Source organism: Ranitomeya variabilis, chromosome 5 (assembly GCF_051348905.1).
Source record: "Ranitomeya variabilis isolate aRanVar5 chromosome 5, aRanVar5.hap1, whole genome shotgun sequence".
In the NCBI taxonomy this organism is placed as follows: domain Eukaryota; kingdom Metazoa; phylum Chordata; class Amphibia; order Anura; family Dendrobatidae; genus Ranitomeya; species Ranitomeya variabilis.
In genome coordinates this window covers 502253215-502397393 of record NC_135236.1, presented here as the reverse complement: position 1 = coordinate 502397393, position 144179 = coordinate 502253215, and the positions used below count along the sequence as shown (strand labels likewise).

Genomic DNA, 144179 nt, shown 5'->3' with positions numbered 1-144179 from the left:
CCTTGTGACCGATGTTGGAGTACAAGGACTCCACATCACAAGTCACGAGCCAGGCTCCAGGGGGCACCGTCAGGCCCCGGCAGATCTGGATGAAGTGGGCTGAGTCCTTAACAAAAGAAGGTAGTGTCTTGACTAAGGGCTGGAGAAAAAAGTCAACATAGATGCAGACCTTTTCACATAAACTACCAATGCAGGCCACTATGGGCCTACCCGGAGGTTTAAGTAAACATTTGTGTACCTTAGGTAGTAAGTAAAAGGTCGCTGTAACCGGGCACTCCACCCACAAGAATTTATGCTCATGGTGGTCAATAATGCCCAAATCCTTAGCCCTGTCCAGAAGACGTCTAAGCCTTGAGGCAAAAATCACGGTGGGGTCAGAGGGTAATTTCCTGTAGAACCTACAGTCGCCCAGTTGGCGCTGTGCCTCCTCCAAGTATAAAGCATGTGGCCACAAGACCACGTTACCCCCCTTGTCCGCTTCTTTGATCAAAAATGTGGAGTTCTGACGAAGCTTAGTAAGAGCCCTTTGTTCCTCCCTGTTTAAATTGTTAGGGACCAGTGCCCGAGGGACAAGGTTCATAATATCCTTCTTAACCAATTCGAAGAAAACTCGAATGGTGGGCACCAATGAGAGGGGTGGAGAGACCCTAGATGGATTTCTATGTGGGAAGCGATTCCTACCTAGGCCAACCTCATTCTCGTGAAGTAATTGAATCAGATCCTGTAGAATTTGTTGGTCCGTGTAGTCCGGATTATTGGCCAGATGGGGCCGACTATGCAGCACTTGGAGAACGAGCTTCCTACAGAAGAGATATAAATCCTTTACAAGTGTAAATTTATCAGCACATTGCACAGGTGAAAAAGTTAAACCCCTCTGTAGGACAGACAATTCAATGGGAGACAGAACATAATCAGAAAGGTTGATAACCTGTAAAACATTACCTGAAGCATGGACCCCCATCGAATCCGCTTCCACCGAGGGCGAAGCTAGTATTTGCGATAATTCCGATATTGTTTCTGTGTCAGCTGACGCCGACCCCCGAACCGAGTGGTCCGTGTGGGCACCACAGCGGCGCCTGCGCCCTCTTCGGACCCGGCGTCTGGCTCGCTCTCTGCCGACGATAAAAAATCACTGCCCGAAGTATAATTGGTAGTCCTTGGACCATCTTGCACCATGTCTCTGGTTTTCTGTGCAGGTGTAGTAGATCTCTGGTTACCCTGATGTTTCCATCTGAAAACCCTAGATGACTCAAAATCCATACGGTCTCTATAGAATTTAGATTTCTTCTTATTCATAATATCTCGATCATACTTGTCGAGATTCTCCTTCAATCGCTGTCTAAAGGGCTGGACCTCCTTAACCTCATCAAACTTGACCAACTTTGAATCCAGATCCTTGATTTTGGTTTTGGTTATTAATAACAGTTCTCTGTCATGCTCCAGCAACATATTAATAATAATACCGGAACATTTGAGCAATCCCTGTTCCCAAGTGTTCTTAAATACAGGGGAGGGCTCCCAGGCTGGATAGATGGATACTCTGAGGCCACGAGGCACGATGTTGGACTTGATATACTCCTCCAGACTATGGATATTCCACCATAGCCGTATGCCAGTGCGATGGGCCGTAGTCAATTCCGTTGTAAGTTTAACAAAATCCGAATCGACAGTGATGTCCTTTGTAGAGGAGAAAATATCAGCCGACTGAGCCTGCCATGCCGCCTCACGTGCCTCCCAGTCCATTGTACAAAGGGATACCTAAGGAGAGTGCTAAATACAAAAACCAACCATAAGCAAGAAACTGTAGGAAGTCGGGTGGGGAAACACTCTATCGCAAAGAAAATATAAAACCCACCTACGATAGATGCCACCAGGCAGCCATATACTATCAAGAATAATACAAAAACCAATATCCCATAAGGGATCTTATATTAATAAACATAATCCATAATAGGATGTGTGCTGCTCACGAAAACCCTATAAAAAGAATAGGGAAAAACTGAACTCCATGAAAAACAAAAAATAGAGCGCACTACCAATACAGGCTATAATGAAATGTCACAACGGGGTGCAACCAAGCAGCCAAGCATGAAGAATACACAAAGAAAAGAAGCTGCTCCAAAGGATGCACACCACAGAAAATGAAACAAGGATATATATATATAATATAACCAAAGGATTTTTATTGACACACAGCAACTTCAGAACACATAAAACATAATTAAAAACAATGCAAAGTACGATTGGCACATAGACAGATAACGTGTACAAAAATACAGAGTACAAGTCTGCAAAAACCAGTATATAAATAGCAGAAGTAACCCTCTGGCTCATGGAGCTGATAATAAATGACCGGACAAGTGCACAACCTTTATAATAGCCAAAAAACTATCCACCAAACTGGGAAAACCACTAAAGTGTGGACGCCTAACGTACAGGGCAGGGCCACCCGAATTCAGTGGCACCTATGATGACTTATAGAGTCCCAGTAGATCCCATGTCTCTAATAAGATGGGTAGGCTAAACATACCCAAGGTGGAGAGGGCAGGCACGCCAGCTCCAGGCGCAGACAAAGTATGTGCCAAAAAGAAAGAACGCCCAACGCGTATCGCCCTTCTCAAGAGGGCTTCGTCAGGGGAAGGTGCCGTGTGTCAAAGGACCCCCTGTATAAATAATATGTATATGGCTTACCTAATGAAACGCAGGTGGATAGAGAAGCCGGTGCTACCGGAAGTATGGTACTTAGGAGAGAAGCATGCGTCGCCCAGCAATGAGGAGTGGACACACCCCCCCCCCAAGTCAGGCAAAAGGTGCGCGTGCGCAGTCATGCCAGCAGGACCTGAGCATCTCCAGCCGCCGGAGACGCGGCTGGTCTGTCTATAACATGTGCGCAAGCGTAAATAAACAGCTGAGAGGAGGGCAACTCCTCTTATAGCCGGAAAGGTGATCGTCCGAAAGAAGAGAAGGGCAAGGAGGAGGGGGGAGCCGGTTTGGGGGGAAAAAAGGTGCAGACCAAGACAGAACGCACAGCCAGGGCGTGGAAACAGCCCAAAATAGAAAAATAAGAATGCTGCATCAGAAAGCCATCTACTAAGTATATGGCAGGATATCTGTGCCAGGATATGGCAAGATATCTATGTAATCCCTAGAGTCATGTATAGACCTTGCAACCCAATAGAAGCAGATCTACATCGGAATATATGCTGCAGGAATAAAGTCACCTACAGCCAAACAAATATAGAGGGCCATATAATGATAGCCAAGCTTAGGGCCGACATATATGGTCCCAAATAGGACCCTATATAGCAAACCCTGTACTCATATGTATCCATACATGCAAAGTACAGGCACCTCAATAACCACACAACCCCCGGGGGCACACCAACACACATGTCATACAACATCACTGCGGCCTGAAAGGGAAGAGGTATTAATATAAAAATATGACAATAAAAATAGTTTTTATTAAATATTGCAATAACATGTAACAAAACCCACATTTGTACACTCCCCAAATAGCAGCGAACCCCCAGATGTGGCGTCTTAGTCAGACAGAAGTCGGATGACCCCACCCCCTAAGATCAAAGTTCTTATAAAACATGAGCCCAGTGGCAATTAAATAGACAAACCCTCAATGGAATTCTGTAAACAAATCATGAGAATATACACAGAGCAGCGGAGGCCTAAATCCCTATAACGCCCCATGAGCCATTGAAGGGTAACAAGATGAACTTAATGAAACAAACCCCTGCAAGAAGACAGTCATAATATAAGAAAAGGGATAACACCAAATATCAAAAATGGGAAAAACCAGCAACTCCACGGAATTTCAAATCAATAGAGACGTCAGAACGAATACATTTGACCCAATAGAAGTTGAGTACATATGAGTACAGGGTTTGCTATATAGGGTCCTATTTGGGACCATATATGTCGGCCCTAAGCTTGGCTATCATTATATGGCCCTCTATATTTGTTTGGCTGTAGGTGACTTTATTCCTGCAGCATATATTCCGATGTAGATCTGCTTCTATTGGGTTGCAAGGTCTATACATGACTCTAGGGATCACATAGATATCTTGCCATATCCTGGCACAGATATCCTGCCATATACTTAGTAGATGGCTTTCTGATGCAGCATTCTTATTTTTCTATTTTGGGCTGTTTCCACGCCCTGGCTGTGCGTTCTGTCTTGGTCTGCACCTTTTTTCCCCCCAAACCGGCTCCCCCCTCCTCCTTGCCCTTCTCTTCTTTCGGACGATCACCTTTCCGGCTATAAGAGGAGTTGCCCTCCTCTCAGCTGTTTATTTGCGCTTGCGCACATGTTATACACGGACCGGCCGCGTCTCCGGTGGCTGGAGATGCTCAGGTCCTGCTGGCGTGACTGCGCACGCGCACCTTTTGCCTGACTTGGGGGGGGGTGTGTCCACTCCTCATTGCTGGGCGACGCATGCTTCTCTCCTAAGTACCATACTTCCGGTAGCACTGGCGTCTCTATCCACCTGCGTTTCATTAGGTAAGCCATATACATATTATTTATACAGGGGGTCCTTTGACACACGGCACCTTCCCCTGACGAAGCCCTCTTGAGAAGGGCGATACGCGTTGGGCGTTCTTTCTTTTTGGCACATACTTTGTCTGCGCCTGGAGCTGGCGTGCCTGCCCTCTCCACCTTGGGTATGTTTAGCCTACCCATCTTATTAGAGACATGGGATCTACTGGGACTCTATAAGTTATCATAGGTGCCACTGAATTCGGGTGGCCCTGCCCTGTACGTTAGGCGTCCACACTTTAGTGGTTTTCCCAGTTTGGTGGATAGTTTTTTGGCTATTATAAAGGTTGTGCACTTGTCCGGTCATTTATTATCAGCTCCATGAGCCAGAGGGTTACTTCTGCTATTTATATACTGGTTTTTGCAGACTTGTACTCTGTATTTTTGTACACGTTATCTGTCTATGTGCCAATCGTACTTTGCATTGTTTTTAATTATGTTTTATGTGTTCTGAAGTTGCTGTGTGTCAATAAAAATCCTTTGGTTATATTATATATATATATATCCTTGTTTCATTTTCTGTGGTGTTCATCCTTTGGAGCAGCTTCTTTTCTTTGTGTATTCAGACTGCTAACAGGCAAGGCTTCCGTATCCTCACCAACAGGATGACTGACCATGCTGTCCTCCTCATCATCATCATCCACCTCCTCCCTGTCCTCAGGCCATCACCGCTGAACAGACGGTATGACAACTGTGCTTGTAGTACCGTCTATAGCACATGAAAGTAGCTCCTGTTCTTCCTCCTCCTTCTCCTCATTGCCTACCGATCCATGTTGGGAAGACACGAGGCTGGGCTGAGTGTAGTCCTCCTGTATGGTTCCTTGATCCATGTCCTCGTTCTCTGCCTGCAATGCATCCTATTTAATTGTTAGCAGAGAGGTTTTCAGAATGCTGAGAAGCAGGATGGTGATGCTAATTATGGCATCATCGCCGCTCACCATCTTGGTGCAGTCCTCAAAGTTTTGTAGGATGGTACATATGTCTGACATCCATGTCCACTCCTGATGTCTTATGTGTGGAGTCTGAACTGTATATCAACGGCCTTGTTGATGTTGGTAGTCAACAACTGCCCTCTTCTGCTCACAAATCCTTTCCAACATATGCAGCGCAGAGTTCCAGAACGTGGGGACATCACACAACGGTCAGTGAGCCGGAAGCTGCAAACGCTTCTGAAGCATGGCAAGGGTGGCTGAAGCTGTAGCTGACTTTCTAAAATGGGCAGACAGATGGCATACTTTCACTAGCAGATCCAGCAGCTCCGGATAGCTTTTCAGATCAACCACGAGGTTAAGCACATATGCCAAGCAAGGTATGTGTGTGAGCTCACCTTGCCTCAGAGCCACCACCAGGTTCTGGCCATTGTCAGACACAACCATGCCTGGCTGTAGGTTCAGCAGTATCATCCAAATATCTGAATGCTCTTTCAGCGCTGTCCACAACTCTTCAGTATTGTGCGGTTTGTCACCTATGCAAATTAGCTTCAACAAAGCCTATTGCCGCTTGGCTGAGGCAGTACAGCAGTGCTTCCAGCTTCTGACTGATGTGTTGATTTCAGAGATGGAGGCTGAAGAGGAGGAGAAGGAGGGGCAGAAGCTGGAGACTGTGTGGGCCACCCTGATTGACATAGGGCCCGCAATCCTCAGTGTGGGGAGGATGTGTTCCATCCCAAGGTCCGACTGGGTCCCAGCTTCCACTATGTTAACCCAGAATGCCGTCAGTGAGATGTACCGTCCCTGCCCGCAAGCACTTGTCCACGTGTCCGTGGTTAGGTGGGCTTTCCCAGTAACAGCATTGTTGAGGGCACGGGTAATGTTGTGGGACAAATGCTGGTGTAATGCCGGTACGGCACACCAGGAGAAATAGTGGTGACTTAGGACCGAGTACCTTGGTATGGCCGCCGCCATCAGGTTGTGAAAAGCTTCCGTCTCAAGGATCCTAAAAGGCAACATTTTGAGCGCAAGCAGAAGAGAAATGTTAGAATTTAGGACTGTGGCCTGTGGGGTGTTTGCTGGGTATTTCTACTTGCGATCCAATGACTGGGGTATAGACAACTGAAGGCTGTGCTGGAACAAGGACGTGGACGGGCTTGATGATGGTACTGCTTGACTTTGGGCAACAACAGGTGCAGGGCTAGAGGCATCTTCACATGCATGGTGGACTGGGAATTGGCTTCTACACAAAACAGTGGAAGAAGCAGTGGTGTCCCCTGCAGACAGTGTTCCTGGAGACTGGGGGTCAGCCCACAAAGTCGGGTGCTTTGCTGCCATGTGCCAGAACATGCTAGTGGTGGTCAGACTGGTAGTTTTGCTACCCCTGCTGATGCAGGCACGGCAGGTGCTGCAAATGGCCTGTTTGGGGTTATCGGCAGAGTCTTTAAAAAATAACCAGACTCAGGAAGATCTAACAGTTGGAATGGAAACTTCCCTCATATTGGGATTACGGGGAATGGATGCACGCCTTCTGTCTGTGGCCACTACACTGCTTCTTCCTGCCTGTTGGGGTGATATGCCTCCTTCCCCATGTGTGCTGCTGTCCTCACTCTGCATGTCCTCCTGCCAGGTTGGGTCAGTCAGTATGTCATCCACCACCTCGTCTTCCACATCCGCATCTTGCTTGTCCTCCTGACTTTCTGCAATTGTGTCTCATCATCATCCACCTCTTGTGACACTTTCCCACCATCGCCTTCATGTGACTGTGGCTGGTCAAAGCTTTGGGCATCGCTACATGCGATCTCATCTGGCCCCCACTTCAAGTTGACCGGCTGAGAGTACAGAATCTTGAAAGGGAAAACTGAACAGTTCTTTGGAGTGTCCAACTGTGGGATCAGTTGTCTCAGGGTGAAGAATATCCGGTCCACACTCACAACTACTCAGACTTGATCGTGTGGAAGACATGGTGGTGGTGGTGTCTAAGTGACTGGAAGCATTATCCGCTATCCAACCAACAACCGTTTAACACTGCTCTGGCTTCAATAGTGGTGTTTTGCGGTCCCCTAGAAACTGGGACAGGAAGGTCAAGCGAGAAGATGTGGGTCTTTGTTGTGGCCCACTTTCAGCTTGGCCACAGCCTCGTCCTCTGCATGCACCATCAGCATCAGGAACACTTCACCGTCCCTTGCCTTGCCCATTTTAAATGAACTACTGAACTATTTCAAAAGCTCAACACAAATGTATTTATTTTGAGCAAAATTATATCTGATCAGTATGCCTTCAAAGCTACAATTTTTCCACCACAGATACACCAGGCTCAGCCAGACAAAACAGACTGTATATAATTTTTGGGGGTGATTTTTTTTTTTTTTTTAAAGGAGTCCAAGGCTAGCACATAGTACTATGACACATAAGCCTGCGAAACTACAATTTTTCCACCACAGATACAACAGGCCTCAGCGTGACATAACAGACTGTATAATTTTTTTTGGGGGGGTGGAGAATATTTAAAAATGACAAAAAAAGAGTGGAACAAGGCTAGCAGACAAAACTATGAAACTTATGCCTGCGAAGCTACAACTTTTCCACCACTGATATGAAGCGATGGCTGGGGGACCACCACGGTGCAGGAAGACTACTGTACACAAGATGAGGTGCAAACAACAAAGGGTAGATTTATTGGAAGGCAAGGAATGAAGTGAATGAGGAAGATGCAAACAGGGGTATACAATGACAAAAGACAATTTACAAGAGTGATAAACTTTATCTTTTCTGTAAAATAGCACGGTGCTCCAACTATTACAGACTCAAAATATGTCTAAAAAGCAAATGTAAACAATAAACAAGTGATGATGCTACTCTACGTATAACCTCCCTGGCCTTTACTAAGCAGGCCACACGGCTCCCATGTACTGACTATTGAAGCCTACACTAGGCCCTAACAGGTGCACAAAACAGGAACAAACTCACGGTGATGTTGGAAAATCAGGTCCAGTCCCAGGGGGGGCCCCCAGCAGTCTATTCCGGAGGTGTGCATGGCTTTCTGTCAGCTCTGTGAAGCGTGGTCTTCTCCTTGCTTCTGGATCCTAGGGATGCTCCTGGAAACTGTTAATCCCTTTCTCTGTATCTTCGTGGCTCTCTTGCAGCTATATCAGGACACAGTTCTTCTCTCTTTCAGCTATCAGCACAAAAAGTCCTCTCTGCAGCAGCCTCAGCTCACACATGCTGCTCCAGCTCCACACCTGCACTCTGCACAGACCAGTTCATTACACCGAACATTGCAGGGGGGAAGCCGAACATTCCATCATGCCAGACAAAGGGGTGCAGCCACTTAAAGTGACAGCATGTTCCTTACTGTCCATAACAGCACCACCCTCTTACATGCCTCCCTTCTTAATGATGGTCGTCCTCGGCCATCACAGCATCAGGGTCAAAGTGTAATGGAGGAACGTTTAATGCGGAAACAGCACCTATACAGGAGGCAACAAAGTTGTAAAAACAGACAGAGCACACTGTTCTACATATCGGACTGGTGGAACCCCTGCATTAGACCTCTGGGATCTCCGAAGCTCTTGGCTGTCAGGCAAGGCTTGACTATCTTCCAGAGGAGCACTTGTTGCAGGAGACATTGTGAGCTCTTGTCTGGTCTCGTCCTCGCATGGCGGTACTGGTACATCCATGGGATTACCGTCTCTGTGCGGCTGAGGACCCCCTGCTGTGTCAGGGATGGTCCACCACTCATCATCGATTTCACCATCAGGCATGACAGATTCAGGAAGTGGAGTAGAACAGGCGACAATGGCATAGAACAGACCTCAGACCGGCAAGGCCGCAGCATATTTCTGTGAAGTACTCTAGGGGCGGATGCCCCAGTCTCAATCTGTACCTTGTAGACAGGGCCATTAGCATACACTCACTCGATAACATTGTACGGCTGTACTTCCAATCTCTCACTCAGTTTTCCTTTGGGGCATTTCTCTCTGACTAATACTCGGTCTCCAGGTTGGAGCGGTAACTCTTGAGTCAGATTTCGGCCCATATGTTCTTTTTCTTGCAGCTGCTGACCCGCCAACCGCCGTATCGTTTGCAATTGTTGCCGATGCTCTTTCACCCATGAGGTGACAGTTCACTCCATCAGCTCTTCTGGCTGTTCCAAATTCAGCTCAATGATCTCTCGTCCAGCTCTTCCAAACAACAGTAGATAGGGGGTATAACCCGTGGTGGAGTGGACCCGATTGTTGTAGGTCCAGACCAATTCCGGCAGATAGTTTGGCCAACACGCCTTCTTATCCTCCTTCAACGTTCTCAACATTTGAAGTAAGGTTCGGTTGAAACATTCACAAGCTCCATTGCCTTGAGGGCGGTAAGGGGTGGTCTGGGACCCCTCGATGCCATACGATACAATTCTTCCATCACCTTGCCTTGGAAACAAGCGCCTTGGTCAGAGTGGATGCGCTTTGGGCACCCATACACCTGGATGAAGTCTTGACAGATGGTTCGCGCTGCCGATTCCGCAGTCTGATCTCTAGTCGGAGTGACTACTGCGAACTTAAGAGAAATGATCGGTCATCACCAAACAGTATTGCAGCCCCCAGGCCGAGTGTCCCAAGAGGAGATAGTAGGTCATCAAGACTTCTAGCGGTTCCTTAGTTTGTATGGTCTGGATTGGTGCCCTCTGTTCGGTACTCTTAATGAGGTCACATACTCGACATTGCCGGCAAACCTCTTCCACCACAAACTCCAAACGGGGGCAATACACATACCGCTGTAACCATTGACAGTTCTTTGTGGGGCTGAAGTGCGCTCCAAATTCATGGGCTTCTTTAGCTACTTCTTGAGCCATTCTTCTTGGGATGACCACTTGCCACCTTACTTCCATATCTTTTGGCTGTTGCCTCTTACGAGATAGCACTGACTCTCGCACTTCCAGTCTATCCCACTGGTGTAACACACTCCTCATTTCAGAGTCCAGATGATCTCTCTCTTGTTTGCCAGGCTACCGCTTTTGAGTTACCCACTATTTCATCTGTCTCAGCCCTTCATCTTCATCCTGAATGTGTCCCCATTCCTCATTGGTTCTCCCCAGGGACCGGGGTATTGCGCAGGCTTCTCTTCTTGACTGGGCCGCAACCATTGGGGGCTTAAACTTACGAAAGTCTGGGGTTTCCTCCTCTTTGAGTTGCTCGTCAAGATCCCCCACTGGAGTCTCCACAGTCACTCTTGACAGCCCATCAGCATTTGCGTTTTCAGTAGCAGAGCAATAATGGATGGTAAAGTCGTACTTGGCTTAGCGAGCCAACCACCGTTGTTCTAAGGCCCCCAATTTAGCATTATCAAGGTGGGCCAGGGGATTATTGTCTGTTCGAACTTGAATCTTGGTACCTGTCAGGAAGCCTGCAAACTTTTCTGTCACCAGTGGCCCACACCAGGGCCAGGAGCTCTAACCGGAAGGAGCTGTAATTGTGAGGGTTTCTTTCGCTGTCTCGCAGGGACCTGCTGGCATACCTGATGACTCTCTCATGTCCATCTTGTATCTGAGAAAGTACTGCACCGAGTCCATGAAGGCTACCATCTGTGTACAACAGGAACGGTTGATCGAAGTCTGCATAGGCCAAAATCGGGGCTGAGGTAAGGGCATTCTTTATAGCCTGGAAGGCCTCGTCTTGTCCCTGTGCCCAGGGGATGCGCTGGGTCTTTGGCACTCCAGCGGTCCCCCTCAGCAACTCATTGAGAGGACCCGCCACCTTCGCAAAATCTTTAACAAACCGGCGGTAGTACCCAGCGAGTCCCAGGAAGGCCTGGAGTTCTCTCACTGTTTGAGGGACTGGCCACTTCTGGATAGCAGCCACTTTTTCTGGCGAGGGTAGAACTCCATCTTGTGACACTATGTGGCCCAGGTACTCGATCTCTCTCTTGAAGAGGTGGCACTTCTTTGGCTTCACCTTCAGGTTATGAGCCAGCAGTCTTCCGAGTACCTGTCCAAGCCTGGCAAGGTGTTGTTCGAATGAGGCTGAAAACACAATGATGTCATCCAGATAGATCAGGGTAGCCTCAAAATTTATGTCTCCCAAACACTTTTCCATCAGCCATTGAAATGTGCCTGGAGCATTGGAGAGCCCGAAGGGCATCCGGTTAAACTCGAACAGCCCCATAGGGATGTTGAAGGTGGTTTTCTCTTTGTCTTTCTCTGCCACGGCTACTTGCCAGTATCCGCTTGCTAGGTCCAGGGTGGAGAAGTACTTGGCTTTCCCCAACGCTGTCAAGGATTCCTCGATGCAGGGCAACGGATACCAGTCTCGAACAGTGTAGGCATTGAGTTTCCTGTAACCTACACAGAACTGGATAGTCCCATCCCTTTTCTTGACGAGCACCACCGGGGCTGTCCAAGGGCTCTGACTACTCTGCACCACTCATGAATCCAGCATCTGCCTCAGTAATGTTTTCAACTCTTGATACATCTTGGGCGGGATCTGCCAGTATCGTTCTCGAATCGGACGAGCTTCCCCAGTCGGTATCTCATGCGTGATGGCTTCAATACAGCCGAAATCTTTGGCGTGATGGGCGAATGTGGCCTGATTTTCCCACAGCATAGTTTCTATTGCATGCACACGCTCTGGGCCAAGAGCCTTCACATCCACTTCCATTTGATCAAGGATGACCCGTCCACTCCACTCCGGGGATGGCATCTCTTCGTCCCCTGCAGCAACTGCTAGGGTCCACCCTGCGCCTTCTTTCGGTACTAAAGACATCTCCTTCTGACTCACCACTTCACCCTTGTGTAGGTACACCAGGGCCAGATCTGTCCCTCGTGGCAAGGTGACCTCCCCGGGGCCCACATTCAAAGCTCTTATGGGGACATGTCCTCGCTGGACCACAGCTATCGTACGAGCTATCATGACTTCTTGGTCCACTCCTCTGCCTACCACAGGCTGAACAACCACTTCCACCCGTCAAGGTTGCGGTGAGTCCCCACTGGAAGGTAGACTATAGTTTCTCGCTCGGGAGGCAGGATTACAGGTTCTTTACCAGGAGCCCTGATGACCCCTACCGTCTGATAAGATGGCACACTCTTCTGCATCCCACAGACGTGGATCAGTCGTTGAAGGGCTTCTTGAGTAGGCTTATGTGTAGTAGCCTTCTTCCAATATCCAGGTCCCCGTTTGGTAAACATAATCTGATCGAGTTCACGTAGGACATTCATTCCCAGTACAACAGGCACATCTTCCTTGATAGGCTCAGGGACTAGCAGGATCCCTTTTCTCCCAACTTCTTGCCCACAGATTCGAATATTCATCCACACGACCCCTGTGACTGGGATCGGTTGTTGGTTGGCAGCAAACAACCGGATCAATGTCTCTTTTTCTGGCTTGGCCAAGTCCTGGAAATGCTGCTTGAAATATGCTTCTGGCATCGTTGCCACTTGTGATCCGGTATCTATCAGGCAATCCACTAGAACTCCTTCGAATTCAGCACGTAGGATGGGGCTCCCAGCAATCAAGTGTTCGTTATGATATGGAGCGGCCTCTCTCCTCACCTCCCCCGCAGAGTGCCGCACTACTGCGGGGGTTGGTAGTTTAATGGTGGCTTCCGCTGGCCTTGATTATAGTTCCGACAGTCTCTGGCAAGGTGCCCCCGTCCTCCACATTCCCAGCATTGGATGCCTAGTCCTCGCCGGGGGGTACCTCGAGCCTGTCCTCGTGCCTCCGATGCCTGATGGGAGGGGGCTTGCTCCCACTGATCCCTTATCGGTCGGGCTGAAGAATGGTTGCATGAGTACAGTGGGTCAGACTGTTGTAGTTCCCCCACTCTTCGCTCCATCTGGATCAGTTTCTCTTGCACATTGACAAGGGACCGCTGCAAGTCTTGCACCACCTGGACCAGCACCTCCTGATGGTTTGGGTCCCCTCTGGTATTGGCACCCTGGACACGCATCACCCCAGACACATAGCTCTCTTCTTTAGTTCGAGCCACTGTTTCCACCAGGATTTGATGAAACGTAAGAGCCGGATCTGCCCGGACCCCTTCTGACAGTGCTTGCCTCAAGGATGTGCTGTGCAGTCCCAGAATGAATTGCTCCCGGAGTATCCGGTCTTTAGAGCCTATGCCGCCAAATCCATCCGCCTCCTTTCTCTGCACCTCTGCTAACACTTCTTGCAGTGCTGTTGCATACTGAGAAATTCCTTCTTCTTCCCGCTGCAGCCTAGAGAAAAATTTGGCGCGAAGGTGTCCGGCGCTAGCAGTTTCACCGTAGATCTCTTCCAGGAACTTCTCTAGCTCCTTCAGGGTACTGCGGGTGAGTTCTGGTTGTAGGCAGACGTTTCTACGGGCTTCTCCCTCTAGGGCAGTTAACGCAATGTCCACTTCAAGGTCTGGGCTGATGTTATAAATCTTCAGGGTGCTTTGCAGCCGGGACACCCAGTCGGACAGTGGCATATTCTTGCCGTCAAACTTTGGTAGCACACTAAATATGGTGCCCATTGGGAGTGTCCTTGCAGGGGTTCCACCAATGCCCACAGCATCTCCATTAACATCAGCATTCCCGCCATTGCTGTCTGCTGCCTCCATCTTGGTGACAGTACCCTGCTCGCAGCGCCACTTGAAGCGATGGCCGAGGGACCACCACGGTGCAGGAAGACTACTGTACACAAGATGAGGTGCAAACAACAAAGGGTAGATTTATTAGAAGGCAAGGAACGAAGTGAATGAGGAAGATGCAAACAGGGGTATACAATGACAAAAGACAATTTACAAGAGTTATAAACTTTATCTTTTCTGTAAAATAGCACGGTGCTCCAACTATTACAGACTCAAAATATGTCTAACAAGCAAATGTCAACAATAAACAAGTGATGATGCTACTCTACGTATAACCTCCCTGGCCTTTACTAAGCAGACCACACGGCTCCCGTGTACTGACTATTGAAGCCTACACTAGGCCCTAACAGGTGCACCAAACAGGAAAAAACTCACGGTGATGTTGGAGAATCAGGTCTAGTCCCAGGAAGGGCCCCCAGCAGTCTATTCCGGAGGTGCGCACGGCTTTCTGTCAGCTCTGTGAAGCGTGGTCTTCTCCTTGCTTCTAGATCCTAGGGATGCTCCTGGAAACTGTTAATCCCTTTTTCTGTATCTTCGTGGCTCTCTTGCAGCTATATCAGGACACAGTTCTTCTCTCTTTCAGCTATCAGCACAAAAAGTCCTCTCTGCAGCAGCCTCAGCTCACACATGCTGCTCCAGCTCCACACCTGCACTCTGCACAGACCAGTTAATTACACTGAACTTTGCAGGGGAGAAGCAGAACATTTCATCACGTCAGACAAGGGGGTGCAGCCTCTTAAAGTGACAGCGTGTTCCTTACTGTCCATAACAGCACCACCCTCTTACAGATACACCAGGCCGCAGCCACAGATAATGGACTGTCTAATTTTTTTTTCTTGTATGTGAAATTTGGAAAAAAATTTAAAATGAGTACAACAACGCTAGCAGACAGAACTATGAAACTTATGCCTGCAAAGCTACGATTTTAACCACCACATATACAACGGCCTGTTGTTATGTCAGCCTGACATAACAGACTGTATAATTTTTGAGGGGGTTTTGCAGAATTTTTAAAATTACCAAAAAAAGAGTGGAACAAGCCTAGCAGAGAGAACTATGAAACTTGTGCCTGCGAAGCTGCGATTTTTCCACCACAGATACAACAGGCCTGAACGTGACATAACAGACTGTGTAATTTTTGTTTGTTTGTTTTTGGATAATTTAAAAAAAAAGAAAAAATTGGAACAAGGCTAGCAGACAGAACTATGAAACCTATGCTTGCGAAGCTGCGATTTTTCCAGCACAGATACAACAGGCCTCAGCCTGACATAACAGACTGTATAATTTTTTTGGGGGGGAGGGTTGGAGAATTTTTAAAATAACAAATAAAGTGTGGAATAAGGCTAGCAGACAGAACTATGAAACTTGTGCCTGCAAAGCTACGATTTTTCCACCACCGATACACCAGCCGTCAGCCTCAGATAACAGACTGATGTAAATGTGGCCTTGATTTTTTGGGGCACATCTAAATTGTTACAACAAAAATTGGCTATGAAGCCAAAAAAAAAGGTAGACATCTGGTGTTTGAGACAAAAAAAAAGGTAGATTTGCACATTCTTAGATTTCAATAACCTGGCTGTAGTAGGCAGCGTGAACAAGCAAATAAATGTTAAAATAAGGGGGCCATGGATTGCTTTAGAATAAAAGGAGCAGGTATCAAGTGAAGAAAAAAATAAAGCCACAGAAAACTGCAGCTAGATATATGTTAAATAAGCAGCAGCAGACAGGAATAGAGCTTTATGAGGTATGCAGTGAGAGCTATGTACGCACATACAGTGCCTACAGGCCTTGCACTGATGTGGATATGAACACATAGACTTCCCTGCCTACCTAGCGCTGCAATCTCGGGACCCCCGAATTAGCCCTAAAAACGACTGTTGGTTTCTCATGAGTTGTGGACTAAACAGTTGCAGACCTACACTAAGGCTTCTTTCACACTAGCGTCGGGCTCGGCCCGTCGCAGTGCGTCGGGCCGAGGTTACCGACGCTAGCAGTGAATGCACCGCACAACGGGGGCAGCGGATGCATTTTTCCAGCGCATCCGCTGCCCCATTGTGAGGTGCGGGGAAGTGCGGGGAAGTGCGGGGAGGTGGAGGCGGAGTTCCGGCCGCGCATGCGCGGTCGGAAAAAGCGGACCGTCGGCAGCAAAAAACGTTACATGTAACGTTTTTTGCTCCCGGCGGACTGCCACAACACGGTGCAACCGTGTCGATGCGTCGCAAAGCATCGCTAATGTTAGTCTATGGGGCAAAAACGCATCCTGCAGACAACTTTGCAGGATGCGTTTTTTCCCCTAAACGACGCATTGCGATGTATTGAAAAAAACGCCAGTGTGAAAGTAGCCTAATTCTTAAAAGCACGATTCTGAGCCTATCTCAGCAGCAGCTCTCCCTACACTCGCTAATTCCAGAGCAGAATGCGGCGAGCAGAGCGGCGCCAGGTCTCTTATAGACCTGATGATGCTGTGCAGCCAGCCAATCACTGTAATACCACAACAAAGATGGCTGCGGCATTACAGTGCAAGGCAGACAATCCCTGCATTGTTATTGGCGTTCTAAAAAGCAACAGAATTGCAGGGCGGAGCCCCGAGCTCCCTCCGAATAATCCTGGAAATACTCGGTGCTCGCCGAGTACACCGAGCACAATGATACTCGGGTGAGTACCGAGTAGTGGCGAGCATGCTCGCTAATGACTACAAGCCTGCCTCTCATGGTGCTTGCATCAGAAAATCCTTAGTGAGCAGTGTGTGAGATGTAGGGATTCACAAGTCTGCACTCACACAGATAGACTACAGACTTTTGGCTTAAGACGGGGACAACCCAGTTAACCCTTGAAACAAATAAATAAATTATTCAAATCTGTACAAAATGGGAATTTGCCAACTTAGATGCCAGCTCTTTTGATCAGTAACCACTCCACCAGCCTAAAAGAAAACTGATTTTGATGTGAATATTCCTGTTTTGTGCTGGTGTTATAAGACCAGTGGCCCAAAGTCATTTACCACTTTAAAAAACATCACTTATTTAAATCTGTGAAAATTGTCTATTTACCCACTTTTATGCCAGCTCTGCTGCCCAGATCTAATTTGGGTCAGGCTGAAATTACCTGAATTTGGTGGTGTGATATTAGTGGTCAAAAGTTATTTAACCACTGAAAACACCAGTTACATATGGAAATCTATGAAAATTATCTATTTGCTCAATTTGATACCAGTTCTCATGCTCAGAACCTAATAGGGCCAGGCTAGTGTGACCTGAAATTGATGTGGGCTATCACTACATATGTAATGCTAGTGTGGGATCAGTGGCCCAAAGTCATTTAACCCCTGAAAAACACCAGTTACTTATTCAAGTTTGTGAACATTTGCTGTTTGCCCACTTTGATGCCCATGCCTAGGACCCATTTGGGCCAGGTTGAAGTGACCTGAATTTGATACAGGACATCACTATCTATATAACAGTGGTGTGAGATCAGTGATTTAAAGTAATTTAACCCCTTAAAAACACCCGTTCATGCACAGAACATATTTGGGCCAGGCTATAGTGACCTGAATTTGATGCCGGCAATCACTATGCATGTAAAGCAGTGTGAGATCAGTGGTCCAAAGTCATTTAACTCTTGTAAAACACCATGTACTTATTAAAATCATCAAAATCAACTGTCTGCCCACCGTAATGCCAGTTCTAAAGCTCAGAGACCTTTTAAGCCAGGCTGGAGTGACCTGAATTTTATGTGGGGCACCCTGATCTAAGTGTCTGCAGTTTTAGATCAGTGGCCCAAAGTCATTTAACCCTTTTAATAGCACCCTTCCATGTCCACTTTGACATTCATTTTTGCACCAGTTTTATCATTTTTGTAGCTGTTTTTAAGTGTATTAACATCAGAGCACCTCACTGCATTGTAAACTGGACGAATAAGAAACAACCTTCAGCATCGTCTCTGATTCTTTAGATGTTATCTCCCTTTCTCTGCTATGCCCAATCCAGCTTAACTTCTTTAACTCTCATCAAAAATGTAACCCTCTCAATTCATTGCAGTCATCATATTATATAGCACTGTGTACGTGCAGTTGCTCATTTTGCCTTTCTACCCAGCTAATTCTTCTGTTTTCCATTAGGTCTATGACATCACATGATTAACAACTGACTAGCTGAATCCTTCTAAGCACTATGTAGAAACAAGAGGGGAAAATTTTACTTCATGACTAGGGTTGAGCGAAACGGATCGTTCATTTTCATAAGTCGCCGACTTTTGACAAAGTCGGCGTCTCATGAAACCGACCCGATCCCTGTGTGGGGTCGGCCATGCGGTACGCGACTTTCGCGCCAAAGTCGCGTTTCAATGACGCTAAAAGCGCCATTTCTCGGCCAATGAAGGTGGACGCAGAGTGTGGGCAGCGTGATGACATAGATCTCAGTCCCCACCATCTTAGAGAAGGGCATTGCAGTGATTGGCTTGCTTTCTGCCGCGTCACAGGGGCTATAAAGGGGCATTCCCGCCGACCGCCATCTTACTGCTGCTGATCTGAGCATAGGGAGAGGTTGCTGCCGCTTCTTCAGAAGCAGGGATAGTGATAGGCAGGGTACATAAAGCCACAAACCGCTTGTGCTGTAGCGATTTCCCCTGTCCAACACCACCTTTTGTTTGCAGGGACAGTGGAAGCTACATTTTTTTTTCCTCAGCGCTGTAGCTCATTGGGCTGCCCTAGAAGGCTCCCTGATAGCTGCGTTGCTGTGTGTGTACGCCGTGCGCTGTGCAAACCAACTGCTTTTTTCAAAGCACAAATTCTGTTGTTCCTTCCTTTCTGCACAGCTATCTTGTGTGTTTGTCCCCACTTTTGTGTGCAGCAGTCCTTTTTATAGCTGCCTGCCATACTTTCCTGAGATTACTGCAGGGAGATAAAGATTGGCAAGTCTGCCTCTGTGCCAGTCCTGTGTGTGGCATCTGTCTCTCATTGTGTGCTACCGAAAACCACTGTGTAATACTGGGCCTTTTTTTTTTTTTTTTTTCCTAAATTCTCCCTTTTAAAAAAAAAAAAATTAGTGGGAGATACAGATTGGCAAGTCTGCCTCTGTGCCAGTCCTGTGTGTGGCATCTGTCTCTCATTGTGTGCCACCGAAAACCACTGTGTAATACTTGGCCATTTATTTTTTGGGGTAAATTCTCCCTTTTAAAAAAAAAATAATTAGTGGGAGATAAAGATTGGCAAGTCTGCCTCTGTGCCAGTCCTGTGTGTGGCATCTGTCTCTCATTGTGTGCCACCGAAAACCACTGTGTAATACTGGGCCTATTTTTTTTTTTTCTAAATTCTCCCTTTTAAAAAAAAAATAATTAGTGGGAGATAAAGATTGGCAAGTCTGCCGCTGTGCCAGTCCTGTGTGTGGCATCTGTCTCTCATTGTGTGCCACCGAAAACCACTGTGTAATACTTGGCCATTTATTTTTTTGGGTAAATTCTCCCTTTTAAAAAAAAAATAATTAGTGGGAGATAAAGATTGGCAAGTCTGCCTCTGTGCCAGTCCTGTGTGTGGCATCTGTCTCTCATTGTGTGCCACCGAAAACCACTGTGTAATACTTGGCCATTTTTTTGGGGGGGGGTAAATTCTCCCTGTAAAAAAAAAAAAATTAGTGGGAGATAAAGATTGGCAAGTCTGCCTCTGTGCCAGTCCAGTGTGTGGCATCTGTCTCTCATTGTGTGCCACCGAAAACCACTGTGTAATACTTGGCCATTTATTTTTTTGGGGTAAATTCTCCCTTTTAAAAAAAAAATAATTAGTGGGAGATAAAGATTGGCAAGTCTGCCTCTGTGCCAGTCCTGTGTGTGGCATCTGTCTCTCATTGTGTGCCACCGAAAACCACTGTGTAATACTGGCCTTTTTTTTTTTTTTCTAAATTCTCCCTTTTAAAAAAAAAATAATTAGTGGGAGATAAAGATTGGCAAGTCTGCCTCTGTGCCAGTCCTGTGTGTGGCATCTGTCTCTCATTGTGTGCCACCAAAAACCACTGTGTAATACTTGGCCATTTATTTTTTTTGGGTAAATTCTCCCTTTTAAAAAAAAAATAATTAGTGGGAGATAAAGATTGGCAAGTCTGCCTCTGTGCCAGTCCTGTGTGTTGCATCTGTCTCTCATTGTGTGCCACCGAAAACCACTGTGTAATACTTGGCCATTTTTGGGGGGGGGGTAAATTCTCCCTGTAAAAAAAATAAAATTAGTGGGAGATAAAGATTGGCAAATCTGTCTCTGTGCCAGTCCTGTGTGTGGCATCTGTCTCTCATTGTGTGCCACCGAAAACCACTGTGTAATACTGGCCTTTTTTTTTTCTAAATTCTCCCTTTTAAAAAAAAAAATAATTAGTGGGAGATAAAGATTGGCAAGTCTGCCACTGTGCCAGTCCTGTGTGTGGCATCTGTCTCTCATTGTGTGCCACCGAAAACCACTGTGTAATACTTGGCCATTTATTTTTTTGGGTAAATTCTCCCTTTTAAAAAAAAAATAATTAGTGGGAGATAAAGATTGTCAAGTCTGCCGCTGTGCCAGTCCTGTGTGTGGCATCTGTCTCTCATTGTGTGCCACCGAAAACCTAGTGTGTAATATTGTTTTTTTGTTTTTTTTTGTTTTTTTTACATTCTCCCATAAAAATAAAAAAATAGTGGGAGATTAAGATTGGCGTTTCTGCTTGAGTGCTGGCCCTGTGTGTGCCATCTGTCTCAAATTATTGGGGCACAGAAAACCTAGTGTGTAACATTGGGCCTGCTTTTCCTTTCAGTGTCAGGCACCTATAAAGGTATATATAAATCCAACAGAAGTTTGAGTTCACCTTATAAGTTGTTTTACAGTAACAAATACCATTACTTTGGTTACGTTTTGCAAACAATGAGGAAGTCTAGTGGAAGAGGTCGTGGCCGTGGGCGGTCATTGTCAGCTGGTAATGATGGTAGTGGTGGTGGAGCATCAGGTGGTCGTGGTAAAAGCAGTACAGCACCTTAGTCTCGAGTTGTTGAGCCAGGTTCATTGTCTGGCTACACAAGGCCTCGAACGCTCTCTTTTCTGGGAGTAGGAAAACCACTTTTGAAGCCGGAGCAGGAGGAACAAGTATTGGCTTTCATTGCTGACTCTGCCTCTAGCTCTTTCGCCTCCATCTCGGAAAGTGCAAAATGTCAGAGCAGTGCATCGTCAGTGGATGCTCCCGGTCAGGAACAAGTCGCTTCCTTGTGTCCTTCACCCAGAACAACAGTGAAGGATGCGTCAGTCGACAGAACAGGTTACTCCATGGAGCTCTTTACACATACCGTTCCTGGGTTAGACAGTGAAACAGTTAACAGGCCATGCCCATTCGAAGTTGAATCGGACATGGAGTGCACAGATGCACAGCCACAGCCAGATTACTATGCTGTTCCTTTGACTCAGACCAGAACATTGCCATCGCAGTGTACTGAGGCAGAATCAAACCCAGCGGAGACTATGGTGCCCCGTCACGAACGCAATACCACCGGCTTACACGGTGACACAGACGAAGTTGCACATGAAATAGAAGAGGAGGTCATAGATGACCCAGTTGTTGACCCCGATTGGCAGCCATTGGGGGAACAGGGTGCAGGCGGCAGTAGTTCTGAAGCGGAGGAGGAGGAGCCGCAGCAGGCATCAACATCACAACAGGTTCCATCTGCCGGGCCCGTATCTGGCAAAAAACGCCCTGGGACGGTACCGCTGGCCACAAGAGAGTCCCCCCCCAAGCTCAAACTGTGCTCTACCACATGCAAAATTATCTCACTCAGCTCCACCAATGTTTAGTCTATGCGCTGACATCATTCAATGCCTGGCACTGACAATACCAATTTGTTGACATCTATGATGCTAGTTAAAGTAGTCTGGGTCAGTGTCCTATATTGACACCAGTAAATACTTACTGCCAAATTACTTTGTCAGAAACTCAGCAGATGTGAGTACTAACTGTGTCAGACACTCCTTGCAATCCTCCTCCTCCACAATGCTGCCTGTGTATCCATGTAACCGATTTAAAACTGCCTTGAGACTAATTTTTGTTATTTTAGGCCTTCATTAGCCTGTCTGCTGTCCCTCCTTGCAATACTCCTCCACTGACCACAATGCTGCCTGTGTATCCATGTAACCGATTTAAAACTGCCATGAGCCTAAATTTATGTTATTTTAGGCCTTCGTTAGCCTGTCTGCGGTCCCTCCTTGCAATATTCCTCCACTGACCACAATGCTGCCTGTGTATCCATGTAACCGATTTAAAACTGCCATGAGACTAATTTTTGTTATTTTAGGCCTTCGTTAGCCTGTCTGCGGTCCCTCCTTGCAATACTCCTCCACTGACCACAATGCTGCCTGTGTATCCATGTAACCGATTTAAAACTGCCATGAACCTAATTTTTGTTATTTTAGGCCTTCGTTAGCCTGTCTGCGGTCCCTCCTTGCAATACTCCTCCACTGACCACATTGCTGCCTGTGTATCCATGTAACCGATTTAAAACTGCATGAGACAAATTTTTGTTATTTTAGGCCTTCATTAGCCTGTCTGCTGTCCCTCCTTGCAATACTCCTCCACTGACCACAATGCTGCCTGTGTATCCATGTAACCGATTTAAAACTGCCTTGAGCCTATTTTTATTTATTTTAGGCCTTCGTTAGCCTGTCTGCGGTCCCTCCTTGCAATACTCCTCCACTGACCACAATGCTGCCTGTGTATCCATGTAACCGATTTAAAACTGCCATGAGACTAATTTTTGTTATTTTAGGCCTTCATTAGCCTGTCTGCTGTCCCTCCTTGCAATACTCCTCCACTGACCACAATGCTGCCTGTGTATCCTTGTAACCGATTTAAAACTGCCTTGAGACTAATTTTTGTTATTTTAGGCCTTCATTAGCCTGTCTGCTGTCCCTCCTTGCAATACTCCTCCACTGACCACAATGCTGCCTGTGTATCCATGTAACCGATTTAAAACTGCCTTGAGCCTATTTTTATTTATTTTAGGCCTTCGTTAGCCTGTCTGCGGTCCCTCCTTGCAATACTCCTCCACTGACCACACCAATGCTTCCCGTGTACCCCTGGAACCTATTTAAAAGTTCATAGAGCCTATTTATATATTTTATTTAATATTAATAAAGCCATGATGGACAACGCTGTACCACGCTACAAGCTAACCAGTAGACACTTCTTTTGCGAGAAAAGCCATCCCAACCCTCCACCAGCATGTAAAAGACCGCTTTGTCCATGCACTCTGGCAATCTGTGAGTACAAAGGTGCACCTGACAACAGACGCATGGACATGTAGGCATGGCCACGGAAGGTTACGTGTCCATTACGGCGCAATGGGTTAATGTGGTGGATGCATGGTCCACAGGGGACAGCCTACTAAGTCTGTCTGCAGTCCCTAATTCAAATTGTCCTCCACTGTCTAAATCTGAGCTTCAACCTTCTGGCTCTCATTAAGTGCTGTTTTTTAAAAAACTTGGTGGTTACGGCCTACTAACGGTGTCTGCTGCTCCCTGGTGTTTTCCTCAACTGAATAAATCTGAGCTTCAACCTTCTGGCTCTCATTAAGTGTTGTTTTTTAAAAAATTTGGTGGTTAGGGCCTACTAACGGTGTCTGCCGCTCCCTGGTGTTTTCCTCAACTGAATAAATCTGAGCTTCAACCTTCTGGCTCTCATTAAGTGATGTTTTTTAAAAAATTTGGTGGTTAGGGCCTACTAACGGTGTCTGCCGCTCCCTGGTGTTTTCCTCAACTGAATAAATCTGAGCTTCAACCTTCTGGCTCTCATTAAGTGATGTTTTTTAAAAAATTGGTGGTTAGGGCCTACTAACGGTGTCTGCCCCTCCCTAGTGTTTGTCCTCAACTGTATAAAGCTGAGCTTCCATCTTCTGGCTTTCGGCCTATAGTATCAGATATTAAACTGCATTTGGCCTTCAACTTTGGTTACGGCCTACTAACGGTGTCTGCCGCTCCCTGGTGTTTTCCTCAACTGAATAAATCTGAGCTTCAACCTTCTGGCTCTCATTAAGTGTTGTTTTTTAAAAAATTTGGTGGTTAGGGCCTACTAACGGTGTCTGCCGCTCCCTGGTGTTTTCCTCAACTGAATAAATCTGAGCTTCAACCTTCTGGCTCTCATTAAGTGATGTTTTTTAAAAAATTTGGTGGTTAGGGCCTACTAACGGTGTCTGCCGCTCCCTGGTGTTTTCCTCAACTGAATAAATCTGAGCTTCAACCTTCTGGCTCTCATTAAGTGATGTTTTTTAAAAAATTGGTGGTTAGGGCCTACTAACGGTGTCTGCCCCTCCCTGGTGTTTGTCCTCAACTGTATAAAGCTGAGCTTCAACCTTCTGGCTTTCGGCCTATTGTATCAGATATTAAACTGCATTTGGCCTTCAACTTTGGTTACGGCCTACTAACGGTGTCTGCCGCTCCCTGGTGTTTTCCTCAACTGAATAAATCTGAGCTTCAACCTTCTGGCTCTCATTAAGTGATGTTTTTTAAAAAACTTGGTGGTTAGGGCCTACTAACGGTGTCTGCCGCTCCCTGGTGTTTTCCTCAACTGAATAAATCTGAGCTTCAACCTTCTGGCTCTCATTAAGTGATGTTTTTTAAAAAATTGGTGGTTAGGGCCTACTAACGGTGTCCTCCCTGGTGTTTGTCCTCAACTGTATAAAGCTGAGCTTCAACCTTCTGGCTTTTGGCCTATAGTATCAGATATTAAACTGCATTTGGCCTTCAACTTTGGTTACGGCCTACTAACGGTGTCTGCCGCTCCCTGGTGTTTTCCTCAACTGAATAAATCTGAGCTTCAACCTTCTGGCTCTCACTAAGTGATGTTTTTTAAAAAATTTGGTGGTTAGGGCCTACTAGCAGTGTCAACCGCTCCCTGGTGTTATCCTCAACTGAATAAATCTGAGCTTCAACCTTCTGGCTCTCATTAAGTGATGTTTTTTAAAAAATTGGTGGTTAGGGCCTACTTACGGTGTCTGCCCCTCCCTGGTGTTTGTCCTCAACTGAATAAAGCTGAGCTTCAACCTTCTGGCTTTCGGCCTATAGTATCAGATATTAAACTGCATTTGGCCTTCAACTTTGGTTACGGACTACTAACGGTGTCTGCCGCTCCTTGGTGTTGTCCTCCACTGTATAAAGCTGAGCTTCAGTCTTTAGGCTTTTGGCCTATAGTAGCAGATATTAAACTGCATTTGGCCTACTAGTGTGGTTGGGCCCTTAAAACAGTGTCTGCTGCTCCTGGGTTTGCTCCTCCACTGAACAAAGCAATGCCGCCTGTTTAGTCCTGTTACCAATTTTGAACTGCATTTAGCCTACTTTATTCTTTGACCCTATATCTGTGTTTCCTCCTCATCCTGCCCATTGCCCAGCCACTGCTAGATGAGTCTGCTGGTACATTGACCTAGACCACTACATTCCCCTTGCACTCTACACAGCCAGAATCTGACCCTGCTGAATGTAAGGTTCCCCTTCCCGCATGTTATACCACCTTACACAGGGACAAAGAGGAAGGTGCAGATGAAAGTGCAGGTTCCTTCATCAGGTGGGGGGGCATACTCGTTGGCGACGTCACTGGCACAGGGCTCCTCAGAGTACGCAAAAGTGTCACTGCTGGTGGGAGGCGCCCCCGCCGTGCAAACACACCGCTGTACTTTGAGGGGCCCTGTGCCAGTGCCAATGCCAACGAGTGGGCCCCCCCCTGCTTGCTTAGGATCACAGCACTTGCAAACTTGACATACTTACCTCTCACTGCTCCACCGCCGTGACGTAGTCCACGTTTCCTGGCCCCACTAAAACCTTGAACCAGCCCTACCCCCCACAACTTTTGCCAAAAGACCCCCAATTTCCAATGCCCAACTATTATTATAAAGTTAATTAAGATTGACAAGCTTCAGAAAACAAGAATGGATGTTTTTGGCATTAAAATGGCACTGTAGGAGTTTTCCTGGCCTCCACTCACTGCCGACTATGCTTCCCCATTGACTTGCATTGGGTTTCGCGTTTCGGTCGATCCCCGACTTTTAGCGATAATCGGCCGACTGCACTCGACTCGACTCTGGACAAAGTCGGGTTTCACAAAACCCGACTCGATCTTAAAAAAATGAAAGTCGCTCAACCCTATTCATGACTGATTAGTAACAGCAAAAGTTTCTGGTCTCTGGGGAGAAGTGGGGCAGCTGGGTCAGAAGTTGAGATTAATGATTTCTGCAGGCACAAGAGACTTCCTGTTTTTATATAGAGCAGATAAAAGAGAAGAATTAGGCCAGTTTCACATTAGCGTTTTGAGAAGCTGTGGACGGCTGCGGACTTCCTCCGTGAAGCCCGACCCTCGGCCGCTAGCTCCGCCTACTTCTGCATGCGGCCTGCATACCATTCTTTAACCCCTTCCCGACCTTTGACGCATACGCTGCGTCATGAAAGTCGGTGCCAATCCGACCTGTGACGCACCGTATGCGTCATGGAGGGATCGCGTCCCTGCTGATCGGGTGAAAGGGTTAACTCCAATTTCACCTGATCTGCAGGGACAGGGGGAGTGGTACTTTAGCCCAGGGGGTGTAACTTTGCCCCCACGTGGCTACGATCGCTCTGATTGGCTGTTGAAAGTGCAACAGCCAATCAGAGCAATTTGCAATATTTCACCTATGAAAATGGTGAAATATTGCAATCCAGCCATGGCCGATGCTGCAATATCATCGGCCATGGCTGGAAATCGTGATCTGCCCCCCCCCCACTGCCACCGATCTGCTCCCCGGTCCTCCGTTCAGTCCCGTACTCCCCTGCGTCCGCCTGTCCGCTCCCCCGTCCTCGTGTCCGCTCCCCCGGTGCTCCGATCCACCCCCCCTGCGCTCCGATCCACCCCCCCACCACCCCTTCATACTTACCGATCCTCCCGGAGTCGGTCCGTCTTCTCCCTGGGCGCCGCCATCTTCCAAAATGGCGGGCGCATGCGCAGTGCGCCCGCCGAATCTGCCGACCGGCAGATTCGTTCCATGTACATTTTGCTCACTGTGATATAACCCATCACAGTGATCAAAATAAAAAAAATAGTAAATGAACCCCCCCCTTTATCACCCCTATAGGTAGGGACAATAATAAAATAAAGAAAATATTTTTATTTTTTTTCCCACTAGGGTTAGGGTTAGGGGTAGGGGTAGGGTTAGGGGTAGGGTTAGGGGTAGGGTTAGGGTTAGGGGTAGGGTTAGGGCTAGGGTAAGGCTATGTGCACACGTATTCTGGTACTCTGCGGATTTTTCTGCAGCGGATTTGATAAATCCGCAGTGCAAAACGGCTGCGGATTTAAAGCGGATTTACCGTGGTTTTTCTGCGGTTTTTCTGCAGATTTCACTGCGGTTTTACAACTGCGTTTTCTATTGGAACAGTTGTAAAACCGCTGCGGAATCTGCAGAAAGAAGTGACATGCTGCGGAATGTAAACCGCTGCGTTTCCACGCAGTTTTTTCCGCAGCATGTGCACAACGTTTTTTGTTTCCCATAGGTTTACATTCAAATGTAAATTCATGGGAAACTGCTGCGGACCCGCAGCAGCGTTTTCCGCAGCGTTTTCCGCAGCGTGTGCACATACCCTTAGAATTAGGCTATGTGCACATGGTGCGGATTTGGCTGCGGATCCGTAGAGGATTGGCCGCTGCAGATTCGTAGCAGTGATCCATCAGGTTTACAGTACCATGTAAACCTATGGAAAACCAAATCCGCTGTGCCCATGGTGCGGAAAATACCACGCAGAAATGCTGCGTTGTATTTTCCACAGCATGTCAATTCTTTGTGTGGATTCTGCAGCGTTTTACACCTGTTCCTCAATAGCAATCCGCAGGTGTAATCCGCACAAAAAACACTGGAAATCTGCGGTAAATCTGCATGTAAAACGCAGTGCCTTTTACCTGCGGATTTTTCAAAAATGGTGCGAAAAAATCTCACACGAATCCGCAACGTGGGCACATAGCCTTAGGGTTAGGGTTGGAATTAGAGTTAGGGTTGGAATTAGGGCTAGGGTTGGAAATAGGGTTAAGATTAGGCTTGTGGTTAGGGTTATGGTTAGGGGTGTGTTGGGGTTAGGGTTGTGGTTAGGGTTAGGATTAGCGTTAGGGTTGGGATTAGGGTTAGGGGTGTGTTGGGGTTAGGGTTGTGTTTAGGGGTGTGTTGGGGTTAGGGTTGTGATTAGGGTTATGGCTAGAGTTGGCATTAGGGTTAGGGGTGTGTTGGGGATAGTGTTGGAGTAAGAATTGAGGGGTTTCCACTGTTTAGGCACATCAGGGGTCTCCAAACGCAACATGGCGCCACCATTGATTCCAGCCAATCTTGCGTTCAAAAAGTCAAATGGTGCTCCCTCCCTTCTGGGCCCTGACGTGCGCCCAAACAGTGGTTTACCCCCACATATGGGGTACCGGCATACTCAGGACAAACTGCGCAACAACTATTGGGGTCCAATTTCTCCTGTTACCCTTGTGAAAATAAAAAATTGCTTGCTAAAACATCATTTGTGAGGAAAGAAAAATGATTTTTTATTTTCACAGCTCTGCATTGTAAACTTCTGTGAAGCACTTGGAGGTTCAAAGTGCTCACCACATATCTAGATAAGTTCCTTGGGGGGTCTAGTTTCCAAAATGGGGTCACTTGTGGGGGGGTTCTACTGTTTAGGCACATCAGGGGCTCTGCAAACGTAATATGATGCCCGCAGGCCATTCCATCAAAGTCTGCATTCCAAAGCGTCACTACTTCCTTTCCAAGCCCTGGCATGTGCCCAAACAGTGGTTTTCCCCCACATATGGGGTATCAGCATACTCAGGAGAAACTGGCCAACAACTCTTGCAGTCAAATTTCTCCTGCTATCCTTGGGAAAATTAAAAAATTCTGGGCTAAAAAAATATTTTTGAGGAAAGAAAACACATTTATTATTTTCACGGCTCTGCGTTATAAACTTCTGTGAAGCACTTGGGGGTTCAAAGTGCTCACCACACATCTAGATAAGTTCCTTGGGGGATCTAGTTTCCAAAATGGGGTCACTTGTTGGGAGTTTCTACTGTTTAGGCACATCAGGGGCTCTGCAAACGCAACGTGACACCCGCAGAGCATTCCATCAAAGTCTGCATTTCAAAACGTCACTACTTCCCTTCCGAACCCCAACGTGTGCCCAAACAGTGGTTTACCCCCACATATAGGGTATCAGCGTACTCAGGAGAAACTGGACAACAACTGTTGGGGTCCAATTTCTCCTGTTACCCTTGTGAAAATAAAAAATTGTGGGCTAAAAAATCATTTTTGAGAAAAGAAAAATTATTTTTTATTTTCATGGCTCTGCGTTATAAGCTTCTGTGAAGCACTTGGGGGTTCAAAGTGCTCACCACTATCTAGATAAGTTCCTTGGGGGGTCTAGTTTCCAAAATGGGGTCACTTGTTGGGGGTTTCTACTATTTAGGCACATCAGGGGCTCTGCAAACGTAACATGATGCCCGCAGGCCATTCCATCAAAGTCTGCAATACAAAGCATCACTACTTCCCTTCCGAGCCACGGCATGTGCCCAAACAGTAGTTTTCCACCACATATGGGGTATCAGTGTACTCAGGAGAAACTGGACAATAACTCTTGCAGTCAAATTTCTCCTGTTATCCTTGGGAAAATTAAAAAATTCTGGGCTAAACAAATATTTTTGAGGAAAGAAAACACATTTATTATTTTCACGGCTCTGCGTTATAAGCTTCTGTGAAGCACTTGGGGGTTCAAAGTGCTCACCACACATCTAGATAAGTTCCTTGGGGGGGTCTAGTTTCCAAAATGGGGTCACTTGTGGGGAGTTTCTACTGTTTAGGCACATCAGGGGCTCTGCAAACGCAACGTGACACCCGCAGAGCATTCCATCAAAGTCTGCATTTCAAAACGTCACTACTTCCCTTCCGAACCCCGACATGTGCCCAAACAGTGGTTTACCCCCACATATGGGGTATCAGCATACTCAGGAGAAACTGGACAACAACTTTTGGGGTCTAATTTCTCCTGTTACCCTTGGGAAAATAAAAAATTGTGGGCTAAAAAATCATTTTTGAGAAAAGAAAAATTATTTTTTATTTTCATGGCTCTGCGTCATAAACTTCAGTGAAGCACTTGGGGGTTCAAAGTGCTCACCACACATCTAGATTAGTTCCTTGGGAGGTCTAGTTTCCAAAATGGGGTCACTTGTCAGGGAGCTACAATGTTTAGGCACACAGGGGCTCTCCAAACGCGACATGGTGTCCGCTAATGATTGGAGCTAATTTTCCATTCAAAAAGCCAAATGGCATGCCTTCCCTTCCGAGCCCTGCCATGCGCCAAAACAGTGGTTTACCCCCACATATGGGGTATCAGCATACTCAGGAGAAACTGGACAACAACTTTTGGGGTCTAATTTCTCCTGTTACCCTTGGGAAAATAAAAAATTGTGGGCTAAAAAATCATTTTTGAGAAAAGAAAAATTATTTTTTATTTTCATGGCTCTGCGTCATAAACTTCAGTGAAGCACTTGGGGGTTCAAAGTGCTCACCACACATCTAGATTAGTTCCTTGGGAGGTCTAGTTTCCAAAATGGGGTCACTTGTCAGGGAGCTACAATGTTTAGGCACACAGGGGCTCTCCAAACGCGACATGGTGTCCGCTAATGATTGGAGCTAATTTTCCATTCAAAAAGCCAAATGGCATGCCTTCCCTTCCGAGCCCTGCCGTGCGCCCAAACAGTGGTTTACCCCCACATATGGGGTATCATCGTACTCAGGACAAACTGGACAACAACATTTGGGGTCCAATTTCTCCTGTTACCCTTGGGAAAATAAAAAATTCTGGGCTAAAAATCATTTTTGAGGAAAGAATAATTATTTTTTATTTTCACGGCTCTGCGGTATAAACTTCGGTAAAGCACCTGGGGGTTTAAAGTGCTCACTATGCATCTAGATAAGTTCCTTGGGGGGTCTAGTTTCTAAAATGCGGTCACTTGTAGGGGACCTCTAATATTTAGGCACACAGGGGCTCTCCAAACGCGACATGGTGTCCGCTAACGATTGGAGCTAATTTTCCATTCAAAAAGTCAAATGGCACGCCTTCCCTTCCGAGCCTTGACGTGCACCCATACAATGGTTTACCCCCACATATGAGGTATCGGCGTACTCAGGAGAAATTGCCCAACAAATTTTAGGTTCCATTTTCTCCTGTTGCCCATGTGAAAATGAAAAAATTGAGGCTAAAAGAAATTTTGTGTGAAAAAAAAGTACTTTTTCATTTTTACGGATCAATTTGTGAAGCACCTGAGGGTTTAAAGTGCTCACTATGCTTCTAGATAAGTTCCTTGGGGGGTCTAGTTTCCAAAATGGGCTCACTTGTGTGGGAGCTCCAATGTTTAGGCACACAGGGGCTTTCCAAACGTGACATGGTGTCCGCTAACAATGGAGATAATTTTTCATTCAAAAATTCAAATGGCGCTCCTTCCCTTCCGCGCCTTACCATGTGCCCAAACAGTGGTTTACCCCCACATGTGAGGTATAGGTGTACTCAGGAGAAATTGCCCAACAAATTTTGGGATCCATTTTATCCTGTTGCCCATGTGAAAATGAAAAAGTTGAGGCTAAAATATTTTTTTTGTGAAAAAAAAGTACTTTTTCATTTTTACATATCAATTTGTGAAGCACCTGGGGGTTTAAAGTGCTCAATATGCCCCTAGATAAGTTCCTTGTGGGGTCTAGTTTTCAAAATGGGGTCACTTGTGGGGGAGCTCCAATGTTTAGGCACACGGGGGCTCTCCAAATGCGACATGGTGTCCGCTAAAGATTGGAGCCAATTTTTCATTCAAAAAGTCAAATGGCACTCCTTCCCTTCCGAGCCCTGCCGTGCGCCCAAACAGTGGTTTACCCCCACATATGAGGTATCAGCGTACTCAGGACAAATTGGACAACAACCTTCGTGGTCTAGTTTCTCCTTTTACCCTTGGGAAAATAAAAAAATTGTTTCTAAAAGATCATTTTTGTGACTAAAAAGTTAAATGTTCATTTTTTCCTTCCATGTTGCTTCTGCTGCTGTGAAACACCTGAAGGGTTAATAAACTTCTTGAATGTGGTTTTAAGCACCTTGAGGGGTACAGTTTTTAGAATGGTGTCAATTTTGGGTATTTTCAGCCATATAGAACCCTCAAACTGACTTCAAATGTGAGGTGGTCCCTAAAAAAAATGGTTTTGTAAATTTTGTTGTAAAAATGAGAAATCACTGGTCAAATTTTAACCCATATAACTTCCTAGCAAAAAAAAATTTTGTTTCCAAAATTGTGCTGATGTAAAGTAGACATGTGGGAAATGTTATTTATTAACTATTTTGTGTCACATAACTCTCTGGTTTAACAGGATAAAAATTCAAAATGTGAAATTGGGAAATTTTCAAAATTTTCGCCAAATTTCCGTTTTTTTCACAAATAAACTCAGAAATTATTGACCTAAATTTACCACTAACATGAAGCCCAATATGTCACGAAAAAACAATCTCAGAACCGCTAGGATCCGTTGAAGCGTTCTTAAGTTATTACCTCATAAAGGGACACTGGTCAGAATTGCAAAAAACGGCAAGGTCATTAAGGTCAAAATAGGCTGGGTCATGAAGGGGTTAACAGTAGGCACGCAGGTCGTGCGGCTGTATGCGGATGCTTCCACATGCATCGTTTTGATGATGCAGCGACCAGCGTAGGACGCAGTTGGTAGGAATTTTTTTTTCTCCACATCGTCAAAACGATGCATGCGGAAGCATCTGCATACAGTGGCATGACCTGCGTACCTAATGTTAAAGATAGGTACGCAGGCCGCATGCAGAAGTAGGCAGAGCTAGCGGCCGAGGGCGGGGCTTCATGGAGGAAGTCTGCAGCCCTCCGCAGCTCCTCAAAACGCTAGTGTGATTCCAGCCTTGGCTGAGTAGAAAGGCAAAATGAGCATTTGTAAGTACACAGTGCTATATAATATTATGACTGCAATATATTAAGAGGATAAAAACTTTGATGAGAGGAGTGACTCACCCCCACTTCCAGAATCTATCCAGCTCGCCTGACACGCCTTGGAGATTTTATCATGCCCGGCAGCAAACGTTCTCTCGGAATGTGTCTTCAGCGCTGCTGGTGGTGTCCTGACGGATAAGCGCAACCGGCTGTCCCCTGAAAGTGTAGACTGCCTAATTTTCATCAAGATGAACAAGTCATGGGTCTCCAAAGACTTTTGCACCCCAATCCCAGACTGTACAGAATAGGTGATATTGCATTTTTTAGTGTGATGCATTAATGTCACTCTGTGATATCTTTAGTGTGACTTCTGTGCCTGCTGTGGCTACTGCTGCTGATGTCAACACATATTTGTGGAAATGTGAACAGTCATGGTTGGTCTACATCGGCTGAGTTAGCTGTAGTGGAAGACATCTCAGTCCCAATTATACTATTTCTGTTCTCGTGATAGTTATTCCACATCGGTGGTGTCAAGCCCTCATTTTTTAAAATGTGAACACTCAGGGTTGAGTGTCCATCTGCTGGATTGGGCATAGTGGAAGACCTGTCAGTCCCTATTATACTATTTCTACTGTGGTGAAATTGATGCCACTTTTGTGGTGTCTGCCACTAATTTTTGGAAATATGAACACTCCTGGTTAGGTGTCCATCTGCTATATTGGGTGTAGTGGAAAACCTGTCGGTCCCTATTATACTATTTCTATTGTGGTGAAATTGATGACACTTCAGTGGTGTAAGGCCCTCATTTGTTTAAATGTGAACAATCCTGGTTGGGTGTCCATCTGCTGGGTTGGGTGTAGTGGAAGACCTATTGGTCCCTATTGTACTATTTCTACTGTGGTGAAATTGTTGCCACTTTGATGGTGTCTGCCAATAATTTTTGGAAATGTGAACACTCCTGGCTGGGTCAGGCCTCTACTTCCTTGGACTCAACTACCTTTGTTACTATCCTATATTTTTTCTGACAATGGTAGTCTATAAAACTGATATTTGTGCCACCAGAGTGTGGCTCTGCATGAAAGCAGGTAGAGGTGTTGCATGTGGTATCAGGGCTCCCAGCAAAGGAGGCCTTCACTGATCCCTGACCCACCTTGTCTTACTGTGACGTTCAATTGAAAGCTGTAAATGCTGTCCCAGACCCCTTACCTCATGTCTGGCTGAATGCTGCTGTGCCATGCTATAATTTGTACTGTGGGTGAAGCCACTTTGCTGGTGTCTGCCCTAATTTGTTGTGATTTGGCAGCATTTGGGGCCATTATAAGGTGTTGTGCATGCGTTTTTTTTTTCCTCCCATTGATTGTAAAGGCGTTCGGTTATGTGCGGTGAAAATTCATCAAATTAATTGGCAAATATTGCAAATTCGGCAATTGTAATCCGAACCGAACATTGAAATATTCATTCATCTCTACTTAGCACTTCAAGTAACTGAAATGACCACCAACTTTTCCATGCCTCTTCAGTTGAAAATAGAAAACAATAAAAGTTCATTGGAAAACTTGTTTTATGAATAAATAATATAATTAAATCGACCAAAATCTATAAATGTAACAAATTCCAAAGTGAGTGAAAAAAGGAAATAAGCATTTCACCCTGATTACTGCCAATGATTTTATGGGAGAAAGTTTGTTGTTAAGCTGGTGCTGTGTTCTATTCCTGTACTAGAGCTTGGCATCCTTCTGTATGAAACACCAGTTCTGAACCTTCTGCACTATGCGCGCACACTGTGGCACATAGGATGCACTAAACAAGCAAACCTAATTTCCACAATTTATATTTTTAACAATTAGATTTTTTTACTTTTATGGGGTTTAGCCTATTCTGCTGATTATTCATACTGCATAGAGCCATATTTACATGGAGTTGACAGGACCTGAGCAGTGTAAAAAAAATTGCCTTTAATGAGAGGTCACAGTTCCGCATTTGAGTGATTACTCTAAGTGAGTGTGTGGGTGAATCTGTTCCAGGGGGATTAAAGTGGCACACAAAGTGACACCTCTGATTTTGTGTCTGCCCAGGACAATTTATAAGTGCTGACCTGTAGAAGAGAAATAACATTTGGAGAGGGATTTATGCAATTTTCGCTCAATTACACCTCAGAGTCTTGGCTGTACACCTGTATCACAGCATCCATACCTTCCTCCCCCACACCTCATACAAGGCAAGATAATACTCGTCAACACTGTGCCTGGGACTTACTCAATGCCTTGCAGAAATTCACCATCGCAATCATGAGCTGAAAATCTTTTCTTGGAATTAAAAAAAATAACAACTTAATCATAATTTGCTTTAAATGTGTTTTCTTAAACGCTATATAGCCACATCTTAAGATAACGAGAGGAGCTTGTCAGCTTCAAAAATTACTGGAGGAGCCCATTAAAATGTAATCAGTCTTATGAACCCCAATAATCTCTCATCATTTTAATAAATGTTTTCCATTTAATGTGACATTTTGCATTGCTTTCCCCTAATCTTTGGTTAGTTGTTTTACATATTGCAGATTCACTTTTTTATACATTATTTTATCCCATTTCTTTGGTTTAAAGAAAAAATAAAAAATGGTAGGAGTACGCTGAGAACTTTTGTTGTCCCAGCTGATGTCCAAGGATTAGAGGATATTTAATAAGATTGGCGATCCATAAGTCAGGCTTAGGGCTCATTCATGCGTCAGATTTTTCCACATATGAGAAAAATGGGCCAAGTATTCTGATCAGACTTTGATCAAACTCTGATCAGCGTGTGGTCTGAGTGTCACCTGCTTTTCTCGTCCGTGGAGAAATAGAAAAAAGAGTTTCTCCACCTTCTCCATACTGATGGGGAAATCAGGGACCACCTTGATATATTCTTATGATTCACACATATACAGAATATGTCTGGACATGCCTAGCTTTGCTAAAGTCATTCTGCTGACTATTGATTACCAATTAGAGTTGTTGAGAGGGTTAGGCTAATCAGATGGAACCTTAGCACTGTACGTGTCTACCCTCAAGTTACCTCTTATGTAAGGATTACCTAATGAATTGATGATGAATTAATGATGGTCTCATATGTAATAAACAGCTGATTCGCGCACGAACATAATGTATACGCCTACTCAAAAGTGTATATAACTGACTGTCCGGAACTATTAAATTTATGGCATCTGAACAGATTACGTCTGTCTCTGTCCATCATTGCTTAAGCATCCTCACATCTGGCAGCCATCCAATATCCCTGAGGGTCTGACTTGCAGACTAACCTAACAATTCTGACGGTCCATGAAAATCAGACTAATTTTGTTCAGGGACCGATTGACTTGCATTGCCCATTGTGATCTGACCCTCAGATCAAAATCAGACATGTCTGCAATTTTCTACTGACCTCTCTGTCACAGATGTGTAAGTGGACCCATAGACTATCAAACATATGAGTACTATCTGTTAAATTATCAGATAGCACAAGTGTGTGAAAATTAAACATGTAAATGAGCCCTTGGAGGTCTATTGTAATAAAGTTTGCCAAATTATGAATAATTTTATTTAATTTATTTAATTAATTAAGATGCAGCTTCGGATGTCTGCACCTCAAACTGAAATGTAATCCAGCTATGAGATTGCATACATTTCCACCAAAATTTGTATCAAATTACATTAAATCTGTCGTAGTCATGGCACCAACCTCTCCTGATAATCTTCACCCGCTTTTTTAAAATATAGCAAAAGCACAAAGAAATGTAAAAGAAAGCAAAAATAAAACATAGAAGAAAAGGAGTGTTCTTGTGATCAAATGAAACAGGACCAGCGTCACCACCTACCACCGCAGGGCAAGTGCTGGGGCCGTGGCCAAACAGGAGGTGCTCTCATCATCAGGACAGCAGGGGCACTGACATGAATTTAGGGGCTGATACTGAGGAGGTGAAAGGCTGCTTTGTGCTGCCATATGAGGTACTACAGTGCTAGTTACCAGATTCTGGGACTGTTGAGTTGTACTTTTTCATGTCTGTCTTGTGCCCCCTCTGGCTGCTCTAGATGCTCCTCGGGGCATCCTGGCTGTGCAGGAGAGAAGGGGAGGAGATAGACAAGTCTTCTCTGCTGGAGTGCTCTGTGTGCCTGGAGAGGCTGGACACCACTGACCAGGTACTGCTGTGCACTGGCGTGAACACTTTCTGCAGCCACTGCCTGCAGAGCATTGTCAGTCCCCGGGAATGAGCAACGCTGCCCTAATTGCTGCATCCTGATGGAGTGTGGTGTGGATGATTTACTGGCCAATACCCTACTAGTTTCTGGACGGGATCCAGAAATGTCCTTATGGGGAGCCCCACTGCTGGCAGGCACCAGTGACCGTCCACTCTGCTTGTAGTAACAACAGCGACAACCATAGCCATTATGTACTGCCAGGAGGACTCACACGCACACTTTAAGCCAGAGAGAACTGGCAGCTGCCAGCCAAGGTAAGTGCCAGAAGTTCACGTGTTACTGATTCTATTTGCTTTGTGTACCAGCTAAGTAGAGATGAGCGAATATTTCAATGTTCGATTCGGATTATGATCGCTGAATTTGCAATATTCACCGATTTATTCACAGAACATAGCCAAGCACCATTCAAGTCAATAGGAGGCAAAAACAAGCGCACACTCAACACCTTCTAATGGCCCCAAAAACTGCCAAAAACATCAAATGAGGAACAGACAGAAGGAAAGTGGCCTTAATTCACCACAGTACAAATTGTACCATGGCATTGCAGCAATTAGCCATGCATGAAGTATCATGGTCTGGATCAGCATTTACAACTTTCAGCTGAACATCAAAGTAAGACCAGGTGGGTGAGGGATCAGTGTAGGCCTGCTGTGCTAGGAGCCCTAATACCACATACAATAGCTCAACCTGCTTTCATGCTACAAATACCAGTTTTGTAGACTATCATTCTCAGAAAAATCTAAGGATAGTAGTAACACGGGTGTTAGGAGTCGAGTTCCCACCACTGCACAGGGGGAATCTCGAACCATGTCTGCTGCAGTCTCTCATTTTGCATCAGCCACGTTGTAGCCTGCTCAGCGGAGACATCGGTCCCAGCATCTCGCTCAGTCTGATTCTGTGCAAAGGGTTACAACTGCTGCCTTTCCAGGCTCTGCCATTGTAGCCTGTGCTGATCAGCGGCGAGCAGACGTCTCTGGGTCGAAGTCCTGCTTTTTCCTTTCTGAGCTTGCCCAAAGGAAGACCTCTCAGTGGAGGTCTGGGGTCACATGCTCAGGTACTGCAGCAGCTCCTATTGGTCCTCTAGGAAGGTCCTGAAGTTGCTCAGTTACTGTAGCAGTTCTCATTGGTCCTCTAGGAAGGTCCTACACTTGCTGCAGCTATAAAAGGTTTACTCTTGTTTACGTGTGTGTGTTGTGAGTGAAAGTCGCTCTTTAATCATCCCCTCCCTTGTGTTTGAATGCTCACATAAGGAGGATGATTGTAATCTAGCGCCCGACTTGTTACCAACACTAGTACACAAACAGCGTCTATTACTGTGTCCGCCAGTGCAGCGCCATGTGCTATCTCCGCACCTTCCTAACCCAACTCTGGGTGGTTAGTGGCGTCTGCCGGAGCAGCACTGCATGCACTCTCGTGCTACTTTATTATTATTTCTGTCACGTGCAGTACTGCAGCTCTGTGACACAACAGGGTTTGCTTCTTTCACACAGGGTGAAGCTAACCCGTGTGTGTATCCTCATTGTACCACCGTATAGTTCGTCATTGCTTAGCAGCAGGTTCCATCTCTGCACGGTGGACCCCGGGCTGCGAAATCACCTTATTCCTTTTCTTTAATTATTTGGTGCATTCCGCTAGCCCTAGCATTATACTAGCGCCACGGTCTGGCTAAGTAATGATGGACGAACAGCGATTCCAGGGGTACATCCTGCTGCTGGAGGGCAGGTTGGCGGCTCTCGAGCGTACAACCTCAATGGTGGATGTTACCGCAATAGCTGTTCAGGCTGCTAGTGTGGCTGTGGCAGCTTTACCCACTGCCATCTCTGTTCCGACCTTATCTCACCTCCCGCTGCCAGAGAAATACTCTGGTGACAGTAAATCCTGTAGGGTTTTCGTGAGCCAGTGCGGCTATACATCTCGAGCTCCTGGCTGCACATTTTCTCACAGAGTGGGCAAAGGTGGGATTTATAGTTTCTCTTCTGTCGGACAGGGCATTGGAGTGGGCTATGCCGCTGTGGGTGCACGACGATCATGTGGTGCAGAGTGCTCCTCGGTTTTTGAGCACTCTGAAACAGGTCTTTTTAGGACCCCAAGTCACCCATGGTACGGCACTCCAACTGCTGGCATTGAATCAGGGTTCGTCCATGGTCAGCCATTTTGCCGTCCTCTTCCGGACATTAGAATCTGAGCTGGAATGGTTGGATAAAGCCCTTATCCCGGTATTTTGGAGAGGGCTGGCTGACCATGTAAAAAACGCTTTGGCCACTAGAGAGATTCCCGCCACACTGGAGGAGCTCATAGCTACAGTATGTCAACCTGCATCGATCTTCGTTTTCACGAGCGAAGGTTGGGGCTAGCCCAGTGTAGGCAGAGGTTTCGGCTGGCTCCCTCCTTCGCCACACCTCAGGAATCTCCGGTCCAGGCGTCTGAGTCACATGAGGCCGTAGAGGTGTTGCATGCGGGATCTACGTCCCGGCCCGCTCGTGCACTTAGGGACTGTCATGTTTGGCGGCAGTCAGGAAATCTTGCCTCCAAGTGTTCTCAGCGGTCGGGGGAACGTCGGCATCTAGTGGTAATTGGAGGAGGTACACTAGACACGGAGAAGTTTTCCTCTAAATTGTCCTTCAAGGGGACAATTACCATAGGCCCATCCACTCTTATGGTAGAGCTTTGCCTGGACTCCGGGGCGGAAGGCAATTTCATGTCATCTGCTTTTGCCCAGCGTCACAGAATTCCCCTGGTGATGCTTGCCAAACCTGTGACCGTTCGAGTGGTAAATGGGTCGACACTACTCTCTCAGATTACACATCAAACCATTCCATTCACTCTTTCTATGTCTCCATCACATCAGGAGATTATCTCCCTATTAGTCATTCCTGAGGGAATTGATGACGTCCTGTTGGGGATACCATGGCTTCGCTATCATTCTCCTCATATAAAGTAGTCCTTGGGGGGAAAATTTTGGGATGGAGTAAATCCTGTGAGGGTACATGTCAGAGGGAGTGCGTTCAGGTTGCTACTAAAGAGGTACCCGCAGATCTTTCCTCTCTCCCCAAGCACTATTGGTTCTATGCAGACATGTTCTCCAAAAGGGCTGCGGAGACTCTTCCACCTCACTGCCCCTATGACTGTCCTATTGACCTCTTGCCTGGTGCAGAGCCTCCCCAGGGTCAAGTCTATCCGTTATCTCTTCTGGAGATGGAGGCAATGTCTCAGTACATTCAAGAGAATCTGGCAAGAGGATTCATTAGGAAGTCAGTGTCACCTGCAGGGGCTGGGTTCTTCTTCGTGCAGAAGAAGAATGGAGAACTACGTCCATGCATAGACTATAAGGGTCTTAACGCCATCACCGTTAAGAATAAATACCCACTATCCCTGAGATCTGAACTTTTTGATAGTCTATGGGGAGAAAGGGTATTTGCTAAGTTAGATCTTCAGGGTGCTTACAATCTGATTCACATCCGTGAGGGGGACGAATGGAAGACGGCTTTTAACACCAGGGATGGGCACTATGAATATCTGGTGATGCCCTTCGGGCTCTGTAATGCCCCAGCCGTTTTCCAAGACTTTGTGAACGACATCTTCTGGGAGATGCTCACCACCTCGGTCGTAGTCTATCTGGATGATATTCTCATCTACTCTCCAGATATTGACTCCCATCGGAGAGATGTTTGAAAAGTCTTCGACCTCTTACGGGCAAACTCCCTCTACGCCAAGTTGGAGAAGTGTATGTTTGAGCAGGAGTCCTTGCCTTTCCTTCGCTATATCATCTCTGCCCAGGGATTGGCTATGGATCCTGCCAAGCTACCTGCTGTGATGGACTGGCAAGAACCCCATTCTCTTAAAGCAGTGCAGCGCTTCATTAATTACTATCGCCAGTTCATCCCACACTTCTAAACTTTGGTAGCTCCCTTGGTTGCTCTCACCAAGAAGGGAGCAAATGCCAAGTTGTGGTCAGAGGAGGTCTCCAAGGCCTTTCTCTCGATTACGTCACACTTTGCTAGCGCTCCCATCCTGCATCGCCCTGATGTAGATTAGCCATTTATTATAGAGGTGGATGCCTCATCCGTTGGTGCTGGAGCAGTCCTTTTCCAAAAGAATGCTCAAGGTCGGATCTATCCTTGCTTCTTCTTCTCCAAGACCTTTTCACCAGTGGAGAGGAATTATTCCATCGGGGACAGGGAGTTGCTAGCTATGAATTTGGCCTTCTCGGAGTGGAGACACCTCTTGGAGGGGGCTCGTTTTCCCTTCCAAGTTTTCACCGACCACAAGAACTTGGTCTATATTCAGACTGCCCAGTGGCTAAATTCTCGCCAGGCCAGATGGTCCCTGTTCTTCTCCCAGTTCCATTTCACCCTCCATTTTCTCTCCGGGGAGAAGAGCATTCATGCCGATGCTCTCTCTCGCTCCACAGTGTCATCTGAGGAGGAGGAGGAGGAGCCTCGGCTTATTGTCCCTTCTGAGAGCCTGAGAACTGTGGCTCTGGTTTCACTAGAGTCTGTGCCCCCAGGCAAGACTTTTGTTCCTTCTAATTTGCGACCGGAGGTTCTCTCTTGGGCTCACTCGTCCAGGGTGGGTGGATATTTTAGGACCAAGAGGGCATCTGAGCTCTTGGCGAGGACGTACTGGTGGCCGCATATGGCCCATGACGTCGGGGATTATATTCGGGCATGTGTCTCCTGTGCCAAGAATCAGTCTCCTCGGCAATGGCCTGCTGGGCAACTTTACCCCCTGCCGGTGGCAGACAGGCCCTGGGAGATTTTTGGGATGGACTTCGTGGTGGGCTTACCCAAGTCTCGTAACTGCACCGTTATCAGGGTTGTCACTGATCATTTCTTTAAGATGGTGCACTTGGTGCCGCTTCTACGGTTATCTTCTGCACGGGCCTTGGCGGCGTTGTTCATTAAACACATTTTACGTTTACATGGCATGCCTGATAAAATTGTCAGTGACCGGGGTCCCCAGTTCGCGTCTCGGTTTTGGAGAGAGCTCTGTCATCTACTCAGCATAGAACTAAATCTCTAATCTGCATATCATCCTGAGATGAAGGGGTTGGTAGAGAGGGCCAACCAGACTCTTGTGACATATTTGCGACATTTTGTCTCTGCTAGGCAGGATGACTGGGCATCTTTGCTACCTTGGGCAGAATTTGCTCTCAACAACGCCGTAGCCGATTCCACTGGGCAGACTCCTTTTCTCCTTAATTACGGCCAGCATTCGCATGTCCCTGTGCCCATGCCCGTGTCATCCACTGATTCCAGCGTGGCAGACTGGGCAGTGGAGGCTCGTGACATTTGGGACCACACACAGGATGCCATTCGGGCCTCCAAGGAAAGAATGAGGGTTTCTGCCGATTCTCACCAGTGCCCTGCTCCGACCTTCGCTCCTGGCGACTTAGTGTGGCTCTCCGCCCGCATCAGGCTGCGAGCTGAGTCCACTAACTTTGCGCCTCGCTACATTGGTCCTTTCAAGATTCTGGAATAGGTTAACCCTGTGGTCTACTGTTTGGCTATTCCTCCGTGCCTTGGTATCACCGACACCTTCCACATTTCCCTCTTAAAGCCTATCTATATGTCCCGGTTTTCAGAGTCATCTGCCGGGACATCGGGTTCGTCCATGGATGAGTACGAGGTGAATGTTTCCATGAGGCGCAAGGTAGTACGTGGCAAAAAATACTATCTGGTGGACTGGAAGGGCCACGGTCCTGAGGACAGAACCTGGGAACCTGTATAGCACATTCGGGCTCCACTGCACATTGCGGCCTTTGAGCGTAGCAACGTCCAAGGAGAGGGGGGCCCTGGGGGGGGTTAATGTTAGGAGTCCAGTTCCCGCCGCTGCACAGGAGGAATCTCAAACCATGTCTGCTGTGGTCTCTCATTCTGCATCAGCCGCGGTGGAGCCTGCTCAGCGGAGACCTCGGTCCCAGCATCTCGCTCAGTCTGATTCTGTGCAAAGGGTTACTGCTGCCTTTCCAGGCTCTGCCATTGTAGCCTGTACTGATCAGCGGTGAGCAGACGTCTCTGGGTCGAAGTCCTGCTTTTTCCCTTCTGAGCATGCCCAAAGGAAGACCTCTCAGTGGAGGTCTGGGGTCACTTTCTCAGGTACTGCAGCAGCTCCTATTGGTCCTCTAGGAAGGTCCTGAAGTTGCTCAGTTACTGTAGCAGTTCTCATTGGTCCTCTAGGAAGGTCCTGAACTTGCTGCAGCTATAAAAGGTTTGCATGGCCACACGGCCATGCGCTAGTATACTCTTGTTTACGTGCGTGTGTTGTGAGTGAAAGTCGCTCTTTAAACATCCCCTCCCTTGTGTTTGAATGCTTGCGTAAGGAGGATGATTGTAATCTAGCGCCCGACTTGTTACCAACTCTAGTGCACATTTAGCGTCTATTACTGTGATCGCCAGTGCGGCGCCATGAGCTATCTCAGCACTTTCCTAACCCAAGTCTGGGTGGTTAGTGGTGTCCGCCAGAGCGGCACTGCATCCACTCTTGTGCTACTTTCACACAGGGTGAAGCTACCCCATGTGTGTATCCTCATTGTACTGCCATATAGTTTGTCATTGCTTAGCAGCAGTGTCATGATTCTCAATGGCGAGAGAACATAGCCCAGCATATATGAGAACTAGCTCTTGGAAGATGGAAACTATACTGACCATGAACTAAACCTGCCGCACAACTAGAAGTGGCCGGGTAGCATGCCTACGTTTTTTATCCCTAGATGCCCAGCGCCAGCCGGAGAACTACCTAATCCTAGCAGAGGAAAAGACAGTCCTGGCTCACCTCTAGAGAAATTTTCCCAAAAGGCAGACAGAGGCCCCCACATATATTGGCGGTGACTCAAGATGAAATGACAAACGTAGTATGAAAATAGGTTTAGCAAAATCGAGGTCCGCTTACTAGATAGCATGAAGACAGAAAGGGCACTTTCATGGTCAGCAGAAAACCCTATCAAAACACCATCCAGAAATTACTTTAAGACTCTAGCATTAACTCATAACACCAGAGTGGCAATTTCCGCTCACAAGAGCTTTCCAGACACAGTAACGAAACAGCAGCTGTGAACAGGAACAAAATGCAAAAACACACAAGGACAAAAGTCCAACTTAGCTGGGAGTTGTCTAGTAGCAGGAACATGCACAGAAAGGCTACTGATTACATTGTTGACCGGCATGAAACTGACAGAGGAGCAAGGTTATATAGCGACTCCCACATCCTGATAGGAGCAGGTGAACAGAGGGGATGATGCACACAAGTTAAATTCCACAAGTGGCCACCGGGGGAGCCCAGAATCCAATTTCACAACAGTACCCCCCCCCTCAAGGAGGGGGCACCGAACCCTCACCAGAACCACCAGGGCGATCAGGATGAGCCCTATGAAAGGCACGGACAAGATCGGAGGCATGAACATCAGAGGCAGTGACCCAAGAATTATCCTCCTGACCGTATCCCTTCCATTTGACCAGATACTGGAGTTTCCGTCTGGAAACACGAGAGTCCAAGATCTTTTCCACAACGTACTCCAACTCACCCTCAACCAACACCGGAGCAGGAGGCTCAACGGAAGGCACAGCTGGTACCTCATACCTGCGCAACAATGACCGATGAAAAACATTATGAATCGAAAAGGATGCAGGGAGGTCCAAACGGAAGGACACAGGGTTAAGAATCTCCAATATCTTGTACGGGCCGATGAACCGAGGCTTAAACTTAGGAGAAGAAACCCTCATAGGGACAAAACGAGAAGACAACCACACCAAGTCCCCAACACAAAGCCGAGGACCAACACGACGACGGCGGTTGGCAAAAAGCTGAGTCTTCTCCTGGGACAACTTCAAATTGTCCACCACCTGCCCCCAAATCTGATGCAACCTCTCCACCACAGCATCCACTCCAGGACAATCCGAAGATTCCACTTGACCGGAGGAAAATCGAGGATGAAACCCCGAATTACAGAAAAACGGGGACACCAAGGTGGCAGAGCTGGCCCGATTATTGAGGGCGAACTCCGCCAAAGGCAAAAAAGCAACCCAATCATCCTGATCCGCAGACACAAAACACCTCAAATATGTCTCCAAGGTCTGATTAGTCCGCTCGGTCTGGCCATTAGTCTGAGGATGGAAAGCAGACGAAAAAGACAAATCTATGCCCATCCTAGCACAGAATGCCCGCCAAAATCTAGACACGAATTGGGTCCCTCTGTCAGAAACGATATTCTCCGGAATACCATGCAAACGAACAACATTTTGAAAAAACAGAGGAACCAACTCGGAAGAAGAAGGCAACTTAGGCAAGGGAACCAGATGGACCATCTTAGAGAAACGGTCACACACCACCCAGATGACAGACATCTTCTGAGAAACAGGCAGATCCGAAATAAAATCCATCGAGATGTGCGTCCAAGGCCTCTTCGGGATAGGCAAGGGTAACAACAATCCACTAGCCCGAGAACAACAAGGCTTGGCCCGAGCACAAACGTCACAAGACTGCACAAAGCCTCGCACATCTCGTGACAGGGAAGGCCACCAGAAGGACCTTGCCACCAAATCCCTGGTACCAAAGATTCCAGGATGACCTGCCAACGCAGAAGAATGAACCTCAGAGATGACTCTACTGGTCCAATCATCAGGAACAAACAGTCTACCAGGTGGGCAACGATCAGGTCTATCCGCCTGAAACTCCTGCAAGGCCCGCCGCAGGTCTGGAGAAACGGCAGACAATATCACTCCATCTTTAAGGATACCTGTGGGCTCAGAATTACCAGGGGAGTCAGGCTCAAAACTCCTAGAAAGGGCATCCGCCTTAACATTCTTAGAACCCGGTAGGTAAGACACCACAAAATTAAACCGAGAGAAAAACAACGACCAGCGCGCTTGTCTAGGATTCAGGCGCCTGGCAGACTCAAGGTAAATTAAATTTTTGTGGTCAGTCAATACCACCACCTGATGTCTGGCCCCCTCAAGCCAGTGACGCCACTCCTCAAAAGCCCACTTCATGGCCAAAAGCTCCCGATTCCCAATATCATAATTCCGCTCGGCGGGCGAAAATTTACGGGAAAAAAAAGCACAAGGTCTCATCACGGAGCAGTCGGAACTTCTCTGCGACAACACCGCCCCAGCTCCGATTTCAGAAGCGTCGACCTCAACCTGAAAAGGAAGAGCAACATCAGGCTGACGCAACACAGGGGCGGAAGAAAAGCGGCGCTTGAGCTCCCGAAAGGCCTCCACAGCATCAGGGGACCAATCAGCAACATCAGCACCCTTCTTAGTCAAATCAGTCAATGGTTTTACAACATCAGAAAAACCAGCAATAAATCGACGATAAAAGTTAGCAAAGCCCAAAAATTTCTGAAGACTCTTAAGAGAAGAGGGTTGCGTCCAATCACCAATAGCCTGAACCTTGACAGGATCCATCTCGATGGAAGAGGGGGAAAAAATGTATCCCAAGAAGGAAATCTTCTGAACCCCAAAAACACACTTAGAACCCTTCACACACAAGGAATTAGACCGCAAAACCTGAAAAACCCTCCTGACCTGCTGGACATGAGAGTCCCAGTCATCCGAAAAAATCAGAATATCATCCAGATACACAATCATAAATTTATCCAAATAATCGCGGAAAATGTCATGCATAAAGGACTGGAAGACTGAAGGGGCATTTGAAAGACCAAAAGGCATCACCAAATACTCAAAATGGCCCTCGGGCGTATTAAATGCGGTTTTCCACTCATCCCCCTGCTTGATTCGCACCAAATTATACGCCCCACGGAGATCAATCTTAGAGAACCACTTGGCCCCCTTTATACGAGCAAACAAATCAGTAAGCAGTGGTAACGGATATTGATATTTAACCGTGATTTTATTCAAAAGTCGATAATCAATACACGGCCTCAAAGAGCCGTCTTTCTTAGACACAAAGAAAAAACCGGCTCCTAAGGGAGATGACGAAGGACGAATATGTCCCTTTTCCAAGGACTCCTTTATATATTCTCGCATAGCAGCGTGTTCAGGCACAGACAGATTAAATAAACGACCCTTAGGGTATTTACTACCCGGGATCAAGTCTATGGCACAATCGCACTCCCGGTGCGGAGGTAGTGAACCAACCTTGGGTTCTTCAAAAACGTCACGAAAGTCAGACAAGAATTCAGGAATCTCAGAGGGAATAGATGATGAAATGGAAACCAAAGGTACGTCCCCATGAGTTCCTTTACATCCCCAGCTTAACACAGACATAGCTCTCCAGTCGAGGACTGGGTTATGAGATTGCAGCCATGGCAATCCCAGCACCAAAACATCATGTAGATTATACAGCACCAGAAAGCGAATAACCTCCTGGTGATCCGGATTAACACGCATAGTCACTTGTGTCCAGTATTGTGATTTATTACTAGCCAATGGGGTGGAGTCAATCCCTTTCAGAGGTATCGGAGCCTCCAATGGCTCCAAATCATACCCACAGCGTTTGGCAAAGGACCAATCCATAAGACTCAAAGCAGCGCCAGAGTCGACATAGGCGTCCGCGGTAATAGATGACAAAGAACAAATCAGGGTCACAGATAGAATAAACTTAGACTGTAAAGTGCTAATTGAAACAGACTTGTCAGGCTTCTTAGTACGCTTAAAGCATGCTGATATAACATGAGTTGAATCACCACAATAGAAGCACAACCCATTTTTTCGTCTAAAATTCTGCCGCTCGCTTCTGGACAGAATTCTATCACATTGCATATTTTCTGGCGTTTTCTCAGTAGACACCGCCAAATGGTGCACAGGTTTGCGCTCCCGCAGACGCCTATCGATCTGAATAGCCATCGTCATGGACTCATTCAGACTCGCAGGCACAGGGAACCCCACCATAACATCCTTAATGGCATCAGAGAGACCTTCTCTGAAAATCGCCGCCAGGGCGCACTCATTCCACTGAGTAAGCACAGACCATTTGCGGAATTTTTGGCAGTATATTTCAGCTTCATCTTGCCCCTGAGACAAGGACATCAAGGCCTTTTCCGCCTGAAGCTCTGAATGAGGTTCCTCATAAAGCAACCCCAAGGCCAGAAAAAACGCATCCACATTGAGCAACGCAGGATCCCCTGGTGCCAATGCAAAAGCCCAGTCTTGAGGGTCGCCCCGGAGCAAGGAAATTACAATCCTGACCTGCTGTGCAGGGTCTCCGGCAGAGCGAGACTTCAGGGACAAAAACAATTTGCAATTATTTTTAAAATTTTGAAAGTGAGATCTATTCCCCGAGAAGAATTCAGGCAAAGGAATTCTAGGCTCAGACATAGGTGCATGAACAACAAAATCTTGCAAATTTTGTACCTTTGTGGCGAGATTATTCAAACCTGTAGCTACACTCTGAAGATCCATTTGAAACAGGTGAACACAGAGCCATTCAAGGATTAGAAGGAGAGGAAGAGAGGAAGGCTGCAGTATAGGCAGACTAGCAAGTGATTCAATTAAGAGCACACTCAGAACTAGAGGGAAAAAAAAAAAAAAAAAAAATTGTAGCAGACTTCTTTTTTCTCTCCTTTCTCAGCCAGTAATTTAACCCTTTTTTTTCGGCCGGTCAAACTGTCATGATTCTCAATGGCGAGAGAACATAGCCCAGCATATATGAGAACTAGCTCTTGGAAGATGGAAACTATACTGACCATGAACTAAACCTGCCGCACAACTAGAAGTGGCCGGGTAGCATGCCTACGTTTTTTATCCCTAGATGCCCAGCGCCAGCCGGAGAACTACCTAATCCTAGCAGAGGAAAAGACAGTCCTGGCTCACCTCTAGAGAAATTTTCCCAAAAGGCAGACAGAGGCCCCCACATATATTGGCGGTGACTCAAGATGAAATGACAAACGTAGTATGAAAATAGGTTTAGCAAAATCGAGGTCCGCTTACTAGATAGCATGAAGACAGAAAGGGCACTTTCATGGTCAGCAGAAAACCCTATCAAAACACCATCCAGAAATTACTTTAAGACTCTAGCATTAACTCATAACACCAGAGTGGCAATTTCCGCTCACAAGAGCTTTCCAGACACAGTAACGAAACAGCAGCTGTGAACAGGAACAAAATGCAAAAACACACAAGGACAAAAGTCCAACTTAGCTGGGAGTTGTCTAGTAGCAGGAACATGCACAGAAAGGCTACTGATTACATTGTTGACCGGCATGAAACTGACAGAGGAGCAAGGTTATATAGCGACTCCCACATCCTGATAGGAGCAGGTGAACAGAGGGGATGATGCACACAAGTTAAATTCCACAAGTGGCCACCGGGGGAGCCCAGAATCCAATTTCACAACACAGCAGGTTCCATCTCTGCACGGTGGACCCCGGGCTGCAAACGCACCTTATTCCTTTTCTCTAATTATTTGGTGCATTCCGCTAGCCCTAACAACAGGGAGTTGACTCCAATGAAGTGGAGGTGTTCAGTCTGAAGGCCGTGGTAGGGAACAACCTTCTGGGGTCAAGGGCTGATGTGCACTCACCACTGTTTTCCTCAGTGGTACGGCTGTGCCCATCTGCGATGGGTGGATGCCTCCACGGACACCGCTGCGCAGTCCAGCTTTCGATGACGAAGTCCCGGCTAGACCATCACTTCCAGTTCAGGCTCCTCTGGGGCTGTCACAGGTTCTGGTCCCCACTGATGGTGGGCAACTGGCTCTGAACTAAAGGGTTCTGCCTCCTGATGCTGCATCTCCCACTGGTGACACTTCAGCTCCGGCTCGACCTTCCCTTCCGGTGTCAGTTCCCGTGAATGATGTTCCTCTCCTCCACAGGTACCGGGAATACTTCTGCAGCGTCATCTCTGTGTCGCCCGCGTTGGGCCCTCTCTTCCTCCTGACGCCACTTCCACTCTATGCAGCCTATTCCCCCGCAGTGATGGGCACAGGAGTGGTGCATCGCTGCTAGTGCCGTGTCTCGTAATGACACCGCGCAGCTACACCCAGGGTTTTCTTGCAGGTCCCACCCATTCCAGTGTGGGATCAATTCCGGCCACTCCAACCATTTCCTAGTCCTGTGTGTCAGAGGGCGAGGTCTTCTCCTCCTGCGGCACACCCTCCATGAGTGGGACGAAAGACAGGGTGGGACAGATTTTTGTGCCATACTTGGGAGGTCACGCCCACGAAGGGTGAAGTCAAAGTTGTCATTCTTCTTGTTGGTGTCAAACTCTGCCATCTTTAGAGCCATCATCACCACGTCAGTCACATTCAAGGTTCTAGACAAGTCCAGTATATCAGTCACATCCAGCTTTTCAGTAACATCCGCACCATCTTTATCTTTACTCTTTCTGGTCACCCCAACTTCCACAGCATTTCCACGTGGCACGGTTGCAGGATCTTGCCGCACTATGCAAAGTGTGAGGGGCAGAGACAAGGCCGTAGTCGTGGCTGAGTTGATATACTTTGATACACCCTAGTCTCCCATCACATGAAAATAGTGTCCCCACTGCAGCATACCTTCTGGTCCACCTTCTGCAGCATCAGGGTTCCATCAGGCTGGCTGACAATCCCCTGCTGCCGTTGTTCCACATAAAGACGCCGAGTCTGTTTCAAACTTCAAATGCAAAACTTTACTTTCATACTTTCGCAGCACATCCATTTTCGTTGCAGCATCAACATCAGATTTCACATCACGCATTTCTTCCTCTTTCCCTGTACTCTTCTCCCTGTCACACAGCACGTGCCCGGAACGGACCATATCATACAGTTCCTCAGTGTCCTCCCTTTTCAGACTCTCTGTGCTTGGGAATTCCCTCAGCTGTTTCGCACCGGGTCTGAGGGTATCAGCCCATGCAATGATCTGCCACATGGTAAGCGACCTGCCCTTCCTTACTGCTGTGACATCTCCTGCAGCTCCAGTTCTTACTAACGCTGTCACTGCTGCTTTTCTGCTGCTGGTCTGGCCTGCTGGTCTTTGTTAGCTGGGTTTCTCCCTTAACATTATGAGGTCACTGTGTTAAGCCCATCTGGACTGTCTGGGCACTCAGGCTCTCCTGAGCTGTTCAGCTCCCAGGCTACATTAAATCAAAAACAGGAATCTCTCTATCTTATCCCACAGTTGCCCCTCCTATATTAACTATTTACTATATAGAACTCCCATCCCAGAGTATGCTCACTATAATGCCCCATCTAGTGACACAACCGCAGTACTACACTTTCCCTAGAAATACTGAATAAATAGCAGAGCAAACATATAAAAACAATTATACATTCAAGGCATATATAAATACATGAGAGAAAGGAGTGGAACATCCCACGGTCTCGGTACACCCCTTACATATACATATGTGATGTTTTGGTCTAACTGACCTTCATCAGACATAGACTAAAAGTAAGAAAGCAATACAATGTATGGTGGGGATAAGGTATAAAAATATGACATCAGACAACCCCTTTTCAATCCTCATGTTTCTCCCTTCAGTGATCGCGAGGCAAAACAATGTCACTTCATCCCCGGGAGAGGTAGTACTCGCAAAACCGAAATGGTGCTTGCATCAGAGATGAGTATAAGTGTTATTATTTTACAAGTAGGAAACTGAAAAGGGGTTTTTGAAGTAGTGGACAACCGCTTTATATCTAGATACAAAACATAGAGCACGTCGAGCTTTTATAATGTTAAGCGTCTCATCAAAGCAATTTTAAATTGCATGATAATATGGCAACATATTTATTCCTTCTCACTCTTTTCTATCACTTCCATAAAATGGGACATAGAATTTCGCAATGAAGGTATCAGCTACTAAAACATGTATGCCCAAGCAGACAAGGAGAAAACCTGATTCTTCAACTTAAAAGTCATAAGGAAGCTTACAACTTCTGGAGCCAAAAATTCTCAATAGGGAGTTTGACCTCACTGTCTTCCCTTAATAAGATATGATATTTATTTACTAAGATCTCTATGCTATATTTAATTTATAACTTTGCATTCCTATTAGTAGAGTTTTGTTTTTTTTTACAACATCGTTAATACCACCCACCCTGTGTATACCCTTGCCTGGTTGGCAAAACTCTCAAGAGGTAGGGAGGGCATAATTCCTTTATCACTGTTCTGAATAAAATCAGACCCTTTTGTGTATTCTGAAAAAACTCTTAATATTTGGAGCTGTGCCTTCAGAACCTAGCTACATGTAGAGGACTGTTGACCAATATCGTCCATTTTATGAGCAGAACATTAACAGATACCCCAATTTTCTACTCCAGAATTTGCTGGTTATCTTTCAATATCTACCATGAGCTCTGATGGTTGCTAAGAAACACAATCTTTTATGCTTTTTTGCAAAGATGCAATTTTGTTTGTATCTGTCTCTTTTGTTGATAATGTAGTTTATTTTGTGAAAATTACTTTTCTTTTTAGTAAATATCCACCTTTTCTCTTGTATTCTACAGAAGTCGCTATCAGCAACTTTTATGATTCGCATCTTTTCTGTAAACTTCTTGGCTCCTGCCTATGCATACTGCTAATTCAAAAGTGTTTCTCCTTAATGGACTATAAGATCATCTTCCTTAAAAATGTATTTGTGCTGAAAGGCTCTTCAGAATGATATCACCTTGTACTATAGAAAAAAAATCACTTTATTTACCTCTGGACTATCTTTTATCTGTCTAAATATTCAGTCCTAAAGCAAAGGGCTTCGTTTCACATGCATTGTGAACGGTTTCAATAAGTTGCAGGGTAGGTTGTTCTAAATAGGACTATCACTTTCTGATTTGTTGGTATCTGGCTCTTTTGCTGATAAAGTATTTTATTCTTTACAGATCATCTTTTGTTTAATGAAAAAGCACCTTTTCTCTTATAGTCTACAGAATACTCCATTATCAACCCTTACAGTCATCTTCCTTTCTGTAAACTTCTTGGCTCCATCCTATCCATACTCCTATTGTTAAGGAGTTTTGCCTTAATGGACTTTTGAGATTATTTTACTGAAAAACACATTAATAATGAAAGACCATTCAAAAGAAAAATAAATAATACCATTTATGTAATTTCCAAGCTAAAAGAAAAATGAACAGTTCTGTGGCTCATGTTTCACCATCTGTTTTGCTAAATCCTCAGGTCTAATGGAAGGGTTTAGATTTTTTTCAAACTGGTTGTGTGTGGTTTCAATTGGTTGCAGAGTAAAGTATTACTTGTAAAAAAAAAATAATCTATTAAAAACAAAACTAAGTTATTAGCTAAAACCATGAAAGTTTTTGTCACGACAGTCCCCACTTTATATAACCAAACTCAAGAAAAAACTAACAAAATACAAAGTGAGCATAGACCCTACAACAAGTACAGTAAATGAGTAAATAGTAATGGTACATGTAAATAACAAAGAGTATTTAATGATGGTATATCCAATAGGACGGTCTTAACCTGTCTAGTATTAAAATATTACCATGTGTCACCTGACATCAATGTGAATAAGGACAGAGCAGGATATAGCCCTGAATAAGACACCCATCCAAAGGAAGCCATACAGGTGGAATAGTTAGTTCATGCCCAGAGCTTGTAAGAGTACAAAAAATTACAGCCAAATCAAAAACCTGAGCCAGACTATACCTTTATTGTAAGTAACAAGAAATATGCAAAAACAACCCTCAATAACTAAACAAATCCATGAGAAGCAAAAGCTACATACAGTCAGTGCTTTGCCAAAATGATTTTTCTTTAGACAGATACATAGATTTGGGGCCATTTATCCCAGTCAGCTAAATTGACTACAGCAAATCCCGATCTGCAATATACTCAGCATAGTCAATTTGTGCTCATATGCTTGTATTTATTTGTTTTAGGAATCGCAAGGATTTTTTTTAAGGCCGCACACGAGCATTGATTCTCTTATAAGAGAGAATCAAATTGATTATGTAAATGATACTCTGATCAAAATATGATCGGTGTAGCTTAGTGTGATCCGATTCTCTCAGATGAGAGAATCGTAGCACAGGTGAGGAGAAAATGGAGAACAAGATTTCTCCATTGCGTGAGTTCTCAGAAATTGAAATACATCAGGATGTCATCAAATAGCACTCAGATGTGTTGTATGTCTGTGTGAGTGAGCCCTTAGGCTATGCTTACATGAGCGTTTCTGTGCACAGCATATCATCTGCATGTGCAAACGCATGCAAAAACGCATGCAAATGCATGTTTATGCAGTGCTTTTTATCCACATGATCTTACGCATGACGGCAAAAAAATGCTGCGTGTGCATGCATTTGTATGCGTTTTTGCATGTGTTTGCATTGTTTATGCGCATGCGTTCAATAAGACAATGCTTTTCCAGCAGAATTTCCTTGACACAAGACACAAACAATGGATGTACCTCATGGGATTTCTATATATAGACACACTGCACAGATGAAATCCTCGTCTTCTGATGCTGCATCCAGCTGCAAGATGGATCTTAGCATGGAGAGCTTCAATCTGAATCTGGATTTGTAATTGAAATTGGCTTTTGCTTTTGCTGTGGCTTGTGAGGAAGAAAGGAGAAAAAAAGACAGAGAAGACATTGTTGTCGCTATTGGCAACACCCCATTGTTGAAATCCAAAAGAGCCGTGGAGCCTACCACTCGTTGTACACCGAGCTTCGTGAAAACCCGCAAAAGTTTTTCGAGTACACGAGAATGTCGGAACAGAGCTTTGAAGAATTGCTGCTATGTGTCCAAGGATCCATCACCAGGCAGGACACACAGCTACGTAGAGCAATTCCTGCTGAGGAACATTGTTTGGTGACCCCAAGGTACGTAATTTTGAAAAAGAAACACCTGTCATTAATATTATTGTTCTAAAAGCCATGCACTGATTTATTTTCCTATTTTCTTTTCCACAGATTCCTGGCTACCAGAGAGACCTTAAGATCTCTACATTTTCAATTTTGGATTGGAGTGTCCTCCCTTTCTGGGATTGTTGGAGACACCTGCTGTGCATTATGTGACATTCTGTGTGCAGAATTCCTCCCCAAACCCACAACTGAACTCTGGGTGAAAAATGAAGCAAAATTCAATGAAATTTGTCATTTTCCAAACTGTGTGGGGGCTGTGGATGGCAAACACATTCGGATTCTGAAACCTGCTGGAAGTGGATCTGAGTATTTCAATTATAAAAAATAGTTTTTGATTGCTCTCATGGCGATTGCAGATGCTGAGTGTCGATTTGTCGCCTTTAACGTTGGCTCATTTGGACGAGGAAATGACTCATAGACTTTCAAAAACTCTGACATGAGCCAACGTTTGTATGGTAACCACCACAACCTCTTCCGAACACTGAAGGACCCCCAATGCTGTTTGTTGTGGTTGGGAATGAGGCGTTTCAATTGTGTGCCAAACTCATAAAACCATACTCGAGTCAGGACTTGATTCACACAAAAAGGATTTTCAACTACTGATTGACAAGGGCACGAAGAACTGTGGAGTGTGCCTTTGGTTTGCTGGCATCTAAATGGTGCATTTTGGGTACAGCTATCAATCTTAAAATTGATGAGGTTGTGAAGGGGTGTGTTGTTCTGCATAATTACATCCTAGCAAAAGGGAGACCCCACTTAGAACTTGAGGAACCTGTTAATACCACTGTTTCTTAGCTACTGTTCTTTTCCTGGCCTTCATTTTGCTGGTTCCACTTCGTTTTTTTTCTGCTCCTTGGGTGCTGAACTCGGCTGCGTGGTAGAAGTTGAAGGCTGGGCTGCTGCACTCAAATGCATGGTGTAAGATGAAGGCTGGGCTGCTGCACTCAGCGGCATGGTGTAGATGGGTACTGTAGGAACAGTCCTAATGTCCAGCGGGGGTGGTGGATAGGTCACTTGTTGAGCAGAGTGGTATCCAAGTCCTTGCGATGTTTGGAAAGGTGCTGGTGGATTCTGCCACTGATGTTGTGCTGGAATTTGTTGACCTGTAGGGAAAAAAGTTTCTGCCTGCTGCTGATATCATGCCCACTGCATGGCCTCAGTGTAAGCGACAGGCCTTCATCACATACAGCTGGAGTTCAGGATTAAGGTTTCTGTCACAATCCGTTCTATAGAGGAAAAATGATGTTGTGCCGGTCTATTAAGGTCAGCTTCGGGGTGGTCAAGGCATCTATGGACTTCCTGGAAAAGTGTGTTCACCTGAGTGAACCCACTATCCAGTCTTTCTACAACCGCCTTCATCCCATCCTGGAAGACTGAGCTTAAGTGAATAAACTCGGGTATGACTGTCCTCTCCCAGGCCCTCTGCCACTGGCGAGCAGACCCAAGTAAGGTGGTGGCAGAGGGCTGGGAGAGGGGAAAACCAGATGCACCGGCTGCCTGTTCCCCAACCTGAGAAGCCTGCCTGGTTCTCCATCACTGGTGGATGATTGGGATTGGGCCTGTTCGTTGGCTGGTTGATGAGGGGCTGCTCCAACAGAGAAAGATCCAGGTTCTGTGGTGCTGCTCCAGGTTCTGTGCGGAAAATAAATGAAAAACAATAGTAAAAAAAAATAAAAAGTTTAAATAATGACAACACGAAAGATACTCTTGTTCGCTGAGCAACCGCAGGCCTCAGAAAAAACAGCAAACGATGGTACTTATATTTTCAGATTGTTGGAGCAGAACCACTTTGAACCCAAATCTCCTCTCTAAGGCTAGGTTCACATTGCGTTAGGGCAATCCGTTTAGCGCTAGCGCTAGCGCAATGTTTATTTAGGGGCCGTGTTGGGGGTCGCGGTAACGTCCCCGCTCTCGCAGATCCCCGATCTGCGAGAGCGGGGAACGGACCTCGGGCGCGCCGCGGACCCTGCAAGCAGCGTCCGAGGCGCGCCACAGAAGAACGGCACATCGCTAGCGCGAGCCGAAAAAGGCACGCGCTAGTGATGCGCTACAGGGAAACTTCACATTGCTGTCAATGGGTGCACTAACGGACCCGTTGCACGGAGTTAATTGCGACATTTTCGCCGTGCAACGCTGTCCGTTAGCGTGCACACATTAACGCAATGTGAACCTAGCCTAATTTCCTTATTAAAGCGATCCTTTATCAAACGCCAGTGGACTTTTATTCTCTTCACTGTGAAGGGGAAAAAAAGGAAAAATTATTTGTAAAAAAAATGCATCTACATTAACAGGTTTACTGCCGCATCAGACCACATTGCAATACTTATGAAATTATTTTCTGGCATGTGGCGTGGCATGGTCCCAATCAACCAGCAGCAATCTTGCCACTTCTTCCCAGAGTCGTCGAATCAATGCTGAGTCGGAATTATTCCGATCACGGGGGTCCCACAACGCTGTTCGCTCTTGCACAGATTAAATAAGTTGCTCATTATCAATGTGCAGCGCCCCAGAGTCCTGGTCGTTGCAGTACTGTGGATCCGCCACTATGGGGAGCCATGGTGCGTTCGATGGCACTGAAGGAGTTCATCTGACCAGGTATCACAGACACCAATATGTTTCACAGCAGGGCCTCCGGGGGGAGCTAAGGGTTCTATTCATTAGGCCACTCCCCACCATAGTGGGTAAACTGGGGGTCAGGCAGGAAGTTAGAGGAGAAAGCTGACTGGATTGAACGAAGCAACACCTTGTGGCAGAGGGTGTTGTGGAGGAAGAGACAGTAGGGCTCTGTCAGGGGTGGGATCCTGACAGAGGCTTGGCATTAGAAAGAACGTAACTGGACCGTGCCTGCTCAGCATAGCGGCGGTGCCCAAGAAAGGACTAGAAGCGAGATAGATTGTGCTGAGTGAGAAACGAGATCAAGCAAAAAGGAGAATACCAGTAGGGGTCATGCTGTAGGACCGGAGCAACATCCTACTGAGGCGCATTACCGGTGGTCGGAACGCCAAGGGAGTGGAATAGCATACAGCTTCAAGCCATACTCCAAACAGCGGCAGGGCAGTCAGTTTAAGGCGGGCTGTCTACCACATATCACCTATGAAGTCTTGGGGGGCAATTGCGGGAGAGGGGCGTCTCTAGGGTCCCGGAAGAACTCCAGGCCTACCTGACAAACGGGTGCCGTTCCAACCTGAATAACAGGGAGGGATGGAATACGAGAAGAACATCAGTGAATCGAGTTGTGAGGGAACTTAAGAAACAGACACAACAGTTGTGGGGTACTTTCCGTGAGCACAGCAGGGAAGGACTACAACACATAGCGCTAAGAAGGAGGGCACTGATTTCCACCTGTGAGGAGAACTCTGGAAGTGCCATCGGACCGACCGGACTTGCGCAGCCTGGTGAACCGTATTCTGGACTGCGGACTGAGAGATCTCCAGTAAAGAGGTAAAGAGACTGCAACCTGGTGTCCTCGTTATTTACCGCGACCTGCACCCCACAACTGCACCGCTACACCACCGTTACTGCACCATCATCATCACTTATTCTACCGGACGTCCCCCACTGACAGACAGGGCCACGGACCGGGTCTAGCCACCGTGACAACCCCAGGACTGAGACCCAGAGGCCCGGCTCCGGGTACCCCTAGGCCCTGCGGCGGTGTGGGGGCGCTCCAACTTGGCGTCACGAACAGGATCTACTTAAGCCTGAAGAATCGGGTCATGTGTGCCTAGAGACTGTGATTTATTGTGCTTGGACTGTGCTTTATTGCAAAGACTGTGGATTGTCACTTGCCGCCAAAAGTTCGCGCCAAAACCGCCGCCATTACAGCGCTAAGGAGAGCGCAGGAGAAGAAGAAGGGCGTGGAAGTGGGCGTGAACAAGCTGAAGAGCGCGAAAGACAATGGCCGCCCAGTCTAAATATCTCGGCCCCTTGAGGACGTGTCCGTCAGCAGCCGAGATCCGCCTCCTGATCCTCAATGGTGGGCAGAGACAGAGAAAACGAAACCGCCCACGAAGAAGAGAGCGGGAAAAGGACCAGGAAGAAGGAGCGAGCGACATGGAGGATGCCATGGCGAGCCGCCCGGAGCCGGAGCGTGGGGTCGGAGCAGAGGACTCCCCCAGCCACCCGGAGGGGCACCGCAACCAGGCCTCCACCGCTGATGCTGAATTCCTGCAGGCCGGAGTGGACGAGCTCAGCGACCGACCCCGGCGGACGCAGCTGAGCACTGAGGCCGGGTGGAAGAAGGCCATCATCAGGAGCCTCACCAGACATCTGTCGGCAGCCCCATCTGGTCCGGAGCAGAAAAGAAGTCCCAGCGCTTCGAAGCTGGAAAGCAAGGCCCTGCCGGAAAGCGGTATGCTGCATGCAGAGATGACAACGCTGCAGCACAAGGCCCCGCAACCAGCGTTCCAGACCCCAGCGGAGACGGAGCAGACCGGCATCGGAGGGACCGCATCTGAAGCAGGTATGAAAGACGACCCTGCCCTGACGACCGACACCACTCCAGCGACTGCTAGTGCCACAACTGCTGACTCCGTTCCAGTGACTGATCTCGCAGCAGCCGCTACCTTTGCTGCAGCAAATGCCCATACTCAAGCTGCGCAGACCTCCATCGCTGCGCATGATTTAACCGTACATGAAAGACGGATTAACGGCGTGTGTCCAGCACTGGGTGTAGCCCTGGACCTCACTTTTCCCAGGCCAGGAAGGGTTAAGTGCCAGGTGCAGCCCTGGAAGCCGTCCAACTAAGCCCCGGAAACCAGAAACTGTAAATAGTTAACTGTTCATTTCCTTGCTGTTTTGCTGCTAAAACCCGTCCTGGGGTAACTCTTAAAGGGATCCCTTTGTTTACCCGGGATCCCTATTGCTTTTTATTTTTGCTTTCACTTTCATTTTTGCTTTTTGTTCCACAATGTTATAAAAACTGCTGAATCATGAACAGTGCATGATACAAACTGCTTGTAAATAGTTTGCACCTTCTTAAAGGAGCTCCCTGCTGGTAATACTTAAAGAAGGACTCTTTGTGAAGATACCGCACTGGAACCTTTGCTGAGCATGGACTGGTAGTCTGAAAAGACGAACTACCTCAGAAAGACTTGATCCCCTCTTAAAGGGGATGTTCATTTGTTGATAATGCTTTAAGGCCAATAGCTATAATGCTGATAAAGAAAAGTGATGATAACATTCACATGTAAAAGTTATGTGTATGCAATTAGTTAAATGTAAAGAAATGCTGATGATGTTTTCGGAAAGAAGAAAGTGAAAGGTAATAGAAGGATGCAGTGGACCCGTAGAGGTAGATGTGGTGTCCAGCATGCATAGTAGAGAGCAAGTTTAACGTTATGAAAAGAAGATAGTTAATAATGTTGGTAAGAAAAAGAAGGGGGGGATAGAAGGTAGACCCTGCGTTCCCCATTGAAAGTTAATAATGTGTTACTAAGGACAGAAAGTGAACCCGTAGGGGTTAGTGAGTGAGTCCTTATAGGAGCCAAGTAGAGCCGGCTCAGTGTTCTCAAACTGAAAGAAAAGTTATGTTCTATACTGTGTATAGTAGTTGAAAAGGCAGTAGGCCCTGGCTGAACGGGGCGGTCCTGTAATAGAAAGGAGAGGCAGTAGGTCTGGTGCCGTTAGGACAGGCGGTCCTGCAGATTCCAAAGAAGGCGAATGCAAAGTTAAAATACCTTATAATGTGATTATAGGAAGGTCTTTAGCGGATTAAGAGTGTATATCCTTAAAGGCAAAGTTAAATTATTGGTCAATAATGTTTGCATCTAGTAGAATACCCGGTTGGGTAATGAGAGCTAATTGTAGCCTGTTGCTATGATATTTAATTATGTTTGTAACGTTAAAGTGTCCTCACCTCCCATAAAGGGAAGCCTGTTCAAGTATACTTATTGTTTTGCACTCAACGAAAATTGTATGTCTTTTTGCTAACCTGTATTGTTGTTTTCTTCCCAGTCCCGGAGTACTGTGTTTAACCAGGGGGGAGTGCAGCGCCCCAGAGTCCTGGTCGTTGCAGTACTGTGGATCCGCCACTATGGGGAGCCATGGTGCGTTCGATGGCACTGAAGGAGTTCATCTGACCAGGTATCACAGACACCAATATGTTTCACAGCAGGGCCTCCGGGGGGAGCTAAGGGTTCTATTCATTAGGCCACTCCCCACCATAGTGGGTAAACTGGGGGTCAGGCAGGAAGTTAGAGGAGAAAGCTGACTGGATTGAACGAAGCAACACCTTGTGGCAGAGGGTGTTGTGGAGGAAGAGACAGTAGGGTCTCTGTCAGGGGTGGGATCCTGACAGAGGCTTGGCATTAGAAAGAACGTAACGGGACCGTGCCTGCTCAGCATAGCGGCGGTGCCCAAGAAAGGACTAGAAGCGAGATAGATTGTGCTGAGTGAGAAACGAGATCAAGCAAAAAGGAGAATACCAGTAGGGGTCATGCTGTAGGACCGGAGCAACATCCTACTGAGGCGCATTACCGGTGGCCGGAACGCCGAGGGAGTGGAATAGCATACAGCTTCAAGCCATACTCCAAACAGCGGCAGGGCAGTCAGTTTAAGGCGGGCTGTCTACCACATATCACCTATGAAGTCTTGGGGGGCAATTGCGGGAGAGGGGCGTCTCTAGGGTCCCGGAAGAACTCCAGGCCTACCTGACAAACGGGTGCCGTTCCAACCTGAATAACAGGGAGGGATGGAATACGAGAAGAACATCAGTGAATCGAGTTGTGAGGGAACTTAAGAAACAGACACAACAGTTGTGGGGTACTTTCCGTGAGCACAGCAGGGAAGGACTACAACACATAGCGCTAAGAAGGAGGGCACTGATTTCCACCTGTGAGGAGAACTCTGGAAGTGCCATCGGACCGACCGGACTTGCGCAGCCTGGTGAACCGTATTCTGGACTGCGGACTGAGAGATCTCCAGTAAAGAGGTAAAGAGACTGCAACCTGGTGTCCTCGTTATTTACCGCGACCTGCACCCCACAACTGCACCGCTACACCACCGTTACTGCACCATCATCATCACTTATTCTACCGGACGTCCCCCACTGACAGACAGGGCCACGGACCGGGTCTATCCACCGTGACAACCCCAGGACTGAGACCCAGAGGCCCGGCTCCGGGTACCCCTAGGCCCTGCGGCGGTGTGGGGGCGCTCCAACTGTCTGGTTTGCCTTCCTCACATTGTGGAACCTATAGATGAAGTAAAAAAAAAAATGTAAGTAAAACTGAAAACAAATTCAATTGCAACTCTTAGGGCTTGTTTCCATCTGCGAGAAACACGTCCGTGTCTCGCATGTGGAAACCAAGCTCTGGTGCCGGCACTTGGGAGTGGAGCCTGTGACTGCATAGGAACACATGGAGCCACACGCTCCGCTCTAGAGTGCTGGCGCCAGAGCTTGGTTTCCACATGCGAGACATGGAAGTGTTTCTCGCAAGTGGAAACAAACCCTTATAAAGACTGCTTACATCATGTCTTTCCTCCTCAGAAACTTGAGGCCGACGACCCTGGGAAGATTAATTTCCACTCTACTGCTCCTGCTCTTCCACACTGGAAGGTACCTGTGAAGAAAATACATGATTTACCACATGTATAGTATTGCCAGTCATTACATACCAATCAGTATATCAAATCTGATTACATAATCGTTGTCATTTCCACTCTTGGAAGCTTCACTGGAGGACATGTTGGAATAGCAGGCAGCAGTCAAGTGAAACACTAGAGAAAAGAACAGATAAGAAAAATTAAACTTGTTAAGAGCCAAACACAATGTAGCCAAAAAAAAAAGAACAATGGACACCAATACGTACATTGAAGGCAGTAGTCCAACAGCACAGCAGTCAGGCAGCACCAGGATGGCAGCACCAGGAAGGCAGCAACAGGATGGCAGCACTAGGACGGCAGCAATAGGAAGCAGCACCAAGAAGGCTGCACCAGGATGGCAGCACCAGGAAGGCAACACCAGGACGGTAGCACCAGGACGGCAGCACAAAGACCTTTCTGATGATCTTTTTAATCATAGACCGGTGACAGGGACAAGGGGGCATCCTCTACGTCTGGAGGAAAAAAGGTTTAAGCATAATAACAGACGCGGATTCTTTACTGTAAGAGCAGTGAGACTATGGAACTCTCTGCCGTATGATGTTGTAATGAGTGAGTCATTACTTAAATTTAAGAGGGGACTGGATACCTTCCTGGAAAAGTATAATGTTACTGGGTATATATATTAGATTCTTTGATAGGGCGTTGATCCAGGGAACTAGTCTGATTGCCGTATGTGGGGTCGGGAAGGAATTTTTTTCCCCATGGTGGAGCTTACTCTTACCACATGGGTTTTTTTTGCCTTCCCCTGGATCAACATGTTAGGGCATGTTAGGCTATGGGTTGAACTAGATGGACTTAAAGTCTTCCTTCAACCTTAATAACTATGTTACTATGTTACTATGTTACCAGGACAGCAGCACCAGGATGGCAGGACCAGGATGGCAGCACCAGGAAGGCAGCCCCAGGACGGCAGCACAAGGAAGGCAGCACCAGGACTGTAGCACCTGGAAGGCAGCACCAGGACATCAGCACCAGGAAGGCAGCACCAGGATGGCAGCACCAGGATGGTAGGAAGGCAGCACCAGGACAGCAGCACCAGGACGGCAGCACCAGGAAGGCAGCACAAGGAAGGCAGCACAAGGAAGGCAGCACCAGGAAGGCAGCACCAGAATAGTAGCACCAGGAAGGCAGCACCAGGACCGGAGCTGCAAACAGTCTACAAGGAACAGAAAAAAAATTAGTGCAGAGTACAGACTGCAAAGACAGACAGACATTTTCAAAGCTTCTATACTTACATCCAAAGTCTTGTGCTTGCATCCAGAGTATTAAGAGTAATGAAATTGCTGTGTCCTCACCCCCTTTTATACCCCTTTGTTTTAGGAGTGGCTGAAACCAGTTCCTGGACATGTTCAGTCTGAAGTTCGCATGCGTATCGAACACATGCGTACGCATGTCCTTGTGTACCAATGCGTTCCAATAGACAGTAATGCATTTTTTTAAGCACTCATCCGCAATCATTCGCATGTGAATGATTGCGCAATATTTGACGCCTCAAAAAATGCAACATATTGGGTTCACCTCCCACCACGAAACGACGCATCTGTACGCATGTCCCTGGGGACACCATGTTAAAGATATGTACGCATGACACATGCAGATCTATGCAGATCATACGCTGCGCACAGAAAAGCTAATGTGAACCCAGCCTAAGGCTGCCGTCACACGCTCAGTATTTGATCAGTATTTTACATCAGTATTTGTAAGGCCGGCGTCACATTGGCGAGTTTTCCGGACGTATGAGCGCAGAAAATACATCCGTAAAATACGCATAACACACGGCCCAATGATTCCCTATGCCCCAGCTCCTATCAGCCGTATTTTACTGATCCGTATTATACGGTCCTCTACGGCCGTACAAAATCGCAGCATGCTGCGTTTGTCACCGTATTGCGCAAATAAATCACCAATGAAAGTCTATGGGGGCGAGAAAAATACGGATTACACACGGACCAGCAGTGTGACTTGCGAGAAATACGCCAGACATCTCCATACAGCGCCAGGTGCAAGGAATTGTGACAAACACTCAATCTTCAATCTCAGACATGCTAATTAGCTGAAAACGCCCCACACACATCCCGGAAGTCTGGTTCTCGCCTCCACGGAGTTGCAAGCAGCATGTCCACCATCATAAACGTGGATATGCTCCTCATCCTGGTCCAAGAAAGGCCAGAAATCTGGGACCAGCGGGATGCAAATTATTCAAACAGGGCCAGGAAAGAGGCAGCATGGCGTGCGATATGTGGGATTTTATTCACAGACTATGGGCAAAGGCCACCTGCGGAGCAGACCCAACTTTGTAAGTACAATAATGTCTTCCCATTATGTCTTCTTCCAAAATGCTTCCCAGACCTTTTTTCAAGCAAGATTATACTTTAACTATTTCGATTCTGCTATTATGGCAACTTTAGCTAACAAACAAAAGATTAGTAACATGATATAGTGTTACCGGACATAGATAATATTGATGTGTCGTTGTGTCCTATTTTAGTAAGCAAAAAACTAGTACTGAGGGTTGTGGGCCATGTTCTTGTTTTTAATCAAAATTGAGGTATTACTTTAGGATAATATTTTACTAATGCTTTTGATGTTTTGTCTTACCAAACTCCAGAAAAGTAACTCCGCAAGGACAGGGTCCTCTCCCCTCAGTACCACTCTGTCACTGTAAACCTGTTAACTGTAAAGGATATCTAGAACCCTGTATGTAACCCCTTTCAGATGTCCAGCACCATGGAATTAATGTTGCTATCTAAAAAAATCATACTAAGATTATTTAGATATCAATGACAACTGTTTTAAGCAATGTGCATAATGAGGGCTTGGTAATTACAAAATGTTGGACCATGTCATTGCAGTGGATGATGTTATGAGAAGATGGCGCAGCATCCGGGACCAGTACCGGCGGGAACGTCAGATGCGTGCAAGAAGTGGGTCAGCAGCACCACCAAAAAAAAGAAAATACATATATTATGACCGTCTGTCGTTTTTGGATGGCAGTATGGATTTAAGGCCGTAAGTTATAACCACACCACACTTTATTAGTCATTTTTTGGGATAGTGTTTGTGGTTTTTGATAGGGTTATTCCATGCCACTTTGTATGTAAGGATTGTTAAAGATATTCAAAATCTAAATGGCTAACAATAATTGTCCAAATATGGGCCAGGATGAGAGAGGACCCTGTCCGCAAAGCCTCACAAGCTCCAACAAGGGATGGGTGACAATACAGTAGGTGTGGGTCCAGCTGGTTATTATTTTTGGCTTTTCCTATGTGGTTACTGCTTTTTATGTGATTGTTGTTAGAGGTGGGTCTTCACTCTGTTTGTGTAGCTTTTCAATGGTATGCGACAGTATGATGTGTTGTGGTAGTATTTTCATCAGGTTGTGAGACTCACGGGATAAATCTTGGATCACATTGTGTGAATTGCATATAGCATGGGTTTTTGGAATTATAGCTGTTGCTGCTCTGTAGTTTATTGGAAATATCTTTCCTGACATGAGGTCCCAGATGTTTGAGAAAATAATGTGATAAAAATATTGACCGCTTTCCTGTTTTATTTTTGTCTTTATTTTTGTTTTACAGAACACACTCCAACCTCACAGAGAGGGAGAGCGGGTCGGAATCGGAAGCAGTAATTGATCCGGTTGGTGTGGATGAAGAGATGGCAGGCCCATCTTCTTCATGTGATCACTCCATCAATCCAAGACAATCTGCTCCAGCATCCCAAGACACAGCACCAAGTGGCCAACATCAAGACCCACCACCCTCAGCAGCACATGACCCTGCAAGCCAGGAGGAGCAAGGCCTGAGCAGCAGTCCTACTGGCCCACCGGTCGCATCCCCACAGGCATCTGTGCCTTTACCCAGAGGGCGCCGAAGGAGAGAGGTGCAACCGACAAGGAGGGATGTGGACGCAGGTGTCCTTAATTATTTGTCCAGGGCAGCTACAGATGATGGTGAGGAGGCCTTTGCTCGCAGCCTTGCCCGCTACCTTCGTCCCCTTCCCCGTGAGGTTAGGCTACATGTGAGAGGGTGCATGCAAATCCTGATTGATTTAAGCACCCCTCCAAATAACCCCTATGAGGTATTTGAATTCATTGAGATGAGGCAGCTTTCAACAACAAACCTCTTGCGCCTTCAATTTCCTCAACAGGGGCAGGATCAATCAGGATTTGCACCACCTACTCCACGTAGGCCTCCACCTCAGCCCATCCCACCTCAAAATATGCAAAGGCCTGCACTGCAACAAATGGAAGCCTACAACCCCCATTCCCAATATGGCCACTTTTCCAGACCCAGTGATGTAGGCTGGTCACAACATGGGTTTGGACAACATGGCCATTTTGGGATGGGGTATGACTACCAACAATATCTGCATCAGCAGGAGTTGCAGCGCGAATTTATTTATGGCCAACAACCAAATGCCCAATATGGACAAGGGCAGAGTTCCGCTCCGCAACCATCTGCCTCCTCACAGGCTCAAGGACAATTGGCACAACCAAGGCCCCCTGAACAGGACCCCGAGCTGCCGCTCTCTCCCCCGCCTACTTACAGGGATCTGTAATTTGGCTTTGATTTTGTTTAAGGTCCATATATGTAAAGCCAACCCATGGCTGTTGTTGTTTTGTTTTGTTTTTTTGTTATTTGTGGGTTTTGTTGTTTAAGCCCAAAAACCATGTTCAAACACAAATATGGTGGCAAGTTGCCCTAAAAATTTTGACTCAGTTTGTGACAAAAAAAACAAGAAAACAAAAAAATAATTTGTGGACTAATCATTTCAACACCCCGCACATATGGTCAGCTACAAAAATGGTACTTAAGGAAATCAGACACACACGTTACCTTTTAAAATGGCATACTAAATTGTATTAAAGAAAGATAAGGGCAAAAAAATCACATCACAACTGAGACACAGCATAATCTTGCCAGGGAGTGGCACCAGGAGGAGAGACAAAATAATTGGTGAAAACATCCCTTACTTTTATGCCAGAAAGGGGACGGCGCGTAGGAGGGCCATGTGGTGTAGGCCGAATCACATTGCTCAACATGTGTTCACCAATAGCATCTGATGAGCATTCATGTATGCGAGTGTAATTATGCAAAATTACACACGCTTTGATCACTTCGTTCACTGAAGTTTCACTGAGTTGAATGGAAGACTGGAGGACACGCCATTTTGCAACCAGAATCCCAAAGGCACACTCCACCAGTCTCCGCGCCCGCGAAAGCCGTAAATTAAAGATTTTCCTCCGGTGGTCGAGGTTGCGCCGTGGATAAGGCCTCATTACATGTCTGGTTAGTTGGAAGGCCTCATCTCCAACAAAAACAAAAGGCACTGCTTCTGCACTGGAGCCTGGGAGTTGTTGAGGCGGTGGGAGATCTAACAGGTTGTCACGTAGCCGCCGATCCATAATGGACGAATTGAAGACCCTAGAGTCTCCAGTTCGCCCATAGGCCCCAATGTCTACAATTATAAACCTGTAGTTACTGTCAACTACAGCTAACAGAACTACAGAGAAAAACTGCTTATAATTATAGAATTGGGAGCCCGAGTTCGGCGGCTTACGTACCCTGATATGTTTCCCATCCACGGCTCCAATGCAGTTAGGGAAGTCACAATTTTGCTGGTAACCACGGGCTATTTGTATCCAATCAGCCTGCTTTGGCTCAGGCATAACAATGTCTTTCATTTTCTCCCAGATTTGGCGACAGGTTAAACGGACAATGCCAGATATTGTTGAGCGTCCTATTAAAAACTCCAGGTGAAGTCCCGCATATGACAAGCCTGTTGTCAGGAAGCTGAAAAAAGAAACAAAAAAAAAAATAGTTATGTTAAACCAGTGCAACCAAAACATTACTAGGCCAAATTTTGTGTTATTTCTTGTAGAGCAGGATAAGGTCTTCAAAAGCCAAATATAAAAAATGCAACTTGACTCTTAACTTTTGGTATAGCTTAGATATATGTTTGTGACCTACTGGCCACATATACCTGGAAATAAAGGATAAAAAGCAACTGATTTCCAAAAAAAAACAGGATGTGAGGAGGGTGAATATGTAATACATACCGTAAGGTTAGTAGAAGACGCTCCTCTGCGGATATGGCTTTGCGCAACCTTGTGTCCTGATATGTTATACCAGGACGTAAAATCTCCAACAATCTATCAAATGTTGTGATAGTCATCCGACAGTATAGATAGAATTTATCGGGATGTTGCCGCAGAGCTGTATATAGCCTCTTGAAATGGCCTTTAGTTTGGCATTTCATTAGAAGAGGATGCACCCACATTCTTGTTCTCCTCCTTCGCGAATCAGCATTAACTGGATATGGATGGCCAAAGCAATGTGACAAGAGCCAGTTATACAAAACCCGCTGCGTTGGGGTGAAGTGTAGGAGGTCAGACATGCTGCAAAGGTTGAGAGAATACACCAACAAATGCACAAGCACAAAATGGCCATGTGGGAGGGTGGCACCTGTTGTCGAGGCCTTAAATAGGGTTTCTGAGGCTGATTTAAATCAATTACAGCCTCAAAAACCGTTAAATGTCCATTTTGGCAGGTTGCGTGAAAAATACGCATTACGGTAGGCATACGGATTGCATACGCAACATTACATGCGCAAAATACACTGACACACCCTGCCTACGGATCACTATTTTGGGAACATTTCACCGTATTTCGGCCGTATTACGGCTGTAAAATATGGACCGTATTGTCTTACGCCGAGTGTGACGCCGGCCTAAGCCAAATCCAGGAGTGGAACATTTAGAGGAAAAATATAATAGAAACATGTGCACCACTTCTGCATTTGTCACCCACTCCTGGTTTTGGCTTTCAAATACTGATGTAAAATACTGACCAAATACTGGTAGTGTGACGGCAGCCTAAGAATGATAGTTCATTTTCTCCCCCATCTCTTATAGTTTACATTTCGAGCAACAGTAGTTTCCTCTTTATACGAGGGGATGCATGAACATTGACCAGCATCGAATCTTATCTTTAAAATTTTAAGCCATGTTAACATCTTTACCCCCAATAGTCCATGAGCCAAGAACCAAATTTGACGATATCGGTACCAAGCGGAGTGACTAATTCTCTTTGGTATTTTTAGGTAGATGCATGTCTGTAGTTTATTTTTTGATATGATAGCCCTTACATATACGTAGCTTATTAACCCCTTCAGCCCTAGGCCTATTTGTACCCAAGTGCCTAAGCCAATCTGACCTGTGCCACTTCATGGGCTAATAACTTTGGAACGCTTTCACCTATCCAAGCCATTCTGAGATTGTTTTCTCGTGACATATTGTACTTCACGTCAGTGCTAAATGGGAGTCAATATATTTTACCTTTCTATATAAAAAAATGCTAAATATTCGGAAATTTTGGAAAAATCGGCAATTTTTTAACTTTGAAATTCTCTGCTTTTTACAAAAATACTGATACCCCCCATAATAGTTATTAATTTACACTCCCCACATGTTTACTTCATATTGGCATCATTTTGAAAATGAAACCTTATTGTTTTACGACGTAATAGGGCTTATAGTTTTATGCGCAATTTTTCACATTTACAGCAAAACCCACTTTTCAAAGGACCAAGTCACTTCTGAAGTCACTTTAAGGGGCTTACATAACAGAAACCACCCATAAATTACCCCATTTTGCAAACTACACCCCTCAAGCTGTTCAAAACTCATTTTTAAAAACTGTTAACCCTTTAGGTGTTCCACAGGAATTTTAGCATGAGCCAAGAACCAAATATGACGATATCGGTACCACCCGGAGTGACTAGATGTAGTATTTGTAACAAAATTTAATCCAAGTTATGTAAATACACACTGAACATGTCATGTGCATATATATATATATATATATATATATATATATATATATATATATATATATATATGTTACTCCATAATATCTTCAACATCGGACTCTGAATCTGACTGTTGTTCTACTGGCTCGTCTTCAGTACCCTTGTTCTGGCATGTCTGTAATCTGCACATGTCTGTGCACTTCAGGCCATTGCTGAGGCAAGTACACTGAGGAAGTTCACATGACCGCACACACTTGCAGGACAGTAGCTGTATAATAGCTTCTGGTGCTGGTGCCCCTTGCATCCACTTGACAACAAGCTTTCCGTCGTTATCTATCATCCAACCGCAGTCTGTTGGGTTTGCAACCCATGGCTGGCTCTGCAGACTTCTCCTCCAGATCGCAGCCTGGTAGTTTGCACGCAGTGCATGCATGAAAAGGCAGTCCTGGCAAGGAGGGAGTTGACTTGACTCTACCACTCCACGTCTGGCACAGAACAGCTGATAACGGAGCCTGTTTACCTCAGTTGTTTGGGTAGTTGGCAGGTACATGTGGCAGGTGATTTCCTGTAACTTCTCAAAAAGTTCGGTAGACACTTCCCATGAACGACCAACTTCCTGAAAGGCATCCTGGTATGTCTTGTTCATCTTCAACTGCTTGAGTGTCGTCATCTTCCCACGGCCAGCGAATGCACTGACGGTGTCACAGCCTGTAAATGCATGCATACCAATCAATGAATCACATACGCTGCCTCCCAATGTTCGGCTCAGAGTGGTGATATCCAGGAATCTTGTCCGGTTCTGTGTACCGCATTTCTGGAACAGGTGGGATGGGATTTTGTGGCACATGCCCAGACACAGGACCATGACATCAGTATCCTCCGAAGTGATGATGACCGACTTGTAACCAGATTCTGCTGCATGAAGAGCATGGAGAAGGAGGCGTGTGTCTGCTTCTTCTTGATTTGACTTAAGGTCAGCAGCCTCTTCCCACTGTTCTTTGGTGATCTTAAAGCAGAGCTGCTCACATGTGACATACAGCTCCTTCTCCTCAAGCTTCTCCCTGTGGTGTTTCGCCTTCCATTCTTCTACCAGAAACTTTATGAGACTTGCCTTGTTGGAGGAACTACTTAGAAGCTTTTTCCACTGCTGGATGTTGTGCCCATGTTGAATGTTCTTGAAATGGATCCCTGTGCCTTCATATCTGTTGACTCTTTCTGTATCTTTGATGGATGTCTCCTTGTAGACGTCAAAGACAATATCAATGCGCTTGCTCTTAGCACCCTCATGGATAGCGCGACTCATTGCTGTGCCTGCTAGCTGGCCAAATGTTGCATTGTTTCCCTTCAGTTTCTGAACCAGGCTCATCCCATCAATGATGGTTGCAGAGGGCTCGGGGATCACTTCTGCAGGACGAGCATTCCTCTCCAACTCCCTTGCGAGGGCAGCCTTGTTGGTCTTGCGGATAGACCCATCACCATTGGCAAGTGCCCATGGCAATGGACCCAGGGGATGAGTCAAGACATCACTCATTTGTAGCTTTCTGTTCTCAGCTACAAGTATCATCTGGCCAAATAGGTTTCTGTCAGCCTTCAAAATTACCTCCTTGCCAAGACCTTGTCTGCGTGTCTTCATTTGGATGTTAGAGAACGTTTTAAGTTTGTTCTTCGTCATCTTGTCATGAAACAATGTAGTTGGCTTATCGGTACCCAAACGCTCATCCTTGAATGTTTGATATGCATCCTCTCCTATACTGTATGCCCCTTGAAGGTCTTTGGCTACATCTGGTGGTGCTACAGTCGCTGTTGACAAACTGATAAGTTCACCATTATGCTCTTTGTTGAAGGGGTTCACCCAACCTGTCTCCAGCAGTTGAACGAAAGATTGGACATCGGCTTCATCTCTTCTAATCCTAGACACCTGTAGGTCTGAATGGCTGAAGTCAGTATATTGTTGGCCTACCAGGGCCCTCAGCTGCCTCAAGTACATACTGCGGTACTCTGATGTCAGGTAGAACCTGGAAACAGCTCCAACTTTGAGGCTGAAGCCTTTTGTGCCCCCTGGTGTCTGGGTGTCTTTGTTGATTGTCTCTTCAATGGTCTGGTCCACAGGAATTCGTCCAAAAGGATTCTTGCTACCGATCTGGACCGAAAAGCCACCTTGCATGAAGTATTCATGGACCTCTGGGTGTTCTATGGGCAGCCGAGACATTGTGGCATAGTAATAGGTTAGGTATCGGGCATAGTTGACCTTGTCATAGGCAAAACACCATGGTATCATCTGTCGGATTGCTCCTAGGTGAAGCATCCAGTTGCCTTCTCTTGAAGCTCGAACCAGGGCCAGCATGGTCTCGACCATGTCCAAGTATGACATCCAGAATGCTGAGAGTTGTTCATTTCTGAGGGTCTCAAGATAAACTTGAAAGAGCTTCAGGGTAAGTGTGCAAGATTCATTATCCAAGAGCTTTTCGAAGGATCCCTGCGACACACTGATGCGAAAGTTTGTGATGTTCTTCAGTGTTTCATCCAGATGGTGAAGGTCCCTTGCATGGTTTTCTTCTAGCCATGGAAGGAAGTTTTTCCATGCAAGCCTCATAAGTGCTTCATAGACCAGCTTGTGTAGTCTCACTGCTCTGTTGTACCTCCGGCCGTCCATCACTCCAGACACTGATCCTTCAGCGATTACACCGGATTCAACACACAGATCTCTAAGGCCTGCATCCTGAAATCTGTTCCCTATGATAGAGAGGAGATTACAGATTGTGTGGAAGACACCCATTCTAATTATAATGTTCTTGAACTTCTCCTGTTTCCAGATAACCTCGGCAGCTTTGGCATAGAGTGCTTGATCAAACACACACACAATTCTGTTAAGCTTCAGGGTCTGCATGATGGCATGTGTTTGCTCCAAGACTTCATTCACAGTGGACATGGCTGTTGCAGGAGCATTGATAGTGGGCAGGTAGCTTACAGTGTCCTGGGCCACTACAATGTCGCTGCGGATTTTTATGTTGAACCCAGTCCAACTGCTGGTGGTCTGATCCTCATGGTCTGACATTCTAGCCAGAAGCCAGATAGGGTAACCAAGTTTGGGTTTGCCGTTAACCCTTGCTAGGTTGCAGGTAAAATTGGATTACAATGTAATATCTGGAAAAAAAATGAAATTTTGAAATTTCGCCTTCATTCTGCTAAAATTCCTGTGGAACACCTAAAGGGTTAACAGTTTTTAAAAATGAGTTTTGAACAGCTTGAGGGGTGTAGTTTGCAAAATGGGGTAATTTATGGGTGGTTTCTGTTATGTAAGCCCCTTAAAGTGACTTCAGAAGTGACTTGGTCCTTTGAAAAGTGGGTTTTGCTGTAAATGTGAAAAATTGCGCATAAAACTATAAGCCCTATTACGTCGTAAAACAATAAGGTTTCATTTTCAAAATGATGCCAATATGAAGTAAACATGTGGGGAGTGTAAATTAATAACTATTATGGGGGGTATCAGTATTTTTGTAAAAAGCAGAGAATTTCAAAGTTAAAAAATTGCCGATTTTTCCAAAATTTCCGAATATTTAGCATTTTTTTATATAGAAAGGTAAAATATATTGACTCCCATTTAGCACTGACGTGAAGTACAATATGTCACGAGAAAACAATCTCAGAATGGCTTGGATAGGTGAAAGCGTTCCAAAGTTATTAGCCCATGAAGTGGCACAGGTCAGATTGGCTTAGGCACTTGGGTACAAATAGGCCTAGGGCTGAAGGGGTTAATAAGCTACGTATATGTAAGGGCTATCATATCAAAAAATAAACTACAGACATGCATCTACCTAAAAATACCAAAGAAAATTAGTCACTCCGGGTGGTACCGATATCTGGCCCGGCTCATGGACTACAAGCCTTTTTTCACCTTCATGACCAGGACAAATTTTACAAATCTGAGCGGTGTCATTTTATGTGTTAACTCTTGACTGTAAAACATTGTACTTCATGATAGTGGTAAAATTTCTTTGATATGACTTGACTTCCATTTATTTGTGAAAAAAAACTGAAATTTTGGGAAAATTTTTAAAATTTTGCAATTTTCTAACTTTGAGTTTTCATGCCCTAAAATCACAGAGATATGTCACAGAAAATACTTAATAAGTAACATTTCCCACATGTCTAATTTACATCAGCACAATTTTGAAGCCAACATTATTTTTCTTACTTAGTTATAAAAGTTAAAGTTGACCAGCAATTTCTCATTTTCACAACAAATGCTAGCACAAAAAAAGGATTCAAAGATCCTCCAAAAATTCCAAAAAATAGCAAAAAAGGCAGAGATGCTTACCTGCCTAGGCCTCCGAACAAATGCACTATCAGGATGCAGTAGACCCATGTGGTTAAGATGGCGGCTACACAGGTGCAGAAATACCAATAAAGCAGCCACTCACAACCTACCAAATTAATGGAGGGGGTGGCTGCTTGGCATATGACTGCACATTAGAGACTTGTATGTGGTGCTGTTCACACAATGGGAATGCATAGCATCCAGGTTAACAGCCTATTAGTGACGCCCTTCTATTAGCTTAGGCGGGCTGCCCAGCGCTATTAAGATGCATCCCATGTGAACAGACACCACAGTTTACAAGACAGAGTGGGCCCAACTGCACCCCGAAAAAATCCAAAAAACACATATAAAAAAATATGTGAGGTATTAGTTTATATTCTGGCCAAAATATGTAAGCTTGTAACCCAAAGTCATTTTTACAACACCATTTTTTGGGGGAGCACTTTACATTTGAAGTCACTTTGAAGGGTGTATATGATAGAAAATGCATAAAAGTGACACCAAGCTGAAAGTTGCACCCTTCAAGGTGCTCAGTACCACATTTTAGAAGTTTATTAACCCTTCAGGCACTTCACAGGAATATTTGGAATGTTTAAAAAAAAATTAACATTTAACTTTTTTTACAAAAATTTTACTTCAGATCCAAATTTTTTTTATTTTACCAAGGATAACAGGAGAAATTGGACCCCAAAAGTTGTTGTGCAATTCGTCCTGAGTACTCTGATACCCACTGTTTGGATGCATGGCAGAGCTCGGAAGGGAAGGAGAGCCGTTTGACTTTGCATATTGACCTCCCCCACCCTAAAAATAGCAGATAGACACTACGAAATCTCAAGATTAAATATATTATTTGACTCCAATACAATATAACACCATAACCCCTATTGTATATCAAGCAAAGAGGTAGAGAGTACTTTCAAGATAACAATATTTTTTTTTATATATCAACCAAACTTCATTTACATTTACATAGGAATAGAGTACCACATACCAAACAGGTTTAGAGGGAATAAAACCAGGTATGTTGTAAGTACCAATCTACACAATCAATTTATACAATCAATTATTATACATTTTAGTAAAATATTTTGTAGACATGAATACCAAGGACACGAAAGGTTTAATATAATTATATAAATAGTTTGTGCAAAAATTGCTGTGCATAGTAGAAAACCAAAATGATGTCTGGCCCTTTATGAAGAATGGAATATGGAGTAACCAACGGCACAATTTCCCTGAATGCTGGTTACAGAAAACAGGATATAATCTGCCAGTGCAGAGTAGTGGTGTGTAACCCCGCTGTACAATAAGCTCTAAGTAGTATGCAAAGGGCTATAAGTCTATGCTGTATGCCATGTGCCGACATATAACTTACTTGAAAATGGAGACCTGGACCTCAGCCTGCCGCCCCAATGCGTGTTTTGCTGCTCTTCTTCAGGAGGATTTTTGGGAGGCAGATTGAACAAAAAACAGCAATTCACGAATTTCTTTGGGGGGCGTTTATGCCTTTTCCTTTATGGTAAAATTAATAAAGCAGTTTTATTCTTTGGGTCAGTACGATTACAGCAATACCTCATTAATATAGTTTTTTATGTTTTAGCGCTTTTATATAATAAAAACTATTTTATAGAAAAAATAATTATTTTTGCATCACTTTATTCTGAGAGCAATAACTTTTTTATTTTTCGACTGATGGAGCTGTATGGTGGCTTGTTTTTTGTGGGACAAGATGACTTTTTGAGCGGTACCATGGTTATTTATATCCATCTTTTTTATCGAGTGTTATTCCACTTTTTTTGCCTTGTTTTTAATTTTATTTTTATGGTGTTCACCAAAAGGGGTTAACTAGTGGGACAGTTTTATAGGTCAGGTTGTTGTGGACATGGCGATCCCAAATCTGTGTACTTTTATTGTTTCAATTTTTTTTTCATTCAAATATTATTTTTTTCTTTTTTATATATTTTTACAATTATTTACATTTTTTTTTACTTTTTTCTAACTTTTTTACTTAGTCTTGCTATGGGACAATCATTTTTTTGCAGGCTGATTGCTTCTATAGCATGTACAACCGCTGGCAAAAATTATGGAATCACTGGCCTTGGAGGATGTTCAGTTGTTTAATTTTGTAGAAAAAAAGCAGATCACAGACATGGCACAAAACTAAGGTCATTTCAAATGGCAACTTTCTGGCTTTAAGAAACACTAAAAGAAATCAAGAACAAAAAATGTGGTTTTCAGTAATGGTTACTTTTTTAACCAAGCATAAGGAAAAAATTATGGAATCACTCAATTCTGAGGAAAAAATTATGGAATCACCCTGTAAATTTTCATACCCAAAAATAACACCTGCATCAAATTAGATCTGCTCGTTAGTCTGCATCTAAAAAGGAGTGATCACACCTTGGAGAGCTGTTGCACCAAGTGGACTGACATGAATCATGGCTCCAACACGAGAGATGTCAATTGAAACAAAGGAGAGGATTATCAAACTCTTAAAAGAGGGTAAATCATCACGCAATGTTGCAAAAGATGTTGGTTGTTCACAGTCAGCTGTGTCTAAAATCTGGACCAAATACAAACAACAAGGGGAGGTTGTTAAAGGCAAACATACTGGGAGACCAAGGAAGACATCAAAGCATCAAGACCAGAAACGTAAAGCAATATGTCTCCAAAACAGGAAATGCACAACAAAACAAATGAGGAACGAATGGGTGGAAACTGGAGTCAACATCTGTGACCGAACTGTAAGAAACCGCCTAAAGGAAATGGGATTTACATACAGAAAAGCTAAACGAAAGCTATCATTAACCCCTAAACAGAAAAAAACAACGTTACAATGGGCTAAGGAAAAGCAATCGTGGACTGTGGATGACTGGATGAAAGTCATATTCAGTGATGAATTGCGAATCTGCATTGGGCAAGGTGATGATGCTGGAACTTTTGTTTGGTGCCATTCCAATGAGATTTATAAAGATGACTGCCTGAAGAGAACATGCAAATTTCCACAGTCATTGATGATATGGTGCTGCATGTCAGGTAAAGGCACTGGGGAGATGGCTGTCATTACATCTTCAATAAATGCACAAGTTTATGTTGATATCTCGGACACTTTTCTTATCCCATCAATTGAAAGGATGTTTGGGGACTATGAAATCCTTTTTCAAGATGATAATGCATCCTGCAATAGAGCAAAAACTGTGCAAACATTCCTTGAAAAAAGACACATAAGATCAATGTCATGGCCTGCAAATAGTCCGGATCTCAATCCAATTGAAAATCTTTGGTGGAAATTGAAGAAAATGGTCCATGACAAGGCTCCAACCTGCAAAGCTGATCTGGCAACAGCAATCAGAGAAAGTTGGAGCCAGATTGATGAAGAGTACTGTTTGACACTCATTAAGTCCATGCCTCAGAGACTGCAAGTTGTTATTAAAGCCAGAGGTGGTTCAACAAAATACTAGTGATGTTTCGGAATGTTTTTTTGTTTGTTTGTTTTTCATGATTCCATAATTTTTTCCTCAGAATTGAGTGATTCCATAATTTTTTCCCTATGCTTGGTTAAAAAAAGTAACCATTATTTTAGTGTTTCTTAAAGTCAGAAAGTTGCCATTTGAAATTACTTTAGTTTTGTGCCATGTCTGTGATCTGCTTTTTTTCTACAAAATTAAACAACTGAATGAACATCCTCCAAGGCCGGTGATTCCATAATTTTTGGCAGGGGTTGTAGATGAAGCAGCATTGCTATAGAAGCTGTCAGCGCTGCACTGAGAGAAACACTTGCAATGATCATGACTCCGTGTCACGCCGCAGGGTCTCTGATCCAAAGGAAGAAGGGCTGTCAGCCCTAAGCTGGTTTCTGGAATAATGCTGTCAGCTAACATCCGGAGGCAATCGTGATGAGGTAATATTCCATCCATGGTCAAATTGGCCGAGGTCACATGAACGGAATATTACATCAGGGGTTACATTTATTTCATAAATCAATAGTACACATGAAAACCAGAAAATTTCAAATAGATTTTATCTAATAAATGATCTTTCATTTTCAAAATTCTCAATTCCCAAGTAAAATTTGTAATAGATTATTAGTTTACCGAGATGTGACTATACTAAAGTCCTAAAGTCGGGGAGGAGGCACCTGATACTGTCCCTTAATTTAGGAAGGTCCTAGTCTATCCCTAACCCTGGGATTACCCCTGAAGGTGGAGATGCCCTGGTCACCTGCCTCTCTGTGCGCCTACTAAATCCTACACAACTCCCATCCACCCCCCAGAGAGTAAAGGGGCAGTAGTATAAGGGCAGCATCGGCTGGACAGACGGGTAAACCAAGGCACAATCAAACAACACACAGGATAAAATACAAAGGCAAAAAATGGGTACACAATAAAAAGGCAGAAAAGCAACACAAAAGAACACCAGAAGGGGAAAGTAGAGGTATTCACAACAAACCGCGTTCAGCAATCTCAAAACTACTAGAGTGACTCTCAAGAACACTTTAACCAATGCAGCTAGTAACAGCATGAAGATTCTATTGCTCGCGTTGGGGGGAAGCCAGGCACAGGTTTATATAATAGAAGGATGTGGTTCCAATAAGTAGCACAGCCAATAGACCACAAAGTACTCTAAAACCTTTCCATGCCACAAAAAACCTTTTAACTCATGAATAGCCATGTAGATTTAAAGAAGGCTTGTGCTCAGCTAAACGTCGCAATCTTCTAATCTCAGATGTGCCACAGTACCATCAGAATGTGGCACATTCATGAAACTAGGGTGCTTTTCCTAGTGGGGTTAACTTACAGGTGCTTCTCACAAAATTAGAATATGATCAAAAAGTTAATTTATTTCAGTTCTTCAAAAAGTGAAACTCATATATTATATAGAGTCATTACAAACAGAGTGATCTACTTCAAGTGTTTATTTCTGTTAATGATGATTATGGCTTACAGCCAACGAAAGCCCAAAAGTCATTATGCCAGTAAATTAGAATTATTAACAAAAACCACCTGCAAAGTCTTCATAAGCATTTAAAATGATTAAAAAGGTCCCTTATAGTGTTGAGCGATACCTTCCGATATTTGAAAGTATCGGTATCGGATTGGATCGGCCGATATCCAAAAAATATCGGATATCGCCGATACCGATACCCGATACCAATACAAGTCAATGGGACACAAATATCGGAAGTGATCCTGGATGGTTCCCAGGGTCTGAAGGAGAGGAAACTCTCTTTCAGGCCCTGGGATCCATATTCATGTAAAAAATAAAGAATAAAAATAAAAAATATGGATATACTCACCCTCGGACGAGCCCTGGCTGTCACCGCTGCAACCGGCAGCCTCCGTTCCTAAGAATGCAGAGTGAAGGACCTTTGATGACGTCGCGGCTTGTGATTGGTCGCGTGACTGCTCATGTGACCGCTCACGTGACCAATCACAAGCCGCGACGTCGTCGCAGGTCCTACACTCACTGCATTCTTAGGAACGGAGGCTGCCGGTTGCACCGCTGAGGTCCAGGGTCTGTCAGAGGGGTGAGTATATCCATATTTTTTATTTTTGTTCTTTATTTTTTACATGAATATGGATCCCAGGGCCTGAAGGAGAGTCTCCTCTCCTCCAGGCCCTGGGAACCATACGCACCGCACATGCCTGGGAACTTATAGGAACTTCCGATTCCGATTTCCGATATCACAAAAATATCGGAACTCGGTATCGGAATTCCGATACAGCGAATATCGGCCGATACTCGATATTAGCAGTATCGGAATGCTCAACACTAGTCCCTTAGTCTGTTCCAGTAGGCTCCACAATCATGGGGAAGGCTGCTGACTTAAGAGATGTCCAGAAGGCAGTCATTGTCACACTCCACAAGGAGGGTAAGCCACAAAAGGTCATTGCTAAAGAAGCTGGCTGTTCACAGAGTGCTGTATCCAAGCATATTAATGGAAAGTTGAGTGGAAGGAAAAAGTGTGGTAGAAAAGGTGCACAAGCAACCGGGATAACCGCAGCCTTGAAAGGATTGCCAAGAAAGGGCCATTCAAAAATTTTGGGGAGATTCACAAGGAGTGGACTGCTGCTGGAGTCATTGCTTCAGAAGCTACCATACCCAGACACATCCAGGACATGGGCTTCAAAGTGTCGCAGTCCTTGTGTCAAGCCACTCATGACAAATAGACCACACCAGAAGCAACTTACCTGGGCCAAGGTGAAAAAGAACTGGGCTGTTTTTCAGTGGTCAAAGGTGTTGTTTTCAGATGAAAATAAATGTTGCATTTCATTTAGAAATCAAGGTCCCAGAGTCTAGATGAAGAGTGGAGAGGCACACAATCCAAGCGGCTTGAGGACTAGTGTGAAGTTTCCACAATCAGTGATGGTTTGGGGAGCCATGTCATCTGCTGGTGTAGGTCCCCTGTGTTTTATCAAGACCAAAGTCAGCACACCTGTCTACCAGGAAATTTTAGAACGCTTCATGCTTCCCTCTGCCGACAAGCTTTGTGGAGATGGAAATTTCATTCTCCAGCAGAACTTGGCACCTGTTCACACTGCCAAAAGTACCAATACCTGGTTTAAAAGCTGAAGGCTGCTATAATGACTCTATATAATATATGAGTTTCACTTTCTGTATTGAACGACCGAAATAAATTACCTTTTTGATGATATTTAAATTTTGTGAGAAGCACCTGTATATAGTGCTGCCAGTATAGCCTGCCTAATCTACAAGTATGGGCATCACTAATAGGCTGTAAGCTAGACACTGTGTACCACATCTGACAAGCCTTATCCATGTGTATTTCTACTAGGTGACCACCCCCCGCCATGAACTGGTAGGTTGTGAGTGTTTTTTTCATCAGAATTTTGCACCTATGTTGCCTCTGCCTATGGGTCTGCTGCATCCTGTAAGTTAATTTGTTTTTTAACTTTTTTTTTCTTCCTTTTTCTGCTATGTTTTTTTATTTTTTGTGCACTCTTGTGTTTTTGCTTTTGATAACATTCTATTTAGAAGAAAGGAAAAAGGAGGACGGAGAAACTCCAAATAGCTCCTCCTCCCCCCTTCTTTCTACATAGAATCTCATCAGTAGCACCTGTCATCTCCTATCTCAGTAATGGAAAAGTCTTTCTTCACTAAATACAGATTTTTCCCAGGAATTGAGCATTTTGAGAGTGAAAGATCATTTCCGGAGATGAACTAAGCATTTTGTTATAAAATATATTGAAAAGTTTCATGTTTTTATATGTACTATTGATTTAAGAATAATTAAAACACACTTTAAGTGTAACTGCACCACAGTGGTGTGAAAGTAGACTAAGTCTATATATATTGGGAGAAGGTAAGGACTCAGAAATGATGCCAATAAGTAGCCCGCAGCAATTATTTTGCCAACACACTGATTTCAGGATGTAAGAAAAGATTGGCAGGGGACCGCAGCGGCATTGGTGCTGGAGAGTTGGGGGGGTTAGGAGCTGAGTGCCTTGGGGATTTTATTGTAATATTAAACTTGCTAGTAATATATATATTTTTTTTTAATTCTCAGACATTTTATTGAGTTATTTTTATAGTGCCAATCATTCATGCATCTGTTAAGCACCACCTTGGAGTGATAAAAGTATGTTAGTTACTACCATATCAAATCTATAACATAAAATTAATGGATATTAATGACATAAGCTATGGAAATGTTGCAATATTATGAAGCAGGACTGCAGAGCGCACAAATTCTCAATGCTTACCAAGCTGGCCCTTTCACAGGTTACAATGGTGATGTTATCGGTAATTAAATGGAGCATTATAATAAATATCATTTTTACATCTATTTTTTTCAGTGCATTGTTAAACTGTATATTAGATGCATTACGTCATCCAAAAATTGTGTGTCTGACTTCTCTTTACATTAGATTTGGTGGTTTCTGTAAATTTACATTTCTCAGTGCTCATAGAAGGCACTGTCTCTCCCTAGTGTAATGACAGAACTGTGTTGTGACCAATCCCTTGTCTCACCCCAAATGCTACTTCCGCACAGCACTAGAGCTCACTCATACTGGCGTATTGTCTCTCATGAGAGAGAATCGGGACGATTATTAGTGTCATCTAAGTGTGATCCTATTCTCTCGCATGTATGGGTGCGCTAGGTCTGATTCAGAACCACTAGCAACTTGCTGCCATTTTTTTCTCATGCTGAATCGGTATGCAAGAATATCCGCAGATCTGCCCTGCCCCATAGTATAACATTGCCTCTTCCTCACACGTATTTTCCGAGCAATTACATGCTTTGCAGAATTGAGATACATGCAAATTTATTTGCTGAGAAAATCGAACCTTGGTTGAAAACTTGGCAAATACGTCAAATTCTAATTATAAAAAAATCTACTCATCTCTGCTTAACAACATAAACATGCTAACAAATATGTTTATTTCAATTAGTACATGTTTTGAACATATGAATGTCGGTGACTGAAATAGATTGATCTCTTTAAAATGCTCATATTCAGTAATTAATATTTTTTTCCTATGAGTTGGCCATCATTTCTGAGTCAGACTGGCTGTTCTTTTCTCACAGGCTGCAATGAATACCTGTATGGGAGAAAGAAGAAGATAAATATCCTTTATTGAAGTAGAGCAAGGAATACAAACCATCACTGTTAACAGCACAATCTGTTTCTATATTGTGCCCATTATGTACCAAAGCTTAGAACAGAATTCAAACGAGACCATGTTGGCATAGACCTAGGTTTACAGAAGTGCATTATGCTACTTGGTAATTTTACAAATGTTTTCTACAACAGACCTAAGACAGAGATGAAAAGATCATTACGAACAAACACATACAGACTCTAAATGCTGTTAACTCTGCTTTTCGGTCTGTAGCATTTGAAAAAATACTGTCAGTATTGTCAATACTTTTCTCCAAAAGGTTATATATTGATCGCTATTTTATTGTCCTTACATGCTGCAGTGCGCACACAATACAAATCTATGCACCAGCACAAGCTCTGAACCAACACACATGTAAATACCTTTCCAGGATGCTTCTTGCATTTCTGTGCCCTGAAAGTAGCAGTAAAAATGGAGTTTTATTTTCAAGTGACACATTTAAAGATTATTCGAGATTATATATCCAGAGTTAGTCTAGTAAATGTGGCATTGATTTACACAGAGGAAGCTTATTCATATACAATCTGAAGACATGTTTCATTACCTTCTAATTTGTGTTTTTTGTAATTTAAATCATTCTTTAATAGTGCCTTTCCTCTAATGAACCAGCAACCATTTTTGTGCTGACATGGGCAAAACAAAGCAAGCAAATCTCAACCTCTCAGACCCATGTCATCTAATCCATACCCCCAGATCTAGTGTGCACTTTCCTCTTAGATCTGCTCTTACATATGTTCTTCTTTGACTCTATTAATCAGTGCTTCTTCTTTGTTAAAGTGCCCAATGGCAGACAGTGCCGTCACGTAGTAACAGGGGACCACTGATTAAAATGGGCTCAAAGAAGAACAATGCAGCTCAGAGGCAGCATTCAGTCAAAGAATTTTTATGTCTTATTCAAAAATCCTGCCTTTCACAATTAGTCAGACGGCCTTATAATTTGGAACGAGATCGGAACCTAGTGCACGAACTAGCCTGTGCCTCTCCTGACCCAAACATGACAACTTCATGCATTTCTATGCAGCTGTAATGCTCAGGTTCGAGAGATCCATTGCACTGCATTGCGATTTCAGTCCGATTTATGCAGCCATCTGATTACGCCCTTAGATTTAGGCAAATTTATTTGAGAATGTTGCAAAAACCCGTATTCTCCAGAATGTAGATTTCTTGTAATACCTTTTGTGCCAATTCAACCAAATGGCACCTGCCTAATTGCCATTTTGCTAAAACGCAAAGCACAAGCAAATATTTAAAAAGAACATAAAAAAGTAATACTCATCTCACCGTTCAGCTCTTTGGCCACCTCTGCTGCTTGCTCTCCTGCAGACAGTTCTCGGTGTCTCTTCCTACTGATGATGCACGCTGAAAGCCCGCCCACCCTCAAGCTAGGCTGAGACTTATGGTGGTGACTAGGTCTGGAACATCTCTGCATGCGCAAGACGGCCTAGATTTAGTTACTGGTGAAAGTCCAAGTCCAGCATGAAGATGCCCATAGCCTTAAATGCGCTGCAGGAGGAAGAGGTGTCGAGGACCGTATGTTGAACAGTGAGCAGCAGAGGTACGTGGTATAGTAAGTTTGTTTTTTTCTACATTTCAGGTTTGTTCTGTAGCTTGGCAACCTTGGACATGTACCATGCCTAGCCCACGTAATCAACTTAGCGGTTCAGTGGTTACTCAAAACCTACCCAGATCTGCTTGAGCTACTTGTGAAAGCAGGCTGTGTGTGCCCATTTCTGCAAGTCATCTACAGCTTCCGTCACCCTGGCAGTGCTGCAGCAGTGTTTGCAACTTCCTGCTCATCGACTGGTGTGTGATGTCACCACGAATTGGAACTCAACACTACATATGTTGGGAAGGTTTTGTGTGCAGCAGAGGCCAGAATTTGAATACCAGCTACACCATGCATGTCAGTATTCCTGTTAGATTCCGCACCAAAGAGTTGATGAGCAGGCATAGATGTCTGACATACAAGTGCTTCTCACAAAATTAGAATATCATCAAAAAGTTAATTTATTTAAGTTCTTCAATACAGAAAGTGAAACTTATGTATTATATAGAGTCATTACAAACAGAGTGATCTATTTCATTTATTTCTGCATATATTAATGATTATGGCTTACAGCCAATGAAAACCCAAAAATAATTATCTCTATTAGTTTCACTAATACTTTTTGTATTGAAGAACTGAAATAAATTAACTTTTTGATGATATTCTAATTTTGTGAGAAGCACCTGTATGTTCAGTTCTCCAAAGCTTTGATGACTCGACCAAGATGGTGAGCAGCGATGACATCTGTTGTGAATTCCGTTCTCGGGCTCCCTCCTGTGGTCATGAGTGGTACTTTGTGAGTTCTGTTCTTGGGCTCCCTCTGGTGGCTTTGAGTGTTACGGCTGGTCTGTAGCTGGACTCCAGCTGCCTCGTTTCCTGCTAGGTTTGCTCCCTATTTAACTCCGCCTGGACCTTTACTTGTTACCTGCTGTCATTGTATTCAGTACTGGTTCAGATCTCTCTGGGACTTCCCTTGTGACCTGTCTCCTCGTGGAGAAGCTAAGTTTCATGCTAGTCTATTTTTGCTCATTGCTATTTGAAAATGTTTCTCAGTATATGATGAGTTCAGTCCAGCTTGCTTATATGCTATTTGATTGCTAGCTGGAAGCTCTGGGGTGCGGAGTTGCGCCCCTCACATCGTGAGTCGGTGTGGGGGTCTTTTAGTATTCTCTGCGTGGATAATTTTTGTAGTATTTTATACTGACCGCACAGATTCCTTGCTATCCTCTTACTATTTAGTTATTAGCGGGCCTCATTTGCTAAAACCTATTCTCATTTCTATGTTTGTGTTTTCCTCTTAACTCACCGTCATTATTTGTGGGGGCTGCTCTCACTTTGGGGAAAATTTCTCTGAGGCAAGTGAGGCTTTGTTTCTCTCTAGGGGTAGCTAGTTTCTCAGGCTGTGCAGAGGTGTCTAGGCCGAGTTAGGAACGCTCCACGGCTGCCTATAGTGTGTGTTGATAGGATCAGGATTGCGGTCAGTAAAGTTCCCACATCCCCAGAGCTTGTCCTATGTTTTGGTTTACCTATCAGGTCAGTTCATGTGTTCTTACCACCAGAACCATAACAGTACATCAGGCCAGTAAAGTGTTAATGCATCGCAAAAGAGGGATAAGAGAAGCTTTGAGGTTTTTTTTTTCCTCTGCAGTGTGTTTAGCCTCTCTCCTCCCCTTAATCTCTGGGTCGTTCAGGACCCAGATGCAGATATGGACATTCAAGGTCTGTCCTCTTGTGTGGATCAGCTCGCTACAAGGATACAAAGCATTCAGGATTATGTAATTCACAGTCCTATGTCAGAACCTAAAATACCATTTCCTGAGCTGTTCTCTGGAGATAGGTCTAGGTTTTTGAATTTCAAAAATAATTGCAAATTGTTTCTTTCTCTGAGACCTCGTTCCTCTGCTGACCCTGCTCAGCAAGTTAAAATTATTATTTCTTTGTTACGTGGTGACCCTCAAGATTGGGCATTCTCCCTGGCGCCAGGAGATCCTGCATTGCTAAGTGTGGATGCGTTTTTTCTGGCACTTGGATTGCTTTATGAGGAACCTAATCTAGTGGACCAGGCAGAAAAGATTTTGCTGGCCAGGGTCAGGGTCAGGATCAGGATGAAGCAGAGGTTTACTGTCAGAAGTTTAGGAGGTGGTCTGTGCTCACTCAGTGGAATGAGTGTGCCCTGGCAGAGATTTTCAGAAAGGGTCTTTCTGAAGCCCTTAAGGATGTTATGGTGGGGTTCCCCACGCCTGCGGGTCTGAATGAGTCAATGTCTTTGGCCATTCAGATTGATCGGCATTTGCGGGAGCGCAAACCTGTGCACCATCTGGCGGTGTTTTCTGAACAGAAGCCTGAGTCTATGTAATGTGACAGGATTCTGACCAGAATTGATCAGCAAAATCACAGACGTCAGAATAGGTTGTGCTTTTACTGTGGTGACTCCACTCATGTTATCTCTGACTGTTCTAAGCGCACAAAAAGGTTCGCTAAGTCTGTCACCATTGGTACTGTACAGCCTAAATTCATTTTGTCTGTTACTTTGATTTGCTCTCTGTCATCCTACTCTGTTATGGCTTTTGTGGATTCAGGCGCTGCCCTGAATTTGATGGATTTTTCATTTGCCAGGCGCTGTGGTTTTATCTTGGAGCCATTGCAATTCCCTATTCCACTAAAGGGAATTGATGCTACGCCATTGGCCAAGAATAAGCCTCAGTACTGGACTCAAGTGACTATGTGCATGACTCCTGCACATCAGGAGGTTATTCGCTTTCTGGTGTTACATAATTTGCATGATGTTGTCGTGTTGGGTCTGCCATGGCTGCAGGTTCATAATCCAGTCCTGGATTGGAAAGCAATGTCTGTGTCAAGTTGGGGTTGTCAAGGGGTACATGACGATGTTCCTTTGGTGTCAATTGCTTCTTCTACTCCTTCTGAAGTCCCTGAATTTTTGTCGGATTACCAGGATGTATTTGATGAGCCCAAATCCAGTGCCCTACCTCCTCATAGGGATTGTGATTGTGCTATAAATTTGATTCCTGGTAGTAAGTTCCCTAAGGCTCGACTTTTTAATTTATCTGTACCAGAACATACCGCTATGTGGACTTATATAAAGGAGTCTTTGGAGAAAGGGCATATTCGTCCGTCCTCGTCACCTTTGGGTGCAGGGTTCTTTTTTGTGACCAAGAAGGATGGTTCTCTGAGACCCTGTATAGATTATCGCCTTCTAAATAAAATCACTGTCAAATTCCAGTACCCTTTGCCTCTGCTGTCCGATCTGTTTGCTCGGATTAGGGGGGCTAGTTGGTTCACCAAGATAGATCTTCGAGGAGCTTATAATCTTGTGCGTATAAAGCAGGGCGATGAATGGAAAACAGCATTTAATACGCCCGAAGGTCATTTTGAGTACTTGGTGATGCCTTTTGGGCTTTCTAATGCCCCTTCCATGTTTCAGTCCTTAATGCTCGACATCTTCCGAGAGTATCTGGATAGATTTATGATTGTGTACCTGGATGATATTTTGGTCTTTTCTGATGATTGGGAGTCTCATGTGAAGCAGGTCAGGATGGTGTTTCAGGTCCTGCGTGCCAATCCCTTGTTTGTGAAGGGCTCTAAATGTCTCTTTGGAGTCCAGAAGGTTTCCTTTTTGGGCTTCATATTTTCCCCTTCTACTATCGAGATGGATCCAGTTAAAGTCCAGGCCATCTATGACTGGACTCAACCTACATCGGTGAAGAGTCTTCAGAAGTTCTTGGGCTTTGCTAATTTTTACCGTCGCTTCATCACTAATTTTTCTAGTGTGGTTAAACCTTTGACGGATTTGACTAGAAAGGGTGCTGATGTGACGAATTGGTCTTCTGCGGCCGTTGAGGCCTTTCAGGAGCTGAAACGTCGGTTTTCTTCGGCTCCTGTCTTGCGTCAGCCTGATGTCTCTCTTCCCTTTCAGGTCGAGGTTGATGCTTCTGAGATTGGAGCAGGGGCTGTCTTGTCACAGAGAAGCTCTGATGGCTCGGTGATGAGACCATGTGCTTTCTTTTCTAGAAAGTTTTCGCCTGCCGAGCGGAATTATGATGTTGGTAATCGGGAGTTGTTGGCAATGAAGTGGGCATTCGAGGAGTGGCGACTGTTGTGAATTCTATTTTTGGGCTCCCTCTAGTGGTCACAAGCGGTACTGTGTAGTGTTGTCTTTCTGCAGGTTGGCTGCATCAGCTGGTTCGTTATCCTTGGTTGGTTTCCTATTTAGCTCACCTGGAGACTCAGTTCCTTGCCTGCTATCAATGTATTCAGTGCTCTTCAGATTCCTTGTGTCTACCTTGCTCCCAGTCTCTCCAAGACAAGCTAAGTTTTTGTTTGATCATTTTTTGATTATCAGTGTTCATTATGTTTTTAGTCCAGCTCGCTAAAATGTGATTTCCTCGCTTGCTGGTTGCTCTAGGGGACTGAGTTTCTCCCCCCACACCGTTAGTTGGTGTGGGGGTTCTTGAAATCTCAGAGTGGATATTTTGTAAGGGTTTTTTACTGACCGCATAGATTCCCTTTTCTATGTTCTGCTATCTAGTATTAGTGGGCCTCATTTGCTGAATCTGCTTTCACCCCTGTGTATGTGCCTTCCTCTTACCTAACCATTATTATCTGTTGGGGGCTTCTATATCTTTGGGGATTATTTCTCTGGAGGCAAGAGAGGTCTTTTCTTTCTCTCTAGGGGTAGTTAGTTCCTCAGGCTGGCTCGGGACGTCTAGGATTTTTAGGCACGTTCACCGGCTACTTCTAGTGTGTTTGGATAGGTTCAGATTTGCGGTCAGTCCAGTTTGCCACCTCCCTAGAGCTTGTCCTATGTTTGTTACTTAGCTGGAGTATTTGTGATCCTCAACCACTAAGGATCATAACAGCATAGCAGGCCAAAAAGTGTTTAATGCATCGCAGAAGTGGGATAAAAAGAAGACCGGAGTACATTTTTTTTTCTTTTTCCTCCCACTTTTCCTTTGCTGCAGTTTGTTTAGCTTCTTTCATCCCCTTGAACTCTGGGTGGTTTTGAGCTCAGCTGCAGACATGAATGTTCAGACTCTGACTTCTAGTGTGGATCATCTTACTGCACGGGTGCAAAGTATTCAGGATTTTGTTATTCATAGCCCTATGTCAGAACCAAAGATACCCATTCCTGAGTTGTTTTCTGGAGATAGATCTAGTTTCTAAATTTTAAGAATAATTGTAAGTTATTTCTATCTCTGAGACCTCGTTCCTCTGGTGATTCCGCTCAGCAAGTTAAAATTGTTATCTCCTTGTTGCGCGGCGACCCTCAAGATTGGGCTTTCTCTCTGGCGCCGGGAGATCCTGCATTGATTAATGTGGATGCATTTTTTCTGGCTCTTGGACTGCTTTATGAGGAGCCTAATCTTGAGAATCAGGCAGAAAAAGCGTTGCTGGCTATCTCTCAGGGTCAGGATGAAGCAGAGGTGTATTGTCAAAAATTTTGGAAATGGTCGGTGCTTACTCAAAGGAATGAATGTGCCCTGGCTGCAAATTTCAGAGAAGGTCTTTCTGAGGCCGTTAAGAATGTTATGGTGGGGTTTCCCACCCCTGCAAGTCTGAGTGATTCTATGGCTTTAGCCATTCAGGTTGATCGGCGTTTGCGGGAGCGCAAATCTGCTCATCCTTTGGCGGTATTTTCCGAACAGAGACCTGAGTCTATGCAATGTGACCGAACTCTGACCAGAATTGAGCGACAAAGTCATAGACGTCAAAATGGGTTGTGCTTTTACTGTGGTGATTCTACTCATGTTATCTCAGCATGCTCTAAACGCTTAAAAAAGAAATCTAAACCTGTCACCATTGGTACTATACAGCCTAAATTTATTTTGTCTGTTACTTTGATTTGTTCTTTGTCGTCCTACCCGGTTATGGCTTTTGTGGATTCGGGTGCTGCCCTGAATCTGATGGATTTGTCGTTTGTCAGGCGCTGTGGTTTTGTCCTGGAGCCTTTGGAATTTCCTATTCCTCTGAGGGGAATTGATGCTACGCCATTGGCTGAGAATAAGCCTCAGTATTGGACGCAAATGACCATGTGCATGACTCCCGTACATCAGGAGGTGATTCGCTTTCTTGTTCTGCATAATTTGCATGATGTTGTCGTTTTGGGTCTGCCATGGCTGCAAGCTCATAATCCAGTTTTAGATTGGAAAGCTATGTCTGTGTCAAGTTGGGGTTGTCAGGGAATTCATGGCGATACTCCGTTGGTGTTTATTGCTTCTTCCACTCCTTCTGAGGTCCCTGAGTTTTTGTCTGACTACCAAGATGTATTTGATGAGCCCAGGTCCTGTGCCCTGCCTCCTCATAGGGATTGTGACTGTGCTATAAATTTAATTCCTGGTAGTAAATTCCCTAAGGGACGACTTTTTAATTTGTCTATACCAGAGCATGCCGCGATGCGGAGTTATATAAAGGAGTCTCTGGAGAAGGGACATATTCGCCCATCCTCTTCCCCTCTTGGTGCAGGTTTTTTTTTTGTGGCCAAGAAGGACGGTTCTTTGAGACCTTGTATAGATTATCGTCTTCTGAATAATATCACAGTCAAATTTCAGTATCCTTTGCCACTATTGTCTAATTTGTTTGCTCGTATTAAGGGTGCCAGTTGGTTCACCAAGATAGATCTCCGTGGTGCGTATAACCTTGTGCGCATTAAGCAGGGAGATGAATGGAAAACAGCATTTAATACACCCGAAGGCCATTTTGAGTACTTAGTGATGCCTTTTGGACTATCTAATGCTCCTTCTGTGTTTCAGTCCTTCATGCATGACATCTTCCGAGAATATCTGGTTAAATTTATGATTGTTTATGTGGATGACATTTTGGTCTTTTCTGATGATTGGGAGTCCCATGTGAAGCAGGTCAGGATGGTGTTTCAGGTCCTGCGTGCTAATGCTTTATTTGTGAAGGGCTCAAAATGCCTCTTCGGAGAACAGAAGGTCTCCTTTTTGGGTTTTATTTTTTCTCCTTCTACTGTGGAGATGGACCCAGTCAAGGTCCAGGCTATTCATGACTGGACTCAGCCCACGTCTGTTAAGAGTCTTCAGAAGTTCTTGGGTTTTGCTAATTTTTACCGTCGTTTCATCGCTAATTTTTCTAGCGTGGTTAAACCTTTGACGGATTTGACCAAGAAGGGTTCTGATGTGACTAATTGGTCTCCTGCGGCCGTGGAGGCCTTTCGGGAGCTGAAGCACCGGTTTTCTTCAGCTCCAGTCTTATGTCAGCCAGATGTCTCTCTCCCCTTCCAGGTCGAGGTTGATGCTTCTGAGATTGGAGCAGGGGCTGTTTTGTCACAGAGAAGCTCTGATGGCTCTGTGATGAAGCCATGTGCTTTCTTTTCAAGAAAGTTTTCACCTGCCGAGCGGAATTATGATGTTGGTAATCGGGAGTTGTTGGCTATGAAGTGGGCATTTGAGGAGTGGCGACATTGGCTCGAAGGAGCTAAACATCGTGTGGTGGTCTTGACTGATCACAAAAATCTGATTTACCTTGAATCTGCCAAGTGCCTGAATCCTAGACAGGCTCGTTGGTCGTTGTTTTTCTCCCGTTTCAACTTCGTGGTCTCATATCTGCCTGGTTCGAAGAACGTGAAAGCTGATGCACTTTCTAGGAGTTTTGTGCCTGACTCTCCAGGAGTTTCTGAGCCGGCTGGTATTCTCAGAGAGGGAGTGATTTTGTCTGCCATTTCCGCAGATTTGCGACGAGGGCTGCAGAAATTTCAGGACCTGACCGTTGTCCACCAGAGAGACTGTTTGTCCCGGATAGATGGACCAGCAGAGTTATTTCCGAGGTTCATTCTTCGGTGTTGGCGGGTCATCCTGGGATTTTTGGTACCAGAGATTTGGTAGCTAGGTCCTTCTGGTGGCCTTCCTTGTCGCGGGATGTGCGTTCCTTTGTGCAGTCTTGTGGGATTTGTGCTCGGGCTAAGCCTTGCTGTTCTCGTGCCAGCGGTTTGTGCAGCGCCCCAGAGTCCTGGTCGTTGCAGTGCTGTGGCTTCGCCGCTAAGGGGAGCCATGGTACGTTCGATGGCACCGAAGGAGTTCCTCCAATCAGGTATCACAGACACCAATATGTTTCACAGCTGGGCCTCCGGGGGGAGCTAAGGGTGCTATTCATTAGGCCACTCCCCACCATAGTGGGTAAACTGGGGGTCAGGCAGGAAGTTAGTGAGAAAGCTGACTGGATCGAACGAAGCAACACCTAGTGAGAGAGGGTGTTGTGGAGGAAGAGACAGAAGGGTCTCTGCCAGGGGTGGGATCCTGGCAGAGGCTTGGCATTGAGAGAACGTCATGGGACCGTGCCTGCTCAGAATAGCGGCGGTGCCCTAAGAAAGGATTAGAAGCGAGATAGATTGTGCTGAGTGAGAAACGAAATCAAGCAGAAGGAGAATACCAGCAGGGGTTTTGTTGAAAGAGGCAGCACCTTGCTGAGGCGCATTACCGGTGGCCGGAACGCCGAGGGAGTGGAATAATATACAGCTTTAAGCCATACTCCAAACAGCGGCAGGACAGTCAGTCTCAGGCGGGCTGTCTACCACATATCACCTATGAAGTCTTGGGGGGCAATTGCGGGAGAGGGGCGTCTCTAGGGTCCCGGAAGAACTCCAGGCCTACCTGACAAACGGGTGCCGTTCTTACTGTAACATCAGGAAGGGACGGAAGATTAGCAGAAGATCAGTTAATCGAGTTGTGAGGGAACTTAAGAAACAGACACAACAGTTGTGGGGTACTTTCCGTAAGCACAGCAGGGAAGGACTACAACACAAAGCGCTAAGAAGGAAGGCACTGATTTCCACCTGTGAGGAGAACTCCGGAGGTGCCATTGGACCGGCCGGACTTGCGCAGCCTGGTGGACCGGATTCCGGACTGAGGACTGAGAGATCTCCAGTAAAGAGGTAAAGAGACTGCAACCTGGTGTCCTCGTTATTTACCGCGACCTGCACCCCACAACTGCACCGCTACACCACCGTTAACAGCACCTATTTGCAACGGACGTCCCCCACTGACAGACAGGGCCACGGACCGGGTCTAGCCACCGTGACAACCCCAGGACTGAGATCCCAGAGGCCCGGCTCCGGGTACCCCTCGGCCCTGCGGCGGTGTGGGGGCGCTCCACAACTTGGCGTCACGAACAGGATCTACTTAAGCCTGAAGAATCAGGTCATGTGTGCCTAGAGACTGTGATTTGTTGTGCATGAACTGTAGCTTTATTGAGAGACTGTGTGCTACCACTGACCAATAGAAGTTCCCGCCAAAGGCCGCCGCCATTGCTACTTTGGAGAAGAAGGAGGGCGTGCTATGGGAGGAGACTACCAGAATGGCGCGAGAAATGGATACCGCCCTCTGCGCTTCGGACTGCAAGGAGATGACCTGCCCCAAAGCAGAAGACAACCTCCTGATTTGCGACGGCGGGAAGCAGGAGATGGAGAAGCCCGACCTCGGAGAAATGGTGGAGTCAGGTGCATGCACTGCCACCGACTATCAGGCAGCGATGATGAACAGCAAGTGCCTGAGCGAGGAAGGAACAGTCCCGGCTTACCCTCGTTCACTGGAAGTGGACCCGTGTCCTCTACAGCCGGCGGATCCGAAGCCCTTGGAACAGATAGCGGGGCCGAGTTCCCCAATCCTGGCCTCGGAGTCAGCGGAGGAGGAACCACAGCGAGCGGAACAGCGTTCGAGGACCGCATCGGAGGAGCTGCGGTCCGGGCTGCGGCCGACTCCAGCGTTCTCGTCAATGGATCAGATCGACATCGGTGGAACCACATCAGGTGTAGGTACGGAAGATACCCCTGCCTCCCCGCTCGATCTCGCTCCCGCGACCGACCCCCTTCACAACAGTAGCTGCCTCTTGATGGCGGGAATGGTGGCATCATCCCTCGAAGTAATGAAGGGTCTGGTATCCCCGCCACCGACCGCAATGGGAGAGTTCCTAGATGTGAGCTCGGAGGGAGTGATTCTCCGGTGGGAGGCCCCCCGGATTGAGCCGAATGGGGTTTGGAGAAGAGGTCACGCCATTGCCGTGCTCACTTGGGAGCAATATAAGCAGTGCCTGATTTCCCAATGGAAAGACTGGAAAGAGATGGGACAAACCCCCGCCGCATCAGCCGTGAACCAGGGTCTGAAGCCTGTACGGTCAGGAGATACCCGCCATCGGAGTGCCCAGGAAGGGTGTGCCCGTAACGTTCGCCGACGTGGACCTGAGAGAGTGTCATCTACTACTTCAGCTGTGATTGAACCAAATGTAGCAGAGCTTACCAACATTGCCACTGCACATGTCATTGCAGCAACTGAGCTGGCAGCTAGGATCCGTCTTCAGGTTCAGGCATCAAGCGGTCTGACTGCACCGGGAAGACCCACCAGTGACACTGGCGCGACATTAGCCGGGAGCCAGGGGCCAAGGCCACCTGAGCAAGAGTAAACCTCGGAAACCTGAAAATGTAAATAGTTACTGTTTGTTCTTTAAGTTGCTGCTAAACCCGTCCAGGGTAAACTTTAAAAAGGCGACCCCTTTGTTGACCCGGGGTCACTATTGTTGTGTTCTTGAAGTTTTGCACAAAGTTACACAAACTGCGAAATCATGGACTATGCATGATTTGAACTTTCTTGTAAATAGTTTGCACCTTCTTAAAGGTGCTTCCTACTGGTTTTGTTTAAAGACACTTTGTGAAGATACCTTTCCTACCGGTTCTAGTTAAAGACACTTTGCGAAGATACCATACCGGAACCTTTGCGTGGGCTGGTAGGCTGAGAAGACGAGCTACCTCAGAAAGACTTGGTCCCCTCTTAAAGGGGATGTGTGAAATTGAACTTGAGAAAGATACTGTTGCAGAACAGTAATGTGATAATGAAGCTTGAAAAAGAAATGTAACTGTTTTACATGCTAAGTTATATGTGTTGAATTTGTTGAAATGTGAAATCTAAATAATGTTTTGCAGAAAGAAAAGATGCAGAGAGCCCGTAGGGGTAGAGATAGAGATCTGCATAGCTGAAAGTAAGGAAGTAATGATGAAGGTGAGGATAGAAGGTCAACCCTGCGTCCCCATAGAAAGTTACTTTGTTACTAAGGACAGAAGGCGAACCCGTAGGGGTTAGAGAGTGAGTCCTTAAAGGAGCCGAGTAGAGCGGGCTCAGAGTTCTTTAAACGAAAGGAATGTTATGTCTATACTATGTATAGTAGCGAAAGGCAGTAGGCCCTGGCTGAACGGGGCGGTCCTGTAAAAGAAAGGAGAGGCAGTAGGTCTGGTGCCATAGGGACAGGCGGTCCTGCAGGTTCAAAGTAGGAGAATGTGAAGTTACCTTACCCTGTAATGTGATTATAGGAAGGCCTGTGGTAAACTAAGAGTGTATGTTTCTTAAAGGCAATGTTAATTTATTGTTCCAGAATTTGCACTAAGTAGAATACCCGGTTGGGTAACAGGAGTTATGTATAGCCTGTAATTTATAAAGTTGACTATGTTTGTAACGTTAAAAGTGTCCTCACCTCCCATAAAGGGAAGCCTGTTCAAGTATACTTATCGTTTTGCACTCAACAAAATTGTATGTCTTTTTGCTAATCTGTATTGTTGTTTTTCTTCCCAGTCCCGGAGTACTGTGTTTAACCAGGGGGGAGTGCAGCGCCCCAGAGTCCTGGTCGTTGCAGTGCTGTGGCTTCGCCGCTAAGGGGAGCCATGGTACGTTCGATGGCACCGAAGGAGTTCCTCCAATCAGGTATCACAGACACCAATATGTTTCACAGCTGGGCCTCCGGGGGGAGCTAAGGGTGCTATTCATTAGGCCACTCCCCACCATAGTGGGTAAACTGGGGGTCAGGCAGGAAGTTAGTGAGAAAGCTGACTGGATCGAACGAAGCAACACCTAGTGAGAGAGGGTGTTGTGGAGGAAGAGACAGAAGGGTCTCTGCCAGGGGTGGGATCCTGGCAGAGGCTTGGCATTGAGAGAACGTCATGGGACCGTGCCTGCTCAGAATAGCGGCGGTGCCCTAAGAAAGGATTAGAAGCGAGATAGATTGTGCTGAGTGAGAAACGAAATCAAGCAGAAGGAGAATACCAGCAGGGGTTTTGTTGAAAGAGGCAGCACCTTGCTGAGGCGCATTACCGGTGGCCGGAACGCCGAGGGAGTGGAATAATATACAGCTTTAAGCCATACTCCAAACAGCGGCAGGACAGTCAGTCTCAGGCGGGCTGTCTGCCACATATCACCTATGAAGTCTTGGGGGGCAATTGCGGGAGAGGGGCGTCTCTAGGGTCCCGGAAGAACTCCAGGCCTACCTGACAAACGGGTGCCGTTCTTACTGTAACATCAGGAAGGGACGGAAGATTAGCAGAAGATCAGTTAATCGAGTTGTGAGGGAACTTAAGAAACAGACACAACAGTTGTGGGGTACTTTCCGTAAGCACAGCAGGGAAGGACTACAACACAAAGCGCTAAGAAGGAAGGCACTGATTTCCACCTGTGAGGAGAACTCCGGAGGTGCCATTGGACCGGCCGGACTTGCGCAGCCTGGTGGACCGGATTCCGGACTGAGGACTGAGAGATCTCCAGTAAAGAGGTAAAGAGACTGCAACCTGGTGTCCTCGTTATTTACCGCGACCTGCACCCCACAACTGCACCGCTACACCACCGTTAACAGCACCTATTTGCAACGGACGTCCCCCACTGACAGACAGGGCCACGGACCGGGTCTAGCCACCGTGACAACCCCAGGACTGAGATCCCAGAGGCCCGGCTCTGGGTACCCCTCGGCCCTGCGGCGGTGTGGGGGCGCTCCACATTTGCTTTTGCCTTTGCCTGTTCCGAAAAGGCCTTGGACGCACATTTCCATGGATTTTATTTCGGATCTTCCAGTCTCTCAGAGAATGTCGGTCATCTGGGTGGTGTGTGATCGTTTTTCCAAGATGGTCCATTTGGTGCCCTTGCCTAAGTTGCCTTCTTCCTCCGATTTGGTTCCTCTATTTTTTCAGAATGTGGTTCGATTGCACGGCATTCCTGAGAATATTGTGTCCGATAGAGGATCCCAGTTTGTGTCCAGGTTTTGGCGGACTTTTTGTGCTAAGATGGGCATTGATTTGTCTTTTTCGTCGGCCTTTCATCCTCAGACTAATGGCCAAACCGAGCGAACTAATCAGACGTTGGAAACTTATTTGAGATGTTTTGTTTCTGCTGATCAGGATGATTGGGTGACTTTTTTGCCATTGGCCGAGTTTGCCCTTAATAATCGGGCTAGTTCTGCTACTTTGGTTTCGCCTTTTTTCTGCAATTCTGGTTTCCATCCTCATTTTTCCTCGGGTCAGGTTGAGCCTTCTGACTGTCCTGGGGTGGATTCTGTGGTGGATAGGTTGCAGCAGATTTGGAACCATGTGGTGGACAATTTGAGGTTGTCACAGGAGAAGGCTCAGCGCTTTGCCAACCGCCGCCGCGGTGTGGGTCCCCGACTTCGTGTTGGGGATTTGGTGTGGCTGTCTTCTCGGTATGTTCTTATGAAAGTCTCCTCTCCTAAATTCAAGCCTCGCTTCATCGGTCCTTATAAGATCTTGGAAATCCTTAACCCGGTGTCTTTTCGTTTGGATCTCCCAGCATTGTTTGCCATTCATAATGTGTTCCATAGGTCTTTGTTGCGGAGGTATGTGGTACCTGTGGTTCCTTCTGTTGAGCCTCCTGCTCCGGTGCTGGTCAAGGGTGAATTGGAGTATGTGGTGGAGAAGATTTTGGATTCTCGTATCTCTAGACGGAGGCTTCAGTATTTGGTTAAGTGGAAGGGCTATGGTCAGGAGGATAATTCCTGGGTTGTCGCCTCTGATGTTCATGCAGCCGATTTGGTTCGTGCCTTCCACGCGGCTCATCCTGATCGCCCTGGGGGTCTTGATGAGGGTTTGGTGACCCCTCCTCAAGGGGGGGGGTACTGTTGTGAATTCTATTTTTGGGCTCCCTCTAGGGGTCACAAGCAGTACTGTGTAGTGTTGTCTTTCTGCAGGTTGGCTGCATCAGCTGGTTCGTTATCCTTGGTTGGTTTCCTATTTAGCTCACCTGGAGACTCAGTTCCTTGCCTGCTATCAATGTATTCAGTGCTCTTCAGATTCCTTGTGTCTACCTTGCTCCCAGTCTCTCCAAGACAAGCTAAGTTTTTGTTTGATCATTTTTTGATTATCAGTGTTCATTATGTTTTTAGTCCAGCTCGCTAAAATGTGATTTCCTCGCTTGCTGGTTGCTCTAGGGGACTGAGTTTCTCCCCCCACACCGTTAGTTGATGTGGGGGTTCTTGAAATCTCAGAGTGGATATTTTGTAAGGGTTTTTTACTGACCGCATAGATTCCCTTTTCTATGTTCTGCTATCTAGTATTAGTGGGCCTCATTTGCTGAATCTGCTTTCACCCCTGTGTATGTGCCTTCCTCTTACCTCACCGTTATTATCTGTTGGGGGCTTCTATATCTTTGGGGATTATTTCTCTGGAGGCAAGAGAGGTCTTTTCTTTCTCTCTAGGGGTAGTTAGTTCCTCAGGCTGGCTCGGGACGTCTAGGACTATTAGGCACGTTCACCGGCTACTTCTAGTGTGTTTGGATAGGTTCAGATTTGCGGTCAGTCCAGTTTGCCACCTCCCTAGAGCTTGTCCTATGTTTGTTACTTAGCTGGAGTATTTGTGATCCTCAACCACTAAGGATCATAACAGGCGACATTGGCTTGAGGGAGCCAAGCATCGCGTGGTGGTCTTGACAGATCACAAGAATTTGATTTATCTCAAGTCTGCCAAGCGGTTAAATCCTAGACAAGCTCGTTGGTTGCTGTTTTTCTCCCGTTTTGATTTCGTGGTTTCGTCCCTCCGGGCTCAAAGAATGTGAAGGCTGATGCCCTTTCTAGGAGTTTTGTGCCTGACTCTCCAGGAGTTTCTAAGCCGGCTGGTATCCTCAGAGAGGGGGTGATTTTGTCTGCCATCTCCCCTGATTTGCGGCGGGTGCTCCAGGAATTTCAGGCCGATAGACCTGACCGTTATCCACCGGAGAGACTGTTTGTCCCGGATAGATGGACCAGTAGAGTTATTTCCGAGGTTCATTCTTCGGTGTTGGCGGGTCATCTTGGGATTTTTGGTACCAGGGATCTGGTGGCCAGATCCTTTTGGTGGCCTTCCTTGTCGCGGGATGTGCGTTCCTTTGTGCAGTCCTGTGGGATTTGTGCTCGGGCCAAGCCTTGCTGTTCTCGTGCCAGTGGATTGCTTTTGCCTTTGCCTGTCCTGAAGAGGCCTTGGACGCATATTTCCATGGATTTTATTTCGGATCTTCCAGTCTCTCAGAGGATGTCTGTCATCTGGGTGGTTTGTGATCGTTTTTCTAAAATGGTCCATTTGGTGCCCTTGCCTAAGTTGCCCTCTTCCTCTGATTTGGTTCCGCTGTTTTTTCAGAATGTGGTTCGTTTGCATGGTATTCCAGAGAACATTGTGTCTGACAGAGGATCCCAGTTTGTGTCCAGATTTTGGCGGTCCTTTTGTGCTAAGATGGGCATTGATTTGTCTTTTTCTTCGGCCTTCCATCCTCAGACAAATGGCCAAACTGAACAAACTAATCAGACCTTGGAAGCTTATCTGAGATGTTTTGTTTCAGCTGATCAGGATGATTGGGTGACTTTTTTGCCATTGGCTGAGTTCGCCCTCAATAATCGGGCTAGTTCTGCTACTTTGGTTTCGCCTTTTTTTTGTAATTCTGGTTTTCATCCTCGTTTTTCCTCAGGTCAGGTTGAGCCTTCTGACTGTCCTGGGGTGGATTCTGTGGTGGATAGGTTGCAGCAGATTTGGAACCACGTAGTGGACAATTTGACATTGTCACAGGAGAAGGCTCAGCACTTTGCTAATCGCCGTCGCTGTGTGGGTCCCCGACTTCGTGTGGGGGATTTGGTATGGTTGTCATCTCGTTATGTTCCTATGAAGGTTTCCTCTCCTAAGTTTAAACCTCGTTTCATCGGTCCTTATAAGATTTCAGAAATCCTCAATCCTGTGTCATTTCGTTTGGACCTCCCAGCATCTTTTGCCATTCATAATGTGTTCCATAGGTCATTGTTGCGGAGGTATGTGGTGCCTGTGGTTCCTTCTGTTGATCCTCCTGCTCCGGTGTTGGTCGAGGGAGAATTGGAGTATGTGGTGGAGAATAGGGTTGAGCGAAACGGGTCGATCATTTTCAAAAGTCGCCGACTTTTGGCTAAGTCGGCGTCTCATGAAACCCGATCCGACCCCTGTGCTTGTCGGCCATGCGGTACGCGACTTTCGCGCCAAAGTCGCGTTTCAATGACGCGAAAAGCGCCATTTCTCAGCCAATGAAGGTGAACGCAGAGTGTGGGCAGCGTGATGACATAGATCCTGGTCCCCACCATCTTAGAGAAGGGCATTGCAGTGATTGGCTTGCTGTCTGCGGCGTCACAGGGGCTATAAAGGGGCGTTCCCGCCGACCGCCATCTTACTGCTGCTGATCTGAGCTTAGGGACAGGTTGCTGCCGCTTCGTCAGAAGCAGGGAGAGCGTTAGGCAGGGTCCACTAACCACCAAACCGCTTGTGCTGCAGCGATTTCCACTGTCCAACACCACCTTCGGTGTGCAGGGACTGTGGAAGCTATTTTTTTTTTTTTTTCCCCTCAGCGCTGTAGCTCATTGGGCTGCCCTAGAAGGCTCCGTGATAGCTGTATTGCTGTGTGTACGCCACTGTGGAAACCAACTGCTTTTTTCAAAGCACATATCCTCTTGTTCCTTCCTTTCTGCACAGCTATCTTTTTTGTTTGTCCACACTTTTTATTTAATTTGTGCATCAGTCCACTCCTATTGCTGCCTGCCATACCTGGCTTACATTACTGCAGGGAGATAGTAATTGTAGGACAGTTTTTTTTTTTTTTTTTTTTTTGTGGGAGATTAAGATTGGCATTTCTGCTACAGTGCCATCCCTGTGTGTGCCATCTCTCACTGAGTGGGCCATAGAAAGCCTATTTATTTTTTCCGTGATTTGTGTTCTAAATTCTACCTCAACACAAAAACACTACATCAATCAGTGGGAGAAAAATATTGGCCTCAGTCAGGGCTTGTGTGCCACTGCTGTGTGTGCTATCTCTCATTCAGTGGGCTATAGCAAGCCTATTTTTTTTTTTTTTTTTTTTTAATATTATTTGGTTTCTAAAGTCTCCCTGAAAAAAAAAAAAAAACCTAAAAAAACAGTGGGAGAGTAATATTGCCCTTTCAGCTTGTGTGCCAGTCTTGACTCCTGGGTGTGCCACCTCTCTCCCTCTCATTCAGTGGGCCATAGAAAGCCTATTTATTTTTTTTTTTTAATATTATTGGGTTTCTAAAGTCTCCCTTAAAAAACAAAAAATACATAAAAAAACAGTGGGAGAGTAATATTGCCCTTTCAGCTTGTGTGCCAGTCTTGACTCCTGTGTGTGCCACCTCTCTCTCTCATTCAGTGGGCCATAGAAAGGCTATTTTTTTTTGTGGTTTTTTTAATATTATTTGGTTTCTAAAGTCTCCCTGAAATAAAAAAAAAACTTAAAAAAACAGTGGGAGAGTAATATTGCCCTTTCAGCTTGTGCGCCAGTCTTGACTCCTGGGTGTGCCACCTCTCTCTCTCTAATTGTGGGCCATAGAAAGCCTATTTTTTTTTTTTTTTAAATATTATTGGGTTTCTAAAGTCTCCCTTAAAAAACAAAAAATACATAAAAAAACAGTGGGAGAGTAATATTGCCCTTTCAGCTTGTGTGCCAGTCTTGACTCCTGGGTGTGCCACCTCTCTCTCATTCAGTGGGCCATAGAAAGCATTTTTTTTTTTTTTCCTTGATTTGTGTTCTAAAATCTACCTCAACACAAAAACACTACATCAATCAGTGGGAGAAAAATATTGGCCTCAGTCAGGGCTTGTGTGCCACTGCTGTGTGTGCTATCTCTCATTCAGTGGGCTATAGAAAGCCTATTTATTTATTTATTTTTTTTCTTATTATTTGGTTTCTAAAGTCTCCCTGAAAAAAAAAAAAAAAACATAAAAAAACAGTGGGAGAGTAATATTGCCCTTTCAGCTTGTGTGCCAGTCTTGACTCCTGGGTGTGCCACCTCTCTCTCATTCAGTGGGCCATAGAAAGCATTTTTTTTTTTTCCTTTATTTGTGTTCTAAAATCTACCTCAACACAAAAACACTACATCAATCAGTGGGAGAAAAATATTGGCCTCAGTCAGGGCTTGTGTGCCACTGCTGTGTGTGCTATCTCTCATTCAGTGGGCTATAGAAAGCCTATTTATTTATTTATTTTTTTTCTTATTATTTGGTTTCTAAAGTCTCCCTGAAAAAAAAAAATAAAAAATAAAAAAACAGTGGGAGAGTAATATTGCCCTTTCAGCTTGTGTGCCAGTCTTGACTCCTGGGTGTGCCACCTCTCTCTCTCATTCAGTGGGCCATAGAAAGGCTATTTTTTTTTGTGGTTTTTTTAATATTATTTGGTTTCTAAAGTCTCCCTGAAATAAAAAAAAAACTTAAAAAAACAGTGGGAGAGTAATATTACCCTTTCAGCTTGTGCGCCAGTCTTGACTCCTGGGTGTGCCACCTCTCTCTCTCTAATTGTGGGCCATAGAAAGCCTTTTTTTTTTTTTTTTAATATTATTTGGTTTCTAAAGTCTCCCTGAGAAAAAAAAAAAAAAAAATTAGGTGGGAGATTAATATTGACATTAGTGCTTGAGTGACAGTCCTGCGTGTGTGTCATCTCTGTGATTTTGTGCCACAGAAAACAGAGTGTGTAACATTGTGCCTGATTTTCCTTGTGGTCTCACCAACCTGTTAAGGGATATTGAAATCATACTGAAGTTATAGCTCACCGTGTAAGTTGTTTGACAGCAACAAATAAAGTTACTTTGGTTAAGATTTTAAAACAATGAGGAAGTCTGGTGCAAGAGGTCATCGTGGGCGTTCATTGTCAGCTGGTAATGATGGTAGTGGTAGTGGAGCATCAGGTGGTCGTGGGGATAAAAATATTCCACCTAAGTCTGGAGCTGTGGAGCCAGTTTCATCGTCAGGCTACACAAGGCCTCGAACGCTCTCTTTTCTGGGAGTAGGAAAACCGCTTTTAAAGGCGGAGCAGCAACAGCAAGTTTTGGCTTACATTGCAGACTCAGCCTCTAGCTCTTTTGCCTCCTCTTCCGAAACTGGTAAATGTAAAAGCAGCGCGTCGCTTGTGGATGTTCACGGTCAGGGACAAGTCGCTTCCTTGTCCTCCTCAGCAAAAACTACAACAAGAGAGAAGGATGCAGCAGGCGACACAACGGGTCACTCCATGGAGCTCTTTACACATACCGTCCCTGGCTTAGAAAGTGAAACATTTAACAGGCCATGCCCATTACAAGTATATTCTGACATGGAGTGCACTGATGCACAGCCACAGCCAGAGTACTATGCTGCTCCTTTGACTCAGACCACCACATTGCCCTCTCAGGGTACAGATCCACAATCAGACCCTGATGAGACTATGTTGCCCCGCCACGAACGCTATACCACCGACCGACACAGTGACACAGACGAAGTTGCACATGAGCTCGAAGAGGAGGTAATAGATGACCCAGTTATTGACCCCGATTGGCAGCCATTGGGGGAACAGGGTGCAGGCGGCAGTAGTTCAGAAGCGGAGGTGGAGGAGGGGCCGCAGCAGGCATCAACATCGCAACAGGTTCCATCTGCCGGGCCCGTATCTGGCCCAAAACGCGTGTCAAAGCCAAAACCTGTTGGAGCACAGCGTTGCCATCCGGTTAAAGCTCAGTCTGCAATCCCTGAAAAGGGATCCGAGTCTAGGAAGAGTGCAGTCTGGCATTTTTTTAAACAACATCCAACTGATCAGCGCAAAGTCATCTGTCAAAAATGTTCAACTAGCTTAAGCAGAGGTCAGAATCTGAAAAGTCTAAATACTAGTTGCATGCATAGACACTTAACCACCATGCATTTTCAAGCCTGGACTAACTACCAAACGTCCCTCAAGGTTGTAGCACCCTCGGCCAATGAAGCTAGTCAGCAACGCAACATCCCTTCCGTCACTGTAAGGCCACCATTTTCCGCACCACCGGCAGTATCTGTGCAGGTTTCTTTGCCAGCCAAAAGCAGTCAGGGTCAGGGAATCACCAGTTTTGTAGGAGGAAATATTGCATCTAGGGCACCGGCGGAAACAATACCGTCTCCAACCGTCTCTCAGTCTGCCATGTACACCGGCACACCCGAAAGTTCCACGATCTCCAGCTCTCCAGTCCAGCTCACCCTACATGAGACTCTGGTTAGAAAAAGGAAGTACTTATCCTCGCATCCGCGTACACAGGGTTTTAACGCCCACATAGCTAGACTAATCTCGTTAGAGATGATGCCCTACCGGTTAGTTGAAAGCGAAGCTTTCATAGCCCTGATGGAGTACGCTGAACCATGATACGAGCTACCCAGTCGACACTTTTTTTCCAGAAAAGCCATCCCAGCCCTGCACCAGCATGTTAAACAGCGCATCGTCCATGCACTCAGGCAATCTGTGAGTACAAAGGTGCACCTGACTACAGATGCATGGACCAGTAGGCATGGCCAGGGACGTTATGTGTCCATCACGGCACACTGGGTGAATGTGGTGGATGCAGGGTCCACAGGCGACATCAATTTAGGGACAGTTGTGCCTAGCCCACGGTCTAGGAAACAGTTGGCTGTAGGCGTTCGCACCCCCTCCTCCTCCTCCTCCTCGTCCTCCTGCAGAAGCTACAGCTCTTCCACAGAACGCAGTCTGCCAACCACTCCATCGGCAGATGACACTGTTGCACACCAGTTGTCCCATTATGGGCCAGCTACTGCCAAGCGTCAGCAGGCTGTATTGGCTATGAAGTGTTTGGGCGACAACAGACACACCGCGGAAGTTTTATCCGAGTTCTTGCAACAAGAAACGCAGTCGTGGCTGGGCACAGTAGATCTTGAGGCAGGCAAGGTAGTGAGTGATAACGGAAGGAATTTCATGGCTGCCATCTCCCTTTCCCAACTGAAACACATTCCTTGCCTGGCTCACACCTTAAACCTGGTGGTGCAGTGCTTATTGAAAACTTATCCTGGGTTCTCCGACCTGCTCCTCAAAGTGCGTGCACTTTGCTCACATATCCGACGTTCGCCTGTACACGCCAGCCGTATGCAGACCTATCAGCGGTCTTTGAACCTTCCCCAGCATCGCCTAATCATAGACGTTGCAACAAGGTGGAACTCAACACTGCACATGCTTCAGAGACTGTGCGAACAGAGGCGTGCTGTTATTTATTTGTGGGAGGATACACGGGCAGGCAGTAGGATGGCAGACATGGAGTTGTCAGGTGTGCAGTGGTCTAAGATACAAGACATGTGTCAAGTCCTTCAGTGTTTTGAGGAATGCACACGGCTGGTTAGTGCAGACAACGCCGTAATAAGCATGAGCATCCCCCTAATGCGTCTGCTGATGCAAAGTTTGACGCACATAAAGGAGCAGGCGTCTGCACCAGAGGAAGAGGAAAGCCTTGATGACAGTCAGCCATTGTCTGGTCAGGGCAGTGTACAGGACGAGGTAGCGGGCGAAGAGGAGGTGGAGGACGAGGAGGATGATGGGGATGAGTATATTTTTAATGCCGAACCTTTCCCGGGGGCACAGGAAATTGGTTGCGTGTCACGCCCGGGTTCTGGTTTTTTGAGGGACACAAGTGACGTAGATTTGCCTGCAACTGCCCCTCAACCAATCACAACCGGAGATTTGACAACTGGAACTTTGGCCCACATGGCGGATTATGCCTTACGTATCCTAAAAAGGGACACACGCATTACGAAAATGATGAACGATGACGATTACTGGTTGGCCTGCCTCCTTGATCCACGCTATAAAGGCAAATTGCAAAATATTATGCCACATGAGAACTTGGAACTAATATTAGCAACCAAACAATCAACTCTTGTTGACCGTTTGCTTCAGGCATTCCCAGCACACAGCGCACGTGATCGTTCTCACACGAGCTCCAGGGGGCAGCAGACTAGGAGTGTTAGGGGTGCACACATCAGAAGTGGCGTTGGACAGAGGGGTTTTCTGACCAGGTTGTGGAGTGATTTTGCTATGACCGCAGACAGGACAGGTACTGCTGCATCAATTGAAAGTGACAGGAGACAACATTTGTCCAGTATGGTTACTAACTATTTTTCATCCCTTATCGATGTTCTCCCTCAACCGTCATTCCCATTTGATTACTGGGCCTCCAAATTAGACACCTGGCCAGAATTGGCAGAATATGCATTGCAGGAGCTTGCTTGCCCGGCAGCAAGTGTCCTATCAGAAAGAGTATTCAGTGCTGCAGGTTCAATATTAACCGAAAAAAGGACTCGTCTGGCTACCCAAAATGTTGACGATCTAACATTCATTAAAATGAACCACAACTGGATTTCGAAATCTTTTGCCCCACCTTGCCCGGCCGACACCTAGCTTTCCTATGAAAAGCTCTTGCCTGTGAATTACTTTTCTAATGTCTAATTTGCTGCAGCTGATTGTACAGCATATGACATGTTTACACCTCCCTAAATGGCAAAACTCCCCACACGGGGCCGTGGTATCGCGACTTGGCGCAAGCACCCGTGAGACTGCTGTTTGTCTGAAGAGGTGGGTGTGCTCGCTTTTGGTTGACGGCATTGCTACTGGGTCCCTCATAGTACAATGTAGTGTCTCTGGCGGTGGTGGTGCGCACCCAACGTCAGACACACCGTTGTAACATGAGGGGCCCTGGGGCGGTCCCGCCGGCCTCAAGAGAGTTCCCCCCTACCCCAGCTCAAAATGTGCTCTACCACGTGCAAAATTATGTCGCACAGCTCCACCAATCTTTAGTCTATTCGCTGACATCATTCAATGTCTGGCACTGACAATACAAATTTGTAGACATCTATGATGCAACTTAAAGTAGTCTGTGTCTGTGTCCTATATTGGCACCATTAAATAGTTACTGCCAAATTACTATGTCAGAAACTCAGCAGATGAGCCCACCCCTGTACCTAAGTATGCCACCTTTTTTTTTGTTTTGGTTGTTTTGCGAGACATTAACATCTATTTATATTTTGGGAGTACTGGGACAGACACTCCTTGCACTACTCCTCCACTCACCACCAAGCTGCCCGTGTATCCATGTAACCGCTGTAAAACTGCCATGAGCCTATTGTTTGTTATTTTAGGCCTTTGAAGCCTGTCTGCGGTCCCTCCTTCCACTAGTCCTCCACTGACCAGACCACTGCTGCCCGTGTACCCCTGGAACCAATTATAAAGTGCCTACAGCCAGCCCATTTTTTTATGTTAGGCCTTTGAAGCCTGTCTGCGGTCCCTCCTTCCACTAGTCCTCCACTGGCCAGACCACTGCTGCCCGTGTACCCCTGGAACCAATTATAAAGTGCCTACAGCCAGCCCATTTTCTTATGTTAGGCCTTTGAAGCCTGTCTGCGGTCCCTACTTTAAATACTCCTCCACTGACCACCAAGCTGCCTGCCCGTGTATCCATGTAACCGCTGTAAAACTGCCATGAGCCTATTGTTTGTTATGTTAGGCCTTTGATAGCCTGTCTGCGGTCCCTACTTTAAATACTCCTCCACTCACCACCAAGCTGCCTGCCCGTCTATCCATGTAACCGCTGTAAAACTGCCATGAGCCTATTGTTTGTTATGTTAGGCCTTTGATAGCCTGTCTGCGGTCCTTACTTTAAATACTCCTCCACTCACCACCAAGCTGCCTGTGTATCCATGTAACCGCTGTAAAACTGCAATGAGCCTATTGTTTGTTATTTTAGGCCTTTGATAGCCTGTCTGCGGCCCCTACTTGCAATACTCCTCCACTGACCACAATGCTGCCTGGAGTGCCTGCCTGTGTATCCATGTAACCGATGTAAAACTGCCATGACTGCCTACTGTTTGTTATTTTAGGCCTTTGATAGCCTGTCTGCGGCCCCTACTTGCAATACTCCTCCACTGACCACAATGCTGCCTGGAGTGCCTGCCTGTGTATCCATGTAACCGATGTAAAACTGCCATGACTGCCTACTGTTTGTTATTTTAGGCCTTTGATAGCCTGTCTGCGGCCCCTACTTGCAATACTCCTCCACTGACCACAATGCTGCCTGGAGTGCCTGCCTGTGTATCCATGTAACCGATGTAAAACTGCCATGACTGCCTACTGTTTGTTATTTTAGGCCTTTGATAGCCTGTCTGCGGCCCCTACTTGCAATACTCCTCCACTGACCACAATGCTGCCTGGAGTGCCTGCCTGTGTATCCATGTAACCGATGTAAAACTGCCATGACTGCCTACTGTTTGTTATTTTAGGCCTTTGATAGCCTGTCTGCGGCCCCTACTTGCAATACTCCTCCACTGACCACAATGCTGCCTGGAGTGCCTGCCTGTGTATCCATGTAACCGATGTAAAACTGCCATGACTGCCTACTGTTTGTTATTTTAGGCCTTTGATAGCCTGTCTGCGGCCCCTACTTGCAATACTCCTCCACTGGCCACAATGCTGCCTGGAGTGCCTGCCTGTGTATCCATGTAACCGATGTAAAACTGCCATGACTGCCTACTGTTTGTTATTTTAGGCCTTTGATAGCCTGTCTGCGGCCCCTACTTGCAATACTCCTCCACTGACCACAATGCTGCCTGGAGTGCCTGCCTGTGTATCCATGTAACCGATGTAAAACTGCCATGACTGCCTACTGTTTGTTATTTTAGGCCTTTGATAGCCTGTCTGCGGCCCCTACTTGCAATACTCCTCCACTGACCACAATGCTGCCTGGAGTGCCTGCCTGTGTATCCATGTAACCGATGTAAAACTGCCATGACTGCCTACTGTTTGTTATTTTAGGCCTTTGATAGCCTGTCTGCGGCCCCTACTTGCAATACTCCTCCACTGACCACAATGCTGCCTACAGTGCCTGCCTGTGTATCCATGTAACCGATGTAAAACTGCCATGACTGCCTACTGTTTGTTATTTTAGGCCTTTGATAGCCTGTCTGCGGCCCCTACTTGCAATACTCCTCCACTGGCCACAATGCTGCCTGGAGTGCCTGCCTGTGTATCCATGTAACCGATGTAAAACTGCCATGACTGCCTACTGTTTGTTATTTTAGGCCTTTGATAGCCTGTCTGCGGCCCCTACTTGCAATACTCCTCCACTGACCACAATGCTGCCTGGAGTGCCTGCCTGTGTATCCATGTAACCAATGTAAAACTGCCATGACTGCCTACTGTTTGTTATTTTAGGCCTTTGATAGCCTGTCTGCGGCCCCTACTTGCAATACTCCTCCACTGACCACACCAATGCTGCCCGTGTACCCCTGGAACCTATTTAAAAGTTCATAGAGCCTAGTTATATATTTTATTTACTATTAATAAGGCCATGATGGACTACGCTGTACCACGCTACAAGCTAACCAGTCGACACTTCTTTTGCGAGAAAAGCCATCCCAACCCTCCACCAGCATGTAGAAGACCGCATTGTCCATGCACTCTGGCAATCTGTGAGTACAAAAGTGCACCTGACAACAGACGCATGGACCTGTAGGCATGGCCACGGAAGATTACGTGTCCATTACGGCGCAATGGGTTAATGTGGTGGATGCATGGTCCACAGGGGACAGCCTACTAAGTCTGTCTGCAGTCCCTAATTCAAATTGTCCTCCACTGTCTAAATCGGAGCTTCCACCTTCTGGCTTTCGGCCTATAGTATCAGAAATTAAACTGCATTTGGCCTTCAACTTTGGTTAGGGCCTACTAACGGCTTCTGCCCCTCCCTGGTGTTGCCCTCAACTAAATAAAGCTGAGCTTCAACCTTCTGCTCCAAATTACCATTTTAAAAAATGCAATAGGCTTTTCCGGCCTACTAAAGGTGTCTGTCTGTGTGCCCCTGCCTGGTGTTGTCCTCAACTAAATAAAGCTGAGCTTCAACCTTCCGGCTCTCATTAAGTGGTTTTAAAAAAAAAAAATGGTGGTTAGGGCCTACTAACGGCTTCTGCCCCTGCCTGGTGTTGCCCTCAACTAAATAAAGCTGAGCTTCAACCTTCTGCTCCAAATTACCATTTTAAAAAATGCAATAGGCTTTTCCGGCCTACTAAAGGTGTCTGTCTGTGTGCCCCTGCCTGGTGTTGTCCTCAACTAAATAAAGCTGAGCTTCAACCTTCCGGCTCTCATTAAGTGGTTTTAAAAAAAAAAAATGGTGGTTAGGGCCTACTAACGGCTTCTGCCCCTCCCTGGTGTTGCCCTCAACTAAATAAAGCTGAGCTTCAACCTTCTGCTCCAAATTACCATTTTTAAAAATGCAATAGGCTTTTCCGGCCTACTAAAGGTGTCTGTCTGTGTGCCCCTGCCTGGTGTTGTCCTCAACTAAATAAAGCTGAGCTTCAACCTTCCGGCTCTCATTAAGTGGTTTTAAAAAAAAAAAATGGTGGTTAGGGCCTACTAACGGCTTCTGCCCCTGCCTGGTGTTGCCCTCAACTAAATAAAGCTGAGCTTCAACCTTCTGCTCCAAATTACCATTTTAAAAAATGCAATAGGCTTTTCCGGCCTACTAAAGGTGTCTGTCTGTGTGCCCCTGCCTGGTGTTGTCCTCAACTAAATAAAGCTGAGCTTCAACCTTCCGGCTCTCATTAAGTGGTTTTAAAAAAAAAAAATGGTGGTTAGGGCCTACTAACGGCTTCTGCCCCTCCCTGGTGTTGCCCTCAACTAAATAAAGCTGAGCTTCAACCTTCTGCTCCAAATTACCATTTTAAAAAATGCAATAGGCTTTTCCGGCCTACTAAAGGTGTCTGTCTGTGTGCCCCTGCCTGGTGTTGTCCTCAACTAAATAAAGCTGAGCTTCAACCTTCCGGCTCTCATTAAGTGGTTTTAAAAAAAAAAAATGGTGGTTAGGGCCTACTAACGGCTTCTTCCCCTGCCTGGTGTTGCCCTCAACTAAATAAAGCTGAGCTTCAACCTTCTGCTCCAAATTACCATTTTAAAAAATGCAATAGGCTTTTCCGGCCTACTAAAGGTGTCTGTCTGTGTGCCCCTGCCTGGTGTTGTCCTCAACTAAATAAAGCTGAGCTTCAACCTTCCGGCTCTCATTAAGTGGTTTTAAAAAAAAAAAATGGTGGTTAGGGCCTACTAACGGCTTCTGCCCCTGCCTGGTGTTGCCCTCAACTAAATAAAGCTGAGCTTCAACCTTCTGCTCCAAATTACCATTTTAAAAAATGCAATAGGCTTTTCCGGCCTACTAAAGGTGTCTGTCTGTGTGCCCCTGCCTGGTGTTGTCCTCAACTAAATAAAGCTGAGCTTCAACCTTCCGGCTCTCATTAAGTGGTTTTAAAAAAAAAAAATGGTGGTTAGGGCCTACTAACGGCTTCTGCCCCTCCCTGGTGTTGCCCTCAACTAAATAAAGCTGAGCTTCAACCTTCTGCTCCAAATTACCATTTTAAAAAATGCAATAGGCTTTTCCGGCCTACTAAAGGTGTCTGTCTGTGTGCCCCTCCCTGGTGTTGCCCTCAACTAAATAAAGCTGAGCTTCAACCTTCTGCTCCAAATTACCATTTTAAAAAATGCAATAGGCTTTTCCGGCCTACTAAAGGTGTCTGCCCCTCCCTGGTGTTGTCCTCAACTGAACAAAGCTGAGCTTCCACATTCTGGCTTTCGCCCTATACTATCAGATATTAAACTGCATTTGGCCTACTAGTGTGGTTAGGCCCTTGAAACAGTGTCTGCTGCTCTTGGGTTTGCTACTCCACTGAACAAAGCAATGCCGCCTGTTTAGTCCTGTTACCAATTTTGAACTGCATGTAGCCTACTTTATTCTTTGGCCCTATATCTGTTTCCTCCTCATCCTGCCCATTGCCCAGCCACTGCTAAATGAGTCTGCTGGTACATTGACCTAGACCACTACATTCCCCTTGTACTCTACACAGCCAGAATCTGTCCCTGCTGAAAGTAAGGTTCCCCTTCCCGCATGTTATACCACCTTACACAGGGACAAAGAGGAAGGTGCAGATGAAAGTGCAGGTTCCTTCATCAGGTGGGGGGGCATACTCGTTGGCGACGTCACTGGCACAGGGCCCCTCAGAGTACGCAAAAGTGTCGCTGCTGGTGGGAGGCGCCCCCGCCATGCAAACACACCGCCGTACTTTGAGGGGCCCTGTGCCAGTGGCAATGCGAACGAGTGGGCCCCCCCCTGCTTGCTCAGGATCACAGCACTTGCAACTTTTAAATACTTACCTTTCCCTGCAACACCGCCGTGACGTAGTCCGCATTTCCTGGGCCCACGAAAAACTTGAGCCAGCCCTACTCCCCCCACAACTTTCCCCCAATTCCCTATGCCCAACTATTATTATACAGTTAATTAAGATTGGCAAGCTTCAGAAACAAGAATGGATGTTTTTGGCATTAAAATGGGCACTGTAGGTGTTTTCCTGGCCTCCACTCACTGCCGACTATGCTTCCCCATTGACTTGCATTGGGTTTCGTGTTTCGGTCGATCCCCGACTTTTAGCGATAATCGGCCGACTGCACTCGACTCGACTCTGGACAAAATCGGGTTTCCCAAAACCCTACTCGATCTTAAAAAAATGAAAGTCGCTCAACCCTAGTGGAGAAGATCTTGGATTCTCGTATTTCGAGACGGAAGCTTCAGTACTTGGTTAAATGGAAGGGCTATGGTCAGGAGGATAATTGCTGGGTTGTTGCCTCTGATGTCCATGCTGCCGATTTGGTTCGTGCCTTTCATTTGGCTCGTCCTGATCGGCCTGGGGGCTCTGGTGAGGGTTTGGTGACCCCTCCTCAAGGGGGGGTACTGTTGTGAATTCCGTTCTCGGGCTCCCTCCTGTGGTCATGAGTGGTACTTTGTGAGTTCTGTTCTTGGGCTCCCTCTGGTGGCTTTGAGTGTTACGGCTGGTCTGTAGCTGGACTCCAGCTGCCTCGTTTTCTGCTAGGTTTGCTGCCTATTTAACTCCGCCTGGACCTTTACTTGTTGCCTGCTGTCGTTGTATTCAGTACTGGTTCAGATCTCTCTGGGACTTCCCTTGTGACCTGTCTCCTCGTGGAGAAGCTAAGTTCATGCTAGTCTATTTTTGCTCATTGCTATTTGAAAATTTTTCTCAGTATATGATGAGTTCAGTCCAGCTTGCTTATATGCTATTTGATTGCTAGCTGGAAGCTCTGGGGTGCAGAGTTGCGCCCCTCACATCGTGAGTCGGTGTGGGGGTCTTTTTGTATTCTCTGCGTGGATAATTTTTGTAGTATTTTATACTGACCGCACAGATTCCTTGCTATCCTCTGACTATTTAGTTATTAGCAGGCCTCATTTGCTAAAACCTATTTTCATTTCTATGTTTGTGTTTTCCTCTTAACTCACCGTCATTATTTGTGGGGGCTGCTCTCACTTTGGGGAAAATTTCTCTGAGGCAAGTGAGGCTTTGTTTCTCTCTAGGGGTAGCTAGTTTCTCAGGCTGTGCAGAGGCGTCTAGGCCGAGTTAGGAACGCTCCACGGCTGCCTATAGTGTGTGTTGATAGGATCAGGATTGCGGTCAGTAAAGTTCCCACATCCCCAGAGCTTGTCCTATGTTTTGGTTTACCTATCAGGTCAGTTCATGTGTTCTTACCACCAGAACCATAACAGACATCATAATCAGTGTTACCATCTCGCTTCTCTGTCTACTGAAAAGCTCACTGCTCACAATTAAAGAGGAGACTTTGCAGGTGGAGCAAGTTGAGATGGAGCAAGAAACTATACAAGGTGATGCTATACAGCCCAGCCACATCTTATCTTCTCAACGTGGTTTGGGTGATAATGAGGAGGAGGAGCACAAGCTGGTTGCCTGTGCTACAGACGGTACTCCCCACACCATCTTTATCCTGTCTGTTCAGCATGAAAGGCCTGAAGACAAAGAGGAGAGGGAGGATGAGGACAAGGAGGAGAAGATGGACAATCATCCTCTTGGTGGGGACAGGTAAGTCTTGGCTGTTGGCAGTCTGGGACACATGACTGAGTATATATTCCATTGCCCTTCCTATGACCCTCGTGCTGTACTCATTTTGAAAAACACTAATTACTGATTGATCACACTTCTAGACCCATGCTGCGAGGAGAACTTTACATCTCTCCTTCCCATAGCACCGAGATCTATTAAAATGTTACAGTACCAGAAGGCATTAGTTAAAAAATAATTTAAAAAATTCCCATCTGACAATGCTGGCAGAAGAGGTCACCATTCCTTGGACAACCAAGTTGTAGAGATGAGGGAGAAACACACTAGATGCAGCTGTAAGGAGAAGGCCGGTCCCCTCAGTTGCGCCTTCTCTCTCTCTGCCATGTGACAACCCGTGCACCTCCTGTATAATAAGTTATGCATCACCATATGTTGTCCATTGTGTAATGTATGTGCTGTGCCTGTCATATCTGTAAAGTATCTAGTAGAGGCAGGGACAGAAACAGTTAACTGGTGGGTTGGGCCAGCAGCAGTAAGGCCACAGGAAGCTACTGTTTTCCTCCAGAACTGCCTAGAATTTGGACAGGACAGATGTGAATGATACAGGGCACTGCCAGGCCTCTAAACAGGAGGAAACTGTTACCCTGGATTCTACAGGACTGAGGAACAAGGACTGACTGCTTGCATTACAGGTCTCCAGGACTATAGGAGGGCCCCACGTTGAAGGGCTTATAAGCCCCAAGATTCCAGAGTGTGGATAATTGTGACCTTCGGCCCCTGCGACCATTGTGGGTGCGACTGCAACCAGCATCAGGGTGAGAACAGTAATCCAGTTGTGCACTTTTCTTTGTCATCTTATTCCTACCATCATGTTCCATTAAAAATTACTTTGCTTTCCCAGTTGGACACAGTTGCCTCTTCTGCCTTTCATTTGCCCAGACTATTGCGGCTGGAGAAAGAACAAGGTACGATGAGAGGAAGGTTGTGTTGGTCTCAGCTGTCTATGTGCAAGGGACCGGGGGTGCTCGCTGAACATGTGCTTAGTGTACTCTGTCTAAGTACTGTGCCTTTAACCCCTTAATGACCGCCAATATGCCTTCATGGCAGCAATTAAGGGTACTTAAACCACAGCGCCATTAATTATTGGCGCTGAGGAAAAAGTGGATAGCGCACCCAGAGTTGGAAGTTCTCCAGGGTCTCAGCTGCCAGGGTAGCTGAGACACCAGAGAACATGATTCGGGTCGGTTGTTACCGACCCCGGGGTTGCGATTGCCATATATAACCGCAAAAAAAAGTCTGATTTGCCATTTAATTTCTCTCTCCTCCAATATGATTGCACATCAGAGGAGAGAGATATAGGGCCCTAGACCCCCACCTGGTATCTCCCGCTGTCCCTGAGTCCTCCTGCTTCCACCCACCACTGCCAGCATCTTCTTCCAGTGTGAAAATAGCGGGCACATGTGCAGTAAGCCCACTGAGATGTGCCGGCCGGCACCCAGCAACAATAGGAGATTTTTCCTATTGGTTCATTTTGATCACTGTGATAATCCCTATCACAGTGATCAAAATAAAAAAAAGTAAATAAACGCCCCCTTTATCACCCCTTTAGCTAGGGAAGATAATTATTAAAAAAATAATAATTTCCATTTTTCCATTAGGATTAGAGGTGGGCTAAAGTTAGTTTTAGGGTTAGGTGTTATGACCCCAGTGGACAGGGTCTCAGAGGAACGTGTAAGTCTGCAAGATACAAAAATCCAGCTCATAGGGCTGTGGTAACTGGGTTGACCAAATAGCTACTCCTAACGCCAACACTAGAAGTAGCCGGGGATCATGCCTACGGTGATCGCTAGATGACTCGCGCCAGCCGGAGAATCTAACTACCCCTAGGAGAAGAAAACAAAGACCTCTCTTGCCTCCAGAGAAAGGGACCCCAAAGCAAGATACAAGCCCCCCACAAATAATAACGGTGAGGTAAGAGGAAATGACAAACACAGAAATGAACCAGGTTCAGCAAAGAGAGGCCAGCTTACTAATAGCAGAATATAGCAAGATAACTTATCTGGTCAACAAAAACCCTATAAAAATCCACGCTGGAGATTCAAGAACCCCCGAACCGTCTAACGGTCCGGGGGGAGAACACCAGCCCCCTAGAGCTTCCAGCAAAGGTCAGGATACAGATAGGAACAAGCTGGACAAAAATACCAAACAAAACAAAAGCAAAAAGCAAAGAAGCAGACTTAGCTTGAAAAACAGGAACCAGGATCAGAGGACAAGAGCACAACAGATTAGCTCTGATTTCAACGATGCCAGGCATTGAACTGAAGGTCCAGGGAGCTTATATAGCAACGCCCCTGAACTAACGGCCCAGGTGAGGATATAGAAAAAGACAGACGCTCCAGAGTCAAATCACTAATGACCACTAGAGGGAGCAAAAAGCAAAATCACAACAGTACCCCCCCCTTAGTGAGGGGTCACCGAACCCTCACCACGACCACCAGGGCGATCAGGATGAGCGGCGTGAAAGGCACGAACTAAATCGGCCGCATGAACATCAGAGGCGACCACCCAGGAATTATCTTCCTGACCATAGCCCTTCCACTTGACCAGGTACTGAAGCCTCCGCCTGGAGAGACGAGAATCCAAGATCTTCTCCACCACGTACTCCAACTCGCCCTCAACCAACACCGGAGCAGGAGGCTCAGCAGAAGGAACCACAGGCACAACGTACCGCCGCAACAAGGACCTATGAAACACGTTGTGGATAGCAAACGACACAGGAAGATCCAGGCGAAAGGATACAGGATTAAGAATTTCCAATATCTTGTAAGGACCAATAAAACGAGGTTTAAATTTGGGAGAGGAAACCTTCATAGGAACAAAGCGGGAAGAAAGCCACACCAAATCCCCAACACGTAGTCGGGGACCCACACCGCGGCGGCGGTTGGCAAAGCGCTGAGCCCTCTCCTGTGACAACTTCAAGTTGTCCACCACAAGATTCCAGATCCGCTGCAACCTATCCACCACAGAATCCACCCCAGGGCAGTCAGAAGGTTCCACATGACCCGAAGAAAAACGAGGGTGGAAACCAGAGTTGCAGATAAACGGCGAAACCAAGGTGGCGGAACTAGCCCGATTATTAAGGGCAAACTCAGCTAACGGCAAGAAGGTCACCCAATCGTCCTGATCAGCAGAGACAAAACACCTCAAATAAGCCTCCAAAGTCTGATTAGTTCGCTCCGTCTGTCCATTAGTCTGAGGATGGAAAGCAGACGAAAACGACAAGTCAATGCCCATCCTACTACAAAAGGATCGCCAGAATCTGGAAACGAACTGGGATCCTCTGTCTGACACAATATTCTCAGGGATGCCGTGCAAACGAACCACGTTCTGGAAAAACACAGGAACCAGATCGGAAGAGGAAGGCAGCTTAGGCAAAGGAACCAAATGGACCATCTTGGAGAAGCGATCACATATCACCCAGATAACAGACATGCCCTGAGACACTGGAAGATCAGAAATGAAATCCATGGAGATATGTGTCCAAGGTCTCTTAGGGACAGGCAAGGGCAAGAGCAACCCGCTGGCACGAGAACAGCAAGGCTTAGCTCGAGCACAAGTCCCACAGGACTGTACAAATGACCGCACATCCCTAGACAAGGAAGGCCACCAAAAGGATCTGGCCACCAGATCTCTGGTGCCAAAAATTCCTGGGTGACCTGCCAACACCGAGGAATGAACCTCGGAAATGACTCTGCTGGTCCACTTATCAGGCACAAACAGTCTGTCAGGTGGACAAGAATCAGGCCTATCAGCCTGAAATCTCTGCAACATACGTCGCAGATCTGGAGAAATAGCTGACAAGATAATACCATCCTTAAGAATACCAACAGGTTCAGCGACTCCAGGAGCATCAGGCACAAAGCTCCTGGAAAGAGCATCGGCCTTCACATTCTTAGAACCTGGTAAATACGAGACAACAAAGTCAAAATGGGAGAAAAACAATGACCAGCGGGCCTGTCTAGGATTCAGGCGTTTAGCAGACTCGAGATACATCAGATTTTTGTGATCAGTCAAGACCACCACACGATGCTTAGCACCCTCGAGCCAATGACGCCACTCCTCAAATGCCCATTTCACGGCCAACAACTCCCGATTGCCCACATCATAATTTCGCTCCGCAGGCGAAAACTTCCTAGAGAAAAAGGCGCAAGGTCTCATAACAGAGCAACCAGGGCCTCTCTGCGACAAAACGGCCCCTGCTCCAATCTCTGAAGCATCCACCTCAACTTGAAAGGGAAGCGAGACATCAGGCTGGCACAAAACAGGCGCCGAAGTAAACCGACGTTTCAACTCCTGGAAAGCCTCCACGGCAGCAGGAGCCCAATTAACCACATCGGAGCCCTTCTTGGTCATATCCGTCAAAGGTTTCACAATGCTAGAAAAGTTAGCGATAAAACGACGGTAGAAGTTTGCGAAACCCAAGAACTTCTGAAGACTCTTAACTGACGAGGGCTGAGTCCAATCAAGAATAGCTCGGACCTTGACTGGGTCCATCTCCACAGCAGAAGGGGAAAAAATGAACCCCAAAAAGGGAATCTTCTGTACACCAAAAAGACACTTTGAGCCCTTGACAAACAAAGAATTTTCACGCAAAATTTTAAAGACCATCCTGACCTGCTCCACATGCGAGTCCCAATTATCAGAAAAAAACAGAATATCATCCAGATAAACGATCAGAAATTTATCCAGATAGTTCCGGAAAATGTCATGCATAAAGGACTGAAAAACTGAAGGGGCATTAGAGAGCCCAAAAGGCATCACCAAGTACTCAAAATGACCTTCGGGCGTATTGAATGCGGTTTTCCATTCATCCCCTTGCTTAATGCGCACAAGGTTGTACGCACCATGAAGGTCTATCTTGGTAAACCACTTGGACCCTTTAATCCGGGCAAACAAGTCAGACAACAGCGGCAAAGGATACTGAAATTTGACAGTGATCTTATTTAAAAGCCGATAGTCAATACAAGGCCTCAAAGATCCGTCCTTTTTAGCCACAAAAAAGAATCCCGCACCAAGAGGGGAAGAAGACGGACGGATGTGTCCTTTCTCCAGAGACTCCTTGATATATGAACGCATAGCGGTATGTTCAGGTATCGACAGATTAAACAGTCTTCCCTTAGGAAATTTACTGCCTGGAATCAAATCTATTGCACAGTCACATTCCCTATGAGGAGGCAATGCACTGGACCTGGACTCGCTAAAGACATCCTGATAATCAGACAAGTACTCCGGAACTTCCGAAGGCGTAGAAGAAGCAATAGACACAGGCAGGGAATCCTCATGAATACCACGACAGCCCCAACTAGACACTGACATAGCCTTCCAGTCAAGGACTGGATTATGGGTCTGTAACCATGGCAGCCCCAAAACAACCAAATCATGCATTTTATGTAGAACGAGAAAACGTATTACCTCGCGGTGTTCAGGAGTCATGCACATGGTAACCTGTGTCCAATACTGCGGCTTATTTTCTGCCAATGGCGTAGCATCAATACCCCTAAGAGGGATAGGATTTTCTAATGGTTCAAGAATAAAACCACAGCGCTTAGCAAATGAGAGATCCATAAGACTCAGGGCAGCACCTGAATCTACAAACGCCATGACAGGATAAGATGACAGTGAGCAAATCAAAGTTACAGACAGAATAAACTTAGGATGCAAATTACCAACGGTGACAGGACTAACAACCTTAGATATACGTTTAGAGCATGCTGAGATAACATGTGTAGAATCACCACAGTAGTAGCACAAGCCATTCCGGCGTCTATGAATTTTCCTCTCATTTCTAGTCAGGATTCTATCACATTGCATCAAATCAGGTGTCCGTTCAGACAACACCATGAGGGAATTTGCGGTTTTTCTATCACATTGCATCACATCAGGTGTCTGTTCAGACAACAACATGAGGGAATTTGCGGTTTTGCGCTCCCGCAACCGCCGGTCAATTTGAATAGCCAGGGACATGGTATCATTCAGACCTGTGGGAATGGGAAAACCCACCATAACATTCTTAATGGCCTCAGAAAGGCCATTTCTAAAATTAGCGGCCAGTGCACACTCGTTCCAATGTGTCAGCACGGACCATTTCCGAAATTTTTGGCAATACACCTCAGCCTCGTCCTGGCCCTGAGACATAGCCAGCAAGGCTTTCTCTGCCTGAATCTCAAGATTGAGTTCCTCATAAAGTAAACCGAGCGCCAGAAAAAACGCATCAATATCAGCCAATGCCGGATCTCCTGGCGCCAACGAAAAAGCCCAATCCTGAGGGTCACCCCGTAAGAATGAAATAACAATTTTTACTTGTTGAGCAGAGTCTCCAGACGAACAAGGTTTCAGGGACAAAAATAATTTACAATTATTCCTGAAATTCCTAAACTTAAATTGGTCTCCTGAAAACAGTTCAGGAATCGGAATCTTGGGTTCAGACCTAGGATTTCTGGTAACATAATCTTGTATACCCTGCACACGAGCGGCAAGCTGGTCCACACTTGTAATCAAGGTCTGGACATTCATGTCTGCAGCAAGCTTAAGCCACTCTGAGGTAAAGGGGAAAAGAAAAAAAAAAATGAGAGAGGGAAAAAAAAACTCAAAATTTTCTTTCTTATAATCCCACTTCTGCAATGCATTAAACATTTAATACTGGCCTGGCATACTGTTATGACCCCAGTGGACAGGGTCTCAGAGGAACGTGTAAGTCTGCAAGATACAAAAATCCAGCTCATAGGGCTGTGGTAACTGGGTTGACCAAATAGCTACTCCTAACGCCAACACTAGAAGTAGCCGGGGATCATGCCTACGGTGATCGCTAGATGACTCGCGCCAGCCGGAGAATCTAACTACCCCTAGGAGAAGAAAACAAAGACCTCTCTTGCCTCCAGAGAAAGGGACCCCAAAGCAAGATACAAGCCCCCCACAAATAATAACGGTGAGGTAAGAGGAAATGACAAACACAGAAATGAACCAGGTTCAGCAAAGAGAGGCCAGCTTACTAATAGCAGAATATAGCAAGATAACTTATCTGGTCAACAAAAACCCTATAAAAATCCACGCTGGAGATTCAAGAACCCCCGAACCGTCTAACGGTCCGGGGGGAGAACACCAGCCCCCTAGAGCTTCCAGCAAAGGTCAGGATACAGATAGGAACAAGCTGGACAAAAATACCAAACAAAACAAAAGCAAAAAGCAAAGAAGAAGACTTAGCTTGAAAAACAGGAACCAGGATCAGAGGACAAGAGCACAACAGATTAGCTCTGATTGCAACGATGCCAGGCATTGAACTGAAGGTCCAGGGAGCTTATATAGCAACGCCCCTGAACTAACGGCCCAGGTGAGGATATAGAAAAAGACAGACGCTCCAGAGTCAAATCACTAATGACCACTAGAGGGAGCAAAAAGCAAAATCACAACAGTTAGGGCTAAAGTTAGGGTTAGGGTTGGGGCTAACTTTAGGGTTAGGGTTGGCGTTAAAGTTACGGTTAGTGTTGGGGCTAAAGTTAAGGTTAGGGTTAGGGCTAAAGTTAGGGTTGGGGCTAGAGTTGGGGTTAGGGTTAGGGTTTGGATTATGTTTATGGTTGGGATTAGGGTTAGGGTTGTGTCAGGGTTAGGTTTGTAGTCAGGGTTATGGTTAGGGGTGTGTTGGGGTTAGGGTTGCAGTTAGGGTTGGGATTAGGGTTCGGGGTGTGTTGGGATTAGTGTTGGAGTTAGAATTGGGGGGTTTCCACTGTTTAGGCACATCAGGGGCTCTCCAAACGAGACATGGCATCCGATTTCAATTCCAGCCAATTCTGTGTTGAAAAAATCAAATGGTGCTCCTTCCTTTCCGAGCTATGCCATGCACCGAAACAGTAGTTTACCCCCACATATGGGGTATCGACGTACTCAGGACAAATTGGACAACAACTTTTGTGGTCCAGTTTCTACTGCTACCCTTATGAAAATAAAAAATTGGGGGCTAAAAAATCATTTTTCTGGAAAAATAATTTTTTATTTTCACGGCTCTGTGTTATAAACTTTAGTGAAACACTTGAAGGTTCAAAGTCCTCACAATACATCTTGGTAATTTCCTTGAGGGGTCTAGTTTCCAAAATGGGGTCACTTGTGGGGGGTTTCTATTGTTTAAGCACATTAGTTGCACTGCAAACGAAACATGATGCCGGCAGACTATTCTATCAAAGTCTGCATTCCAAAAAGGAGCTCCTTCCGTTCCGAGCTTTGCCATGCACCCAACAGTGGTTCCCCCCACATATAGGGCATCAGCGTACTCAGGACAAATTGTACAACAACTTTTGGTGTCCAATTTCTCTGGATACCCTTGGTAAAATAAAAAATTGGGGGGACTAAAAAATTAAAAAATCATTTTTGAGGAAAAAAAATATTTTTTATTTTCACAGCTCTGCGTTATATACTTTAGTGAAACACTTGGGTGTTCAAAGTTCTCACAACTCATCTAGATATGTTCCTTGGGGGGTCTAGTTTCCAAAATGGCATCACTTGTGGGTGGTTTCCACTGTTTAGGCACATCAGAGGCTCTCCAAACGCGACACGACGTCCAATCTCAATTCCAGCCAATTCTGCATTGAAAAAGTCATACGATGCTCCTCCGAGCTCTGCCGTGTGCCCAAACAGTGGTTTACCCCTACATATGGGGTATCAGCGTATTCAGGAGAAATTGCACAACAAATTTTGTGGTTCATTTTCTCTTTTTAGATTTGTGAAAATAAAAAAAACTGATTCTGAAATAAAATGTTTGTGAAAAAAAGTTAAATGTTCATTATTTCCTTCTACATTGCTTCAGTTCCTTTGAAGCACGTAAAGGGTTAGTTAACTTCTTGAATGTGGTTTTGAGCACCTTGAGTGGTGCAGTTTTTAGAATAGTGTCACTTTTGGGTATTTTCTGTCATGTACACCCCTTAAAGTGACTTCAAATGTGATGTGGTCCCTAAAAAAATGGTTTGTAAATTTTGTTGGTCAACGTTTAACCCTTATAACTTCTTAACAAAAAAATGTTGTTTCCAAAATTGTGCTGATGTAAAGTAGACATGTGAGAAATGTTATTTATTAACTATTTTGTGTGACATATCTCTCTAAAATTAGAGAGGCACAAAAATTAAAAGTTTGAAAATTGTAAAAATTTTTGCCATATTTCCATTTTTTTCATAAATAAATGCAAGTCATATCAAAGAAATTTTATGAATAAGATAACGTACAATATGTTACGAAAAAACATTCTCAGAATCAGCAGGATCCGTTAAAGCGTTCCAGAGTTATAACCTCATAAATTGACAGTGGTCAGAATAGTAAAAATTGGCCTGGTTATTAAGCTGCATATTGGCTCTGTCACTAAGGGGATAAATGACTCGTCCACAACTACCCCCCTCCCGGTGCCCTTGATACATGGCAGAGGCAGAGAAACACTATCAAAGGTCTGGGACAGTTTTCTCAGACCCTCCCATCGCCTACGCCCTGATGTGCGGGATATACTGACAAGGAGGGAATAGTTTTGCAAGATGCTGAAGGAGTACCTTGTTGACCATACCAGCGTCCTTCGTGGTTCCTCTGTGCCTTACAACTATTGGGTATCCAAGCTAGACACGTGGCATGAACTGTCTCTCTACAACTGCCCTATTGCTAACATTTTGTCAGAGCGCCCTTTAGTGCCACCGGGGATATTATAACTGATAGGCGCATTCGCCTGTCAACTGAAAATGCTGACAAGCTGACTTTTATCAAAATAAACAAGGGCTGGGGTGGACAAGACTTCTCAACACCATCAGACAGCAGCAAAACATAAACTCAAATCCAGTTTTTTTTTTCTGGTCTATTCCCATGCACCTGTTCCCACCCACACGTGTGTATACGTTTCAGGATTTTGTCTTTTTTTTGTGGCATCCTCTCCTCATCCTTCTCCTCCTCAAGCACCATATCAATAGGGTGATTATCCTACCCTCGCTATAAATATTTAAAGGGGGTTTATGGTGCCCGCATTAAGAATTTTGAGAGGCCTATCTCAAACATTCTTTGATATACATGTATACCCCCCAGGGGTAAATGTTTTTCAGCAGATGCACTTTGTGCATGCGCATTACCTGTCTAGGATACCCACTCCATAATAATGGCAAAAAATTGTTTTCTCAGGCCTTATACTATGTCTTTTCAAAGGGGTATTGGTGTGCCTCCTTCTAATTTTAAACATCTCTGTTACTTAGTGCCTATGCTTTACCAGTGTAGGAGATCCATTTATTAGTAATGAGAAAAAAATGCTTTTCTGAGGCTACACCTTCTAGTTGAGGGAACATTTTTGGAAATCAAAAGAGTCAGTGGGTTCTATTAGTATATGATCCAGTGCCTTGTTGTGGGCTGTCAGGTGTTTGTCACATAGGGTATTCTCACACTGCATACAGGATTTCACAGCCAGGACAGGTGACTTTGTACAGTAAGTACAGAAGATCCTGGTCTCCTTCATATCAGGCTGAGTAGATGCAAAACACTTTATTCCCCAGCAAGGTTGATAACATAACAGTTCTTGATGCTGCTATGTTAAACTCAGGTACGGACTGGGGCTGAAATTCAGCCCTGGCATATGAAATCACACAGGCCCGTGCTGTCCCCATCTCCAAGCACTGGATGGGATATATTACTAATATTACCCTGCATGGAGGAAAGCAAGATTTACTACAAGACCATTATTTCTAATGATACCTCCGTCATAACTCTTCATAGTATGGGTATCTTGAGAACACCGATTCTGTTAACAAAGTAGCAGACAAGGCGGCCCATGACCAGACAGGCCCTTCTGGCATTTGCCAGAATTGCCAGATGGCCAGTCCAGCCCTGGTTAAACTAATAGCTTTTTTTAAAGGGCTAATTCAAATAGATTCTATTCTCTAATTCCGCTCTTATCAGCAATGTGTGTAGAGTGAGCTGTCGCAGTAGGGATAATGCATTACAGGCATCTAGTCAGGGATTATTGCCTTAGAAATTAAAATCTTTGCTGCTGCAACCTTACAAAAAATATAAAGGTAACATTTATTTTATTCCCTACTAATACCGCTGTTAGCTGTGTTTAGTGTAGGGATAGGTGTTAGGTATCTTCTGCTGGAAATGAGTGTTCATTCTGGTCACATACATCTCTTCCACGGTCAATAAATTGATCGCTTTTTTCCATATACCCATTGACAGACTCATGTTTTTTACAGTGATCTGTACTCAGAAATTCATCAAAGCAGACAGGGTTGCTTGCGTTCCTCCAGAGTTTGTTGCTGCCACATACAAAGAGATTCTTTTTTGGGCCGATTCAAATCTCTTCTATATTCTGCAATAATACCGCTCTTATCTGAAATTCATGTAGGGTGAGCTGTTGCAGTAGGGATAGCATAGTACAGGCATTTAGTCAGGGAATATTGCCTTATAAATTATTTATAATCCTTGCTGCTGCAACCTGAAAAAATAAGATATCAAAGTAACAAGTATTCTTTTCCCTATTAATACCTTTGTTTGCTTTGTTTAGTATAGGGATAGGTGCTAGATATCATCTGCTGGAAATAAGCGTTCATTCAGGTCACATACATCTCTTCCACAGTCCATAACTTGGTTCCTTTTCACCATACACTCATAGACAGATTCATGTTTTTTACGGTGATCTGTACTCAGAAATTCATCAAAGCTGGCAAAATTAACTGACTTAATGTGTCCTTTCGCAGTTTCTCTGTAGCATGTGTATGTAAGAGGTAGCGGTGGGAGACTTTATGCTATTGGATTTGAAATTGCCACTTCTGAACACTTTTTCCTTTGTTTCCATCCATTTCTGAGTGCTCCCTGAAGTATGCTTTGGGTCATTGTCCTGCTGGAAGTTCTATGACCTAGGACGCAAACCCAGTTTTCTGACACTGGGCACTACAATGTGACCCAAAATCCTTTGGCAATCTTCACATTTCATGATGCCTTGCGCATAGTCAAGGCACCCAGTGCCAGAGGCAGCAAAACAACCCCAAAATATCTTTGAACCTCCACCATATTTTACTGTAACTACTGTGTTCTTTTATTTGTAGGCCTCTTGTCATTTACAGTAAATAGTAGAATGATGTGCCTTACCAAAAAGCTCTATCTTGGTCTCATCTGTCCAAAAGACGCCTGCTATCCATTTTCAGACTGATTTTTTTTTTTTTTAGAAATTAATGTATATCATAAAAAAAAATTAACTGCACATTACACATATGGCCAGGCTGCAGCGCAAGCTCGGTGCTGGTGCCTGCCTGCAGAAGGGGATTTTTTTTTGCAATATATATATAATATTCATAATGTAAATGAGTTTAAAGGAGACAGTGTGAAGAGGGAGCCCATTATGGAAAGAAAAGGACAATATGGACGGTTTACAGGGAGGGATGATTATTTGGTGGGTACATTTCATAATATTCAGAAATATTATAATGACACTTATTTTTAAGGGAACAGTGTCAAGATGTGCTGCACAAGACCGGAGAAGATGGAAGTGGATGTGTAAGGTCATCATGGCATTTGATGGCGGCGGTGCAGAATTTCAAAAGGAGGCAGGTCACTGAATAATCAGTGAGTGGCATAAGAAGCAGAGTAGGCTCATGGGGGAGAAATAGAAGGGGAAGAGCAGAACAAGAAGAGGAGGCTGGTGGGGGACGAATGAGAAGGAGTCCCTGCCACCACAACCCACCCCGAGGCACACAAGTTATCATTTTATGAAAACTTCATAAGGTGAGTATTAAGCAACCACTGAGTGAATCCCTTCATTTCAGGCATCATATTAATCAGCATCACAGTGTCATTATGGCCAAGCCTTGAGATTATAGCGCTCAGTCCTGCTGACAAGTTCTTTTTAAGATGTGTATAAGTTTGGGCACCAAACTGAATGAAGGCCTAGATTCGGCTCTGGTAAGATGCTAGAAAATTGGATTGAAGATGACTGTATGCTACTTGTATTTTCACTTATGAAAACATCTATAAATCCTTACAACTTTTCTAAAAAAGTATTTTAAATGTTTGCTGCTGGCTGGCACAAGCAAGTATTAGTTTGCTACAACAAGGGTGCCTCATTCTTCACTAGAATCATCTAGGGATGTGAATGCATCTCAAAGAGGTGGAACTGGTAAAGCTTCTCCCTGGTAATGCAGAGCCAGATGGTCACCCTGGGTTGCACAGCCCTCAAATGATCAGCTGTACCAAAATTGCTCCTACACACGCACACACACCATTACATTACCAGTGTGCATTCTTTAGCTTCCCAGCTTGCATCCCTCTCTACACCAGCAGCCCTTGCTGTGACAAGTGATTGGAGCTCTCAGGGACAAGGGGAGGGGGAGAGCTGGGATCATTCTGCTTTTTTCACTTAAGAAAAAGCTGTAATCAGGGCCCGGGGGGCAGAATTGATTAGGTCGCTGCGGCCTTTAAAAGAGAGAAGGGAGGGAGAAAAATCGAATTATTGGACAGGCGCCTTTTAAGAGCCGCAGTTTTAATTTATTTTCTTATATTCAGTCAATAGATGTATTTTTTTTTAAACAAGTCCCGCGGTTTATAAATTGATTCTGTGCATGGAGAAAAACAAACAAAACCATTTAACTTCTCTGCCTTCTCTTTCATTTATTTCTTTGGGGTATTTTTTTTGTAATTTTACTTATTAATTTAAATTCCTGACATTTATCTAAAAATACATTAAAGTAAGGGCAGTCAAGTAAGTGCAAGGACACCCCCTAGTCTGGTTCGATAGGAATTATTACAACACTCAATGATTAATTGTGGCTGTGCTGAGTGTATTTAGGTCTGAGCTTTGAAGTGAGACTTAATACAACCCAGTTAGCATCACAGTGGTGGGTTTCTCCTTTGGAAAAGCTGCATAGATTTGATCACCAGTTGTCTAACAGAGTAATGGCTTTTAATACATCAATTTAGAGATATGCTATATCAATCATCGATTACGACTGTTATTATTTGTCAGAATAATAAACATTATTTGCAGTTTTAACTAAAAACCTGCAAACCTTTCAACTCACAAATCAAGAATTGTATTTAATATGCATATGAAAATATCTAAAGAATAGTGTTGAGCATTCCGATACCGCAAGTATCGGGTATCGGCCGATACTTGCGGGTATCGGAATTCCGATACCGAGATCCGATACTTTTGTGGTATCGGGTATCGGTATCGAAACAACATTAATGTGTAAAATAAAGAATTAAAATAAAAAATATTGCTATACTCACCTCTCCGACGCAGCCTGCACCTTACCGAGGGAACCGGCAGCGTTGTTTGCTTAAAATTCGCGCTTTAACTTCCTTACGCGAAGTCCCGGCTTGTGATTGGTCGCGCGCCGCCCATGTGACCGCGACGCAACCAATCACAGCAAGCCGTGACGTAATTTCAGGTCCTTCAGGATTTTAAAATTACGTTCCGGCGTTGTGATTGGTTGCGTCGCAGTCACATGGGCGACGCGACCAATCACAAGCCGTGACGTCACGGGAGGCTGGACACGCGCGCATTTTAAAATGCGCGCGTCTCCTGCCTCCCGTGACGTCACGGCTTGTGATTGGTCGCGTCGCCCATGTGACCGCGACGCAACCAATCACAGCAAGCCGTGACGTAATTTCAGGTCCTTCAGGATTTTAAAATTACGTTCCGGCGTTGTGATTGGTCGCGTCGCAGTCACATGGGCGACGCGACCAGTCACAAGCCGTGACGTCACGGGAGGCAGGAGACGCGCGCATTTTAAAATGCGCGCGTGTCCAGCCTCCCGTGACGTCACGGCTTGTGATTGGTCGCGTCGCCCATGTGAATGCGACGCAACCAATCACAGCAAGCCGTGACGTAATTTCAGGTCCTTCAGGATTTTAAAATTACGTTCCGGCGTTGTGATTGGTTGCGTCGCAGTCACATGGGCGACGCGACCAATCACAAGCCGTGATGTCACGGGAGGCTGGACACGCGCGCATTTTAAAATGCGCGCGTCTCCTGCCTCCCGTGACGTCACGGCTTGTGATTGGTCGCGTCGCCCATGTGACCGCGACGCAACCAATCACAGCAAGCCGTGACGTAATTTCAGGTCCTTCAGGATTTTAAAATTACGTTCCGGCGTTGTGATTGGTCGCGTCGCAGTCACATGGGCGACGCGACCAGTCACAAGCCGTGACGTCACGGGAGGCAGGAGACGCGCGCATTTTAAAATGCGCGCGTGTCCAGCCTCCCGTGACGTCACGGCTTGTGATTGGTCGCGTCGCCCATGTGAATGCGACGCAACCAATCACAGCAAGCCGTGACGTAATTTCAGGTCCTTCAGGATTTTAAAATTACGTTCCGGCGTTGTGATTGGTTGCGTCGCAGTCACATGGGCGACGCGACCAATCACAAGCCGTGATGTCACGGGAGGCTGGACACGCGCGCATTTTAAAATGCGCGCGTCTCCTGCCTCCCGTGACGTCACGGCTTGTGATTGGTCGCGTCGCCCATGTGACCGCGACGCAACCAATCACAGCAAGCCGTGACGTAATTTCAGGTCCTTCAGGATTTTAAAATTACGTTCCGGCGTTGTGATTGGTCGCGTCGCAGTCACATGGGCGACGCGACCAGTCACAAGCCGTGACGTCACGGGAGGCAGGAGACGCGCGCATTTTAAAATGCGCGCGTGTCCAGCCTCCCGTGACGTCACGGCTTGTGATTGGTCGCGTCGCCCATGTGAATGCGACGCAACCAATCACAACGCCGGAACATAATTTTAAAATCCTGAAGGACCTGAAATTACGTCACGGCTTGCTGTGATTGGTTGCGTCGCATTCACATGGGCGACGCGACCAATCACAAGCCGTGACGTCACGGGAGGCTGGACACGCGCGCATTTTAAAATGCGCGCGTCTCCTGCCTCCCGTGACGTCACGGCTTGTGACTGGTCGCGTCGCCCATGTGACTGCGACGCGACCAATCACAACGCCGGAACGTAATTTTAAAATCCTGAAGGACCTGAAATTACGTCACGGCTTGCTGTGATTGGTTGCGTCGCGGTCACATGGGCGACGCGACCAATCACAAGCCGTGACGTCACGGGAGGCAGGAGACGCGCGCATTTTAAAATGCGCGCGTGTCCAGCCTCCCGTGACGTCACGGCTTGTGATTGGTCGCGTCGCCCATGTGACTGCGACGCAACCAATCACAACGCCGGAACGTAATTTTAAAATCCTGAAGGACCTGAAATTACGTCACGGCTTGCTGTGATTGGTTGCGTCGCGGTCACATGGGCGGCGCGCGACCAATCACAAGCCGGGACTTCGCGTAAGGAAGTTAAAGCGCGAATTTTAAGCAAACAACGCTGCCGGTTCCCTCGGTAAGGTGCAGGCTGCGTCGGAGAGGTGAGTATAGCAATATTTTTTATTTTAATTCTTTATTTTACACATTAATATGGTTCCCAGGGCCTGAAGGAGAGTTTCCTCTCCTTCAGACCCTGGGAACCATCAGGAATACCGTCCGATACATGAGTCCCATTGACTTGTATTGGTATCGGGTATCGGTATCGGATTAGATCCGATACTTTGCCGGTATCGGCCGATACTTTCCGATACCGATACTTTCAAGTATCGGATGGTATCGCTCAACAGAATGAATTTTATATAGTAAAATCACAGTCAGGTACTCAAATGTATGTGCCTGAATGGAGCCCTATGATATTTAAGGGTAAGCATACTGAGGTGCAACAGTAAGGCAATATGTTTTACCACACACAAGGTAAAAATACTTATTTTCGCCTTTTTGTGTAATAACTCCCCCATACACAGTAACGCTTAGCTTAGCCAAGAGTGCTGTGCACTTTACATACTACTTTAGCAGCCGCTTATCTCCATGAAATACGAATGGATTTACCATTAAAATTCATTTGCTGTTGATGAGAGCCTGGAGGCCCAATACATATTAGACTGTCGACCATTCCTACCAATATCATTGCCTTTTCGACTGACTTAAAGGGATATATCCATCCCCACTATACCAATATGTAGTAGGTGTAATAATAATAATTTTAGCAAATACCTCCAATAAGAAATGTGGTATAGTTTTTATGATTCGCTATGTCTCTTTTCTCATGTGTGGGTATTGCAGGACCTTAGGTATTCATGGTTACAACCACTAGCAACTAACTGTCGTTTTACCAGTGGACGTAACCATGGATACCTAAGGTCCTGCAATGCCTGCACACAGGGCCGGACTGGCACCAAAAAGCAGCCCTGGCACAAAAAAAAATTCACCAGCCCACATGCAATCAATTACATACACTTCATATAGTCACACACATCATACATGTACACCGCACACATGCTGGACAACACAGGCTCATTACTTACACTTCATATAGTCACACAGACACACACATCATACATGTACACAGCATACATGGTGGACAACACAGGCTCATTATGTACACATTACTCATTATTACACATACACAAGTATTACACACACAAGTATTACACACACACACAAGTATTACACACACAAACACACAAGTATTACACACACACAAACACTACAGATAGCACACACATATTACACACACACTACAGATACCGCACACATTATACACACACTACAGATACCGCACACATTACACACTCACACACTGCAGATAACTCAAACACATTACACACTCACACACTACAGATACCGCACAAAGTATTACACACACTACAGATATCACACCCACAAGTATTGCACACACCATACACACATGGATTACACTCAGACTACAGATAACACACACACACACGCACTACAGATACCGCACACACAAGTATTACACTACAGATACTGCACACACATTACACACACACAAACACTACAGATACCACACACACATTACACACACACTACAGATACCGCACACATTACACACACACACACTGCAGATAACTCAAACACATTACACACTCACACACTACAGATACCGCACAAAGTATTACACACACTACAGATATCACACCCACAAGTATTGCACACACCATACACACATGGATTACACTCAGACTACAGATAACACACACACACGCACTACAGATACCCCACACACAAGTATTACACTACAGATACTGCACACACATTACACACACACACACACTACAGATACCGCAAACACATTACACACACACACACTACAGATACCGCACACACATTACACACACTACAGATACCGCATACACATTACACACTCCCACACTACAGATAACTCACACACATTACACACTCACACACTACAGATACCGCATACACAAGTATTACACACACTACAGATATCACACCCACAAGTATTGCACACACCATACACACATGGATTACACTCAGACTACAGATAACACACACACACACGCACTACAGATACCGCACACACAAGTATTACACTACAGACACTGCACACACATTACACACACACACACACTACAGATACCGCAAACACATTACACACACACACACTACAGATACCGCACACACATTACACACACTACAGATACCGCATACACATTACACACTCCCACACTACAGATAACTCACACACATTACACACTCACACACTACAGATACCGCATACACAAGTATTACACACACTACAGATATCACACCCACAAGTATTGCACACACCATACACACATGGATTACACTCAGACTACAGATAAGACACACATGCACTACACATACCGCACGCACAAGTATTACACTACAGATACCGCACACACATTACACACACACACACTACAGATACCGCACACACATTGGACACACACACACTACAGATACCGCACACACATTACACACACACTACAGATACCGTACACACATTACACACACACACTACAGATACTGCACACACATTACACACACACACACTACAGATACCGCACACACATTACACACACACACACACACACACACACACACACAAACTACAGATACCATACACACATGTATTACACACTCACAGACTACACACACACACACTTCTGTGGTGCAGAGCAGGCTGATGTCCATGTGCAGCTCTTCAGGTTCTCCTGCTCACAGCAGCTCTGTCCTGGCACCTCCCCTGTCTCTCCTTCTCTGCCAGGAATGAAAGCAGATCAGAGCAGGAGATAATGTCAGCTCCCTTACTGTGTGCTTCCAGTGAGAGCTAGGGAAGCAGTTTCACAGGCAGGTATTAACTTTCAGCTTGCGTGCTGCTGTTCTCTGCCACTGTTCTCTGACGCTGGTACTTGCCACTCAGCCAGCATGCGCCGATCGAGCGGCCCACTACAGGCACCGGCCATTCTGGCATTTGCCACAAGTGCCCGATGCTCAGTCCAGCCTTGCCTGCACATAAGGAAAGAGACATAGCGAATAAAAAAAATATACTATATTTCTAATTGGAGGTATTTGCTGTTATTATTATTACACCTACTACATATTGGGATAGGATATTTTGAGATGTGAATGCCTAAAGGTACCTTCACACGAAGCGATGCTGCAGCGATAGCGACAACGATGCCGATCGCTGCAGCGTCGCTGTTTGATCGCTGGAGAGCTGTCACACAGACCGCTCTCCAGCGACCAACGATGCCGAGGTCCCCGGGTAATCAGGGTAAACATCGGGTTGCTAAGCGCAGGGCCGCGCTTAGTAACCCGATGTTTACCCTGGTTACCAGCGTAAAAGTAAAAAAAACAAACAGCACATACTTACATGCGTCCCCCAGCGTCTGCTTCCTGACACTGACTGAGCTCCGGCCCTAACAGCACAGCGGTGACGTCACCGCTCTGCTTTCACTTTCACTTTAGGGCCGGCGCTCAGTAAGTGTCAGGAAGCAGACGCTGGGGGACGCATGTAAGTATGTGCTGTTTGTTTTTTTTACTTTTACGCTGGTAACCAGGGTAAACATCGGGTTACTAAGCGCGGCCCTGCGCTTGGTAACCCGATGTTTACCCTGGTTACCAGTGTAAAACATCGCTGGTATCGTTGCTTTTGCTTTCAAACACAACGATACACGGCGATCGGACGACCAAATAAAGTTCTGGACTTTATTCAGCGACCAGCGATATCACAGCAGGATCCTGATTGCTGCTGCGTGTCAAACGAAACGATATCGCTAGCCAGGACGCTGCAACATCACGGATCGCTAGCGATGTCGTTTCGTGTGAAGGTACCTTTAGGCTACGTTCACATTTGGGTTGAGGAGGGCTCTGGAGGGCTGTGGGAGGAAGTACACAGCCATCCGCAGCCCTCCTCAACGCAACTGTGAACGTAACCTAAGACAACACATCTTTTGCAATCCACCATAACTATAACATGTCCGCCTGCACCTCACTCACAGTCCAGCAATCTGTCCTGTTTAGAGATGAGTGTGCCTTTCAAGGTTCAGTTCAGTTTGATTCGCCAAATGATTAGATGCTAATGGTTAAAAAAATGTACCCGAACTCCATTAGACTCAATGGGATGCCAAACCAAACTTAAACAGAACACCCTAAGGCTGTGTGCACACGTAGCATATTTTTCACATTTTTTTCGCGGTTTTTCACTATAAAAACGCTATAAAACCGCAAAAAAAACACTACCATTAAGCATACTAACAGAATGCATTCCGCATTTTTTGTGCACATGCTGCATTTTTTTCCTGAGCGGAATCGCATTCCAGAAAAAAACGCAGCATGTTCATTAAAATTGCGGAATCGCGGCGATTCTGCACCCATAGGAGTGCATTGATCTGCTTACTTCCCGCACGGGGCTGTGCACACCATGCGGGAAGTAAGCAGATCATGTGCGGTTGGTACCCAGGGTGGAGGAGAGGAGACTCTCCTCCACGCACTGGGCACCATATAATTGGTAAAAAATAAAAGAATTAAAATAAAAAATAGCGATATACTCACCTTCAATGTCCCCCGCAGTCTTCCGGCCTCTCCGCTGCACGCTGCCGCTTCGGTTCCTATAGCTGCTGGGCGGTGAAGGACCTGCGATGATGTCACGGTCTTGTTATTGGTCGCGAGACCGCATGTGACCGGTTACGTGACCAATCACAAACCGTGACGTCATCACAGGCCCTTCACCGCACACCAGCTATAGGAACGGACGCCGCTGAGGTCTGCAGGTGAGTATAACCATGTTTTTTATTTTTTTATTACTTTTAAACATTCGATCTTTTACTATAGATGCGGCATAGGCTGCATCTATAGTAAAAAGTTGGTCACACTTGTCAAACACTATGTTTGACAAGTGTGACCAACCTGTCAATCAGTTTTCCAAGCGATGCTACAGATCGCTTGGAAAACTCTAGCATTCTGCAAGCTAATTATGCTTGCAAAACGCTAGTTTTCTGCGGGTATATGCATGCTAATTCTGCATGCGATATACCCGCGGCAGGAGGCGCAGAATTGCCACGGAAATTTCCGCGGCAATTCTGCAACGTGTGAACTTAGCCTAATGGGTGATAAAAAGCTTACCAAACAGATAATGATCCAGTCTCTGTTGTCCATGGTTGGCTGGAATGGACGGAGTGTTACCTCGCCACCAATACAATACGAACTTAGACTTCATGGAAGCACCCGATACATGAGTGCCTTCTTGCTGCACTATCTTCAACATGATGCCTGTAATCTTAGGGTTAGAAATAGTGCTGACTACTGGGTTGCCACTCTTGTTAGATCCATGAAACAAGGATAAATGTTGCCAGATGCTTCCCCTCCTGAAAAGCATTGCTCGCATGCTGGAGTTTCGAAACACACTTGTAGACAATCTTAAGAGTGCTTTTCCCCAAGACAGCAGCAAGGCACATAGTTTGCAACACAGTTCAAGACTTTCAACCCCCTGGAATGTTAAGGTGTCATTGCAAAAACATTAGCAGCAGAAGTGTACGTGGCATAAGTAATTTCTGTGTATCATTTCACACATTTTTTAGACCAACACATACACCAGCAGAACAGAGTAAAAGTCTGACACATTCTGAACAACAGGATAGGATGATACAGGGGTATCTTGACATACAAATGCCTTCAGGGGGAATTTTTACCCTTTTGCATTTTGGACTTCAAAAATGAAAGAGTAGCCTGAGTTTGTCTGTCACACTTTGGAGATTTTGTCATGCCCGGCAGCCAACATTCTCTCAGAAAGTATCTTCAGCACTGCTCGTGGTGTCCTGACAGATAAGCGCATCTGACTGTTCTCTAAAAGTGTAGACAACATAACTTTCTTCAAAATGAACAACTCATGGATCTCCAATGACTTTTGCACCCCAGTCGCAGACTTGGCAGATTTGGCGACAGTGTAGTATTAGTGTGATGTATTGATCTCACATTGCTGCAGTCTGTGCCACCATTTTGTGGCTTCTGTGCCTGCTCTTGCTACTGCTGATGATTAGTGATGGGCGAGGACTTTAAATGCTCGGGTGCTTGTTGCTCGTGTTGAGCAAATTGGAATTCTCAGGTGCTCAACCCGAGCAACGAGTCCAATGTAAGTCTATGGGAAACTTGAGCATTTTTCCGGCAGCCCCCCCCCCAGTGGTCTGCAGAGGGACTAGAAATTGTGGAAATTGATGGAAACAGTGCTCAAGTGATATGGGAACAGAATGGGGACGATCCCTGGAAACATTTCTGATTCCCAGGTCACTGTTGTGAATAATGTTGTCAGAGTCTTACGCCACTTTTACAGACTCACAATAAAACATACAAAAGCAAAACCAAAATGGATTTTCCTGGGAAATATGTTAAGGAACATCCTTTCCAAAGTAATGACTTGTATATAAGGCAAAATAAATAACCAAAAACAAAAATGCTCCTCCACACCTTGGGCTATGTTCACACGTAACATCTTTGAAGCGTTTATGAACTTTAGCATTGCTTTCAACCAAGATAAATGCACTCACTGCGAAATCTCATGTTAACATTTTACAACCTTATCTGGCGATGTGGTGTGTGACACATCATTAGACATACCTTGTTTCATTTATGAAGGAGGGACTCTTAGGGTATGTGCACTCGTCAGGATTTCTTGCAGAAATTTCCTGAAGAAAACCGGAAATTTTCTGCAAGAAATCCGCATTTTTTTTTTTGCGTTTTTTCCCCGTTTTTTTCGCGCTTTTTTTAGCATTTTGCAAGCGTAATTAGCTTGCAGAATGCTAAAGTTTTCCAAGCGATCTGTAGCATCGCTTGGAAAACTGATTGACAGGTTGGTCACACTTGTCAAACATAGTGTTTGACAAGTGTGACCAACTTTTTACTATAGATGCAGCCTATGCAGCATTAATAGAAAAAGATAGAATGTTTAAAAATAATAAAAAAAAAAAAAAAAAAATGGTTATACTCACCTGCAAACAGCCGATCTCCTCAGCGGCTTCCGTTCCTATAGATGGTGTGTGTGTGCAAGACCTTCGATGACGTCGCGGTCACGTGACCGCGACATCATCGCAGGTCCTTCACACACACCATCTATAGGAACGGAAGTGTCAGCATGCACCGCTGAGAGGCGGGAAGACTCCGGGGGCCATCGAAGGTGAGTATATGACTATTTTTATTTTAATTCTTTTTTTTTACCAATTATATGGTGCCCAGTCCATGGAGGAGAGTCTCCTCTCCTCCACCCTGGGTACCAACCGCACATGATCTGCTTACTTCCCACATGGTGGGCATAGCCCCGTGCGGGAAGTAAGCAGATCAATGCATTCCTAGGTGTGCGGAATCCCCGCAATTCCGCAAATTTAATGAACATGTTGCTTTTTTTTCCGCGATGCGATTTTTTCGCGGAAAAAAATACAACATTTGCACAAGAAATGCTGAATACACTGAAAATAATGGGAGGCATATGTAAGCTTTTTTTTGCGTTTTTATCACGTTTTTATAGCGAAAAAACGCGCAAAAAACGCGGAAAAATACTGAACGTGTGCACATGGCCTAAAAGTCACCAAGCCTATTTTTATAGGGCCATCAGACTGCCATTACTATTCTTAAAGGGCCAGCCGTCGGATTTCACTAATCTTAGAGAGTCATCAGCCGGCTATGCTTTGTTGTTCCCATTATTAAACAGTGGGTTTCCTACACTGTTATTTCGTATGCAGTGAGTGGCAGAGCTGCCCAAAATTTGGATGCACCCCAATACCCCTTTGAAGAAATGTACAGGGGGGGGCTCCTGAAAACAATGTTCCCATTATTAGGAAGTGGGTCTCCCATAGTTTGCCTATGCAGTGAATGCAAGGGCTGCCAAAAATTTGGACCTACTCCAATGCCCCTTGGAAGAGACGTAGAGAAGGGCCTCATGAAAAAATGTTCCCATTGTTAGGAGGTGGGACTCCCATAGTGTTTACCTATGCAGTGAAGCAACAGCTGCCAAAAATTTGGAGGAACCCCAATGCCCCTTGGAAGAGATGTAAAGGTGAGAGGGCCTCCTGAAAAAATGTTCCCATTATTAGGAAGTTTGTCTCCCATAGTGTTTGCCTATGCAGTAGGGCTCCCAAAAATTTGGAGGCAGTCCAATGCCCCTTGGAAGAGACGTAGAGGAGGGCTTCATAAAAAAAATTTCCCATTAGAAAGGAGCGGGTCTTGTAATGCCCATGCACTAAGTGTATGAGCTGACAAACATTTACCCCTGGGGGAATACATGAACAAACTGTATAACAATTTTTTTTTATGGGCATCATAAAAGCCCTTTAAAAAAATTATGTGGCTGTTGCATCACGGACCACGGTCACCCTGGTGATATGGTGATGGAGGATGAGGATGAGAAGAAGGGACAACAGCAAATAGCCAAAATCAGGAAGCTTATACCCATATGTGGGTGTGAAGAGGTACATGGGAATAGACCTAAAAAAAGACACTGGATTTGAGTTTATGTTACGCTGCTATCATTCGGTGGTGTTGAGAAGTCTGGCCTACCCCAGCCCTTGTTTATTTTTATAAGTCAGCCTGTCAACATTTTCAGTTGATAGGCGGATACGTTTATCAGTTATAATTCCACCAACGGCACTAAAAACCCATTCTGACAAAATGCTAGGGGCAGGTCAGGACCTCAAAGTCATAGAGAGCCAGTTCATACCACGTGTCCAGCTTGGATATCCAATAATTATGAAGCACAATGAATCACGGAGGACGTTGGTATGGTCAGCAAGGTACTCCCTCCGCATCTTCCCAAACTTTGCACTCCTTGTGACAGTACCACGCGCCTCAGTGCCTGTGCGATGGGAGTGCAGCGCCCCAGAGTCCTGGTCGTTGCAGTAATGTCATTCTTCCACAAGGGGGAGTGATATTACGTCTGATGGCAATAAAGGAGATCCACCTACCAGGTATCACAAACCATACACCACACTTCACACTCCAGACCACCAGGGGGAGCCTTGCTCCTATCTACTCGGGCACTCCTCACAGAAGGGTAAAACTGGTGGGTTGGATAGAAAGTTAGAGAGACGCTGGCTGGGATTTGCCCAGGCAACACCAGTCAGGCAGACAGGGGGAAAGGTGGAACATCTGAGCTGCAGACAGAGGGTCCCTGTCAGGGGTGGGATCCTGACAGAGGCCTAGCGAGACAGAAAGCTACGGAGCTGCGCCTGCCCCACGTGCGGCAGCATCCTAAGAAAGGACACAAAGAGAATTGTGTTGTAGAGGGTGAGAAACAAAGTCACAGCACAAGGAGAAAACACCAGGAGGAGTTCTGCCCTGAAATAGGCTGCCTCCTTCTGAGGCGCGTAGCCGGCGGCCGGAACACCGAGGGAGTAATTGACTCTATGCATTACTTCAGAGACCGGCAGGACAGTCAATTCCAAGTTGGCTGCCCGACCTTAATACCTAAGAAGACACAGTGGCAAATTGTGGGGGTCGGGGCAGCTCTAGGGTCCCTATAAACAAGCCTCAGGCCATCAGACATACGGGTTTGTCCTATCCACACCATCTGGGGGACAGAGAGGAAGAAATAACATCTAGAACATCTACAAGAGTTGTGAGGACCTTACCGAGAAGCTCAGCAGGGAGGTACTACAACACACAGGCGCTAGTAGGAAGGCTACTGATTTCCACCTGGATAAGGGGACTCTGGATTTGCCTTCAGACCGGCCGGACTCTGCCTACCCTGTGGTCTGTACCCTGGACTGTGGATGTTGAAGTCTTCAGTAAAAGGTAAAGAGACTGCAACCTTGTGTCCTCGTTATTCCCTGCGCCTTACATCGTCTACCATCACCATCTACATTTCTGGGAAGCCCTAGGGATACACTTCACCTGTGGGAAGGTATACCATCTAGCTGAAATCACATCACCCCAGCGGACCCCTAAGCAGTGTCAGTCACCCTGACCGAATAGCACAGGTGGCGTCATGAACACTAAACAAACTTTCCCTTTTATTGGACGTCCCTCAAAGGGCCACGAACCGGGTCGGGCCACCGTGACATCCCCCAAACCGAAGGACCCGGTACCGAGTACCCCATTGCCCATACGTGGGGGTGATCCATCATTTTGGCGTCACAAACAGGATCTACTTAAGCCTGAAAATCGGGTCAAGTGCACCTAAGAACTGTGCCAGAACTGTATTTGAACTGTGATTTGCTTAAAGACTGTGTATTGCCATTTGCCGCCAAAATTCCCGCCAAAACCGCCGCCATTACAGCGCCACGAGGAGCGCAGATGAAGAAGAAGGGCGTGGATTTGTGGGCGTGAACGAACTGAGAAGCGCGAAAAATAATGGCCGCCCAGTCTTAGTATCTTTGTATCTTGAGGACGTGTCCGTCAGCAGCCGAGGTCCGCCTCCTGATTCTCCATGGCGGGCGGGGACAGCAAAAACGAAACCGCTCTCCAGGGGAGGAAGGAATGGAGCTGGAGATCGGTGGGGACCCCCGAATGAGAATGGCCCCGCACCGACCCCCGTCACCAGAGGATTACACCGGCATGCCGCCGCTGGAGAGCATGGACCTCTGGGAGCTGTCCACTGAAGCTTCGCTGTCTGTACCGTCGCCAATCCTGGCGCCTTCCCCGGAGGAGTGGAGTGGCACCGAACGAGTCACCTAGAATGCAGGTACTCGGTGCCATGGCATTCCAGGAGGCTGTCTTCCCCCCGCATTTGCTCCTGTCACCGCCGCGGCTGTCGGGGCCCCGGCGTCCCCGCCACCAGTCCCTGCACCACGAGGGCATGACCTTGGGCCTTTTGCCTGGGGAGAATACCGGCGGCATCTGATCACGGAGTATAAGCGGGAAGTGGAACGGGAGGCCCGAGGCGAATTACTGGACGACTCTCCACCGAAGTGAGGTGTTGTGGTGGTATACCAACCTCAAAAAGAAAAAGGATTCATTCAAGAGATCGGGTCATCAGTGAGAGTCCATGTTACCCGGGATGAGGTGGAGTCCTGCCTGTGCGGAGACAACACGGATCTAGCCTTGAACCCTTGGGATGCTGTGACTTATCTCCGGTACCAGAAAGGAAAAAGCTGGTGGGCCCGGGATGTGCAGAGGTGCGCAGCCCTCTTGGCGGTATCCAGGACCCAGGAGGAAGAGCTTACTGCTGAGGCGGCTGCAGCGACGCTGGCTGTAACTTGCATCCTCTATCAAGCCACTCAGACTTTTATTGCTGCGCACAACTTGACCGTTCATGGGAAACGAACTAACGGTGTATACCTGGCACCGGGAGTGATCTTGGACCCAAACTATCCTAAGCCACAGAGGGCTACGTGTCAAGTAAAGCCCTGGTGGAGACCGCCAGAATAAACCTCGAAACCACGGCTTGTAAATAGTTAAACTGTTTGTTCTTCTTTGCTGCTTGAACCCATCCAGGGTTAACTTTTAAAGGGGTTAGTGAGTCCTCTAGTGAGTTTTAAGAAGTTAGTTAAAAGACTTTGCACTTAGAGAAGGATAACGGTTTTATGCTTTAATAAAGAAAAAGTTAATTTATTGTTTTGAAATTGCACTTAGTAGTTAATAGATAGTATACCTGTATGGGTAATAGTATTTCATAGTAAGTGTATCTGTTATTGGTCAATCTACAGAAGTAAGCTGACAATGTAAATATGTTCTTGTTTTGCAACGTTCAAGTGTTCTCACCTCCCATAAAGGGAAGCATTGTTATATTAATTTGTTTTATAGCATTCCAAAAATTTTGTATGTCTTCTTGTAATGTATTGTTGTTTCTTTTCCCAGTACAGGAGTACTGGATTTAACGGGGTGGGGGGGGGGAGTGCAGCGCCCCAGAGTCCTCGTCATTGCAGTAATGTCATTCTTCCACAAGAGGGAGTAATATTACGTCTGATGGCAATAAAAGAGATCTACCTACCAGGTATCGCAAACCATACACCACACTTCACACTCCAGACCACCAGGGGGAGCCTTGCTCCTATCTACTAGGTCACCTGTAGCTGACTTTCTAAAATGCGCACACAGGCGGCGTACTTTGACAAGCAGATCCGGCAGCTCCGGGTAGGTTTTGAGAAACCGCTGAACCACAAGGTTAAGCACATGGGCCAGGCATGGTATGTGTGTGAGCTCAGCTGAGCTCGGCTCAGAGCCACTAGCAGCTGCCAGGTTCTGGCCATTGTCACACATGACCAAGTCTGGCTGTTGGTTCAGCGGTGTCATCCACAGATGTGCCTGCTCTTTCAGAGCTGTCCACAACTCTTCAGCATTGTGTGGTTTATCACCTAAGCATATTAGCTTCAGCACAGCCTGTTGCCACTTGGCTGATGCAGGGCTGCAGTGCTTCCAGCATATGATGTGGTCATTTCAGAAATGGAGGCTGAAAAGGAGGAGGAGGATGAGGTGCAGGTGCTGTAGACTGTGGGGGAACCCTGATTGACTGAAGGCACCAAATCCTCGGTGTCGAGAGGATGAGTTCCATCCCAAGGTCTTACTGGGTCCTGGCTTCCACTATGTTAACCCAGGTTGTCATCAGTGAGATATTCCGTCCCTGCCCACAAGCACTTGTCCACGTGTCTGTGGTTAGGTCAACTTTCCCAGTAACTGCATTGTTTAAGGCACAGCTAATGTTGAGGGACACATGCTTGTGTAGTGTGTGGATGGCACACCAGGAGAAAAAGTAGTGGCTGGGGCCCAAGTACCGAGGGACGGCTGCCGCCATCAGGTTGCAGAAAGCTTCTTTCTCCACGAGCCTAAAAGGCAACATTTAAAGCACAAGCAGTCACAATATGTGGGAATTTAGTAGTGTGGCCTGTGGGGCATTGTCTGAGTATTTGTGCTTACGTTCCAAGGACTGGGGTATGGACAACTGAACGCTGCGCTGGGACAAGGACGAGGACGTGTT

The 144179-nt window shown here is 45.8% G+C and overlaps 1 long non-coding RNA gene across 1 annotated transcript; it reads right to left on the bottom strand.

Annotated features, from left to right (window-relative positions):
• Positions 1-83227: 83227 nt before the first annotated feature.
• On the bottom strand, positions 83228-132063 carry LOC143773774 (uncharacterized). The gene is made up of 3 exons (XR_013215359.1): positions 131987-132063; positions 83764-83794; positions 83228-83320 (listed from the first exon to the last, which is right to left on the bottom strand). It is a non-coding gene; the product is annotated as an uncharacterized LOC143773774 (long non-coding RNA).
• Between the last annotated feature and the right edge of the window lie 12116 nt (positions 132064-144179).